The sequence below is a fragment of the Amblyomma americanum genome, chromosome 3 (assembly GCF_052857255.1).
Source record: "Amblyomma americanum isolate KBUSLIRL-KWMA chromosome 3, ASM5285725v1, whole genome shotgun sequence".
Taxonomy (NCBI): domain Eukaryota; kingdom Metazoa; phylum Arthropoda; class Arachnida; order Ixodida; family Ixodidae; genus Amblyomma; species Amblyomma americanum.
This window is the reverse complement of record NC_135499.1, coordinates 80,283,852-80,428,030: the sequence shown is the minus strand read 5'-3', so window position 1 is coordinate 80,428,030 and position 144,179 is coordinate 80,283,852. Positions and strand designations below refer to the sequence as shown.

The following is a 144,179-nucleotide window of genomic DNA, read 5'->3' as shown; positions in this document are numbered from 1 at the left end:
ATTCAGAGAGGTATAGACAAACGCGAGGTGTACCGCAAGGAGCTGTTCTTTCTCCTGTGCTCTTTAATATTCTGTTAAGCTCAATTCCTCTCCACCGCCATGTACGCACTTACGTCTATGCGGACGACATTGCGTTTTTTGCCGCTGCGCCGGATATACATTCTCTGTATGGTCTGTTGCAGTCATATTTGAATACACTTGAGCACTGGTTGAGCGCATTACACCTGAAGTTAAATGTTGGCAAGTGCGCTACTCTTGTTTTCCCTCTATTCACTCCTGTAGTGGTCTCTCTCAATTGCCAGTTAAAAATAATACCGCAGGTTCAATCCCTAAAATACCTAGGGGTCATTTATGACAACAAACTCACCTGGCGACCTCACATTGACCATGTCGCGGCGAAAGGGGCTCGTGCCGTGGGCATGTTACGGAGATTATGTCATCACCGGTACGGCATGCGCAGAGATGCGCTATTAATGATCTACATAATGTATGTCAGGCCAATTTTAGAATTTGGATCAGTGTTGTTTTCAGGCTCGGCTACATATAAACTTCGCCCTCTCGTCCTTTTAGAGAGGGAAGCACTTCGCATGTGCCTCGGCCTTCCAAAATTTGTGGCTATCAATGTGCTGTACCTTGAAGCCCGCATTCCGTCTCTCTTATCACGACATCAATTTTTAACTGTGCAAACTTACCTCAGGATCTATGAATCCCATTTCCACCGTTCCCAAAGCATTTTCTGTTCTCAGCCGACCTCCTTTTTTGGTGTCCCCTGGTCTCGTTTCAATTCCCCTCTGGTAGTGTTTGTGCAAAGATTACTTCAGCCTTTAGATGTAAACATTTATGATATCCTTCCTGCGCTTCGGAATGGGCCCACTATCCACATTGTTTTCGACGACATATTCCCAAAAAAATGCAAAACTTTTGCCACCGAGTATTCTAAATGGTCTTCTAGATTATCTGAGGACCCTACCAACAGATATAGCAATAGCCACTGATGCATCGCAATGCAATGAAAAAGCAGGTGTGGGAATAATTTGCTCGCATTTAGACTGGTCCTTTTCTCTGCGCCTTCCAGATTTCACCCCTATTTTTCAAGCAGAGTTTCTAGCAGTTGTACTTGCTCTACGCAAGCTAGACCCCTCTATTACAGCAGTTGCAGTAATTACTGATTCTTTATCTTTGTGTTCGTCCCTCGCTGCGCAGGTTGACGGTCCCATTTTATCAACTTTCTTATCCCTACTTCCTCCGCATTTGAGCCTTGTTCATTTAGTATGGGTTCCCGGCCACAGCAGTGTGACAGTAAATGAGATTGCTGATAATCTCGCAAAGGCTTCCCTCCGCGGCCCCGTGTTGCCAATCATCCCGGCTACAGCCTACATTACAGCATCTAGATTTCGGCGACGTGCGTTTTTAATCACGCAAGACACATCACTTTTAACATCGGCGGATTATGAGCACCTTAAATATTATTGGAACAGGAAAATTTGTTGCTCACGGCAGCTTGAAGTATCACTGACGAGGCTACGCTGCCGCATCCCCCCTCTAAATTTCTATTTACACAAGTCGGGTTTGGCGCTCTCTCCCCTTTGTGCATTTTGCCGTGAGCCAGAATCTATTGAACATTTTTGGCTGTATTGTCGCCGATTCAACTCACTGAGAAAAAGGTTGCTGGAGAAGCCCTTGCAGCATCTTGGCCTTAGTTTGAGCAGCCCGCTCTTGCTATCATTTGGCGCCACCACATTTGGGTTCAGCCACAGATCTGTTTGCACCGCTGTTCAAAATTTCCTGATAGAATCTCACCGACTGCCTTGCTAAGTGTTCCAACCTTTTCTGTTCTATCAATTATTACATTTTGACTAAATCATTAATATTTAATCACTCTCTTTATTATTATTCTTAAAATTTTAAAATCAAAACACTAATCCCTTTTCTGTTCATGACGAAAAATTCACCGGTGTTGCGCTCCCACGTGCTTTTCCTTTTTGTTAACTGCGCTCAGGTGAATAGCCACCCGATTCTTGGCCGATCCCCCAGTGTGGGTATGTGCCATCTTTTGATAGGCTAACAACAACAACAACTACTATCCTCTCATCTCCTCGTCGCCCCCACACTCGCTATGGCGTGGCGCGATGCACTGCTATGCAGCAGCTTCGAGTAGACGGGTTCGATCTGTAGCCGGCACGGCGCCGAATTCGCGAGAAAACTCAACTTCAGGGACGCTGCGAAGTCTGGCAACATAGGGTGCCTGGATGCCCGCTTGCCTCTTCTTTCAGCATAAGGACACACTTGTGCCACCCCGCGCCGCCGTTTCCGCCTCGCGATGACATGTTTTTTGTCCCACACGCACGTCGCGCACCGCGCGTTATTAGACCGTTTACAGCGCGCGGTTTTTCCGTTTGAGACCAGATGGCGCCACAGGGTTGCTCGGAACACGGCGCTATTACGGGCCCCGTAGGCCGCCATCCGGTTCTCCTCGACGCAGCAGTGGAAATATCGCGGCTGGCTGCCAAATGTGTTCTTTTTACGAAGATGCAGAAAGGTAGAGAAAATACGTGCTGTGTTGTGGATTGCAAGAATTGCGACAGAGAGTCAAAGGCGCTGGATGCGATCGTTTGTGATCTTCACTGAACGAACTGCACAAGGATGTACTGCCCCTGTCGCGCCCGTTCGGCATGTACCCTTTCCGAACGGGCGAATGCAACGAACCCGTCCACCAGCGCTAGATAGCCAGAAAGGTTTAGATCTTGGGGAATCTGCAAAGCTTAAGTGCACAAAATAGCCGCATGGGCAAGCTGTTCCGGCACCGAGACCGTCACTTCGTGCTTTCGATGATGTGCAGTTCCGTCGACGTGTGTAGTCAGACCCCATTGCTGATAAGTTAAGACGTGCGGCCATTAGTAACAGGAGCGCCCGAGGACGAATAAGGAACGGAAAAGAAAGATAACTTATGCGCCTACAAGCCGCTACTGCAGATTATGCCGTGCACAGCAGCACGAGCACACAACGCTTACCGTCAGTCCGTGTATTACATGTAGAGATAGGCATCCTCACGAGGGCGAGCCCTCATGAGGGCGTCCTCACTCTCATCTCATGAGGATTTCACTCGGTAAGGTGAGGGTGAGGGAGGATGAGTGCAAGAAAATTCGTGAGGGCGCTCGTGAGGAAGGAAAGACATGGTGAGGTGAGGGCGAGTGAGGGAAGACATCATAAGGTGAGCGCGAGGGAGGAAAGATACACTGTAAAAAAAGTGTGTAAAATTACAGGCGTTCTTGCGGAAATTTATTATTGCCACGCGGAAAAATATGTTACTTTAAATAACAGGAACGTGATCAATGAAAAAAACAGGCATTTTCTGTTTTAGACCGTCGTGGTCTAGTCACGTGCGTCTCGAGTAAGAAATAAGCAATGAAAAATTGACCTGAAAAACTGAAAAATTTTTGTTATTTTTTAAAGCCTAGGTTGTAGTAAACTAAAGCGTAGCGCTAAATATTCCGTACAATTAGTACTCTGTCGTGCTGCTTTTGACGCGGAGCTGCACTTTGCAAGATGGCTGCAGAATGGAGGGTGGCAGATTTCTTGCTGCGTCGATTGCTTCGCTTTATTTGGACAGGTAAGTGAAAAAAACAATATCTGCAGCCTGATCCAGACAGTATGTTTTGCTTTTTGTCACCTGAGGTGGTCTCTAAACTGTATTGTAGGTGATACGTGCGATGGAAGTGGATTACTGTAGCGAAGTGTTAAGGCATTCATGGCACAGAGCTCGCATCTCACAAAATGGCGGGAAAGTCGAGCCGTGTGTAACTTTCATCCTCCACCTAGTGGTTTCAAGCTGTCTATGCTCCGTAAACTTTTTATGGTGGAGGTGCTGCTCTGACACGCAGTTAAAACGGAGAGAACGTGCGCTAACGCGCGAATGCCTTGCCGCCGCGGACGCCGCCGTAGCGGCAAGCGTCGTATGTTTAGTTTCATCGTGCTAGCGTCCAAATCGTGCTGCGGCCTCGCAGCCTAAACCCGGAAGCCTTATTTTTTTCGCATTCACGATTGTCTCTAAGGGCTATTTGAAATCTTTGCACTGTGTTTTAACGTGGGGTGGGCGTTGAAGTTAAGGTCTGCCAGGGACCGGGTTCTCGCTTGGGCTGCGGCTCCCAAATGGCCTCCGCGCGGGCTGTCGTCATGCAGCCGGCGCACAGGCCAATCGCGCGAGCCGAAATCAGTATCGCAAAATTTCGACCCCTACGCCAGCTTGTCGTTACGAATGCAGCAGCATCGCATCTTGCTCGCGTGGGGCTACGGCTGAGCGGAGGCCGTACGGCTGGCGCTGTCCTCGAACTCACGAATGTTCAAAGTCTATATACGCGAAATTCCTCGAGAAAACAAAGCTGTGGTCTGGGCCCTTGCCTAGCTGTCGACAAGCAACGTCGAACCGGAAGCGGATCGTTCGTTTTCCGCTTTGCGGTTGCTACTCGGCTGTGCTCCCCATGTATTGCGGTGAAGCATGTTTTCGCCCCTGTTGGCTCTGCCGCCTGGTAGCCGCCGCGGTATCGGCTTAAGCGTCAAATAGATTCGACACGGCTTTGCTATAGCTGTGAAATATAATCTAAAAGTTTTAGGGCTCAATATCCTGTTTGCTGTGTTTGCCGGCTAATGAGAACTACCATATTGGATTATATCATGTATTACGGACCGTTATGACGGTGAGATGCATGTTATGCTGGGCACGGGCCGTCAATCACCCGTACGTGTCTGCCCGTTCTCTTCAAAGGCTAGCGCTGAATAGCAAACGGCGTAGATGCGTGACAGCATGCTGAAATTACGAGCAGATTGAGGGCGCAGGTTACTAGACTGCTTATTAAGGGCTAAGCTTAGGCTTCGAGCGAATGCGCATTTCTGCTGACGTAGTTCGTCGCGTCGCATGTCACCGACGTTTGCATGCAACATGGTGGGAGTTAGCGGTGCTTGACGCGCGCAACCAGGCGTGGAGACGTCGATCTGTGCTATATTGGTAGGTAAGCATCTATGTAGCATCTCGAAAGCAGTAAATAGAGCGTGTAACTTAACAGCGTAGCCTATTCATTGAAGAGCAGGTAGCAAGCAGCCTGGAGAGCACACTTTGAACTATGCTTTAGCCATGTGTTTACAGCGATGCCCGCCGTAACTTAATTATTAGAATCCACTGAAAACATTGCAGGCAGCAATAAACATATTTTTTTCACTTAAGGATGAACCAATTGGTTGAATTTAACACTAAAAATTTGTGTTCGTTAGTTCACTTATGAAGCGAAAAGCGGGCATGACAGACGTATGTCCTAGATAACCTCGTCTATTCGATTTGATATGTACAGTACTCACGGATTGAAATAGGACATTCGGAGCGCGTGGCCGTCGCTTCATGGAGCGCCGCCCGTAGACGCTCATGGAACCAAGGTGGTGCATTGTGGTATGGCGTGAGAGGGAGAACATCTACAAAGCAGAATTGTTCCTTCCAGTAGCCAATCAGCCGGCCTGTGGTTTACCACATGCCTGCGTGGCACTGCAAGGCTAGCGCTCCGAATGTCCTATTTCAATCCGTGAGTACTGTACGTCGCTGTGAGACATTCATGTTGCACCGGGCATCTACTAGAATTGACTGGGATCACAGCCTGCTGGAATACAAGTAGATTTTAGTGCATAGACCTGGTGCTTTTCTCCTGGCTCAAGTATATTAATAAAACAACTTGCGAGCCGCAGCGGTGGCTAAGTGGTTACGGCGCTCGGCTGCTGACCCGAAAGACGCGGGTTCGATCCCGGCCGCCGTGGTCGAATTTCGATGGAGGCGAAATTCTAGAGGCCCGTGTACTGTGCGATGTCGGTGCACGTTAAAGAACCCCAGGTGGTCGAAATTTCCCGAGCCCTCCACTCTGGCGTCTCTTATAGCCTTAGTTGCTTTGGGACGTAAAATGACCATAAAACTACTTGCATTTATACGGTATTTCTGAGGCTGAGATTAACTCTGGTGGCGACTAGCAAACCGATAAAGTGAATTACTCCTTCCATAAATAATATTTCAATTCCCTTATGTATTTTCTATATAGCACGCCTGCTGTAGTCAAAGAATTAAATCTGAAGCTGGGTGCTGTCGTTACTCTATAACGGGATCGGGCAATTCCTGCAAAAAAATGCTACTGGGTTGTATGGCGCGAGAAAATCTTATGCGTGCAACTGGGTTAAAAGCGAGGCTGAGCGAGCAATGCCTGCGTCTCGTCAACCTCACCGTCATCCGCTTTTTGCCGCATTGGTTATTTCACCTTTAGTACAACGTTCTTGGGAGATGGTTGGTTCATTTTCGAGGAAGGTCAGAAACTGCGCAAACGGACGAGGACAAACAAACGAACACTACACCACGGGCGCAGACTGGCAACTGCTTATCCGCCCATGGTGTCGTGTACGTTTCTTTACCTTCTGTCGGCGTCCTGTTGTGCAGTTCCTATCCTTCCTTACTTATTTTGTCTTCCGGGATGACGAGGTAGTAAACCATGAGGTCCCTGAGCAAAGTAAGCAAAACCAGGTGTGATAGCGCAGTCGCTTGCTTAGTGGGAACTTATTGGACAGATTTAGTTTTGCGTCCGCAAAGGCTTGGCGTATGCAAGGAGCTTGCGGGGACGGTAGTGCGCATGTGCAGAACGCAAGCAAAAAGTGTTTTCTTAAGATTTGCAAACTTGTATTTTAAGAACTGTGAGAAATACGCCGGTGTTTTCGGTTGTGCTGGATTGTACAGCAAAGTAGACATTATGTACAGCCCCCGTCAATAGCATGCAGCCCAATGGGTTTGATTCTATGCTACTTAGTGGGTCTCAGAAGCACATCTAGAAGTCCAAGGGTTGGGAGGATTGAGGACGCGAAGCCATTCCTCTTTAGAGAGGTTGCGGTCGCTTAGGATGCATAACGAGGCATACACCAAATCTTGCAAACAAACCCTTTGGGTCGTATATTTTAGACAGGGGCGTGCCTCATATGTGTTAATAATTAGACGATTAATAAGCCTAAATTAGCTAATAAACTTTAATATTTCTAATTTAGAGGCAAAGGTTCTATTGCAAATTTTATCCGTCAGCATGGAAGGTTATCCTTGTTTTTAATTTTTTTTTTACTCGGCAATATATTTCGAAGTATCGAAGGAAAGTTCAATTCGCTTGCCCACAATACCTAACTATACAATGCCGTCGCTGTGCATGGTATTGCCGCTGAAATCTAGTTAAGGTATACATTATCAAGTGCACTAACTGCGCCTGTATTTGATGTATGAATTACAAGTGCGAGAAGCGATTTTTTATAAATATGTAATGCTGAAAAGCCGACTCAGCGAGCTTTCATGTGCGTATTTTTGACAGTCGATATTTCGAGCGATACTGCCGATTAAGAATATTTAAAAAAACAGCTGATATTTGAAGTTAACGGCTATTATTTTGCAATATAACCTTGCATCCAAGATTAAAAATAGAAAAACTTATCAAAGGAAATAATTTAGCTACTCATACATTTGAAGTACATAAAGTCTTCCTTACTGTACAATCCTCCTCACAAGACCACATCGACGTAACTAAGTACTTAAAATAAAAATCCGAAAAAGTGACAAAAATCACCCTGTGTATTAAATATCAGTGGGTAGGAAAAAACGTATCTCTCCCGCTCTTTCTCCGCCGCATTTCACACAGACACACTTAAGGTAATGGAATCGGGGTACGGCATTTTGACTGTTTTTTTGTTGTAGATGGGTGCGTTCTGCTTTGGGAAACTGTGGTAGCAAGAGGAAAGGCAGATAAGACCATAACGTTTTGATAAAGCACGTTTCACCTTGTTTTATCATTCAATCCTCCTCATTCATATGGCCGCATGTACTGTCGGGGCTATGAATTCCTAGGACGCATGAGCTACGAACGAAGCCGACAGCTATATTATTACCCACTGGATGTAAACCTCACTTGTGGAGATGAAAGTCTCTCTGAAGTTCTTTAATATGTGGTAGTAAAAGGATGTGATCACTGAGAAACATAGAGCTTAATTGCCTTTACTTGCGTCCTAGAGACTACTGTTTCCGATGGTACCTGTATGACCGGAAACTCCGCCAACAAATGCGCCTCGTAAGCAATGAGAATGTAGAAGCACCATATGTTCTTCCCGCCAAGCAGTATCGGCGACTCCAGCTGATCTACGGTTTTCGATAAAACGAATCTTGCTGCTTTATCGTGTTGAGGAGCTTGCCGATAAGGCTTGAGCAGAAATCTGACACCTAACAAAGCTAGAGTTTTATTTCTGGGTAGGAACAGGCAATATTAGTGTTTTTTTCCTTAAATTTTACCACTAAGAGCGCAGCGGATTATACATGAGAGCTGTTTTTTTTTAACACATATTAGTTTGTTTTGCCCTTGTCGGAGTTGTTGTGCAAGTTTATATTTTTGTCTTTCAACTATAAAAATTAAGTTTTTAGTTATTGTGCCTGGTAGTTACTTATAGGTCGTGGCTGTTTGTTGCAGGTCTATTGCAGCTATTAACCCTGAAAGAGGAACGAAGGTTGAGAAGAAAGGCGGAAGGCAACACTGCCTGGCACCGAGAGTTGCTGCAGTCGTAACAGCACTCAAAGACTACGACTTTAAGATCTTTGGCTTGTTTTGTTCTTTCTAGGACAGCACATTAGGACAGCAAAGTAATAAGTGTTTCATTATTGCACTGATAACTGTTGTGCTCACAAATAGGTTTGGAGCTGGGAGACTCCTTAAAAATCATGGCGTTATGTTTTCACTTTCATTTTAATAAAGTGCTCCTTCACATCAAGCCGTTTTGTTTTTGGTTCTCAGCCAATGCTATAGCGATGAAAATCAGTGTGTTGTGCAAACGTTTCATATTAACACATTGTTAAATTTGCTACAGGCAACTTCCCTCGAGCCGCGAGTTATGGAACCCCACGCTTTCAATGGTGCAAAGGACGTAAAGATCGTATTTGTAATTTAATTGGCACTTTTTTTAATTGCTTGCATAGAAACCGTGTTTTGTGGGGAAAAACATCGAAATAAAAGAAAAACCATGCAACAGAACTTTGAATTAATTTGAAATATATTTTCCGAAAACCAAAAAGAAAAATGTGTGTAAAATAACAGGGCAGCCAAAAACAGACAACTGAACTCAACTTATATTCACAGATTTTCTGTACAGGATACAAAAGAAACACTGGAAAATATGAGAATCACGGTAAAAAGAACATTGAATATCACCGACATTTTACAAGCTTTCAGTAAGTAAGGAGAAAGAAAAATTTGAAAATCACGGGCTTACTTCGAAACCGAAAATGGAACTTCACATAAATTTCACAGGGATTTTAGGTAAATAATCAAAAAGTAACATTGTAAAATAACCGAAGAACTGAAAAACAGAAAACAGAACAGTACAGACATTTTCTGGCAGGGCAGTTTCCAGAAAATATGTTTTTTCCCGAAAATTTTTTTTACAGTGTATGATGAGGTGAGGGAGGGCAGCATGCACTCTGTGAGGACGAGGGTAGTCGCCCGAACTGTACTCCGGGCTAACGTATTTTGTCTGTGCAGCCCGTTATGAATGGTCATTTTAAAGCGATAGTTCTAAGGGTGAAGTTTCATAGGGAGGAAGTAGTTTCTGCAGTCTGGAGGTACACAAGACGAACACAAAACGCGGGTTGCCGCACACCTCTGTCGCCGCGATGTACTATACTGCTTGCAATACTATGCCGAAAAAAGTGCTCTCCTAACTCAAAAAGACAATTTTTAAAAACTGCTGTACAGTCTTAGGCGAAACACCCTGTATTGTGCGCTAAAACGGCGGCACTTTCCGGGCCGTGCGGGTTGCCGCCGGGCCAACGGGAACCTTGGCACCGTAATCAACATTTTCATTATCAGCCCCGAGTCTGTCAGATGATCAGGGTGTACACTAAAAGAAGTAGAAATCATTACTAGGATGGAGGTTGAATTCCCAAGTTCTAAGCCTTGTGTCCCGGAACAAAGTCCAAAATCGGCTCAGCGAGGTTTTGAAGAACTGGCTGCGGCGCAAAAAATTATTTTACGAAATTGCATTGTCAGATCAAAGCCTTTTGGTGGCATGGGTGTGGAAGTTGTTCATTCAGACTGTGAGTAAGTAGCTCGGTACAGTCGTGTCTTCTATCTATTTTCGCTGGATTTGGGGTATAGGAAAGCAGGGCCGGGCTAGCCTGGTGGGGAAAGCCAACCACTGTAATTTTACCATGGAAATAAAGCAGTAGATTAACCACCTGGGTCTGAATCATCTCTCGCTGCGCCTAGCATTTTACGAGGTGCTGAAAAGAAAAATTTACTGCTTTCCAAATAACAGGAACATCTTTTGGCTTATTCCTGACCCTGGTGAGACGTGTGACCACGTAGTCGCGCGCCGGGTATTGTGAACCAAATTTCTTGCAGGCACGGTTGGGAACTGACACTTAGCGTTTGGGTAATATGTATACATGCAAGTTAAAAAATCAGGGAGGTTTAGTTTCAAAAGTTAACCACGAGTTATCGTGTGCTAGCACCATTAGCGCTGGTTTTGCAAGGTTTATCTTGACTTTCCTTACTTTTGCCTGATTTGACCTGGCTGACTTTGGCTGATATATCATATGATGTAGTTTAGCGTCATAGTGCATCATTTAGACATCTACTGCGGTAGAATTGGTCATTCTCTACATTCACAGGTCCCTGGGAGTACTGATTCTACTCTTGACGCAAAAGCACAACAGTTAAGCGACGCGCCACTGCACTTCAATGGCAGATGTTGCCATCGGTGGGGCTTGTGAGACCGATGTTGTTCCTGAAAAATCCCTCAACTAATAATTAATTGAACTGTCACGGTGGGCAGTAAATTTGCTCACAATCCGGTGGGCACCTTGTGATGGCGTCACAACACCGCGTGACCAAGGAGGCCCACGGAGTAAAAGCAGGCTTCGGACAGACAGACAACCGCTTTTCGGCGGAGTGGAAGCTCTAGGGCACTAAAATAGATGGGAGATAGTGATCACCGCTATTCAGCCCGAATGCTGCATTTTACCGGCCCGTTTGATTTTGAAGTGGCCTGATTAATTGTTTATTCTAAGCGACAGCATAAGAGGCTTGCTGCAGCAGAAAGCCGGAATTGCACTGGGGGAAGACACTAAAGAAATAAAAAAGCATGCACCACCTGGAAGACGTTGAAATAACGAGCGTTAGCTGTTCGGTATGCTAGATGGAGAAAGTGAAGAAGAACGGGCCGCTTGTCTCGAGAAACAGAATGTAATACCCCTTGAAACGGGGTGGATTGCCACTGTGCTCGGCAACGCGTGCACGCACTCCTGTCCCGTCTTGAAGTCTTGGTTCTTTTAACTTCTAAACATGTCAGCTCCACTGGCCCTAAGTTTTCCCCTTGGTGAACCTTATTTCTGCCGCTTGTCGTGTCCACCGCGTGTTACGTCCTGTCTTGAAGTCGCGGTTTTTTGCCATTTAAACATGTCAGACCAACTGGCCCTAAGTTTTCCCTTCTTGAACCATATTTCTGGCGCTTGTCGTGTTCACCTCCTCTTACGTCCTGTTTTGAAGTCTCGGGTTCTTTTACCTTTTAAACACGTCAGACCAACTGGCCCTAAGTTTTCTCTTGTTGAACCCTATTTCTGCCGCTTGTCTTGTCCACCTCGTGTTACGCCCTGTCCTGAAGTCGTGGTTCTTTTACCTTTTAATTATGTCAGACCAACTGGCCCAAAGTTTTACTTTGTTGAACTGTTACACCCGTAGCAGGCACAAAAAGGCCCCCCAAACGCTGGAGGAAACAAAAAACACAAGCGACTCCGCAACAATATCGCTCAAATCGAGAGGCGAATCGAGGAACACACAGATACACTCCAAATACAACAATGGAACTTAATATGTGAAACATCAACGGACAGCTCAGAAATAAGTAGACATTGCATCTTCTAAGACACCTGCTTCACCCAGAACAAACACGTCCCGTGCAAGAAAGTCAACTGTACACTCATACATAAATATGAGGGTACAGCTTAAGACCTAATCAGAGCTAACAGAATGCTATCTAAACACGTATGAGGGTAACATGCAACCAGACTACCGGAGGACTCCTAATCCAAATTTAGACGCAGACATCTAAGATGTGGATGTCTGGTACGCAGTTGGAAAACTCAGGACAATATCTGCGGCAGGACCAGAAAAACTAACAATTAAGACTATCAGGAACATAGACACACCGTTGATCCCGGCGGTTACAGACCCTATGAGCAAATACTGGCATGGGGGCAACATACCACATGAGTGGAAACTCGCGAGAGTCACTCTTTTTCCTAAAGCGGGTAAGGGACTCAGCTCTGAGAATCTACGCCAAATTTTATTAACATCATGCCTAGGCAAACTAACGGAGCATGTCATTCTGAACAGGCTCCAAAACTACGCGGAGGACATAAACCTCCTACCTGAAACAATCATAGGACTCAGGGCCCAACTATATACACAGGACATACTACTGCTGCTTAACAAGGACGTAATTGAGGTTGACGAGGGAGCATGAACGAAAGGAATATTGGGTTTAGAACTTTTTTAAAGCTTTCGACAACGTGACCCACAAAGTCGCTTTAACAAACTTGTCAGAAATCAACCCTGGAGAAAGGACGTATGCTGTAAAAATTTTTTGTGAAAAAGAAAAACATTTTCTAGCAGCTTGCTTGTCAGAAATTTTCTCTTGTGCTATGTTGTCAGTTCTTTTTTGTCATTTCACAGGTTTTTCTGTTTGCAACTAAGATAGAATTTTTTAGAAGTTGACAGAAATTTTCTATTATGCTACGTTTTCTGTTCTTACTTTTTTCTGTCATTTCACAGGGTTTTCTGTTTGTAAATAGCAGAGAATTTCTGTGAAGCTGACACAATTTTTCAGTTGTGCCAAGATTTCTGTTTTTATTTTTCCTGTCATTTAAAGAGTTTTTACTGTTTGCGGCTAAAAGAAAATTTCAGCGAAGTTAAGTTTCTGTTTTAATTTTTTCTGTTATTTGTCAGGTTTTTTTCTGGCTGCCATTCTTTTACCAAATTTTTTGTCATTTAATAGTATTTTTCATGGCTGAAGTTTTCTGTGAATCTCCATTTCTTCTCATCTCACACTCCTTATTTCAGCCACACCGTCTTTTATATGAAGTTCAAAGAGCATATACAGCACATTCAATGCTGCCACATTTCAAGACGATACTAACTAGCATGACAAGTGAATACTCAAGGCTAGAAAATGTCAATATAAAACAATATTATCATTACTAGCATTTTGCTATGTATTATCATTCCGCTCCACATTAATTAAGGTACACCTAAGAAAATTTTCCTGCCTGCATTGCCTAAGGCATAACAAGCTAAATAAGGTATAAGCAAAAGCACGCACAACACACAGCAGAAATGTGTACCATTCTGTTCAACGAGATTGCATGTTATTCACCTGATTTAGTATGATGTCTTACTACTGCAGTTATAAAATGAAAATAATAGTACAATACTGAAAGTAGTAATACAATGAACCCAACAACTGCGATGGCAAGCATGCACAAATTGCTCATTGCTTGACACCAGTACTGCGAGTAAGCAAGATACAAGCAACAGTACATAAGGCATATCATAAGCGGTTATGATACACATTACCACAGTGTAAGCATAAATCATTTGTTTAAACTGTTTCGAAGTTTCAGATTGGTAAACATTATTCTTGGAGCAATGTGATGAGAAAAGTAACCATGATAGATACAACCAGTCAACTGAAACAGTAAGAAAACGCAAATTGTGCCTAGTTTAACACCGGTACAGCATGAAGCAGTGTTATACAAGCAACTCCACATAATGCATGCTACCGGCTATTGGCATTATCACTGTGTAACCATCAAGCATTCATGGAAACAGTTCTGAAGTTTCGCAACAGTTAAAAATTGAAGTCTTGCAACGACATGATGAGGGAAGCAGCCTTTGGAGAGAGGCTGTGCTGCTTCTTTGTGCGTTCTTCCTTTGTCCCCCTGCCATGATTCACACCTGCATTGCAAACCACATTTATCTTTCATTAAGTGTACAGCAATGAATATAATCGCTAGCTCTCTATTCAAAGAACAAACAAGTTCCTCTGGAACTCTACATTCTACTTTAGTTATGTACAGCAATCATTACATTCAGTAATCTTAGAGTTCAGCGCAAAATCAAAGACTTCAAGCCGAAATGAACCTTTCCTAAACGATCAGTTCAATAGGGTTGTAACAAGTTTAGTGTTTTGTTGCTTGCATTAAAGCTGCTCCCGGAACACCATCCCTGGAGGTTAAATATATAATTAAAACAACTCCATGCAATTTTTTTTTGTGATTAAAAATTCATTTTATGGCACTTTCCCAAATTGATGATGTTTATGTGGTAGCAAAATTTGCATCCAATACTGAGAAATATTAATTTAAAAATTTGCTCCCACACAATTCAATTTTGTGATGTGTGTTCCGAGAAGACCTTCATGAGCAACATTTAGAAATTACTTGCCTGGTAGCTCAAGGCCCCTATGGTTCACAGCGATAAATGCCTCAATGCACTGTAGTCATATCAAATCAAATCAAATAAAATTTTTCTTCCGCAACAAAATGTTACGAGGAGGGCAGGTAAAAGCTGTGCGAAACAGCTTGAGGAGCCCTGACCCCCTAGCACATGGGGCAGCTTAGAAGCGGGCGGCTAAGGAAGAACACTTGGACAAAACACATACATGAGTTAGGCAAAATATTCTAAGAAGAAAGCACCAGGAAAAGAGGGGAAGAAAAGTTCAGTGTATGACATCATTGTACAAACATTTCACGCACTTCATTTAGTGACATACCGGATATGTCAATGTTAGTTTCTTTTATTACGCGATTTAGAAGTGTGGGAAGAAGAAATTTCAGCATTTGGATGTCCATAACTGGTTCTGCATTTGGCGACGTACCACACGTCAGGATGGCGAGCATTATAAACAGGGAAGTTTTCCACTAGCCGCGCTAAGCTTGTTATGGAATCATTATTTTTTTGTAAGCAGATTTTATACAAACGACATAGCTTGTAGTCATACATTGATGTAACGTGAATCATGTGGTGGTTCTTGAATAAACCTGCAGTGTGAGCGCGATAAGGGAGTTTACAGGCCAGGCGTAAAGCTCTTTTTTGTAAGACGGTAAGTTTACTAATATTTCCCTGCTGTTGTTGTTGACCACACAAGAAACGCGTAACTTAATAAAGAAGAAAACAAAGAATTATATATGAGCATGTTAACAGACGCAGGGAAGAAGTAGTAGTGACGGCGCATAATGCCGTTTGTCCTGGATAGTGTACTAATATATAGTTCACGTGATGATCCCATGTCATGTTTTGTGAAAAGTATACGCCCAGTGATTTAAAGTCCTTGAGCACTTCAATTTCAGTGTTATTTAACAAAATAGGAGACAACTGCACTTGTGTATGGTGGCGGCGAAATTAAACAGCGTTCGTTTTATTACTGTTGACTTTACGGCAGTTCATTTGTGCCCATGCATTAATTTTGGACGGTCACTATTTGCTCGACTAGCTAAATCTGAACATAATTCACCGGAAAAGAACAAACTCGTGTCATCAGCATAGATAATATGATGGGCCGTTTCATCGATGCTGTCTATCTCATTGATATAAAGGATGAACAGAAACAGGCCCAGTAAGCTTCCCTGTGGGACACCTGCTTTAATAGGTTTCATCGAGGAATGTTATCCTTCAATGACGACAAATTGAGAACGGTATTGCAAGTAGGACATAATTAATTGGTTTGCGCTGCCTCTTATGCCATCATGATCAAGTTCTTGTAGCAGAAGTTAATGATTAATTAAGTCGAAGGCTTTTGAAAAATCTAGAAAAAGTCCAAGTACCATATTTCTGCATTCAAATTTTCCTAAAATTAATTCTTTTTGAGCGAGTAGTGCGAGCTCAGTACATTTATTTTTGCGAAAACCATACTGTGAGGAGCTTATCAAGTTAAAGCGGTGAGTGAAAGAAGTCAGGCGTTTCAAAATTATTTTCTCCAAACCCTTGGAAAACACAGGTAGAATCGATATAGGACTGTAATTGGACAAATCATTTCTGTTACCATTTTTAAATACAACTTTTACTTTCGCAATTTGCATGCTTCGGGAAAAAATTCCCGTCGTCAAACTAATATTGAAGATATAAGTAAGACAAGGTGCCAGTAAATCAATTACGTGTTTTACAGGCTTCATTTTAATATTGCCGGCGTCCGCGGCTCTGCTATTGCTCAAGGCTAGAAAAGTGGCTACAACCTCACTATTTGAGACTGGCTCTAGAAATGTGGTTGGATTACTTCGATCATTCATATATTTTAGGTCAGAAGTGCCGGTGCTAGGGTCGCCAACTGACAGAAAGAAGTCGTTGAATGCGTTGGCTAACTCAGCGCCTTGAATCTCTGTCCCATCCTTAACTATATTGGTCACCGTTTCTGATGCATTATTAATCACAGTCTTAAGTGCCTTCCATACATATTCTGTGAGTCCTTGTGTTGAGTTGAACAGGTTAGAGTAATATTGCTTTTTTGTATCACGAAGGTGTTATGTGACAAAATTTCTGTACTTCTTGAATTGCTTGAGCGCTTCGGGGGATTTACTGACTATAAACCTCTTGAACAGTTTATCCCGATGTTTCATAAGCTTAAGGCTTTCTTTATTTACCCATGGTTTCCGACTTTTTTTTCATGTTTTAAACGCCTTGATCGGAAAACGCGCAAAGTATGTTTCAGAGAAATTTTCAATAAATAAATCGTATGTTAAGCTGGGGTCGCTCTCTGTAAACACATCGGTCCAGCTTATTCTGCTTAAGCAGTCACTAAAAGCAGATAACGTTTCAGGAGTTATGAGTCTGTAGGAATATTACAAACGCAGTTTGTTAGGTATATTAGGAGCTTGACTGACGAATAAAAATATAGGCAAGTGGTCGCTAATATTGTTAATTAAAGTGCCAGCTCTAACAAGGGATGGATCTGAATTGCTTATAAGCAGATCAAGAAGTGTTGCTGATTGTGGTGTGATTCGCGTGGGCGACTTTATGTAGTTTTGACAGTAATGACAGTTTAGTAATGATTCTAGCTCGGTCTTAGCACTGGTATCAGCTAACATGTTGATGTTGAAGTCACCACCTATAATTACTGCGTATTTTCTTTCACTCACATATTCTAAAAGAGAATCTAAAAAAGAAAAGAAGAGAAGAAGATTATTTGAGAGAGGGCGGTAACAAACACAAAAAACAGAAGTACCACATCTAATAGCAAGCGTTTCGTAAAAAGAAGAGATGAAGCAAAATTCAGACATAAGTTCAGAATCTATTGAGTTTGAGATTAAATTTGCTACGCCGCCACCCCTCTTTCCTGTGCGATTCATGTAGTAAGATTTGTACATTGGAAATACAAACACATCCTCTTCAGAGGCAAACCATGTTTCTGAAAACATCACAACATCTAAGCGTATTTGCGGCTCACTAAAAAATACTCAAGTTCATCCTGCTTATTTCTACCCGATCTAAGATTAAAATGAACACAACTGCAGCATCTTTGGCTATTGGTGTTATATGAGCTTTCAAGATTTATGACATCTTGTAGCTCATTTGAGAAGGGAAGCATGATGAGAGGAAAATTAAAAGAAACATCAGGAGGCAGTGCCAAGTGAATTCATATCAGAGCTTACCGAGGTCAGCAGCACAACGAATGACAATGGCGCTATCGCCTTCTTTTTTCCTTACAAGGACCTTCCCGTTGCAATGCCAGGAAAAACGGTAAGCAATGTTCTCTGTTCATTCTTTTGCGCAGCGAAGCAACTCTCTGTTTTGGTGCGTCATGTTTTCAGTGATAGAAACACCAGATGAATCATTTCTAAGGGCTTTCCGCTTTTCCAGCCACTGATAACGGGTTGGCTGTTGGGCAAACCGCACAATTATCCCAGGCACTTTATTCGGTTTTGAGGGAAGTCTATGTATAGCGGGGATGTCGTTCCCTGTCAGCTGTGGGAAGTGTACAGTCCCAAGCAGCACAGGTCATCGGCCCAATATTGCAACAGGATGGTCCCATCCTGGTCCTTTGTAGGGCCAGCTTTACCAATACAGTTCCAATGTTGGGCCAATTACTTGTGCTGCTTGGGGTCTTGGCGACATTGGTTAACTTAGACAACAAGTCCTCGTTTCAAGATCATTTACGGTCGCTGTCAGCTGCTGAATATCGCCTGAAGTGCAGGCATTCTCTAATTTGCCTACACGTCTGTTCAAGCTACTGATGTCTTTCTCTTGTTTAATCTGCCGGTTCAGGATGTCATCATACTTCTGGGAAAATAGCTCAATAGAGTCCTTGATCTCTCCAACTTGGGTTGGCAGTCCTTCCAGAGCATCGAGCCTTCGAGTTAAATCTGCCAGGAGGATAGTTAGCTCAGAGTCCGTGCTCGCTTTGTCCCCACATTTGATTTTGATGGTTGGCAGGCTGCTTGCGGCTGCTCTCGACTTTGGACTGAAATGTTGACTCTGACCATCCAGAGCAACTACCAAGATGGTAAGAGGACTCACATTCGCTGCACTTCAGGGCGCGTCCGTCATCTGGCAGGGGCTCGTCGCAGGACTGGCATGTGTTTGCCATGACAAGTAGTCCAGAGGCGCAACGAAGCACTCAGACACAAGGCATGTAACAGTAAACAGCACTGCGCAAATGGCACAACACGGGGGCAACGGTGGTAGTAGCAGCGCAGCGTTTGACAGAAAAAAATAGGCGAATTTACCAACCTGGACAGGCAAAGAAGAGCAGATAAGGCAGGCGTCTTTCCACCACCGCCGCTGCCGCCCGTGTGTCCAGATGCAATTCCGGCAACCGGAAAACGCGACAGTCTGCTTCCAAATGAGCCAGTGATGACGTGTGTTTTGTTTCTTGCTATTTTCAAGCTCATAGGAGCACCATTTCAGTCTCTCTCCATTCAGAAGCCAGTAATATATCAATAGAAGCCATTTTTCTTCGTCCTTCTAAAGAGCTGTTTGAAGCTGCAGTGGAAAATCTGTGCATTTAATGAAAAGGAGACTGAATCATCAGTATGCCAATTTGTGTTCCATGGAAGTAAGCAAAATATTGTTCTACACAGTAATAAGTTTGCAGGAGATATTTACGTGCTTTGTCTTTAAAAACTGCCATTCATAGATTGGTGAAAGACAAATTTGCTGCTAAGTGATGCAGAAATTAATGAGCAAAGGCTTTCTTGTATTAATAATGCTCTACAAGTGAAACACAAATTAAAAATCACCTACTGTGCTGCAGACAAGGCTGTTCTAAGAATGCGACAACATTATCCGGTCGCACACAGCGGCTACTTACAATCTGGGTGTTTCACCAAAGATGTTATACAATTTTTAAAAATAGGTTTTTTGAGTTAGAAGAGCCGTTTTCGGCCAAGCATTGTCAGTGATGTAGTGCATCTGAACACAGTCAAGACGTCCTAACTAGAAAACTGGTTAACATATATTGAGGAGTTAACTTTTAAGAATGACTTTTTTAGCCGTGCCACACACGCACAATAAATGACAGTAAATGGTTAAGGCCTTAAGTTTGTTAATGCCATTATTTCGAGAGTTGGGGCTATACGCTCACATTTAACGTCATTATACGAAAGTCAAGATGATGGTAATGCTTGCAAGGTGGTGAAAAATTTCACCTAATTGTAAATGGTGCTAATGAGCCCAGTATCTCGAGAATGTTATTAAAATGCAATACAAAATCTATTCAGCAGAAAACACCGCTTCTCTTTCTTGACAATTCGAAAAGTATCGATAAACTCGAGTGTCGGCACAACACAGCACACAAGCCGAGTGTATCTGTCAGAAGTGCTGGCAAAAATGGCGTCCTCCACATCAAATATGCAGTAAAGAGGAATTAACTGACTGAATTTTTATGAATTAACCATTTGCTGCTGGTCAGGAAGTTGTTACTAACAAAGTTGCGCGCTTTTCTGCGTGCGGAATGGAAATGTGAGTGTGCATTGCCCGGGCGAATGAGCTGTGGCAAACTCAGTAGGCAGTGAATGGCAGTAAGGCTAATGCCATTAGATTTATGTCTATGGAACCGCACGAATGAAATTCAAACTAGAGGTAGTAAGTACTTGATGGCATTAAATTTGCCCGTGTTGCACAGGTATTAGTCTCCTTAATTACTGACAGGCACGTGGCCGACCGTAAGCAATACTCATTAGTTGAAAACGCAGTTACCCTTGGTGCTGGGGCCAAATTTTCGCTATATCAACCAAACTACAACTCGTCGAAATGGCCAAAATTTGCTGAGCCGCACAGTTGATGGCAACTGCACTTTCGAAACTTTAGTACTTGCTATGGATATTACTTACACTGAGAGCAAGCATAAGGAGCAATGCGAAGGGGAAAAGCTGCCAGTGAGGATCAGGTAACAGATCTGTTGAAGGACGGAGGGGAGATTGTGCTAGAAATCTAGCCATCCTGTATACGCAATGCCTTATGACCTAGGCCGTACCAGAAGCTTGAAAGAACGCTAACGTTATCTTAATTCATAAGAACGGAGACACAAACGGCTTGAAAAATTACAGGCCGATCAGCTTACTGTCTGTTGCCTACAAGGCATTTACTAAGGTAATCGCTAACGGAGTCAGGGAGACCTTAGACTTCAATCAACCAAATGATCAGGCAGGCTTTTGTATAGGATATTCCACATAAGATCATATTCACGCTATCAATCAGATGATAGAGAAATGTGTAGAATATAACGAACCCCTATATTTAGCCTTAATTGACTGCGAGAAAGCATTTGACTCAGTGGAAACCTCAGCAGTCATGCAGGCTTTGCGGAATCAGGGTGTAGTAGAGCCTTATGCGAAAATACGGGAAGATGTCTACAGCAACTGCACAGCTGCCATATTCCTCCATAACGTCAGCAATAAAGTCCTATAATGAAAGGCGTCAGACAGGGAGACACGATCTCGCCAATGCTATTCACCGCCTGTTTACAAGAAGTATTCCAAGGCCTGAATAGAGAATATTTGGGAATAAGAGTTAATGGAGAATATCTGAATAATAAGCGGGTGGCTGATGACATCATCTTGCTGATTAACCCAGGAGATAAATTTCAAAGCATGATAAGTGAGTTAGACAGGCAGAACAGAATGCTGGGTGTAAAAATTAACATGCAGAAAACCAAAGTAATATTCAACAGTCTAGTATGGCAATAGCAGTTCACAATTGGTAGCAAGGTGCTGGATGTGGTTAAAGGACTTAGGGCAGGTAGTGACCGCTGATCCGGATCATGAGACGGAAGTAACTAGAAAAATAGGAACGGGGTCGAGCACATATGGCAGGTTCTCTCCTCAGATCATGAATGGCAGCTTGCCAGTATCCCTCAAGGAAAAGTATACAAAACTTGTTTTATGCCGATGCTCACCTGCAGGACAGAAACGTGGAGGCTACCGAAAAGGGTTCAGCTCAAGCTAAGGACAATGCAGAAAGGAAAATGATAGGCGTATTGTTAAGAGACCGGGAACGGGCAGAGTGGGCCAGGGAATAAACGCGGGTTAATGACATCCTAGTCGAAATCAAGAGGATGAAATAGGCTTAGGCAGGGCATCTAATGCTAAGACAGGATAACTGCTTGTCCTTAAGGGGAACGGAGGGAATTCCAAGGGATAGCAAGCGTAGCGGGGAGCGGCAGAAAAACAGATAGGCGGATGAGATTAAGAAGTTTGTGGGCACACGGTGGGCACAGCTGTCAATGGACAAGGTTAATTGGAGAGACTGGAAGAGGGCTTTTCCCTGCAGAGGGCTGTAGTCAGGCTGATGATGATGATGATGAGGATGACCATCCATTCCATGAGTTTGCTGACGCAGCTAGCCAATGTAATTGGACGGTAGGAAGCGAAGTTAAGCGGCAATTTTCCGTTTTTAAATCTGGAACCAGACAACTTGATTTCCCCGCGCCCGGAACTGTACCAGCCCATCATAATCATTTGAAGTGGTCTTAAAGAGCACGTCGAGCCTCCTGACTAAGGTTTGCAAATCGAGGCTTGTAGCCAGAATAAGGAACTTTGTTACGGATAAGGAACTTGTTACGGATAAGGAACTTTGTTATAGTAACATGACTACGTCGGGTGCGAAGAATAATTATAAGGAGCTGGACAAAGACTTCACTAAAGTGGGCAGTACGGGGCTGAAAGGAAAAGAGGACATGCTGGCGCCGAGAGTGCTATTTTTAGAAAACAAGCAGGAAGGACGAAGGAAGTGGCTTTAAAAATCTAATGCGTTGACCTCTGTTCCGTCTAATATTATGCAGAGTGGCGTGTTAAGAAATGGAGAAAGAAACAAGTACATTTAGTCGCCTGCTGAACGACACCATGACTAAATGGCGCCGCGATGCGGGCCCTGCGGTCTTCTCAGCGCGTGGTCCCTATTCAACTCCAGCGCGTGTTACTCCCGCGGTCAGTCGCCCTGAGGGGCAACGTGGACTGCCCAGGTTTGGATTTCGTGGTCATGGCATTTCGCCGCTGCCGCGAGTCGCGGCGGTATCATTGTGCTTGTCGAAGCTTAGTCTGGGAACGTGCCTCAGGGTGGCCCACTCCCACTAGCACACGCGACACACATCACTCACATATGCTTTCGGGTACAGATGCTTCATTAACACTGGGGTGGGTAAGGAACTAGTTTGTAATTGTCCGAACAGCACCACCTCCGTTCGGCTCAGCCCCGGGTGCGGGGGTGGGAAAGTCCTTCGAGCCAGGCGGTGAAACTTTGTAAGTTTGTTGAACGTCGTCATGCGGTACTTGGCACTACACCACGTTGGACGGTCGGTTGCAGCGGCGCGGTTGGTTAGTGCTCGCGCCTCTGGCGTGTGCCGTCTCGTTGTGGTTATTGTGCTTCTCTGACGCATCGTTGCCCGCGTGCGCCGGGAACTACTTGATTTTAACATGCCTATTCTCTCGTTGCAGGTCAGCCGAGCACAGAACGCGCACAGCCTCACCACACACTTTTCCCTTGTCATTATTCTGCACAGCACTTCGCGAATCACACAGCACTGTTTGGCACCCGGGGTCGGCAATGGCCAGTGCAATGGCCACCTCCTCCGCCTGACATGCCTCTCGGACCCGTGAGCTCGCCGCTGCCCTCGTCGCGCCGGACGACGCCTCGATGACGGTAGCTGCGAACGCCGCGCTGTCTGCCTGGTAATCTGCCGCATCCACGAACCTTGCGTGCTCCTCCTTGGCGTGAAAGTGGATGAGGACCTTGGCTATCGCCGCTCTTCTCTTCTTGTTAAACTCCGGGTTCATGTTTCTCGGGATGAGATCTACCCGAATCCGGTGCCGAGTCCCTTTCGGGAAAGGAACGTCGCTACTCGCCTTTTTTTGCCCCGGGCGTGAAGCCCAAGTATTGAATTGTTGCGCCTGCCGGCTTCGGTCATAGAAAGCCGCTCCAGCTCGGCGGTCCGTTGCGCTTCCGCAATTTCCTCGTGGGTTTTGTGTACCCGCAGGCTCAGACGATTGTTGGTGTTTGCACACTCGAATAGTCCGAGTGCCGCCTTGTAAGCTTGGCGTATCAGGGCGTTGATGTTATTCTTTTCACACTGCATCCAGATGTGAAAGGCTGCAACGTAGGTGACGTGGCGGACTACGAAGGACTGCACAAGCGGACTCAAGCTTTCCTCCTCCATCCCGGCCTTGCGGTTCGCGGCCCGTCTGATGAGACGTATTCCGTTGGCATTCTTTGCTGTAAGGCGGGAAATGGTCTCGCCGTTGCCCCGTCGCTTACCTATAATCATGCTCAGCACCTGGATTTTGTCGACCTCCGGGATCACTTGGCCGTTCCTCGTCACGATCTTGATGACCTCGTAATCCCTCGGTTCGCTCTTGTTACATCTGACGTAGCCGCGGTCATAAATACGCGGCCCACGGCTCCGGCGCAAGGCGCGGCTGCGGGGCCACACCGCGGCTCGGCTACCTGCGTCGGGCGCTCAGTGCGAGGGTGCACAGTGTGACGACAAAGCTTTGCTCTCACTCTCCCCTGAGCACGCCACACGGCTGATGAATCTCAAGTGCAGAGCTCAGCTGTTTCGCGGCTGACGGTCAGTACGAAAGATGGCTCTGCAATGCGTGCTGCGTGTGAATTTCAGCGCCTACTCGAATATCTCGTTTTCGTTATGCACAGACCGGCTACGGCAGGCGTGCGTTCGGCAGTTTGACTGAGCGCGTCTGTCTGCGAAGGGTCCGAGTTCGGATCGATTTCCATACTTACGTGCGTTTCGCGTCCGTCTACGCCGCGCTCCAGTGCCCGGCGCTTGGTCGAGTTAACCCTAATTAGTAGCTGAAGCTTGCTCCTTTAAAATTGTTAATTTAAAGCTAAAAAAAATCTAAGCACGCTCTTGCTGAAACAAAATTGCGAGTAACAGAAACAAAACAGGGCTTCACCGAGTTCACAGGCCGGGGTCCTGACGCGAAAATAACTTGTTCGGCCCTATTTCTTGACCACCGTAATGCCCGTGCACCAAGGCCCACCACGAATGGGCGCGCGGTGCATACGAGAGCGAAGCAGTATCGAGGTGGAAACGGCGAACCGCGCGCCCTCTGAACGCCGCACTTGACATTTATCAGCCGTGTGACGTGCTCAGGGGACAATGACGGCGAAGCTTTGTCGTCACTCTGTGTGCACTCGCAGCGAGCGCCCTACGGAGGTAGCAGCGTCGCGGTGCGGCCCTGCAGCCGCTCCTTGCACCGGAGCCGGGGGCCGCGTATTTTTGATCGCGGCTGTACTTCGGTAACACAAGCAGTTCTGACTTGCTCGGACAAACCGGAACCGTTTAGCTGGTCTTCGATCACGTCGACGGCCTCTTGCAGCGTGTTCTCAATGTGACCATCCCTGCCTCCCGGAACCCACAGCGTGATGTCGGCGTAGATGGTGTGCCGAACCCCCTCGACTTGAGAGAGTCGCTTGGCCACCCCGATCATAGCGAGGTTGAAAAACAACGGTGAGATGGCCGAGCCCTGGGGGGTTCCAACACTGCTGAGCCTGTTCTCTTGGAGCCGTAGATCACTGGCACAGAGCTGAGTAGTCCGTCTCATCAGAAAGTTCTTGATGCAACTGTACGTTCTTGCGCGCATGTTGGGTCTGGACACCTGGGCTAGGATCGCAGAGTGCTCCACTTTCCTTGTCGAAGGCGCTCTGCAGGTCCAGCCTTTGGATGGCCTTGTCTTTCGTACTTCTTCTTTCGCTGGTTGAGGAACTGTACCCACAATCCCACTTCTTATCAATTTAGATTGGACGCTTTCATAAGGAAGCAGACTTTTTCTCGTAAGTGTGTTGTACTTGTAACACAGATTGCAATCAGGTTGACCGAAGTTGATCTGCAGTTCTAAAAACTGAATACAGTTGCCTTGACGGAATTCCCAGGTGAACTTCAAGCCTCTAGACCCAGGGGTGAACAGCTTAAAAATCTCTGGCACCAAGCCTTCAATACTGCCTTCTGACGGAGCGTTCAGTAGGACCTGGTTATCGTCCACATACATCATAATTTTGAGCATGGCCGTCCATGTCAGGATTTTCTTGATACGGTTGTCCACGGCAGATAGATATATGTCACAGAGCACCGATTCGACTGCAGAGCCTATGCAAATGCCATCTTTCTGCACATAAAATTTATCTTCGGTGGATATGGCTGTCGATTGCAGGTAGAATTCCAGCAAAGTGATAAAGTTCTCCGTACTGATTCCAGTGCAATTTTGAAAACTTATCTCATCTGTGCTGGAAATCTCCCGAATCGTTTATAGAAGGTTTTCATGTGGAACGGAGTAATATAGATCTTCGACGTCGATGAAAAACGATGAGGTGGCAGAGTGAAGGTCCTGAAAAGCAGTGATTTCCTCTGTGGAACTTTTTACTAGAAAAGGATCCTCGAGGGCCAGGCGCATCAGTTGTTGCTGTAGATACTTGCTGACTGTAGCCTGCCAGGTTTCTCTTTCAGAAACAGTGGTCCTTAGAGGGCAATGGGGTTATCGGTTTTACCCGAAAATAATACTTCCAAGAAGCTTTTCTTTGAGTTTTCTACTTCTCTTTTCATCCTGTCGAGGGAGAGTGCCTGTAGCATCTGCACAGCAGTGGATTTCCGTTTCTTCGGTTGAATGTTTACTTGCTAAACTTTTTACTTAATGCTGCTTGATTAATGATGCAACGTGATTGCAATCTGTGTTACAAGTACAACCCACGTACAAGAAAAATTCTGCTTCCTTATGAAAGCGCCCATTCAAAATTGATTAGATTGTAGGAACACTTCTTGAAGCAGCGCTCAACAAAAGCTGCCCACACTTCATAGAACACAGTTTTGGAAACCAGATTGCCCGTCTCGAGAAAGCAGGATACCCCACTGACGCTATCAGCAGTGTCACAGCCAGTCTGTTATAGAAGGTAAAAAAAGGCAACAAGAAGACTTCGAGCCCCCCTATCAATAGACAGAGCATGAAGGTCATACCTTATATTGTAACGTAGTGGTGACGGCAGTCGAAGCAGCGATGAAGACTGACAAAAGGGTCTTGTAAAAGAAAACTGTTTATTGGGCTGACGCACCCAAAATGGACTGAATCATTTAATTATTACAACAGAAGTGGACCGATCGCGAATGGGCGCGCGTCCTCAGAAGCATTCAAGTGCGCACTAGAGCACGAGACTGGATCGCCATAACCGGCCATTGTGTGACCCAAATAGTGCGGGAAAAGTGCATTAGCAGGATACAGAGGTCAAACAAAACTTCGTCTCTATAAATAGATTACCATGCTCTAATGACAACGGACCTAATTTTTCTGGAAGCACAGCTTTGATAAACTATAAAATATAAAGAAGATGAAATACATGCACCGCTTTCACGAGCAAAGACTGCGGTGACATCGGCGCAGATTTTCCGGATCCCGGAAGCCAGACCACCACGCAATTCAGTTTCGATCAGTTATCATGGAGTCATTTCCGATCTTCACAACACGAGTTTGATTCGAGTAGTAAGAGAACTTTGATACGCAGCTTCCGCAGTATTTAATGCATAAGGTGCTGCCGGTCAAACATAAACATGGCCAGATAGAACGATTGGAGCGGTAGCACTCGGCGGCAGCGTCAGCACGGAAGACCACCGCTTGAACGCTGCTCTGCTTTTTCGCAGTTTCGCCTCCACCGCGGCTTGGTTGTCCACGCTGAAGCTGACGAAGGAACCCGACTGCGCAATTACGGCCGAACTGCCCGTAGCTGCGAACTGCCTGCACCCACCCGCGGTGCGACAGGCGACCACCTTTCAAGATAAAAGACAGACTGCTCAGGATCTCCCAGAACTCGGCGGCAGCGGCAGCACAAGAGACCACCACTTGAACGCTGCTCTGCTTTTTCGCAGATTGGTGTCGTTCCTTGTGATCTTTTATGAATATGTGATGCTTGCCGCCACTGCCGCCGCCCTAGTATCCTCCTATCGTTTTTTTTTGCTTGAAACTGCTGTCTGTAACGCACTACCATCTCGTAACCTGTGCTGGGATGACCGTAAAGCAGTACAAAAGTAAATCGGGGTCAGCAAATCAGAAATGGGCATGTGCCACATGCAAAACTGGAGACAATCAAGGTGAAAATCTGGCTGTTGACGAGATAGCCGACATTAAAGCCCTACTTGTTACTATAATTGGAAAATTAGACGAGCTGATGCCGCTTAAAGAAACTGTAGCTAGCATTGAAACAGCTGTAGAGCTAATGTCAGAAAAGTATGACGAAGTGCTAGAAAGGCTAACTACCGAGGAAAAAGACATAAAGAATATTCAAAAGAGATTGGAAATTTTGGAGAATAAGATCCAGACAAAAAAAGAAGAAAATGAAACATTGTGAAATAAAGTCAGTGACCTTCAATGGAGGAGCAGAAAGCTGAACCTTGAATTCCATGAAATTCAGTGCACTGAACCTGAAAATCTGCTAGATAAAGCAAACGCTGTGGCCTATACGATAGGTGTTTCAAGGCTTTCAAGGGCAGACGTCGATGCAAATCACCGGCTATAGCCGGTGAATTGAATCGACGTCTGCGCTCGAAAGCCTTGAAACACCTATCGTATAGGCCACAGCGTTTGCGATGCAATTCACCGGCTATAGCCGGTGGAGGTATACTATACCTTTGCAGGCAGAGTATACTTGCAAAGCCTGATAAGATCCCAGGAATATTAGATACACCAGGCAAGCTGTCAGAGATGAATGGCTCAAAAAAAAAGAATTAAACTGAGGGACGAAATCAGCAACATTGCCATTATGGAAAATATGACTGGTCATAAGCGACATCTGCTGCAACTAACTAAGGACTGGGCAAAACAAAATGCATATTTGTATCTCTGACACAGGAATGGAAAGGTCTTCATGCGCAAAGCAGATGGCCAGACCGCAATCGTAGTGCGCAATATGCGTGACCTTCCGTCTTAGCATGTTCTAATGTGTCTAATAAATGGATTTCAAATGGGCTGTCGGAGTTTGAAATGGCTAATGATAATTACCTTCTTTTAGAGGATGTAAACGCAGTTGCAATTAACCAGCAACAAAATTCACTAAAATTTCTTCATTTAAACGTTCGCTCACTTTGCAACAAGGAGGCAGAAATGGGTTGTCTTATCTCTAGCTTTTTTTTTTGTTCGACGCTGTCATGTTAATTGAAACTTCGTGCAAATACGATCAGGACAACTTTGAGTTTTTATGTTATCTATTCTTCTGCTTAAATTGCAAATATCGTCGTGGAGGTGGAGTCATGTTATTGATGGCGCCGAATGTAAACGGTGAACTGCCTGCTTCTTTTTGTGTGCTCTGTGATGATTTTGAAATATTATAAATTGGTGTAAATAAGCATGTGTTTTCTGTTTGTTACCGGCCCGCAGGACCCCAAATTGAAAGGTATCAATCTTTTTCTTATTTTACCGGCAGTTTCTCGATTTCGTTTCTGCTAACAGTTACTCTGTCACGTTAGCCTCGACTTTAATATATATATATGTTCGCAAGCACTAACGAACAAAGAAACATGAAAATGCTTACTACATCAAACGGTTGCGATGATACAATCACATTACCGACCCGAATTACGAAAGGCAATAAAACACTGCTAGACCTTTTTGTGACAAATTTTGATAATACAGACATCACAGCGGGAGCTATATCATGTGGGCATAGCGATCATCTTCCGATATTTGTTGTGGTAAAAAAGCAGAATTTAGAAGGATGCAAAAGCCGACCATCCAATTTTGTTCAGTCTATTACTATGTCAAATTTAGACACCTTCAGGACTTAACTATTGAAGGCAGATTTTACATACGTAATGGAGATAAAAATGCCGATGAAGGGTACGAAAAGTTTATGAAACAGTTCCTGCAGGTTTACAGGCGACTATTCCAATAAAATTTTCAAGCTAGGTAAAAAAATCCGCAAGCCTTGGATAACTCTAGAACTGCGCCAAAAATGAACAATAATATGTTTAACCATCAGTTTATGAAAACAAAAGTTCCTGCTAACTTAAAACAATTCAAGGCGTTCCGAAATAAATAAACAAGGAGGTTAAAATAAGCAAATCTAGACACATTTATTCCGAAATCCAGGGTTGCCTAAAGAAAGAGACCTCGTATGGAAAAATTTGACCACTGTTTTTAAACGCACGAAACTTTCACCTAGAGTCGAGAAGCTGTGAATAAATGACTGTGAAGTGTCTGGCTGCGCCCTTGAAGATTGCTTTAATGAATATTTACTTCATCATTCTGATCATGGCATACTTGAAGATTCTTACAATTTTATGTCCGTTAAAAAACATAATTTACATTTCAAAGCCCTGTAACAGAGGATCAAGTTACAGCAGTTTTTTCTTCTTTAAATAATAGTTCAAGTTGCGACAATGAAGGAGTTCAGACACGTCCGGTGCTATATGTGTTAGATGTCTTATGTCCATGTCCATATTTAACCCATGTCTTTAACCTTTGCCTAACGAGTGCATGTTTTCCAAAACGAATGCAAATAGCTAATGTATCTATTCCCTTCAAAAAGGGTGATCCTAATGATATGAACAATTACCTGCCTATCCATCTCCGTCTTACCCATATTTTCAAAAGGCTTGGAGAAGCTTATCTATTATCAGCTTGGCACGTCCTTTGATTTACACGAACTTGTTTCAGAGGCTCGATATGAATTTAGGAAGAACAAATTGAAAGAATTAGCTTTGCTGGAACAGAAAGCATTCATTTTGTCTAAATTTGAGAAAAAGAACTTTATAATAGGTGTTTATGTCGAATTTTCTAAAAGCATTCGATTGTATTCATCAGTCTACTTTGCTGAAGAAACTGGAAATTTACGGAATCCGAGGACATTTTCTTGAACTTATCAAATCATAACTCAGTTTTCGACCGCAGTTCGTTCAAAACGAAACGTACCGTTCTGATTTAGAATCAGTAGTTAAAGGTGTTCATCAGGCCAGCATTCTTGGTCCGCTTCTATTTAACGTCTACATCAATTATCTTACTAACCTCCTTGATAAGCCTAAATACGTTTTGTATGCCGACGATGCTAGTATATTTTTAGCTGCTTCCATATTGCCATATCTTACACAGTGACGCGTATTCTCTCCTTACCAAACTGAAAACGCGGTCAATTGTGAACCATTTAAACATAAATGTTAATAAGACAAAAGCTGTAATATTTAGACATAAATCCACGCAGTTAAATCCTCATGTAAGCTTAATTTATGGTGGTGCACCAATAGAAATCACAAATATTAATAAAATTCTGGGTGTTACATTCTCTCAGAGCATGTTATGGGATAGTCATATTGATGCTGTTTTAACTATGTTAGCTCGAGCAGTTGGCATTAGTTCCCATTACAGATCATATCTCCCGCATCGAGTAAAGATACTGCTTTATATTTCACTGTTCTACTCTCATCTTAGTTAAGGTTTCCGTTTATGGGGCACAACCACGTATACAAATTTGGAAAAGATCTTTATACTTCAAAAAGCTTATCAGAATACTTTTTAGTCTACCATACAACAGTCCCTCGCAAGGTCTTTTCCCCAAAGCAAGCATTATGCCAGTATTCAATTTTTACAATTATAAGCTAGCGCTTGCATTCCAGGGCGAACTATGATGTCATCTTGAATCTCTGCATGAGTTGCCATTACTGGAAAAGAGCAATATGTTTTACCCTACACGTCATAAAAAAGAATGGATTGTACCAACTCCTAGAACCAAATACGCAACGGAAAAATTATCCTTCACACTTCAAAAACTACTACAGCTATAACAAATCCGGCACTGACCTGCTTAAAATATCTAAAAATGAATTGCGATAACTTCATTGCATTCATTCTTAATAACTGCACCTGTATTCCTATAATGTCTATACTTAATCCTGTGTTTGTTGTACTGCTTTTTACCTTCTGTATTATTGTATTGATTGTTTTTCTATTTTTTTTGCTTCTATTTCATTTTTTGATACCCTTATTTTTGTCTCTGCGAAAGAGCGCAGAGACTATATGTATATTTGTGTCTTTGCTTTCCTGTTGTTGCCTTGGAAAGGGACGCTGTGCGCCCTTGTCAAGCTGCCATTTAAGAGCAAGTTTTACCCACAACCTCCTCCATCATCCCCATAGAAATAAAGAATATTATTATTATTATTTGCTATGAACAAGACTTTTACGCAGTTGTTTTCATTACCAATTGAAAATTCATGTACTGAGGATGTCGGCGCACATTGAAAGGCCAGTGTAGTGGAATTGAGTCCGACGAGGAATAGTATGCAGTGTGCCTGATAGTAGTGCGGTTCTGGCCTATGAAAGACTATTGGACATTTTCACGAACTACAGACGGCGCCGCAGTCGAGCTAAGATGGCGACTAAAGATGCCTGTGTCTCTGATCGGCCTTGGAGCATTAACAAATTTCCTTGATTGCACAATTTAGTCACTTTTTTTCGTTGATCGTGAGCGCCAAGTTTTAGCTAGACACTACGTATTAATCTTAACAAAAAACACAGAACCGACGGAAAACTGTAACCTAACACTAGCGTTGCCCCTCTATAGGACGCTTTTAGTGATGTGGAGAGCACCACCACTGATTGTTTCTACAAGGCGAGAAACAAAAAAATTCACGCTCCTTTGGAGCTTGGCTGCAACGTTGTTAGTGCAAGCAGGATTCTGCAAAATAATAAAGCGCTCAGTGCTTGAATAGTTCCTGAGGGTTCTTCCTGTTTTGTCGTGCGCATGTATTCAATTCATTAAGCTGTACCCTAGTTGTATTTACGTGTTGCCATCACTTCATCCGAGAAACAAAGTCTTATATCTACATAAGACTTTAGTGAGGAGACTTGAATGCTCATAGTGTTCGATCGGTGCGCTGTGGAACAAATCAGCGCGCAGGTGCAGTGTTAAGGGGCATGTGCTAGCTCATTGCTTTTATTTCGATGCAGCTTCGGTTCAGAGCAAGCAGTGGTCGTGAAACGCAACACCTGCTGCAAAATTTCGCTGCGTTTGTTCTGTAGACGACTGCACGCGCGTTTCCATACACGCATGCTCGCATCCGCGCGTTGCGGCGTGAGCTCGACAACATCGAGTCGAGGTGCGCTGTCAGAGAAGCGACGGCGTGGGTAGCGCGGGTCTCTTGGCTTTGAGGTTTTACTTTGCAGACCTTGAAACATGCCTTTTGCAATCAACAGACGAAACTATAAAGCGCAGAGCGCAAAAAAACGACATGTCGACGCATTAATTGCACCTTGAGGCTACGACGAGGTATAAAATTTTGCGAATATGATTGCATCGCGGCTGCAATTTCCGCGATCAACCGTGATTATCTCCCTAGTTGTTCAGTTAAAAGCAAAAAAAGCTATATTGGCACTCAGTAAGAAGGCGTCTCTCTAAAATTCTGGAAAAACCCGACTTTCTATCTGCTCTGCCATTACGCACTTCCTACGTCTAAAGCTGCCTCCTCTTCAAGCGGCTAGCAGTTGTTAAGCAGTGGAATATTTCTTGCCGGCTTTTTCTCTTGTTGACTGGAAAAAGGGGGCACAACATTGCTGCCCCGCTTTCTTCTTGCCACAATGTTCCGCGGACGACATCCAAAAAGCTTTCTCTGCAGCAGCAGCAGCACGCAGCGCTTATCTAACGGGCGAGTTCTCTGCAGACGGGATCGTGGCGGGGCTGCAGCATGTGACGTCTGCCTCGTGAAAATGACCAGTGTGTTTATAGGAAACATGACAACAACGTCTGAATGGGCAGGCGAAGCACTCGCAGAGGAGCAACGAATTGCCTCCGCGCGCTGCGAATCGATCTTTGACTAGTCCGCGCCGCTGCAGCTGTCGTTGATTTTGTCAAAATCGCCAATACATCGGTGCCCCGGAAGCTTGTTGTCTATGGTTCTTTTAGAGCGCGTTGTCAAACGTCGTCCGGGCCTTATGTGGTCAAAGTGAAACGGCTGCTGAGGACCCACCACTTCGCGAGCATAGTGCGCAGAGTAGACCAAACCATATCTTTTTGGAATGGCTGTATTCGCGTGCTAAAATTTCTGTGATCTTCCAGATTATTCATGGCTATCTAGGCCGAGACCGATAGGCATTCTGATTCCAAGGACTGCTGAGCGGAAATGTAACCGCAACGCTCCATTTTTTTTGTTATAAGCACACGTTCTTGAACATGAGCACTTTTCTAATTCAACGTATTCGTCTCGTCTGCCGTCTTCGTGGCCGATCGTCTCAACTTCAAGGCAACATGTAGAATGCACATGGAAAATATCCATTACTGCAGGAGCCCGTCTTGTGGCCACTGGCCAACGTCTGCGCGTTTATCTTAATGGTTCGAATGAATATACGCACACATGTGTGCATATATGCACCACAAATGCGCATAATGCATTTAATAGGAACATGCGCTTGCCAAGAGTCCCCCTTTGTCAAACGTCGGGTGGAAGCTAATGAATGAGCTAAAAGTGAATTAACAGCGAACGTATCCGCGAAGTGCAGGAAGACCAGCGGGAACGTTTAACTCCTGAAAATATTTAGTGTACGTGGAGGTGCCCCGATTTCTACGCTTCGAGCAGCAGTTCTACTCCCGCTCCAGTAGGGGGTGGTCATTTTAGCACGCTGACCCGGCAAATCACTTGCCCTCGAGTACACTTCGTATTGTAGTGAATTTTGATATCAACTTTTTTTTACTGGGTTTAAACCTTCCTGGTTTGACCAGAAAAGAAAAAACTTTGAGGTAATGAATGAGCGAACGAATGAAGAACCACGCATGAAGTACGGGCTGCCCTTTGAATACACAAGGACACTAAATTCCTTTATGTGCTTGCAATGTGATCGCATTAGCAGCTGATAATGCCTTAATTGGACGTGAGGCCACTTCTGGTCTGGTGACGTCACTTTTTTCTCAGGCAAGCTGAGTGCTGCCATTCGGTGGCGCCACTTTCCTCCAGCCAACGGGAATTCTGAGAATTGGTGACGTCACTCCCTTACAGCCAATGATAAACCTCTGTTCTGGCGGCGTCATTTCTCTGGTAATGTATGTCAACATACGCTACCAACAATATTAAATCATTACTGGCATGTATCATAAATTCACATTGAACGATCCAATAAACGTATTTCTTAACAGTTCATATAAACTTCGTATATTGCCACCCGTACACACTGCACTGATGTAATATGACATGATCGTTTTTCTAGTGCGAGTATTTTTTGATGTATGTTTATTTTCTTCCGCTGTGTATTTTTTCAAGTAAAAACATTGTTTGTCGCTACCGATGGGTGATGGGTGACTGGAGCTTAGTCAAACCGTAACAAAGCGGTTTTTTTTCAGTCACCTTTTTTCGCTGTATTTTCTTATGCGAAAAATAAATTTATTATTTGATTGATTGATTGATTGATCGATTGATTGATTGATTGATTGATTGATTGAACCAGCGGGTGAATTTTGTGACCGAGGACGCTTTGGCCCCATGGGGCTTCTAACGCCATCGCACCAGAACTTAAGCCTAGAGCCATCTGTGCTCGCATAACCTGGTTCTCTTGTAACCGACGTGGGCGATGTCCTGCTGCAGAGTTCTAGTGCAAGTAGCTGGCGAGAATGGAAAGCTGCAAGCTCCATTTTGATTTTATTTTTCATGAAGGCCTTACACCAGGTTGCAGCACATTCTACGACCACAAGCAGGAGTACAAATAAAAATTATCTGACGAATGCGGTTCGCAGAAGTGCTATTTTTGAGTTCAGCTGCTGCAGTATTTGAACCACAGGCGGCCGCATATGAAACAACCTGTGCCGAACAAAGCTGGCTACGGGATTGGACTTGGGCAGCCCTCAGCGCTCCGCCGCTGCCTCCACCCCCCTCCTCTGCTTTTCTTTCGGCGCTCCGAGCGCAGCGCTCCTCTTTCCTTCTCCCTCATCCGGTTACACTGAGGTTCACGGCGACGCCGCTCAATCCATGAATGGGCGCTCAAGCGCTGCGCTCTGAAACAAAGCTCGAAAAGCTGTGTATAGTGAACGTCAAACACGAAATAGATTTGAAATACACAGATATTTTTTTGTAGCTGATCTCTTGGTGACTACGTTAATCCATTGGACGTTGCGAACCTAGCCTCACAAGAAATGAAATATTGGGTGAAACACAGCTACCTCCTGTGAAGTTCAATGAACTTTCCGTGGCGCCAGTTGGTCTCGTGTTCGCGAGAAATGCGGCACCTGTGGAGTAACTTATACTGCATTTACACGGGCACCATTAGCCTTGGCTAAGTAAACTACAGTCACACTTAACTGTAGCTGGCCGCGCTCACACGGAAAGCCAAGCAGTAGTTACGCCACTAAGCGCAGTCACCGTAAACCGGGCTGGCTAACCACCGTTTGCGCTAAACCGACAAAATGACGGTGTCCGCGGAAGGCGTGGCGGCAGCAGTGTCGTAGGAATCGTCCTCCCGGAGGTGTGTCAACTGGCCTGATGGGACAGCGGCTTTGATTCACATCTGGGAGGACCAGCTACCCGTTCTGCGTGGAAATACGCTGCCATAGCGGCAGAGCTGAACGCCGGGCTAGCGCCGTGCGAAGGCCGCTACACTACACAACAGGTGATGCAGAAAATGGACAATCTTAACAAAAAATACCACTAAGTGCTGCCTTTACTCTCATTGCATTGCTCATCTAGCGCCGTTTTCTTGGCGCAACGTCAGCCCCACATGTGCGGCAGCAGTCTATTGGTTCAGCATCGTGCAAACTCTTTCGCCGTCGTCGCGTATTGTTTACCTCGCGAGCGCCCGAGATGTTTCAGTTATGTACTCATATAAGAACTCAACAACAAATGCCTGTTGACAGGAGCAGCGTATGGTGCACTCCAAACACAGCTCCAGTCTGTTCTTTGTGCTTTTTTTCTTCGTAATCTGCGTAGTTGTTGCTAGCCTGTCAAAAGATGGCACATACTCACACTGGGGGTTCGGCCAAGAATCGGGTGGCTATTCACCTGTACTCAGTTAATAAAAAGAAAAGCACCTTTTCGTCTTCTTTTGTGCACGCGTGCATGCACCGCCCTGCATGCATGGAAACATTGCCTTTCTCGTTTTGTCGTTAAAAGTTTTTATTTGCAAACTGATTGAGCGCTGTACTAGTGACCTTGCCATACAACCTACAACACGCATGACTAAAGCACAGAAGCGCTGTGATCATTACTTTTCTCCTATTTATCTGACACTGATTAATTGGCCGGCAAAATTCTCAATCAACTTCCGCTCAAGTGTAAGCATTGTATGCAGAACCGAGTACACGTGCTTCAAAATTTCGCTTGTTTTTCCTGAGTTAGGGTGTCTTTATAGAGTGCTCGGGTACTTGTGTCTAGCAGCTAAGGTAATAGTTAAGCAAATTTCTCAATTTTTTAAAAATGTATAATTTCTACGCCTCACTGGCCTACAAGGCAGATATTGCTAGAATGCTTTCAGATCAACCAATCACTTTACAAGCTCCAACTGGTGAAGTTAAGTGACATTTTCACCAGCACCTTCCAGTTGGTACCTGCATATTTATGTAACATTCGTCTTAAACACCAGTGTTCACAGGGAAGCTTGATCTCCTAAAGAAATCGCCAAGAGCACATTTAATATTGAAATCATTTCTATATTTCCATGCACCTGAGATGAATTGGAACTGCCACTGGCTCTCCATGTGTCCGGTGGCAGTTTTACTGGCAGCTGCACAGTTTCCACGGCAGCATACCCAGCAATGATGATGGGTGGTTGAGGAATGTTTGGAAGTTTGCAATTTCAAACATTACCCGTTCTTAGACCGCTCATTCACTGTGGAATTACATCACTATAAGTTTTGTGAATGTACAGAATACTGTAACGTTTCGGGTTATACAGTTATTATTTTTCTGTAATCAAATACCGGTAATCAATTACTTCTTTGCAAAAAAAAGGCTACTGGGGCAAAGAGTCAGTGACAATGTTACAATGTTATTGCGATATATAGTTCGGCCGCGCATCAATGTGCGCATGGGTACCTGACGTGTCGCGCTTGGCAGGCTATTCGTTCCTGGTGTAGCTGGTGCCAATTGTAATCAATAGTTCTGTAATTATTCAGTTAGATTTCTGGACTGGTAATTGACTACTGTAACCAGTTACATTTCAGATGGAGTAATTGTAATCGGTTACTTATTTTATGCAACGTGTACAAGACTGGTCATATATTACTAGTGACACTCTCGATGCCTCACTCATTTTAAACATGCTATTCATTATTGCTTTTGAGTGATCAGATTTTACTAGATTGTATTGTTAAGTTCTTCAATAATATATCTATGCAGTTACTAGAGTGTATCAAGTTGTTCAATAATATATCTATGCAGTTATGTGCAGATAAATGTTTTTAAATGTCCCTTTGTTTTGGACGGCATAGGTCGGGGCAACTGGTATTTGCACATTATTAGGGCAACTTTGACCATTCACCTGGGAAGATGAAAAATGCAATATGCTATATCTGGTCGTGTGCTGCTGCCAGTCGTCACTGAGGCACCAGACCATGCCGAGGTGCTCGCGTCATGGGAAGACGGGCCCCTCGGAGACACAGTGGCCCCAACTCCTGGGCTCTGCAGACACGCAGAGTAGTGTCACCACTGCTGCAGTGCTGAGCACATCTCCCCTGGCTCTGCTACCCAATATCTGTGGTACCATGGGCTGCAGCAGCCGAACAAACGTTGGTGGCACAGGAACTGGAGGCAGACGCAAGCAGAACAACAGTTCAGTTGTACACCAACTACTTGCGCTTCATAAAGAGGAAGCAGCACAGACGATGAAAGCCGAGGAAAGGGCCCACAAATTTACGAAGCTGCTGCGCATGATGCAAGAGGGCAACGAAATCAACGCCAGCTTGGTTCGGCTAGTGAACCGGTACATAACATCAAAAGAAAATAAAGAAAACAATGACCAGTCATTCAATACAACTTTTTACTGGGCGAGTTGGTTTGTTTTACCTGATGGCATGCTTGTAGCGCGACAAAAAACAGACAAGGGACAGAAGATGAACGGGACAAGCACTATACTCTCTAGTTATATTGAAAGATCGATTGCACACATTTATACAATTTCTCGTTTCCTACAAGAACACAATCACCAGAACACTCATGCGAATGACACGCAAATTTCACACGCTTGCATCAGATCAGGCTATCTAAAAACTTATACTCCTTAGAGTACATCTTCACCGAAGGGCTGCTGCCGCAGTCCGACACTTTCTTTTTTATATGGAACGCCTGTATCAGTTCCCGCATTACCGCGAGCATGACAAATGCCTCGAGAATGGGAGTGGAACGAATTTGGTAGTTCACTGCAAGTCTTGCAAATGCTCACCATTCCTAAATCAGATAGAGGGCATTGGTCGAAGCAAAGACGTGCTAACGCGAGAATTGATAGAGGCGTACCATATCAAAAAGAAAGGGTCAAACTGCGTCAGCAGCCCTTCGGTGAAGATGTACTCTGACGAGTATAAGTTTTTAGATAGCCTGATCTGACGCAGGCGTGTGAAATTTGTGTGCCATTCGAAAGAGTGTTCTGGTGATTGTGTTCTTGAAGGAAAAGAGAAATTGTATAAATGTGTGCCATCCACCTTTCAATGAAACTAATTGAGAGTAGCGCTTGTCTCGTTCAGCTTCTATCTCTTGTTTGTTTTTTGTCGCACTACAAGCATCCCCTCAAGTAAAATGACCAGTAAATGTAAATATCATACATACTCGTAAATATCATACATACTCGTATCATCAACTACCTTGACGATCATAGCATTATCTTCGATCATCAGTGCTGTTTTCGCAAGGGCTACTCCTGCGACACCCAACTTGCCGGTTTTATTTACGACATACATGCACTGACTGACGCTGGTTTTCAAGTTGAAGCAATATTTTTTTATTTTTCTTACGCATTTGATTGCATTCCTCACCAAAGGTTGTTACTTAAACTTTAACAACTGCACATTCACCCTTACATTAATGCATGGATAGCTGATTTCCTTTCGTCTAGAATCCAGTTCACATCAGTTAACAGCTCAAACTCATGTTTTGCAAATTTTCCGTCTAGAAGGCATTTTACTTTTTTTCATCTATATTAATGATTTACCCATTACATGACTTCTATAATCATATTATTTGCTCAAGATTGTGTGCTTTTATCAACGTATAACCTGCAGCACTGACAACCAACTACTGCAGTCTGATCTAGAAGCGATAAGCACATGGTGTTCTAATTGGTTAATGCCAAAAATGTTTCGAAATCTAATGTCATGTCTGTCACCAACAAGCCGCGTATTCCTACCACACACTTTCTTGATGAGCAATACTGTAGAATTCACCACAAGTTACAAGTATCTTGGCATTAACCTTCAGTCCAACTTTTCATGGAATCATCATATCAATTGCACTCTTGCCTCCGCTAATTGCACTTTCCGACTTCTAAAACATAATTTAAAAGAGGCCGCAACACATGTAAAAAAAAAAACATGCGTATACCACATTATTCAGTCCGACACTCTAATACGCGTCTGCCATTTGGGATCATCTCATTTTTGTTATTTTTCATGTCTCCTTCAGCGCACTTTTTCCGGCGTAGTCTTTTCTTGCACTGCTGTTATTTGTTCCTAAAATTCTGCTGCTATGAGCATTGTTCCGACTCATCTTGTGGATGTCTTTTTTCTTTGATATTTATGATTTCTGTGTTTTGTTTGAGTGCGTTATTATAACCTTAAAACCATGCCTTTTACCCGCTTCCCCCTATGTAATACCCTCGAATGAGGGCCTTCGGGGATGTTTGAATAAATAAATAAATAAAATAAATAAACTAAACATTCATCATGATTGCTCAGCATTTGCTGGTTTGCAGTTCACGATACAGCAGCATGTGATAAGTAGTAGTAGTAGTAAGTGTCTAATGTAAAATAAATAAAAAACGAAAACGAAGGTAAAAGATTTTTGCTAACCCCGGCATCTGCCATCACTACGGCAGCGGCCTGAGCTGAGGTATCGGAAATAAAAGATAGCAGGCAGTTTGAAGAGGTGAAATGAAAGAGGTGAGGGGACAGTAAGAAATGATAAAGGGACAGGTGATAAATACACTATTTACATAACAATACATTTGTATAAGTTGCGCGCGTGAAGAGTTAATAAAAGAAAGGAAAAACACGCGAGCACAACACTGAGTACAGAACAGCTGGGTTGGGGCGCCTACCTGTTAATCGTCCGAGGTTGCACACGCGGAGCGTTCCGTCACTGCGTGACACTACCTGGCGCAAAACAGGCGGGATGTCAAGCCCGTCTGTTCGAGAAATGCACAGAGGCTCACCAAGCTTCGCTTACGGGTGCGCACACTGCACTGCGGCCACAATAACGATATTTTACAGGCACAATTTATAATCAGTAAGCATGCATATGCACTTCAAGAGTAGTATGTGAATAAGGAGTGGGTGCAGGTAACCAGTAACATCACTGTTGCTTTCAGAGTATTTAAGAATAGAAAGCACAGTATAAAACACAGGATATAAAATATTTGTGAAAGAAGGCATTTATTATTTTTTTTTGCAACAACCTTTGTAGCCAGGCTCAGATCATTTTAACAGGTTACTACTTTAGCTCAAAAATATTTTACAATCTGGTGTACATCAGAGTTCAGTTTTCTTTCCACTTTTGTTTAATTAATATGTAACCAATTTGTCTTCTGATATCACTCATTGTAGGTTTTTTAAATATGCATACATAACCATTCATCTCTGTAGTCACACCTCTTTTAACTTTGCTGTGGCCCCTTGAGAAGTGGACGCTCTTTTTTATAAACTGGTAATGAAACAATCTAATTTTTGCTGATCAGCAAAAAACTAAGCATCTGTTTTTGTAACTCTCACGAAAAGCTAAAGATTGTGCCACCTTATGCCAGATTTGCCAGATTTATGCAAAAGGTTTCAATTGCCTACAAGTTGGTTCGCCAGGAAATTTCTTACTGCTACTCCTGGCGGCTCTAATCGGCTACTCGTATATTCTGGTTGAGGACGCCTTTCGTTTGCGCTTTTCACCGCACCCAGCCATCCTGCATCACACTGATCACTGAATTGCTCGCAGACAATATGTAGCACACAAGCAGCTCGGATCACAATGTTCACTTTGTGGATATCGCACTCGAAGCCCTTCAACAGCATTCTGAAGCGTTCCTTCACAAGTCCATATGCATTTTCTACAACACGTCTGGCACTTGATAGATTGTGGTTAAAGGTCTGTGCGGGCGACCCAGCAGCGCCAGGAAAGTAGTAGCGTTTCATTACATGCCTCTGCGGGGCGAACGCTTGGTCAGCAAGAAGCACTGTACCGACGTGCGCCACTTGAATTGTCCTTGTTTCTAACTGAAACCGATCACTGGCTAAAATACGTGGAAGTCGTGAGATCTGAAACACTGCAGTCATTGTTTCTTCAAGGACTCGCACTGCTGGTGTGCAGGAACTTATTTGTATCTGTAGTCAACCACGGTGAAGAGGATGGTGTTGTACCACCCTTTATAGTTAAAATAATCCGCCACCTCCTCCTTTCGAGGGCACACCTCGATGTGGCAGCCATCCAGAGCACCAACACCTTGAGGAAAACCACAAACTGCAGCTAACTGGCACATGTGCTCCTGCAATTCATGCAACTTCGGGAAACCCGCAAATTGCGCTTCAAAGCTGTGCACAATTACGGCGCAGAACTCAGGGAATATGATATTCACGAAGGCAGGGCTCACGTCAAAAAGGATTGCGACAGTCCGCTCTTCAGCTGACGTTGCAAGGCGGTAAAGGCCAATCGTCATGCGACTTTCCAGAGCAATTGCCTTTAGCATGTTAGTATCTTGCCGACGCATGCTCTTGCAAACGCCCACATTATACTAAAATGTGGAGCGGTTTATCCTAAAATTATCGCGGAAGCCGCATTCCGCAAGATGGGGCAGCGACGTTTCTTACCACGAGTTTGGGCGTGGTTACATCCATAACACTCGCTGCCGCGTGCACTGAAGAATTGCCACCAGTAAAAGGCGTTCAGATTGCCTTCGATGACGCCTGCTTTTCGCTTCCAGCATGTCAATGTCGGCGCTCAGAGCAATCTGCTGCAAGCGGAGGCGTTGAAGTGCTGCATGATGCGCCGCGAAAGCAATCCAAAATTCTACGTCGGCGTCGTCCTCACCGTTCGCCACAGGCCCGCTTGAAGCCATCGCAGCCTGAATTCTGAACGTGGACACACTCACAAGACGCGACATTGCACACACAGAACGTAAGCAGGCAATGATGCGGCGAACTTGACTTCACTAATCACGTACACGAGGTGCGACTGCCGTCAGAATACACACAATGCTTCCTTGACGGCTCCCAGCAAAGTAGTGACTACAAGTGGCTATTATGTCGGATAAAAAGTAAACTAAAATCATTGTTTTAGACTTCTTTTTGCTTTTCGTTAATGTCCGCCACATGCGTAGCCTAAACAATGTCCCGCAGGGGTAAGCGCGATAAACCTTTTTTCTTTCGTTTTATCCTTTTTAAAGTAACCTTGTTTAATAATGCGCTGGTATAGGTGCATTCACAAATTCGCAATAGAAATGATCACATGGTCGTTTCCGTCACACTAACCAACATGTCCAAACACCGTGTAAGCGCGGATTACTACGGTTTGCGCTAACCATAGTTAAGCCCTATAACCGCAGTTAACGTTAACTATAATCAAATTCTCTGTGTAAAGAATGTATTAGCCTCAAAGTGACACCCAACGAGGACTCGGCGGCGTCTGTATTGTGATCAGCGCGTCGCCATCCAATGGACTCGCCCCGTCCCTGTCTCCCCTTCTTGCAGCGGATGTTTTTGTGTTCTTCGCGCTGCCTCGGGATAAAAACGGTATTAAAGAAACTTAGACATTTACGGCTGTCGACATGTGTGTGACGCCGACGGGTTACCGAGGCTCCCAGCATGCGGGAAAGGCGCCTGGAATTAAGTGACCATGAAGCCAATTCTTCGCTTGACAGCTGTCTTCGTTATTTTTATGTAAAGAAGTTGAGTGATCGTCGCTTCGGCATAGGTTTTTCTCGCATGCGCGTATGCGAAAGAGAAAATAGATAACAATGTTAGAACGTAGTCACTTTTGTGTGGTGGGTGCTGTGGGAAATGATAGTCGTGTTTGTGCTGTTTGTGTGCTTGATTGCAACCTCTCCTTTCTCAAATCTTTCCTTGGTCGAGAGAATTACAGAGTTTTGGCTTTCCTTTCCCCGACAAATTTTTGGTGGATATTCTTTCATCAACCTGTGATTAGTTGGCGGAATCCATATTTTCCTTTCCCTAACCGTTCTTTGTGAGGAGAGTCGTTTTTAGCTGATTGGTTGCAGTCCCCGCTAAGCGCGGAGACAGATGGGTTAAAAGTAAGCGGTCTGGGTTGAACTGGGGCTGAATACGTCTCTTTCTCTAGTTTCTATAGTTTCTATAGTTTTCTCTTTGCTCGTTTCTTCATGTTTTATTTATGTTGTAAATAAATAGTTAACCTTCTCTTTTCCACGAGTAACCTGAATGTTTGTGAGTTAGAACCACCGGGTCATCAAGAAACCCCGCATTCATCATCAACTAGGTGTTTTCTTTCATTGCCATGTAAGGGGGATTGCAACTGGCGCAGTCGAGTCAAGATTGCAACTGGCGCAGTCTGAAGATGAAACCCAACTGGTGCAGTCGGCAAAGGATCGCAACGTCTTTCTACTCGAGGCATTGGACGCAAGGTGAGAAGAACAAGTCGGTGGACAGGCTACAGAGCAGTTTGTCCTAAAGGAAAGATCGTGAAGCTGCGTTGAAAGACGGACTTCGAGAGCTTCAGGATCACTGGTCGAGTTTAAGAGAACGTCGGGGACTCAAGTCAGCGAGGAGCTGAAGGAGCTGGGCAACGACAAGTCATCGAGGGTTCGAGTCAGCGAGCTGCTGAAAAGGACCAGGCGTCCACGTTGACAAGGTTCAGAAAAAGGATCAGGCGACGAATTCAAACCAGGCAGAAATCAGCAAACTGTTGAGGTCGAAGTCAGCGAGCTACTGAGAGATCCAGGGCTCAAGTCCTCCGCATCGAGGAGCCTGTCGTCGTCACGGAGGTTGACTTGATCACAATGGGAGCAGAGAGCAACCAGTAAGGTAGAGGATCTTTCCGCTTTTTCTGAATTAACGATGTCAGTGTACCCGCCGCGGTGGCTCAGTGGTTAGGCGCTCGGCTACTGGTCCGGAGTTCCCGAGTTCGAACCCGACCACGGAGGCGCCGTTTTAATGGAGGCAAAACACTAAGGCGCCCGTGTGCTGTGCGATGTCAGAGCACGTAAAAGATCCCCGGGTGGTCGAAATTATTCCGGAGCCCTCCACTACGGCACCTATTTCTCCCTTTCTTCTTTAACTCCCTCTTTTATTCCTTCCCTTACGGCGCGGTTCAGGTGTCCGCCGATATATGAGACCGATACTGCGCCATTTCCTTTCCCCTAAATCCAATTATTATTATTATTATTATTATTATTATTATTATTATTATTATTATTATTATTATTATTATTATTATTATTATGTCAGTGTAGCGATTACGTGCTACAAACGAGATCACAAAAATGGACATGTCTGCTGTACCGTATGACTGGGAGGCCATGATGAGACGCTTTGGGCCGGAGGAGGCAGAAAAGCTGCGCGCAATTGAGAAGTTCAAGCTTCTACTTGAGCTTGAAAAGACAAAAATTGCACATATGCAGTGGAAATTAAGGCAGGGGACGAAAGTTGATAACGAGGTCTCGTTCGCAGCAGTTCAATGCTTTTAAGTGCATGAACTTTGGCATTCGATGCTTGACTCCCTGAGCTCAAAGCAAGAACAAGCTGTTCGCGTGGTGAGGCTAGAGGTGTGCAAGCTACCAGCTCAGGTGGAGATACTAGCGCCTGATAAGCCAAGTTCCCAGTCGGAGATGACTGTTGACAAGGTCATTCGACCATATAGGGTGGACGATCTGGCATGCGGCAACTTGGCAACCGAAGGTCAACATTCTGAATCCTCTGTGAATTCAGAGGCCGAAATAACAAAACAAGGCGTGGTTCTCCAAGTAGCAGAAGCTGATGTAACGTTGTTGTGTGCGGAGCCAAAAGAGAGTACTGAGGGCTTAGGGCGTTAGTCGCACCTGTGACGCACGTGCTGTCAGAGCAAGCTACGATAGAGCAGACCGAGGAGGTACATGACTATAGTGCTCGCGAACAAGCGTTGAGTATCGTGGTGCCCCAGCCCGTGTGCGCTAACTCTGATGCAGGAAGAACGCGCTAGGAAGAGGTAAATCAAACTCTGATAGCGGGAACACTCCTTGCAGGTGATGGTAAGCTAGCTGTCAAAGATGAGTTGGTTAGGCAGCCGGAGCTGACACTGTGCGCAGTGGCAGCAGATGTAGCTTTAGGTGTAGGGAAGTTGATAACATTTCAGACGCCCTCGCTGCTAGAGCAGCCAGAAAGGAAGCAGCTGCATAAAAAAATCAGAACGAATCTGTTCTAGGCAAATCCGAGGCTCTAGTAGACCTTCAGGTAGACCCCGAAGCTGCAAAAGTTTCTGCAGCAGGTTGTAAACCAAAGAGAAAAGATGAGGCTGCAGTTGTTGCCGAGGTAGGCAGAAATGCGCATTTTATCGCTGCAACAGTTTCCGCACCAGATAGGGAACGGGTGGATGTGGGCAATGTCCTCATTCCTGTAGGTTTCCACATGGAGCAACGTGCTTCAATATGAGAAGTGTGGAAGCAAGGCGGCGAAGGTTATCGTAAAACGATAATGAATGAGGGCATGCACTGCTTTGAAGAGAACGTCGGCTACCAGCTCTACAAAGAGATAGCGTTACCTGAAACTGAATGTCAGATGGTAGGCCAAGTTGCCGATGACAGGCCTAGCCCTACTGTACAATTCAGAGTAAGGGAGCATGCAGACACAATGGCAGCAGCAAGTTTCGTAGTGCGCGGGGAGCCGTTGAACTCTATTAACACGATAGCGAGAGCAGCCTTTGCAGCCGGCGCTGTGCCGGATAATTTTGAGTTTTGGCCCACTTTTCTGGTAGAGCCTCAAAAGGAACACGATGATCTCTTTCGAGACGTAGGCGGCTAGAGGTTATTTCTGCCAGTTTGGTGCGCCGTTATCGCATGGTGGATTATGGTATGTGCAGATTGGTTTTCCTACCTCTTTGTGCGGATTGGACTTACCGCGATGCACGCGTATTTGTGCTTGTTTGTGGACTGATTTATCAGTCAAGCATACACGTACGTGTGTGGGCAATCTTGTTTTCCTGGAAAACTATGGCTGAACTTTTATATTACACTGACAGCAAGTGTGCGTGTGACGTAATTCGGTGGGAAGTGTGAAGTTTGATGAACTTTCCGTGGCGCCAGTCGGTCTCGTGTTCGCGAGGAATGCGGCACCTGTGGAGTCACTTAGCCTCAGAGGGACACCAGACAGGGACTCGGCGGCGGCTGTATTGTGATCAGGGCGTCGCCAACAAAGGAACCCGCCCCTTCGCTGTCTGCCCTTCTTGCAGGAGTTGTCTTTGTGTTCTTCGCGCTGTCACGGGATTAAAACGACTTAGAAAATGAGACAGTTACGGTGGTCGACATGCGTGCGACGCCAAGGGGTTGCCAAGGCTCCCGGCGTGCGGGAGCGGCAAATGAGATCAAGTGACGGTGAAGCGAATTCATCCCTTGGCAACAGCCTTTGCTTTTTTCTCTAAAGAACTTGAGTGACCGTCTCTGCGGCATACGTTTTTCTCTCATGCGCGTGTGGAAAATAAAAAGCAGATGACAATGTTAGGAATGTTGTAACTGCTGTGCCGTGGGTGTCGTGGGAAATGGTGGTCGTGTTCGTGCTGTTTGCGTGTTTGATTGCTTCTCTGTTCAGGACAAGCAGAAACCAATCATCCCTTCAATACACGTGCTGACATCTCTCGGCAACCCCCAAAAAATGCTTTGGGCGGGCCCTACTGGTCTTAAACTGTAATCAGAGTGCCAGAGAACACACGATGAGCAGGACTAGACATGCGCGAAAAATGGCATATTGCTTATCACGAGCCTGGCTCGTCCAAGTCCGCTATGGGCGTTAAAACTGAAACGTTTGTGTTAATGTTCATATTGGTCATTACTCCTTTACATTCATAGGTCTCTGGGAGTCTTCATACTACACACTGCGCAGCGCAGCAGAGTTCAAGTGATGTGGCACTGCCCACCGATGGCAACCCGTGCCGTCGGTGGGACTTGGTTTGATTGGGTTGCTCTTCTCGAGCACCCTCTTGCGATTGATTGAGCTGCCACCTGACATAGCGGTCAGGTTGCTAGATAAGTACCAGCTCGGTGTGTTTGTGTTATCTAAGGTTTAGAAGGGGAAGACGGACCGATTTTTCAGTGAAACGTTTTAATTATTACAACAGAAGTGGACCGATCGCGAATGGGCGCACGTCCACAGAAGTATTCAAGTGCGCACGAGAGCACGAGACTGAAAAAACCATAGCCGGCTACTGCGTGACCGAAATGGTGTGGGAAAAGTGCATTAAAGGGATACTGACATCAAATAGGGGTTCGTTCTATCAACTGAATACCATGCACTAATAACCTGAAAAAGCTGCTTTGATAAAATATAAAATGCAAAGGAAAATGAAACATATGCATCGCTGCCACCAGCTCTTTTCACGAGCAAAGTCTGTGGTGACACCGACAGAGTTTTTTCACGGAACCCGAAGGCCAGGCCACAACGCAATTGATTTCTTATCAGTGATCATGGAGTCGTTTCTGATCTTCAGAACACGAGTTTAATTAGAATAGTGAGAGAACTTTAATACGCAGTTTCCGCAGGATTTAATGCATGTGGCGCTGCCGGTCACACATAAACGTGACCAGTTGAACGATAGGATTGGTATTTGCTACGAACAAGTCTTGTGCGCAATAGTCTTCATTACCACATGCAAATTCTTGTACTGAGGATATCGGTGCACATTGAAAGACAAAGGCATTGGAATTGAGTCCGACGAGGAATAGTATGCGGCGTGCCTCATGGTAGTGTGGCTCTGGCTTGTGAAAGACTATTGAAGATTTTCATGAACTACAGGCGGCACCGCAGTCGAGTTAAGACGGCAACTAAAGATGCCTGTGTCTCTCATCGGCCTTGGAGCATTAGCAAATTTCCTTGATTGCACAATTTAGCCACTTTTTTTTCGTTGAAGGTGAGCTCCAACTCTTATCTATACACTTTGCATTAATTTTAACAAAAAACACAGAACTGCCGGAAAACTGGAACCTCACACTAGCGCTTCCCTTCTCTAGGACGCTTTTAACGATGTGGAGAGCGCCCCCACTGATTGTTTATACAAGGCAAGAAACGAAAAAATTCAAGCTCCTTTTGGGTTTGGCTGCAACATTGTTAGTGCAAACAGGGTCTCGCGAAAAAATGAATAGTTCGTGTTGGTTTTTCCTTTTCCGTCGTTCGCATGTATTCAATTCGGTAAGCTGTACTTTAGTTGCATTTACGTGTGGCCATCACTTCAGCCGAGCAAACAACGTCTTGTATGTACATTAGTGAGGAGACTTGAAAGCTCATAGCGCTCGATCGCTGTGCTGTGGAAGAAATAAGCGCGCAGGTGCTGTGGTAAGGGAAATGTGCTCACTCATTGCTTTTATTTCTATGAAGCTTCGTTTCAGAGCAAGCAGTGGGCGTGAAACGCGGTACCTGCGGCATATTTTCGCTTTGTTTGATCTGTAGACGACTGCATGCATGCTTCCATAGACGCAAGCTGACATCTGGGCGTTGCGGCGTGAACTCGATAACATCGAGACGAGGTGCGCTGTCGGAGAAGCGACGGCGTGGGTAGCGGGGGTCTCATCGCTTTGAGGTTTTACTTTGCAGACCTGGAAACACGCGTTTACAATGAACAGACGGAACTATAAAACGCAGAGCGCAAAAAACGAAATTTCGGCGCATTAATTGCAGCTTGCGGCACGATGGAGTATACAATTTCGCGAATACCATGCTTGCATCACGGCCGCCATTCCAGCGATCAGCCACGATTATCTCCCTAGTCGTTCAACTTTAAGCAAATAAAGCTATATTGGCACTGAGTCCCTACCTGGAAGAAGGCATCTCTCTAAAATTCTTTGAAAACACGACTGTCTATCTGCTCTGCCAATCCGCACTTCCTTACATATAAAACTGTCTCCTCTTCGAGCTGTTAGCAGTTGTTAAGCAATGAAATATTTCTTGCCGGATTTTTCTCCCGGTGACTGAAAAAGTGGTGCGCAACATTGCTGCCCCGCTTTATTCCTGCCACAAAAATCCGCCGACGACACCCGAAAGTGGTTGCCCTGCAGCAGCAGCAGCAGCAGTACGCAGCGCTTACTTATCGGGTGAGTTCTCTGCAGACGGGATCGTGGCGGGGCTGCAGCATGTGACGTCTATCTCGTGAAAATAACCAGGGTCTTTATAGGAAACCTATGACAACAACATCTGACTGAGCAGGTGAAGCACTCGCAGAGGAGCAAAGAATTGCTGCCGCGCGCTGCGGATCGTTCTTAGACTAGTCCGCGCCGCCGCAGTTGTCGATTTTGTCAAAATCACCAATAGATCAGTACCCCGGAAACTTGTTGTGTATGGTTCTCTTAGAGCGCGTTGTAAATCGTTGTCTGGGCCTTATGCGGTCAAAGTGAAAGGGCTGCTGAGGACCCACCACTTCGCGAGCATTGTGCGGAAAGTAGACAAAACCATATCCTTTCTGAAATGGCTATATTGGCGTGCTAAAACTTCTGCGATCTTCCAGATTATTCATGGCGATCTAGGCTGAGACCGATAGGCATTCCGATCCTGATGACTGCTGAGCGCACATGTAGCCGCAACGTTCCATTTTTTTTTTGTTATGAGCACGCGTTCTTGAATATGAGCAGTCTTCTAACTCAAAGTAATCTCCTCCTCTGCTGTCTTGGTGGCCGATCGTCACAACTTCAATGCAAGATATTGTAACGAAGTTGTGAATGATATCCGAAGAAAACGACAGCAAAGATGTCGTCTAAACAAATCTTTATTTGGGGCTGACTTCCGCCCACAATGGACTGAATCACTCATCGGCGGCGACGCGACAAGCGTGCTGGGCGGTCGTCGAACAGACTGCCCGCCGCTGTCGGCCGTGCTGAGTTTAAAGCTGACAGCGAACTTTCGAAATAAAGCGTGCAAAGTTACTAGAACACTCCGGAAGAACGTAGAATGAGCTCTGATTGGCTGCGATCAATCGAGATAAATCTAGTCGCGTCTTGCGTCGCAAACAAAGCGATAAAGTGGCGAGGCGGAAGATTAGAAGAAGGAACAAACACTGCAAATATTCGCGGCATTACTCTCCTCTCAATGAAGCATCGACCCGATGCATTAAAACAAATAATGTGACTATCTACAGATAAAACGGATCGTTCGAGAATTGACCCAGATTGTGGAAATGAATCGTCCTTTAGCGCGGATAATACGGCTTCAGACAGACTATATGGACAACTTCTGGTCGTAAGCGGCGTCGCTGGGATGCAGTAATTGCGTAACGGATGACTTCATAATCCCGTTCACCTAGCCGACGAAGAACCTTGTACGGGCCGAAATAACGGCGCAAAAATTTTTCACACAATCCACGGCGGCGAATGGGTGTCCAAACCCAGACTTGTTCTCATGGCTTGTATTCCGCGTTGCGTCTTCGTAGGTTGTAGCGTCTGGCGTCGGACCACTGCTAGTCTTTGATCCGTAATCGGGCAAGCCTTCGAGCTGCTCCTGCATGTTGAAGGCAGGCGGCGACGTCGACGTTCTCTTCTTCGGTTACGTTGGGCAGCATGGCGTCTAGCGTGGTCGTTGCTCCCCTCCATGGACGAGCCTAAACGGCGCCATCTGGGTGGTCTCCTGCACTGCGGTATTGTAGGCGAAGGCGACGTAAGGCAGGATGGCATCTTAGGTCTTGTCTTCGGCATCGACATACATAGCGAGCATATCGGCGATGGTTTTGTTCAGGCGCTCGGTCAGCCCGTTGGTCTGCGGATGGTACGCATTCGTCCTCCGGTGGCTGGTTTAGCTGTAACGCAGGATGGCTTGCGTTAGTTTTGCCATGAATGCTCTTCCTCTGTCCGTGATGAGCACATCAGGGGCGCCGTGTTGCAGATGAATGCACTCCACGAAATATTTGGCAACTTCTGCTGCTGTTCCGTTCGGTAGGGCTTTTGCCTCGGCTTACCGTGTCAAGTAGTCGGTGGCTATGATGATCGATTTTTTTCCAGACGTTGGCTTTGGGAAAGGACCAAGCAAATTCATGCCGATCTGCTGAAAGAGCCTTGAGGGAGGTTCAATGGGGTTCAGAAATGCTGCTGGTAGTGTGGGAGGGTTCTTTCGTCGCTGACAATCTCGGCAGCTTTTCACAAAATGTGCGACATAGGGAGACAGTCCGGGCCAGTAATACTTGTCTCGAATGCGTCAGATGGTGTGAGTAAACCCGAGATGTCCAGCTGTCGGCTCGTCGTGTGAAGCCTGTAGGACTTCTTCGCGGAGACAAGCAGGTACAACAAGGAGGTAGGCTGTCTTGTTCGCTGCGATATTCTTCTTCAAAAGGACATCTTTTTGTACACAGAAGGGAGAAAGTCCTCGCTTGAATGAGGCGGAGGGGTGAAGACGCATTGCCTTCCCAGTACTCGATGAGGTGTTTTAGGTCGGGGTCCGAGGGTTGCTGCTGGGCAAAAAGCTGGAGCTGATGGGTCCCAGGAAGGCGTCCTCATCGTCGTCCGGCGGCGGCGCATCTATAGGGGCTCGTTAGAGGCAATCGGCGTCAGAGTGTTTGCGTCCGTAGTTGTTAACGACGGTGCCGTCAAACTCCTGGAGGCGCAGACTCCATCGAGTGAGGCGGCCAGAGGGGTCCTTCAAATTGTCAAGCCAACACAGCGCGTGGTGATCGCTGACTACCTTGAACGGTCGTCCGTACAGGTAGAGGCGGAATTTCGACTTAGCCCAGATGACTGCGAGGCACTCCTCTGTCGTCGAATAGTTAGCCTCGGCCTTGGGAAGGGAACGGCTAGCGTATGCGATGACTTTCTCCAGCCTGTCGCTTCTTTGAACGAGGACTGCGCATAGGCCTACGCTGCTTGCATCGGTATGCACTTCAGTATCGGCGGTTTTATCAAAATGCGCGAGTATCGCTGGCGACTGTAAACGACGCTAAAGTCCTTTGAAGGCTTCTTCTTGCGGGGCTTTCAATTTAAATGGCACCTCTGCCTTCGTCAGTTCAGTCAGGGGCTCGGCGATACGCGAAAAGTTTTTACAAATCGTCGGTAATATGCACACAGTCCGAGGAATCTGCGCACTGCTTTCTTGTGGGCCGGCGGTGGAAACTGTTCAATAGCAGCTATTTTCTGCTGGTACGGACGTACTCCTTCCTTGCTAACGACGTGGCATAGAAACAGGAGCTCTTCATAGGCAAAGTGGCACTGCTCTGATTTGAAGGGTAGGCCAGACGATTTGATGACGTCTAGTACTGTTCGAAGTCTTTTGAGGTGCTCTTGAAAGTTCGAGGCGAAGATAACGACGTCATCTCAATATACCAGACAAATTTTCCACTTCAGGCTTGCCAGTACTGTATTTATTAGTCACTGAAACGCGGCTGGTTCGGAACAGAGACCAAATGGCATCACCTTGAACACGAAAAGCCCATCCAGAGTGGTGAATGACGTCTTCTCGCGATCCCTTTCATCGACCTCAATTCTCCAATAACCGCTCTTAATGTCCATCGATGAGAAATACTTGGCGCTGCAGAGCCAGTCCAGTGTATCGACGAAGGGGGGGGGGGGGGGGGGGGGGGTTAACGTCCTTCTTTGTTATGTTGTTCAGGCGACGGTTGTTCACGGCACCGGGTGTTCACTAGAACAACCGGTGCCGCCCATAGGCTGTTTGATGGCTGGATGACGTCGTCGTGAGGCATTTCTTCCACTTGATCCCGGATGACTTGTCGTTCTCGCGGCGACACACGGTAGGGGCAGTGACGGAGACGTCGGGCGTGCTGGACGGTTATAATGAGATGCTTGGCAGTCCACGTTTGTCGTACCTTCGGCGATGACGAAAAACACTCGCTGTAGTTTCGAAGCAGACTGCGGATCTGGTCTTCTCTGTTCTGGGGCAGGGCTGGGTTGATGTCGAAAATGGGCGATTTCTCTTGGTCACGCGAAACTTCTGTGGAGGGGTCGGAGAGGACGAAGGAGTTTCTTACGTCAGATATTTCGTCGAAGAAATCATTGTTCCTCTGTTAATGTTTCGGTATTCTTCGCCGACGTTAGTCAGCAGTAGTTCGGCCTGGCCATTGCGGAAATGTGCGGCGTCTCTTGCGGTGCTGATTCCTCGGTCTAGAAGCAACTGAATGTTGCCCTCGATGATGGCTTCAGCGTTAATGGCTTTGTGGCGCCTACGGTCACGATAACGCTTGAACGGGTTGGGACGCTCTCTTCTTCCTCATGAACACTGAGGGAAACGTGATTTTCCAGAGTTTTCTTCGAAGGGATGGTCTCATCCGTCGAAAGCGTGATCAGCTTGGATCGCAGGTCGATGATCGCCTGATGCTCATTAAGGAAATCCATACCCAAGACCACTTCGCGGAAGCATTGCGGTAGCACAACAAAGGGCGCAGGAAAAGTATGTGCTTTGACAGTCACTGGCACAGTACATCGCCCTGATGGCGCAATGAGGTCGCCCCGTGCGGTACGAATTTTTACGCCGTACCAAGCGGTGATGAGTTTCCTCAGCTGCGCAACGAATGTTCCATTCATCGCCGAGTAATCGGCTCCTGTGTCGAGGTGGCAGAGAGGCGGGGTTCGGGAAGAAGTTTGTCATGTCGGACAGGATGCAGGGGTTGTTGTTGGGGCAGAGGAGTGTGTACTGCAGCGGCGCAGGTCATGGCCTGGGGTTGTGTGGCCGTCGGGGTGCCAAGTACCTGCTGCACTTCTTCCAGTACCACATCCATGAGAGTAGCTGCTCACGGCTGTTGGGAGGTTGACAGTAATCGGCGTAGCTCCTCACGGACAATTTAGCGGATCACTTCCCGCAAGTTGTAGCTGGTGGTGGTCGCCGTGTCCGGACAGATTGCACAGACTGAGGAAGGGCAGTTGTACTGCCGAGCTCGGACGTTGAGGGTCTTCTCAATCGTGCAGGCTTCTTGCATGAATTCCTTGACTGTTTTTGGCGGTTGGCGGACGAGGCTGCCAAAGAGTTGTTCTTTTACGCCGCGCATTAAAAACTGAACTTTCTTTTCCTCGGTCATCTCGGGGTCGGCGCGGCGAAATAGGCGCTTCATCTCCTCGACGTGACCACGGACGGGCTCATTCGAAAGCTGGATCCTGGACTCGAAGAGTCGTTTTGTCTCTCTTTCCTCACGACACTGGTGAATACCTTCATAATAGTTCTTTATTCAATAGCTCCCATGCCGTTAGGGACGACTCGTGGTTTTCGTACCACGTGCGTGAGGAGCCCTCCTATTAGAAAAATACGTGTCCAATTTTTGCCGCATCATCCCACTTGTTTAAAGATGCCACGCGCTCAGATTGTTCCAACGATTCTTCGGGGTCTTAGCCTAATATCCATTGAAAGTTGGCGGCACCCGCGGCTGCTGCAGTATGATCGGCGTCGACATGTTCGGCGAGGTTGCGGTGCTCGAAGCAGCGTCTTTTCGCTCTCTGGTGCGCTTCGGTAGGGTCCCGTACTCAGGCTCCTCTCCCAGAAGACGTCGGCTGGCTAGCTGACCTGCTTGCTCGGCCTCGGGTGCGAAGCGCTGAGGACTGGCCTCACGACTGGAAAGGGGTGTCGGGAATATGGAAGGCTACCCAGCACCTCCTCCAGATGTCACGAAGTGGTGACTGCTATCCCAGGTGGAGAACGACAGCGAAGATGGCGTCTAAACAAAACCTTTTTTGGGGGCTGACTTGCGCTCACAATGGACCTAATCACATAGCGGCGGCGTAGCAATAAGCGTGCTCGGCGGTCGTCGAACGGAATGCCCGCCGCTGTCGGCCGTGCTCAATTTAAAGCTGATAGAGAACTTTCGAGATACGGCATGCAAAGTTACTAGAACATTCCGGAACAAGGTGGAAGGAGCTCTGCTTGGCTGCGATCAATCGAGATAAATCTAGTCGCGTCTTGCGTCGCAAACAAAGCGATAAAGAGTCGTGGCGGCAGATTTGAAGAAGGAACAAACACTGCAAATATTTGCAGCAGTATAGAATGCACATGGAATATATCTATCTCTGCAGGAGCCCGTCTTGAAGCCATTGGCCAGCGACTACGCGGCGACCTTAATGGTTCAAATGAAAATACGCACACATGTGTGCTTACATGCACCACGAATGCGCATATGCAGTCCACACAAAAATGCACTTGCCACGAGTTCTCCGTTGTCAAACGTCGGATGGAAGCTACAGAATGAGCTAAAAGTTTGGTTTGGTTTCGTTTATGGGGGTTTAAGGTCCCAAAGCGACTCAGGCTATGAGAGACGCCGTAGTGAAGAGCTCCGGGAATTTCGACCACCTGGGGTTCTTTAACGTGCACTGACATCGCACAGTACACGGGGCTCTAGAATTTCGCCTCCATCGAAATTCGACCGCCGCGGCCGGAATTGAACCCGCATCTTTCGGGCCAGCAGCGGAGCGCCATAACCACTCAGCCACCGCGGCGGCTGAATGAGCTAAAAGTGAATTAAAAGCGAACGGATCTGCGAAGTGCAGGTAGACCACCGGGAAGGCTTAACTCCTGAAAATATTAGCCAACGCGGAGGTCACTGTCTTTTAGATTTAGATTTCTACGCTTCGAGCCGCAGTTCTACTCCCGCGCCAGTAGGAGGTGGTCGTTTTAGCACGTTGAGCAGACAAATCACTTGCTATCATGTGCAGCTCGTTATATTAGTGAATTTTGATGTCAGCTATTTTTACTGTGTTTATGCTATCCTGCTTTGGCTAGTAAAGAAAAACTACGTTGTAGTAATGAATGAACAAACGAATGAAGAACCACGCATGAAGTACATGAAAAACACAAGGACACCAAATTCCATTATGTGCTTGCAATGTGATCGCATTAGCAGCTGATGATGCTTTAACAAGAAGTTAGGCCAGTTCTGGTCTGGTGACGTCACTTCTCCCAGGCAAGCTGAATGCGGCCATTTGGTGGCGTCACATTCCTCCAGCCAACGGGAATTTTGTGATGTGGGGACGTCACTACCCTACAGCGAATGATAAAGCTCCGGTCTGACGGCGTCACTTCCCTGGTAATGTATATCAACATACGTTACCAACAGTATCAAATCATTACTGGGATGCATCATAAATTTGAACTATCCCATAAATGTATTTCTTAAACGTTCATATAAACTTCGTATATTGCTACCACTACACACTGCACTGATGTAATATGCCATGTTTGTTTTTCTAGGGCCAGTATATTCGCGTGTATGTTTGTCTTTTTTTACGCTGTGTATTTTTTTAAGTAAGGGCATCGTTTGACACTGCTGATGGGTGACTAGAGCTTAGTCAAGCCGTAACAAAGCGACTTTTTCTTCAATCACCTTTTTTCGCCGTGTTTTCTTATGCGAAGAAAAAACATTTATTGAACCAGCGGATGACTTTTGTGACCGACGCCCCATTTTGGCCCCATGGGGCTTCTAACGCCATCGCACCAGAACTTAAGCCTGGAACCATCTGTGCTCGCCTGATCTGGTTCTCTTCTACCCGACGTGTGCGATGTCCTGCTGCAGCGTTCCAGTGCAAGCAGCTAGCGAGAATGGAAAGCTGCAAGCTCCATTCATTTTGATTTTATTTTTCACGAAGAGCTTACACCGGGGTACAGCACATTCTATGACTACAAGCAGGATTACAAATAAAAATTATCTGACGAATGCGGCTCACAGCAATGCTATTTTTGAGTGCAGCTGCTGCAGCATATGAATCACAGGCGGCCGCAGATGGAACATCCTGTGCCGAACGAAGCTGGCATACAGGATTAGGCTTGGGCAGCCCTAAGCGCTCGGTCGCTGCCGCTCCCCTCTTCCTCTGCTTTCCTTTCGGCGCTCCGAGCGCAGCGCTCCTCTTTCCTTCTCGTACATCCGGTTACACCGAGGTTCACGGCGACGTCGCTCAATCCACGAACGGGCGCTCAAGCGCTGCGCTCTGAAACAAAGCCCAAGTTGTATAAACTAAACGTCAAACACAAAATACATTTGAAATGCACTGATATCTTTAGTGGCTGATCTCTTGGTGACTACATTTATCCGCAGGACGTTGCGAACCCAGCCTTACAAGTAATGAAATATTTGGGTGAAACACAGCTAACTCCTCTGAAGTTCAGTCAACTTTCCATGGCGTCAGTCGGTCTCGTCTGCGCAAGGAACACGGCGTCTGTGGCGTCACTTAGCCTCAAAGGGACACCCGACGGGTACTCGGCGGCTGTATTGTGATCAGCCCATTGCCAAGACAGGGACCCGTTCCATCCCTGTCTCCCCTTCTTGCAGGGGATGTATTTGTGTTCGTCGCGCTGTCACGGGAATGAACCGTATTAAGAAACTTAGACAAGTAGGGCGTTCGACATGTGTGCGACGCCGAGGGGTTGCCGATGCTCCCAGCATGCGGGAGAGGCGCCTAGGATCAAGTGCAATGAAGAAAAGTTTTTCTTTGACAGCCACCTTCATTTTTTTTTCTGTAAAGAACTTCAATGATCGTCGCTTCGGCATACCTTTTGTCTCACATGGACGTATGCGAAAAAGAAAACAGATGACAATGTTAGGAATGTAGCAACTGCTGTGCCGTGGGTGCCGTGGGAAATTGTAGTCGTGTTTGAATGCAACCTCTCCTTTCTGAAATGTTTGGCTGAGTCCCGAGTTTTGTTATTGCAGAGTTTTGGCTTTCCTTTCCTTAACCATTGATTTGTGAGGTTAGTCGTTTTTAGCTTATTGGTAACGGTCCCCGCCAAGGGCGTAGACAGAGGGGTTCAAAATAAGCGCTCTGGCTTGAACCGGGGCTGAATCCGTCTGATCAATGTCTAGTAACGTTGTAAATAGTTTTCTCCTTGCTCGTTTCTTCTTGTTTTATTCGTGTTGTAAATAAATAGTTAACCTTGTCCTTTCCTCGAGTAACCTAAATATTTGGGAGTTAGAACACCCGGTCATCAAGATACCCCGATTTCATCATAAACAAGGTGTATTCTCTCATCGCCACCTGAAGGGGATTGCAACTGGTGCAGCTGAGTCAAGATTCCAACTGGCGCCGTCGGCACAGGATTGCAACATCTTTCTACTCGAGGCATTGAACAGAAGGTGAGAAGAACAAGTTGGTGGACAGGCTAAAGAGCTGTTTGTACGACAGGAGAAAACGTGAAGCTGCTTCGCAAGACGGACGCCGAGAGCTTCAGGATCACTGGTCGAGTTCAAGAGAACGTCGGGGACTCAAGTCAGCCAGAAGCTGTAGGATATGGGCAACGACAAGCCATCGAAGGTTAGAGTCAGTGAGCTGCTGTGAAGAAGCAGGCGTCCACATAGACAAGGCTAAGAAAATGAAGCAGGTGAACAATTCAAACGAGGCAGAAATCGGCAAACTGTTGAGGCCGATGTCAGCGAGCTACTGAAAGATCCAGGGCTCAAGTCCTCCGCATCGAAGAGTCTGTCGTCGTCACGCAGGTTGACTTGATCACAATGGGAGCAGAGAGCAACCAGAAAGGTAGAGGATCTTTCCGTTTTCTCCGAATTAACCTTGTCAGTGTAGCGTTTACTCGCTAGAAACGAGAACAGAAAAATGAAGACGACTGCTGCGTGGTATGATCGGGAGGGCATGATGAGACGTTTTGGGCTGTAGGACGCAAAACAGCTGCGCGCAGTTGAGAAGCTGAAGTTGCTATTTGAGCTTGAAAAGACGAAACTTGCTATATTGAGTGGAAATTAAGACAGGGGACGAAAGTTGATAGCGAGGTCCTTGTTCGCAGCAGTTCAATGCTTTAAGTGCATGAACTTTGGACATTCCATGCTTGACTGCCGAGCTCAAAGCAAGTACAAGATGTTCGCGTGGTGAAGCTAGAGGTGTGCTAGCTAGTAGCTCGGGTGGAGATACTATCGCCTGTTAAGCCAAGTTTCCAGTCGGAGATGACTGTTGACAAGGTCATTCGACCATATAGGGTGGACGACCTGGCATGCGATAGCTTGGAGACCGAAGGTCCAAGTTCTGAAGCCTGTGCGGATTCAGGGTCCGAAATAACAAAAAAAAAGATGTGCTTCTCCATGTAGCAGAAGCTGATCTAACGTTGTAGTGTGCGGAGCCAGAAAAGAGAACTGAGGGCATAGGGGCGTTAGTCATGCCTGTGACGCACGTGCTGTCAGAGCAAGCTTCGAAAGATCAGACCGAGGAGGTACATGATTATAGTGCTCGCGAACAAGAGTTCAGCATCGTAGCGGCCCAGCCCGTGTGCGCTAGCCGCAGCTGACAGTGTGCGAAGTGGCAGCAAATGTAGCTGTAGATGTAGGGAAGTTGATAACAGTTCTGACGCCCTCGCTGCTAGAGCAGCCAGAACGGGCGCAGCTGCATGAAGAAAATCAGAAAGAATCTGTTCTATACACACCCGCTACTCTAGTAGAGCTTCAAGCAGCTCCTGAAGCTACAAATGTTGATGCAGTAGGTCGTAAACCAACAGGAAAAGATGAGGCTGCAGTTGTTGCCGAGGTAGGCAGAGAGGCACATTTGATCTATGCAACAGTTTCTGCATCAGATAGGGAACTTGTGGTTGTGGGCAATTCCCCCATTCCTATTGGTTTCCACATGGAGCAATGTGCTTCAATATGAGAAGTGCGGAAGCAAGGCTGCGAAGGTTATCGGAAAACGGCGATGAATGAGAGCATGTTCTTTTTTGAAAAGAACGTCGGCTACCAGATGGATGTCCGACGGCAGGCCAAGTTGCCGAAGATAGGCCTAGCCCTACTGTATAATTCAAAGTAAGGAAGCATGCAGATACGATGGGAGCAGTAAGTTCCGTAGTGCGCGGGGAGCCAGTGAGCTCTATTGACTCGATAGCGGCGGTAGCCTTTGCAGCCGGCGCTGGGCCGGATAATTTTGAGTTGCGGCCCACTTTTGTGGTCCAGGCTCAAAAGGAACACGATGATCTCTTTCGAGACGTAGTGGGCTAGAAATAATTACTTCCAGTTCGGGGCACCAATATCGCTTGGTGGATTCCGGAACGTGCAGATTGGTTTTCCTATCCTTGTGTGCGGATTGAACGAACTGCAATGTGCGCGTGTGTGTGCGTGTTTTTGGACCGATTTATCAGCCGAGCATACCTGTGCGTGTGTGGGCAATCTTGTCGTGGGAAACTGGCTGAACATTTAAGTCGCACCGACAGCAAGTGTCCGCGTAACATAATTGGTTGGGAGGATTGAATTTCAATGAACTTTCTGTGGCGCCAGTCGGTCTCGTGTTCGCGTGGAATGCGGCACCTGTGGAGTCACTTAGTCTCAGAGGGACAAAAGACAGGGACTCGGCGGTGGCTTTATTGTGATCAGCAGTGATTGTGATTGCGGTTATGGGACGCCAATGGGTTACCAAGGCTCCCGGCGTGCGGTAGAGGCGCCTGGGATCAAGTGACCGTGAAGCGAATTCTTCCCTCTACTGCTGTCTTCGTTTTTTTCTGTAAAGAACTTGAGTGCTCGCCTCTCCGGCATACGTTTTTCTCGCATGCACGTGTGGAAAAGAGAAAGCAGATGAGAATGTTAGGAATGTAGTAACTGCTGTGCCGTGTTCAATTTCTTCTATGTTCAGGCTATGCAGAAAGCAATTAACCCTTCAGTACCCGTGCTGCCATCTCTCGGCAACAAAAAACGCTTTGGACGGGCCCTACTCGTCTTAAACTGTAATCAGAGTGCCAGAAAGCACGCGACGAGCCGGACTCACCATGCGCTGAAGATTACAGCTGGCTTGTGACGAGCCTGTGATTAGTTGGCGAAAACCTTATTTTTCTTTCCCTAACCTTATGATCTCGACTGTACCAGAAGCTTGGAAGAATGCAAACATTATCTTAATTCATAAGAAGGGAGACGCCAAGGACTTGAAAAATTACAGGCCGATCAGCTTACTATCCGTTGCCTACAAAGTATTTACTAAGGTAATCGCTAATAGAGTCAGGGCAAGGTTAGACTTTAATCAACCAAATGATCAGGCAGGCTTTCGTAAAGGATATTCCACAATAGATCATATTCACACTATCAATCAGGTGATAGAGAAATTCGCAGAATATAACCAACCTCTATATATAGCTTTCATTGATTACGAGAAAGCATTCGACTCAGTGGAAACCTCAGCAGTCATACAGGCATTGCGTAATCAGGGGGTAGAAGAGCCTTATGTCAAAATACTGGAAGATATATATAGCAACTGCACAGCTACTATAGTCCTCCATAAAGTCAGCAATAAAATTCCAATAGGGAAGGGCGTCAGGCAAGGAGACACGATCTCGCCAATGCTGTTCACCGCATGTTTGCAGGAGGTATTTCGAGGCCTGAATTGGGAACAGTTGGGAATAAGAATAAATGGAGAATACTTAAATAATCTGAGATTTGCTGATGTCATTGCCTTGCTGAGTCACTCAGGAGGTGAACTGCAAATAATGATCAACGAGTTAGACAGGCAGAGCAGATCGATGGGTCTAAAAATTAACATGCAGAAAACCAAGGTAATGTTCAACAGCCTAGCAAGGGAACAACAGTTCAAAATTGGCAGCGAGAGCCTAGAAATTGTGCCGGAATACGTCTACTTAGGGCAGGTAGTGACAGCTGATCCGGATCATGAGAGGGAGATAACTAGAAGGATAAGAATGGGGTGGAGCGCATATGGCAAATTCTCGCAGATCATGAGTGGCAGTTTACCAATTTCCCTCAAGAGGAAAGTGTACAACAGCATAATCTTACCAGTACTCACCTACGGGGCAGAAACGTGGAGGCTAACGAAAAGAGTTCAGCTTAAGTTAAGGACAATGCAGCGAGCCATGGAAAGAAAAATGATAGGTGTAACGTTAAGAGATCGGAAGCGGGCAGAGTGGGTGAGGGAACAAACACGGGTTAATGACATCCTAGTCGAAATCAAGAGAAAGAAATGGGCTTGGGCAGGGCATGTAATGCGAAGGCAAGATAACCGCTGGTCTTTAAGGGTAACGGAGTGGGTTCCAAGAGAAAGTAAGCGTACCAGGGGGCAGCAGAAGGTTAGATGGGCTGTGGAGATTAAGAAGTTTGCAGGCAAAGGGTGGATGCAGCTGGCAAAGGATAGGGTTAATTGGAGAGACATGGGAGAGGCATTTGCCCTGCAGTGGGTGTAGTAAGGCTGATGATGATGATGATGATGATGATGATGATGAACCATTGATTTGCGAGGACGGTCGTTTTTAGCTTATTGGTGGCTTTCCCCGCTAAGAAGGCAGAGGGGAAATTAAGCGCTATCGGTTGAACCGGGGTTGAATTCGTCTGATCAACTGTTTGGTAATGTTTTAAATACGTCACATACAATAGGAGTTTGAAATAGAAGTCTGAGTGAAAGAGGTATGAAGAAGACGACGAGGATGGCGATAAGAAAGACGTGTATAAACCGAACAGTAGAGAAGATGAAGAAGATTTTGGCGAGGTGGGAGGAGATGATTGGTGGAGAAAAGAAGACGACGACGACAAGGATGACGTGTACCGGCGCCAAAATTATAACAGCGCGAAGGAGAGCGGGACATTGGGGGAAGAACAGATAAGCGGAGTTTCCAGCGGGTCAGGAACGCCTTGATTGGAAGAGAGCAACGCCAGCTACTGCACCGCTGATCTCGAGTTCTACAGCGCCGCACCGTGTACTTCCTGCCGTTCCTGAGCCCGCTCCCGGGGAGTCAATAGAAAACGCAACCATCTGCTACGGCCAGGGGTGTTTCCACCCATCCGGGTGGATCACTCAGCGGGCACTTGGACCGGGAGATTGTGTGATGCCGCAAACAACGCTGCTAGCGACCGCAGCCTGATCACGTCGAGCTCTACCTCGACACCGTCAACTGGACCCATGCAACGCTGCATCAGCACACCGAACCATGAGCACGAACGCAAAGCGCTAGCAGTAGACGCCGGTAGTAGTGTTCCCGGGCTGTGTGTATTCCTAGTCCTCGTGTTTTGTGCTAGTTTTGTGTGCTAGCGTTTGTGTCACGTAGGGTGTGATAAATGCTCGTCTGTGTGGGTACATCTGTCGCTTAGTCCATTCTTTCGGCCCGAGTGTTTTCCGGGGATCCTTGACAAAATTTTTTTCTCCTTGCTCATTTCTTATTTTTTATTTTGCTCGTTTCTTATCGTTTCTTTTTTTTCTCCTTTCCTCGATTAACGTGAATGTTTGCAAATTAGAACCACCGGGTCACCAAGAAACCCCTTTTTCATCATTAACATGGTATTTGCTCTCATCGCCACCTGAAGGTGATTGCAACTGGCTCAGCTAGTCGAGTCAATATTGCAACTGGCGCAGTCTGAAGCGGAAACCTAGCTCCCCCTTAAAAACTACAAAAATAGCGCAATAAAAAAACCCAGTGCGTCACCAATACGGGAACAGACATGCATGCGGTAGAAATATGTACATGCTGATGAAATCTGTAGGGAATAAAAAGAAACCAAGAGTGATTGGGAAAGCCGTTGAGATTATGCACACATAACCTAGTTTCTTTTAAATTTTATTTGCTCTACCTGTTGTCGAGACAGGCGTGATGGCTTATTCTCATCGAAAAAATAATAGCTTGCACGCTTACTTTCATAAACGTCGTTAAGATACCTTTGAGTCGGCACAATGTGGTGCCGACTCACTTGTCCTTCTTTATGGAAGGACTCAGAGGCGCTGAAGTCTTAGAGCGCAGGCAGCAAGCAAAATCTCGGTACACATATTGCTTCCATGCCCGATTGATGTTACAATATAGTCAACGAGAAACGAGACGATGATTTTGAGCCGTCCGTACAGAAAAAATTGCGAGAAATCAGCGGAGGCATAGAACTGCCTATTACCGGCGCGCCTTTCCAAAAGGTTCGGTTTCAACCCCATAGCGGACTTGAACGAGCCAGACTCGTCATAAGCCAGCTGTCATTTTTTGCGCATGACAAGTCGTGCTCGTCCTGTGCTTTCTGGCACTTTGATCACAGTTTAAGACAAGTTGGGATTGCCCAAGGCAATTTTTTGGTTGCCGAGAGATAGCAGCACGGGTACTGAAGGGCTGATTGCTTTTTGCTTGCCTGAACAGAGAAGCTTGGAATGCACAAATGATCATGGCGGAGCGCGAGAGCTACGATGTCACCAACTCGAGTGATACTGAAGATTACAATTTGTTTTATTCCTCAAGTGAGGACGATCATAGCGAGGCACTTTCTTGCAGTGAAACAGAAGATGAAGAGGACGCAGTTGCCAGAGGCCGTGAGCGCTGCCAAATTGTCTGAAAATCTCCCCTGCCCCAACTCATCGTTCGGGAAAGCTCGAGCTGGACACGGTTTATACAAAAGCGTACCGGCGCAAGAAAACGGAGACAACACACACAAGGCAGGACTGGCACCGACTTCCAACTAAGTTTAATTATGGAAAGAGCACTTAATAAGCACAGGAGCAGGCAGAAAGTTATCAGTGACAAGTATTAGTGAGAACCTTGTCAAGGAGCGCAAGCCGCGGTCAAAGAGTGAAGAGGAAAAAAAACAAGTATAAAGAAAAACCGACGATTGTGATTCCCTGTATTCATCGGCTTTCACAAACCTGAAGAAATTGGCCAGAAGGTATAAGATAAATGTAGTTCTTTCTGCTGCTTGTAAGCTGTCGCACGTTTTCACCTTGAACAAAGAAAGACTGGCTAGGCACTGCAAAAAGAATTACCAAATCCGTGCCACTGAATCCACGGCTCATGTTGTGTAAGTTGTGTATCTAAGCCTCGGCCAGGAATATATGAGGAAGACAGGTCAGTGTTTAAAGAAAAAGTGAGGCAGCACAAGGTTCCTATAAAAAATGGTTATGGCAGCCACATGGGCACTTACTTCAAAAGCTGGAAATGCTGTCCCTCTTTTGAAAACAAATTACATTGCAAAGTGTAAAGATAGATTACAGCGTGAAATAAACGATGCATATTACATCACGCAGAAAGGCCATCTCCGCATAAGCAAGTCATCTGTGTCGCTGTCAGAAGAAGAAATTAGTTTTCTTAGTGAGTCATTGTCAACATTATAATCATGTTGCTTTCGTCCTCTTGGCACCTGGGTCTTTGTTTTCACCTTTTGTATGTTTTTGCTGGTATTTTTTGCATGTTCGTGTAATTATTAAGTGGTTTTTCAATGAATAAACTTAGCTGGATGGCGCCAGTCCTGTCTTGCGTGTGCTGTGTCTGTTTTTCTGCGCCAGTACGCTTTTGTGCAAACCATGCCATGCTACAAGCAACGAGCTCAACTTAAAGTATTGCTGAGCAGCAGCTTGTGCAAGAAAGCACTGTCTGCGATCCCGTGCTTGGAGCGTTGCTGCACTTGTGAAAGCCCGGAAAGGCAAGAAATAAGTGAGTTTGACAGTACGACAAACATTTCGTGACGTTCCAAAATATTTATTTGGAAGCTTTTCCCTTTTATGCTTTGTTGCCCTTTCATAGCCGATTTCCACAACGCAATTATGCATATTAAAGATTGCTACATGGAAGAAAAACAGTTTTTACCGTCTTTTTATGCTTATGCCAAACGACATAAAATGTACTTGAATAAATAAAATGACCATTTTGGTACCGCTTCTTGAAAAAAATTGTTCGTAAGGCGGTTCAGCTCGTAAAAATGCGATATGAATAAAAGTTTAGTATTCTGCTTAACCGCAGTTTATGAGATATATAGATAAGGATCGCGGATATGAGTATGGTGATCTATCTGAGCGAAATAATTATGCCCCCTAAAGATAATTACTCTGCCCAACGTTTTCTGGCAATAGAGCTGCAGATACGGAGCCGAAATCAGCCCGCTCTTTCTACTCGGCGGCATATAGTCTGCACTTGCTGTTATTTGTTTTCTCCCAAAACATAACATATAGTCAATATACGTTATTCGGGGCCTATTTCTAAAACAAGCACGGACTTTTAACGTTACTAAGTAGAAGAAAATGTATTCCTGGTTACGACAAATTCGATAAGCAAGTCTAGTTGCAAGAAGCTGTCATAAATGGCGCCAGCTGCCGCCCCAGTTACGGTGTGAAAGTACCGCGGGGAGAGAAACGCACCACGCGGCCAGGCGCATCTGTCGTGCGTTTGAACTGTTTGGATGCAATTGCGCCGGCACGTACGCTCCGCTTCCGTAGCATTGCCTTCATGCTAAGATAAACTGCCGTTTAGTGTAAAAAGCTAATTATTCATTTTATTAGTCTCCTAATTACTTCGCAAGTTTTTCCTGCTTGTTAGCGGACGCCACGCCCACAAACATCACTGCGCTGTCAAAATTTCCATCACTCAACAAAAAAAAATCTTGGTTCCCTTATTGTTTAAATTTTGCCGTTAGTAGCAAAATAGCTAGTAGGCGCCGGTTATATATACAAAACAGAACTCCTACATTTGTCACTCCATGGCTAAACGCATTCGGGTGCTGAATATGAGGTTGTGGGCTCGAACACCTGCAGTGGCGCCCACATTTCTGTTGCAATGAACCACGTGTGACCTCCGCGCTCATTACTGGGTCCGAGTTGGTCGGAAATGAAGCACCTGCCTCCTCTTTGGAAGGATGGAAGGAAGGAAGGCCTCAGACGTTGCTGGCACATACCCACTACGGGGGAGTGGCCAAGACACAGGCGGTTAATTACTGGATACAGGAAATTTTTGACGGGAAAAGCAGTGGAAATAGTATGTAGTCTGATAGATTGGAAGAGGGAAGGAAAGCGGTCCAGTTAACTTGGAGATCGAAGACGGGACAATTGCTTAATGTTCATAATAGTACACAATGCTTGTAATGTTGCAATGTCTTACTGACTGAGATCGGGAAAAAGAATTTAGAATGGGAGTCGCTGCGTTTCTTGAAGAAAATTTTGCACAGCAGAGCGCACACTCCTGTCGCTTCGTCCAAGCAAAGAAGCGCCAATGGAAAGAACAACCGCGGAAGACACAGGCAAGCCCAGTTGATGAAATAGAATTTGCTAAAGACGCTTCCTCAAATGAGAAAAGCGGCGGCAGAACAGCAGGAAGTGATCTATTGTCTCAGGTTCGGCACAAAAAGGGCACAGTGGGGAAGCTGCCAGGCCAGATCTGTGAAGGTAGAAATTTAGAAGGGGAACCCGGCAACGCAAGCGCGTGAAAGAGACCTCTAGTCTGCGTGAGCGCCAGTCTTTGCCACTCCAAGGATGCAGAAGATGCTGATATTCGGGAGATCATGTAAGAGCCGAGGCAGCAAATTCCTGAAATATTGTGTAGCTGCGAAACCTCACCGCAGCTGTATATGCACACGATGGTAGGACAGCAACAACTGGGCCGCTGAGAGAGGCTCTTGCTAAGGAATCTGCAACCTCATTTAAGTGAAAGCCCATGTGACCTGGTACCCAAAGCAACCTTACCGAATTTAGATGCAGCGGAATCAGGAACTTAAAGAGGCGTAATGGCCGAGAGTCAGTTGGTGAGCATAAGGAAGAGCAAATGGACAGAGAGTCTGTCATAACCACGACCTGGGAAACGGTAGATTCTAATTTTCGTAAGGCTAAGAATACTGCTAATAATTCAGCCAAAAAAATTGGAGTGAAGTCAGGAAGACGGAGAGAAAAAGACCAATCCAGTGAAGGTGAAAAAATTCCCACACCTGCCTTTTCGCGATCCTGCGGGGCATCGGTAGCAATAAGAACATGAGAGGGAAAGGACCTTAGGTGGTCCTGCAATAGACCCTGAAGAAGCGGGAAGGGCTGCAGCTTTGCATTCGATGGGAAAATGTCATCGAATTCAATCTGGACAGATGAGGAGTTGTTATATATTTGGCGGACATCAGTGAAATGAATATTTATGCGATCAAGGAGGGACTGCACGTAACATATCTGCGGGGTATGAAATCGAGACCAGGCAGCACTAAAAAAGGCGGAAGGTTGACTAAGAAATATTATACTGGAAGCGTGAAGAGGTGAGTCGCACAATTTTAAAAATGTTTGAACTGTTAAAAGGCGAAACCTAGCTGATAACGAAGGCATTCGCGCCTCAAGGTGCAGAACAGCATTGGCAACATATTTTGGAAGCCCCAGACAAAGGCGCAACGCCTCACGCTCCAAAAGCACAAGAGGGCGAAGTTTATAGGCAGGAGCTCCTGAGAATAAAACACACCCGAACTCCAAAATTGGGCGGACGTACATTTTATAAATCATCAGAAGCGTATGCCTTCTCATGCCTGACCTAGCACTACAAAGCCTGCGCAGGATGCCAATGGCCCGAACTCCTTTTGCAGAAACTTGCTCAATGTGTGGCCGCCAGGAGAGAGTAGAGTCGTATATGACACCGAGATACTTCACCGTCTGAACTTGAGGTATTATGTTATTTCTATAGACCAGGCAGATGTTTACAGGAACAGAAACTGGAAATACTAACAATGCGCATTTCTTCACATTAAGGGACAGATGAATTCTTCCTAGCCAGTTGTCAAGAACATTGAGGTAATTTTGCAGGGTTCGATAAAGAGTGTGAATGTCACCTGCTGATGCAAAAAATGCAATATCGTCGGCGTACACATAAGTTTTCACATTTTGAATGCATGGAATTGAGCTTAGAAAAATGTTAAAAAGAACAGGTGAGAGGACTGATCCTTGCGGAACACCTCTTGTCTGTGGAAATCTCCTTGAGGAAACACCATTTTGGCAGCAGTAAAATTCTCTATTTTCTAAAAAAACAGAAATACAGGCTACAAAATAGCTTGGGAAGTTGAGTTCCTGTAATTTTAGTAATAGAGTCGAGTGCTCCACGCTGTCGTATGCTTTACTGACATCCAAGGTGACAAGCGCAGCAAACTGTTTTCTATTGCGAGCTAATTTAATACGACTCTCAAGGTCAGTATGAGCACACCAAATTGAACAACCCGGCCTGAAATCAATTTGACATGAATGCAATACAGCAATTTCTGAAATGAATGACATGACACGGCTGAGAAGGACCCTTTCCACTAATTTCACTAGGTTCGATGTTAACGAAATAGGGCGTATATTGTATAAAGTTAAGCCCTCCCCTTGGTTTTTAAGCAATGGAACTATTTCAGCAAGACGCCACTTATGCGGTATCCAAGGACCTTTAATAGAATGGTTAATTAGAGCCAACAGGTCTGCAGGAGATTCATTGAACAAAATTTTGATCATAGATGAAGTGACCTTATCGGGGCCAGGAGCCGCTGGGGATAAGCGCAGAACAATTTGCGACAGCTCAGGCATAGAGACCTCAGTGAAATCACTTGAGGTGCATGTGAATATAGTAGGAGAAGGTAAAGCAGATGTAAAGCGAAGCTCTAGGCCACACGCAATATCTTCTAAGGCCTTTGCGATGTCAGCAGGGGACTGAACGAGGGATTCAATATTGGCAGTCGGAGGAATCACCTTTTTGCGCCTCATGAAATTAAACAAAGCTCGTTTACTTCCTGATTGGGAAAGGAAATCATAATGATTTGTATTATACTCCTCCTTTGCACGGGCGACAGTGCGCTTAAATGTTGCTGCAACATACTTATAATCCAGCCAATTTTTTGGGCATTGATTGATGAGAAGTTTCTTCCAAGCTGCTTTCCGTCGTCTATATGCACGCGTGCACTCAGCATTCCACCAATTGTTCGCGATTGCACCCTTTGTTCTCTTAACCAAAAATTCAGACGTTTGCCTTGCATGGTCCAGTACTGAACATAGATGTGCAGCCTTGCTTTCGGCACTTATCTGAGCGCGAGTGTCTGAAGTGATTTGGAGGGCTGATTTTAGAGTGTCTTTAAAGCAATTGTAATTAATTAACGTGCGCTGATGTCGCTCAGGAAGAGTTCATTTACACGCAAACTTGAAACTACTCGGTAGATGATCACTGTTTGTTGCACAGTCAACAGGCGCCCAAGACATAACGGAGACTCCTGGGGAGGAAAAAGTTAAATCCAGGGCAGAGCGGCATTGACTGCGAACAAACGTAGGCAATCCGGAATTGTTGCAGATCAAGTTGTTGCCAGAAGCCCAATCAAATAGCCTAGAACCAAAGCTGTCTGTTTTAAACCCCCAAGTCACATGGTGCGAATTGAAGTCGCCAAGTAATAGAACCTGAGATCGGCTACTAGACATGAGTGAGTCAAGGGGCCGAGTGTCACGCACACCAGACGGGAAATATGCATTAGCTACCGTAAAGGGCTGTTGACCTGGGACACTGAGGTCAACCGCAAGGATTTCACATTCATTGTCCGCATATTGAAAAGAAATGCATGCCCTGTGGCAAAACGTTGTAGATATGAGCACTAACAACCCTCCCCCTCGTGATGACCGGTCAAGCCGGAACGGATGGTAATCCTTGAGATGATAATTGAAATTTGGAGTTAGCCATGTTTCCTGTAAAGCAACTAAATCTGGTAGAAGCTGATTGCATAGGCAATTTAAATCTATTGAAGCAGAGAATATTGATCGACAATTCCACTGGAGTACACTTAAGAACCCTATCTTGGCGGAAGTGCCGCAGCCGCGACTGCCTTTTCTAGAATACTGGTCTTAGCGTTTTGACTTGCGTTACTTTTCTTTGTCTTTGACTGGGGGCAAGATGGACCTGCAATATTCAGAGGAGACCCACTTCGTTTCTGGGCGCGGAGATCAGACTCCATATCCATACAATCCATAGAGGATGCGTCCATAACGCTATTCGAAGGAGAGGGCTGAGAGGTCTTTTGTTGCTCACATTGTTTTTGGCCCTGTGGAGCGGAATCCATTACTACAGAAGGAGGGGTAGCTTCCGAAGCCAAAGAAGACAAGAGCGGAGTGGTGGACGCCTGCAGAAGATTGGTCATCTGAGCAGCTATGACCTGCGAAATGCACGTGGACACGGTTTCCATAATGCGATCCGTTGCATTTGCCACAGCTTTCTCAACTGCCGCTGTAATAGCCTGGGACAAACTAGAATCCATTATGGGTGGGAATTTGGCGGCCACACTAGAGTAGGCTGAGGCTCTCTCCTTGACTGCGGAAAAAGCCTCTCTCCGCGTGCATCTGCGCTTGTCTATAAGCTCGAGCACCTGAACTTCTTGTGCTCATGCAGGACAGTCAGGCGAATCAGCAGGATGAGCACCGCTACACAAACAACACTTCTCTTGCTGTTCAGGACATTCCTCTCTGCGATGACGTTCCCCACAGGCACAGCAGCGTAAGGCCGATTTGCAGGCTTTGCCGCTGTGGCCAAATCGCCAGCAGTTTTGACACTGAAGGGGCCGAGAGTTAAAGGCATCTACTCGAAAAACCAATGGCCACACCTTAATCTCTGGCGGACAAAATATTACTGCAAATGTGGCAATGACGGACTCAGTAGGAACTTTTACTCCGTCAACCAGCCTGCTGCATCGATGGACAGCAATCACTCCCGCAGGCGAGAGGTTCTCAAGCGTTTCCGCAGGGCTCAATCGAGAGTCGACCCCTCGGACCAAGCCCTTGGAACATGCTAGATGAGGCGGAATGAATGCGCTCACCGGGTGGCTGGCGAAGGTCGTGCACTTTAGATCTTCAATACAGTCTTTATCCGACGACCGGCACAAAACACCACCCCTGCCGAACTGCCAGACATCGGTAATGTGCATAAAGTGCTTCGATGTGGACTGAAGGGCCGCCTGCACTGCCTCCGGGTTGTTCAGTCTGATAGCGCCTCCATCGGAAGGCACTAATGCGACTGGAATGCTTGAAACACCGCTGCGGAAAAAGAGATCAAGTGGGAGCTGGTCTTTAGGAAGAGATGTCGACCAGGCCAGGAGAAGAAGTCGACATTAAGCTCTCGTCCCGCACCCAATCACCCCAGAACAGGAAGTGGAAGACGTCAGGTCTACTCTGGGACCCGGTGGGTCGGCGGCAGCCGCCCAGAGGAAGCGCTTCTACCAATCGAGTGAGGCAAGCAGCCAGGCCACCGTGCTGTACTCAGCTACAAGCGAGGACTCTTCGGCGGACGACGGGTTCGTCCCACCGATGAGCAAGAAAGCCATTCGAAAACTGCGTAAGAGTAAGAACTCGCCTTCATCAAGTAGATCTACCGTCATTACGACGCGTGGTGCATCGGCGCACACAGTCCTGTTTGCGCTTTAAGCGCCCACCGACAGCCTCAACCTGCTGAACAGACAAGCTACGTCGGTGTTCCTCGAGGCTCGCGTCCCGGGGGTGACCAAGGACGTCACGATCAACAGCCGAAGGAACCTCCTTGCCATCAATCTAAGGGAGTGCAGCGCCTTGGAAAGTCTAGCCACCATCAAGAAGACCGAAGTCGTTCCCGTCCACTCTCTTGTTCTGGAAAAACAATGGCACAACCGATGGCGTCATTTACGACATCGATGCGAACATCTCTGACTCCGACCTGCCGATACTCATTAAACCAACGGCGAACAGCATCGAAGTAACCAAGGTTCAGCGCCCCGGCAAGTCAAGGTGCGTCGAGCTCACTTTTAAGGGCGACTGTATTCGATCGCAAGAGAAGGTTGGCCAATATCGACATGATGTTCGGCCATTCGTCCCAAAGCAGCATCAGTGTCGGAAGTGCGTGAAACTTGGCGAGAGATGTTCGCAAACCATGCACCACACTGGAGATGCGTGAGAGAGGCATTCGAGGATCCCCTGATTCACAGAATGCCTTCCAACGGTCAGCCTGCAAGATTTGAATTCTGCGCTGAATGTTCTTCTGTGTGCGCCTTGCATCCCATAAGTCATGCAGAGACTTTGTGCGCCTGTATCTTCTCCCTGCTCATCGTCGAAGTGATCGGAGGGGCTGCAGCTCCACACCGAAGTCTGCGAACTTTGGCATTAGAGTGAAGATGCATCTCGCGTGTTCTATAGCCTCCTTGATGCGCTCTTCAATGCCTATTGTAATGTCTTCTTTGCAGGCTTCTTCCTTAAAGTTTTTAAACATAGACCAGTCTATTCGTTTCAAACGTTTAGCAGATCTGCATCGAGCGAGACTGGAACAACCATATATGTGAGGATGTGGTCACTTCCATGCGTTCCTACGTCTGCAAACCACCGGACGCGTCTCGCAAGGCACCGAAACACATGCGCAAAGTCCAGACAACTACTGTAAGACAGTCCGGGAATGTACTCTGGAGAACCGTCGTTAAGGCATTGTAGGTCGTGGTCAGAGGCGAAACAGACAAAACTTCTTCCCTTTGAATCCATGCGGATGGCTCCCCACGTGGCGTGATGTGCATTAAAGTAAGCAGTGACGATCCAAGGCCCAGGTCTTACAGCCAACAAGTCCCTCAGTCTGTTGGTGTCAAACCTTGTTGTTGGAGATAAGTACGCGCCCACAAGCGTAAACGTCAGGGTGCCCGTTTTCCCTGGTAAACAGACGTACTGGTTAAGGCTGTGAGGGGGAACCGTATAGTGCACAGAAGTAAGCTCCCTTCCAATGTAGAGGATAACCTTACTATTTCCCCTGTGCGTGGGTGATGCAAACGCTTCATAGCCAGAAATTCGGATGGTATTTTGTAAATTGGGCTCTCAGATCACAAGGATTGAAAATCTGTGTTTATAGGCGTATTCGCGATTGTCCTAAATGCCGGAATTGAGTCCACGGGCATTGCACTGGAAAATGGATGCTTCTCTGACTTGTCATTCAAATGGCAAGCCACTGGAATGCTGTAAGGACTGGATTTAGGGCGTCCAGTGCCCGCAATACATTCCGTGCTGCTGGCGAGTGATACCTAGACAGCATTACACGCATGGCGTTCATAAGCGACCTCAATATGGCGAACACCTGCACTTCGTCACCTAGGGCTGGATTTCTGCCTTGGGCTCTCTCAGCTGTAGGCGTGGGACAGTGAGGGCGTGGTGCCTGCTCAGACACCAAGGTCGAGCGTGGCTGCAGCAATGGTGGCCATGTCACCTCAGAAGAACTCGTTCCGGCTTCATCAGTCGCCGGGCTTTCATTACTTGTTGGTGGGGAGAACAAGTAGCAGGAGCGATGGGGGCTTCCCTGCCGCTCTCAGCGTTTTGTCCAGCAGATCGTCGGCGACGAGAACGACGCCGACGCGCCGTAGCTGCTGCCACTCTGTCTGCCAGCATTACAATTTGAAAGCCATGTCAGAGAAGTATCCATTTTTCTAGTGTCATGCCTGTGGACACAATTCCCGCATTTAGGACAATCGCGAATATGAATATAAACAAAGATTTCCAATCCTTGTGATTTGTGAGCCCAATTTACAAAATTCCAAAAGAATTACTGGCTATGAAGCGTTTGCATTGTCCATGCACAGGGGAAATCGCAAGGTTATCCTCTACATTGGAAGGGAGCTTACTTCTGTGCACTATACGGTTCCCCCTCACAACCTTAACCAGTACGTCTGTTCAACGGTGAAAAGGCGCACCCTGATGTTTACGCTTGTGGGCGCGTACTTATCTCCAACCACAAGGTTTGACGCCAACAGACTGAGGGACTTGTTTGCTGTAACACCTGGGCCTTGGATCGTCACTGCTGACTTTAATGCACATCAAGCCATGTGGGGAGCCTGCCGCATGGATTCGAAGGGAAGAAGTCTTGTCTGTTTCGCCTCTGACCAAGACCTACAATGCTTTAACGACGGTTCTGCAGCGTACATCCCCGGCCTGTCTAACAGTAGTTGTCTGGACTTAGCGTTTGTGTTTCGTTGCCTTGCGAGACGCGTCCTGTGGTTTGCCGACGCATAAACGCATGGAAGTGACCATATCCTCACATATATTGTTGTTCCTGGTCTCGCTGGATGCAGATCTGCCAAAAGTTTGAACGGAACAGACTGGTCTATGTTTAAAATCTTTAAGGAAGAAGCCTGCAGAGAAGACATTACAACAAACATTGAAGAGCGCATCAAGGAGGCTATGGAAAACTCGAGATGCATCTGCACTCCAATGCCAAAGTTCGCAGACTTCGGTGTGGAGCTGCAGCGCCTCCGATCACTTCGACGATGAGCAGGGAGAAGACACAGGCGCCCAAAGTTGCTGCATGACTTATGGGAGGCAAGGCGCACACAGAAGAAAATCCAGCGCAGAATTCAAATCTTGCAGGCTGACCGTTGGAAGGCATTCTGTGAATCAGTGGATCCTCGAATGCCTCTCTCATGCATCTGCAGTGTGGTGCATGGTTTGCGAACATCTCCTCAGTACCTCCAAACATTCAAGTCTCTCGCACTTCACCAAGGACGTAGCGAAGCGGAGATTGGTAAAGATTTTTGTCCGAGAATAGCAGGTCCCAGGAACCAATCCACAACTCTAAATTGCTGCGAAATGCCTGGATCTAGGGTCTCGCGAATGGACCTACTTTTCTCCATAGAAGACCTAGACACCGCCATGGCCGGTTGCAGACGGTCTTCATCGCCGGGGCCCGATGGAGTAACATACTCTGCACTTGCAAACGTTGGTCAGGAGGCTCGAGGTGTTCTTTTACAGCACTTAAACTCATCATGGTTTGCGGGTACAGTTCCGGACGCGTGGAAATCAAGTCATCTGGTTCCACTCTTTAAACCTGTAGAATCGCCGATTCACCTGGAATCGTACCATCCAATCGCAATGGCTGATTGCGTGGGAAAACTCATGGAAAGGGTGATACTACGCAAATTTAGTGGTATCTGTAGTGCTATCAAATATACCGAGATGCAATGTACGGGTTTCGCCGGGGAAGTTCGTCCATTGGTAGCGTAATTGACCTGGTGTCATGAGTTCAACATCAGAAGCATCTTAAGCGCTTGACCATGGCGTTGTTTCTGGATGTTAAAGGGGCTTATGATAACGTCACTCATCCAGCTACTTTGTACTCTCTTGAAGCTGCAGAACTTCATGGCCGCATGTTCTGCTGGACACCCAGTTATCTATCCAACACATCACTATTTATGCATACTAAAGACGAACCAACATCTTCACATTACACTTCCCGTGGGGTGCCGCAGGGTGGAGCACTTAGCCCAACGCTTTTCAATCTTACGCTTGTCGGTATCGTCGATGTACAACCATAGTCGGCGAGAGTCGCAGTCTATGCAGACGATATATGTATCTGCGCATCAAGAGTTACGCGACCACAAGTTCATGCAAGGCTTCAAAAGGTGGCAAGCATTCATGCGGACTACCTCCGCCTGCAAAGCATGGCGATTTCTAATGAAAAATGTTCCGTTATTGCCTTTACATGAAAGGGCATGTGCCATTACCGCTTAGGCATAAATGGGTAAACAATACTCTACGAAAGAAGCCATCGCTTCCTTAGTGTAATAATCGATCGTAATCTGACACGGAGCCCACATGTCTCGTACATAAAAAGGCGACTGACATCGATCGTTCACGTTCTATTCTTTCTCGGAGGGAAGTCGTGGGAACATCAGTGCAGGCGATGCTCCAGCTGTACACCGCATTATTCATGGGATTCCTTCGGTACAGTATCCCTGCACTAGGAAACTTGAGGAAAACGAACATAGGGTGTCCGAAAAGTGTTCAGGCTCAAGCTCTGCGGACGTGCCTAGGACTGCCAAAATACGCGTCTACAGCCGCAACAGTACTCATCGCTTACGAGAATTCAGTAACTGCTTATGTCACAATCGAAGCCTTGAGAGCCCATATTCATCACCTCTCGGATTCCCGCACACCATCTTGCCAGTCGTCTCGCTAACCGGCCGAGTATATCGTTTGCAAAAATTATTGATGCCCATCGCGACTTCCTACCAACCCAATCTTCACCAGCCTCTAGACCATCTTCTTCATTATGGAGTCTGCGCCAACCTCGTGTGCTTCTTTCTATACCGGGCATCAAAAAGAGGGCTTATTTATCAACGACAGCACTAAAACAGACCATTCTAGAATATTTGCATGACAAACATGGACACCGAACGCACGTATAAACCGATGGCTTTTTGAGCCCTTCCATTTCCTCGGGCTCCGCAGTCATCCCCGTAAGGACCATAGTTAAGAAAGTGAAAACATCACACCGGACTTCATCGACTGGCGCAGAACATACTGCTATTCGTGTCGCCATTGAGCATATCAGTGAAGATACACACTAGCAATAATCTGTTTTCAGGATTCAAAGGAAGCCTTCCAAGCCTTACAATCTGCTCTTCGTCATGGGTCCCGTGAACAACTGGTCGCAGAAATCTGAGAGCTCCACCGCACCGTTGTCAATAAAGGGCAGTGTATTGTTTACCTATGGCTGCCAGGACACAGCCGCATGGCAGCATTTACCGCTCGGACGAGGCCGCTCAAACTGCTCACCATTAGGGCAATTGTGTGTCCTTTGCCATCTTTAGAGCCGATGCAGCGGGTAGGCATAGACCACTGGCGCGGGACATCACGCTTGCCGCGAGGAATACAAGCCGATTTTCGAATTCGCGTTTAAAAACCTTGCACTCAGATCTCAAGCTCCGGCTTCCATCCGGCCTAGCTACTACAACGTGAAGAAAATTTGCTGTTTCACCTGTGGCATGATGTGGCGTTCATCAAGCATTACTCTTAATCGGTCTGACTGATAGCCCAGCATGTGCCATCCGAGGGTGTGATGAGACTATAGCCGACATTATTTGTAAATGCCCTGCCTACCACGCACGCCGAAAGACAGTCTCTCTGGCGGGCACTGGAGCATCTAGACTTGAGTGCACTGAAGGAAACGAAGGTTCTCGGCCACTGGCCGCGGCGGTCGTCGGTGGTGAAGGCCTCCAAGGCACTGATCCTGTTTTTGAGGACTTCTGACCTGCACGATAGGCTGTGAGTTTACTGAACGCTGCGACTTTGCATAGGGACTAATCTCCTGCGACTGTCTTTTCTTTATATTTTTCGCCCCTCACCCATTTCCCACCGTGCCGGGTAGCAAACCAGATATTCTGCTGGTTAATATCCCTCCCTTTCCTCCTCGTCCTCCTCCTCTCATAACGTGCATACAACATTGGTACGTTGACCTACGCATGATTTTTATTGAGTTACATAATTGCAGCCAGTAAACGGTATAAAACTGTCGGCGCCAGCGCTCGCACAGCTGCGTGGCGGAGCCCGTGACCGGAGGAAGCCGAGCTGTGTACGCACTGCTTACTTTAGCTCGCGACAGGCTCGGGAACTGGGCATTGAAGCTGCTCTACCACTGTACGAAAAGAGTAAGTGGATTTTGAAACGAGCTGTTAGCTGGTTTCAGCCGGAATATCGAATTATAACTGTTCGACTGGTTGCCCGTTATGCTATCACCGGTTGCTGGCAAAGCCATATTATTGTTAGCTTTTCCACAGTTATTCTAAAATATACGGGACGAGGAGATCATTGGCAAGATCCGAAGGGGCAACCGGTGTGGAGAGATTTTTATTTTCCTTATAGGTAAACATGCTATGTCGTGTTACAGTCTCACTTACTGGACTTTTCCCGATAGGGTTGCATGAAGAAAAAAAAATGTGCAGTAAGATTCCACAATTATTTCCTTAAATTAAGGTAAATAAAACCTATATCAAGTAGAGTAACTTGAGCGTGGGAATGAACACAGCTCTGAATATGTCATTCGGTACGCCTGTTGGGCAAAACAAAACGAGCTAATTGTTGTATTTTTTCAATGATATTCTATGCAACTGAGTTGGTGTATGATCATCTGCCCAGAAAGCGCTGAACCAGTCTCTTTTTGAGCTGGTGTATAGGTGTAACCATGAAAATATCCAAGCTCAGATTTAAGAAGAACAGGATCGAGCATGTAGAACCGACGATAACCTCTCTGTCGCTCTGTGGAGCTGTAAACATGCTTCCCGAGCTAGCTCAAGCTGCAGTGCTAGAGCTGGAATTGCTGGCAGTGTAAGCAGAATTTTTTAATAAAATTGTCGAGTAAATCTGAGGAATCAGCTTTTGTTCTTCCTACCAAACTCAGTTATAACTTTGTGCTGAATTTTTGTTGAATAATCAAGGAAAGTGTCAGCTCGAAGCAGCAAGGACAAAAAAGAGACAAGAGTACACAGGACAAGCGCATGAATCCGCTCTTGTCCTGTGTTCCCGTGTCTCTCTTTCATCCTTTTTGCTTCGCGCTGCCGCTTACCATGATTCTACCATTCTCATTTTTTTATGTCTTCAGTAACCTAAATATATATTTCTTAGTATCTGCAGAATCGTAGCCGTAACTCTGTATTTTGCCTTTTTCCGTCGAGAGCATGCACTGGTAGGCTACATCACACTCCTGGCTCTACTCTGGTGGAGCATGTTGAAAAGCGGTGCGCTAGGGCAGCCACAGTCTTTAAATTTAGGCTTTTTCTGGTCATGAAACTACCATCGGGGTTTGATACAGGGCCGGCACCGGCTGCTAGAGGCGCCGTTCTTTGCAAAACTGCATCTAACTGAATGGTCCAACTTTCCAATGCGTGGCATAATCTTGCTTTTAAACTTAGCCCTGCATGCGTGCCGAGTAATTATGACAGCTCTAGAAGAACAACGGGGTGCGTTTTTACAAAGAATAGCAGGAACTCTAAGCGTAACGACGAGGGATCTGCGATATATTGAATTTTGTAGCGAATCTTACGATATGCGAACAAATTGCGTTCATAAACAAGTTCCCATAACGCCCCATATTGTTCGTTAGTTTACAAGCACTCTTTAAAACTCTTCCTTCTGATCGAACGTCCGGAGGCCAGCAAGTTGCAGACGCGATCCGTAAATAAAAATAGAAACTGTCGTAGGGGCTACAGTGCTTACCGGCATCTGCGGATGCAGTGCAAATATGCACTTCGGCACGACTGGGCATCATTTTGAGGTTGTCGGCTGGAACACGACAACCTACGACATTTCAGTAGTTGTGTCACTAACGCCGAACACCTCCGCGGGTTGGGCTTTGCCAAACACCCTGCAGGCCTTTGAAAATTTTTTTATAGGCATCAGCACCGGCTATCTCCGATTCAGTGATAATGCATCGCCGCTTAGAGTAAATTTATGGGTATGAATATTTTCCATAGCGTGAAAATGTTTTTATCCAGCACGCGCATATATTTAGGCGGAGGTGAAGTCACCTGTTTCTTGCAACGGTCCTGCCCGCTTAACATTTAACGCGACAGCGTTAAAGGCTCTGTTCTCTAGAAAATCTGGTGTCGGCGTTACCCGCGTTGGCGTTGGCGTTTTGAGCGAAATATTTAAGGCGTGGCTCTGGCAGGTGGCCCCCAGAGAGCAATATTCGAGGAAGGTGGGCCACCTATATCACCTGAATTTGCGGCGTCTTCACAACCTGCCCACCGCATTGCAAGCAAACTGGCCACCGTCGTAGGCGGCAGTAAAATTAATGATTGTTCGCTCGAGAAGCGTAGCATTGGACGCGCAAGGGCTACCGCTGGGAGCACCTGCCATCAAAGGGCAGTGGCGCAGCGCTTAACCGGTGCACCACTGTGCTAAGTAGGGTATGAGGACTCTCAAATATCTCTGAATGTAAAGTAGAGAATGAGCTTTTGCATATATGGGAATTGACTTATTACGCTTTCCAGTCTTACCGTTAATGCGGGGCTTAGGTCTCCTCTTCAATTTTTTTTTTCGTAGCGCCGTGAACTGGGGCAAGGGAACAACGAGACAGCCTCGGTCGGTCGCACCGCTGTTGCCGGAACGGCATTCTGGCTCACAGCAATTGCTCGTAATGTTCTCACGTGCACAAGTTCATTACTTTTATGCACGAAGCGACTGTAAATGCCGGACTGTAATGTTAAATTTCCAGCAGGGAGAGGGGTCTTCACTTTCGAGACAGGATCGAGGTTTTCAGATTGTGCGCTTTTGCTTAGGGTGGCAGCAGCGTATGCAGCGCCCGCATAGCGTACAGGGGAAGTTTCATGACCACAAAGAGCACTGAATGACTCTGACTACTTGTAATTGATTCAAAAGTGAAGCCATTGCTCTCAGACGGTCTTCCACAGTTTCGCTGTATGGTAGGATATGCCTCACCTTGTATTTGCTGAAAACTTTCTCGGTGTTTTCTAGACACCTCGTGGAATATGTGAACCCAACGTAGTCCCGTGACGCAGGGGAATCTGTCGCATATGGGTGCTGGTGTGGGCGTTCAGATATGATGAGAGAAGGAGAGGACTGCAGTGTTTAGACGATCGATGAACGCGGGGATCGTTTTTGCGGCCACTGCAAAACGGCCCCGCTGCTTTCATCACAAGACTGACAGAGAAAAAAGATGCCTAATTTCTTTTTTTTTTGCTTAATGCTTTATATAAAACTTTCAGAACATCTAACAACCATCCAGGGTAAGCGGCGGTGGCACGGAATCTCTCTCATTAAAATGATCACTGAATACGGAACCGATAATCAAGCATTGAAGGCATTTCAAGGACCCGACTACGACCCAGCTGCCTACACAGCAGGTGCCAGTGGTTGCTTTCAGGCAGTTTCTAACGCTCTCAACTTCTACAATGCAACGTTTGAACGTGCCGTAGAAGAGCCAGCGGAAGGCCAGGAGCAGCAGTTTCTTGACATTGGCTGTGGATGCGGCCGTGTGACCAGAGACCTTTTGTTGCCGAGTTGCCAAGAGCACACACGGACGATCGTGGCCACCGACATATGCGGCAACATGGTGTCGTACGCAAGAAATCACAGCGCGCACCCCAAGATAATATACGAGCAGCTCGACATTACGGGCGACGTGGCCCAGTTTGTGAAAAAGCACGCGCTGTTCGACCGGGTGTATTCCTTCAACGTGTTCAACCGAGTGACTGACCAGGCTGCAGCGTGGGAGAACGTGGCGCGGCTACTTCGACCTGGAGGAGAATGCCTCCTGTACTACGGGGCGTGGTATGTGACACCTGAAATTTGGAGGAAGCTGGCGCAACGGATACGTTGGAGCAAGTTTAAAGAGGTAAAAGTGGCACTGGGCTGACGTATGTAGTTCTGCAAAGCTATGCTTAAGATAGCTATTTTATTATGAGAGCAAATAATGCTCATGCTTTGTAGAGGCCAGGCTCGTTGAGAGTCTTGGTTGTGTTTGAAGATACGTGCAAGATAACGCTACCAGCCGATGTAAAAAAAAAGCGCAACAGTAGATATAGTTGTCAACTGAAAATATCATAGTCAAGAACTCGTAAAAATGTGTTTATTTGATTACTTTCCACAACAAGATGTTCATCAGCAAAAAATTGCGTGATGCTGAGAGCAGTTGATGCATTAATTCGCGCTCTCCAAACATTTAGACCGATTCAGGGGCCGGTTGCACGTACAGTTTACTTTCGGGTTAAATTTACCGCTGGATTAAATTGACATAGGAGTAATTGCTTCTTCGATAAGATAGTAACATTTCGCTCTACAGTGCTGCCCATCTTGTCCATTCCGTTCTGTGCAACATGGCAGCGCTCGGCAAAGTGATATTTGTCCTCTTCACAGCGGATTCGCCTTCGTTCGCTCTCAGCTCTTAGTGCGAACCAAAAACGAATGGAGGGTTAGACTATCGCTGTATGTGTTTCGCCTGCACGAAGAAGGTTTTACGACAAAATGGCTTTGGTTTAAAGATAAAATTCGTATAAAAACCGATAGAATCCGGACTACCCCTTGATTATACGCCAAACTGGATGCGAAGTGTGGTCCCCATAAAAATAGCAACCGCAGAAGAAGCGGTCAATCAAATAGATTTTCAAATGCCGCCAAGCTCTGTGATGTTTATTTCTTCATACTCGAACTCCTCGGCACGCTGTTTATCACTTTTTTTGTGTGAAGAGAAATACTACGAGATTTTTCTGAAATATTTGTATCTGCACAAAATTGTTGCTCTAAATTGTCGTAAACGTTTGCCGCATTGTGTGTCGAAAGTTCGTCAGCTTTAAATTGAGCGCGGCCTAGATCGGCAGTGATTGTCCTTCCACAACCACAGAACACGCTAATTGCAGTCCCCGCTGTCGAGTTGGTCAGTTCATTGTCGGCACAAGTGAGCGTAATAAGATTCCGTTTCAGTGACACCTGTTTCTGCTCGTCTGAGTTTCAGGGTATTGTGATAACCACGTGACATCTGGTGGAGTTTCTGTACACAGACTGCGGCATAGACACTGCCTCTGATTTTTTTGCAGCTGCGCGGGCAGCCAGTCTTCCATGGACTACGTCGTGAAGGCACGGAATAATGGCTAGACCTCGTAGACCGTAAAGAATTAATCAGCGAAATGGTAGACATGCCTCCTTCGTACTTCACGGACCCGCCCGTACCTGGTGTGAAAATCATGAGGCTGTGCAGACTTGGGATCCATTCGAAAGGGAGGTTTTGAAGACTTTTACGCACATCTTTCGATAAAAAAGATTTCAGTGAGTCCTGCGGTCAAGGATCCAAATCCCAAACGAGTTCGTCCTCGCTTATGTTGAGACGCGTGCCTTTTGCCGCGCCGATCCCGCCTTGATCGAGAACAAATTGAACTTGCTAATTCGCGGCATGAAAGCACATCTTTTTGCGGGTATTTTACGTCAGCCGCCAACACCTCGCAGAATTTACTCAAGGGGCGTCTTTCATCGATAAGGGTTTGGACTCCCGAACCCACCAGTACAATGTTCCATGAGCTTTCGGCAAGCTAGTCAGACGGTACGCCTGAAAGCGGAGACGACCTGCGGGATCTCTGCGAGATTGGTCGGGAAGGGCTTGATCGGCTGCTAGCGTCTTTATGCCAAGATCAAGTGGCGAACTTCATGGACATGTGCCGCGAGGAAGTCCAGCATGTCCTTGGCTCCTCTTAAAGACTACAAATAAAGCCTCAAGATATTACCTATGCCGCTGCAGTACGCAATCCTTGGCACCAAAGAGACGCCCGAAGCCGTCTTCAACGTGAACAAGCCATGTTAGAACGCCGCTTTCTAACCCCGGACCGTCCAGTCTACGACTGACGCTCTAGTTCCAGGAAGTCCGACACCTGGAAAACCAACGACAATTGTCCGTTGTGTTTTCTCTGCGGGAAAGCCGGCCATATCGCCGACACTGCCTTACAAGCTTATGGGCCTTCGCGGTCTCTCCTCCTACGCATTTCGACCGCAACCTGGACAGAGACTAAGTGGAGGCGAAGACTATATTGGCTGTGCCGAGTACTCGGCCAACCCTTGATTGAAGTCAACGTCATCGTCATCCAAACGCTCGAGGTTACCAGGCCATAGTTGCGCAGCGCCCGAGCGATGAAGATTCCAAAGTCCCCTGGATAAAAGCTAACTGAGGAACTCTACCTTGAGAGCTGACTTTGCAGGCCGACGAAATGACGAATATCCTCCACCGCACTCCAGACTATGTAATGTCATGCTGCATCCACTACGACGACGCCGCGAACGAAGATTACCCAACAGCGACGGCACGGACCTTCGAGATGACGACACTGCCTAATAAAACGACGAAGACATACCCCAGCCGCAGTACCACCACATGGCGCAGCCGTGGTTCCACTCCGAGACCGACATGCAACTCTACAGCAAGTACCTCCGAGGTGGAACTGACTATTGGCGGCTATAAAACTTGTGCTGCCGTTGGCCTAGAAATTTAAACTGCCCTGAAATCATGACTTTGTCGGCTCGATGGACGGAACGAATGACAGCCAACGAAAGTACCTACTTCAAGACCTTCTTAAGACTTGTAGCTGTGTACGCGCGATGAAAGACTGCCTTCGTCACGCCAGGCATCCCCTTCGAGTTCAAGGTAATGCCATGGGAGCTTTTGTCCGCACATGGTCTGAACATTTCAGCGGGTCGTGGACATGGTCTTAGCAGTTCTTAAGTTGTAAAGCTCCCTCATTTACTTAGATAACATTGCAGTCTTCAAGGTGAGTTTCGACAAAGAACTAAGGAAGCTAAAGCAAGTGCTGGATGCAACAAAAGTCTTCTGGTCTTAAACTGAAGTTTAAAATGTGTCACTTCGCCTACCAAGTTCTCTTGTTTCTCATTGAAGTTGTCAACAAGGACGGAGTGTGCCCCGAACCAGGAAAGACAGCCGCCACCGCAAAATTCCTGCAACCTTCCGTCAAGAAAGCCGATTGATGTTTTTAAGCCACTGTGTAAACGACTTCTCGCGCATTGCCTAGACTCTGACGCCTCTGACAAAAGCAAACGGTCTGTTCCAATCAGAAGAACCCCCAGATGAATGTTTAAAGGGCCTTCAATGCCGTTTGCAAGCACCACAAGTCCTGCATTACATTCATGAGAGAACCGAAAGAGAATTCACACTGAGGCTAGCAACATATGCGCCCGCATCATTCTCGTTCAAATGAAAAGGCGACCACGCGATCATATTGGCAGCGTCGAAGTTCCGCTTCAAAGTGTATAGAGGGTCATTAAATGTCAGCGACCGTCAGGCGTTATACTGGCTTGCTGATATAAAGACCCTTCGGCCACCTCACTCGCTTGAGCTTGCTTAGGTCTCTAAGGGTTTGATGGCGCCGTACTTTACACGTCAAGGCTCAAGCATTCTCCACTTGAAAAATCTTCGAAAGACGGTGATAACGACGGATGCCTAGAGCACCTCGTCAAGTACCTAGAAGGCAAGACTCCTGCACACCGGCAGCGTTCAAGCATACGTTGTTCTATTTTTCTCCACAGAATAATGTCGCCGCGAAGGTTTTTGTCCCTAACCAGATCACGTACCTCCTGGCCGCTTCCAACAGTCTTCGAGAAGAAATTCAGCAGGCGTCCGACGACTAACCGACAGCTAGGCACCTTAAGTTTACCGTACTCTTTGCCACAATAAAGACAAGTACTACTGGCCAAGACTGTCCGCAGCCGTCGCACGGTATATTTTGACCTGAGGAGACTGCCAGGCATGAAACGCAACATCGACTAATCCAGCACGACCTCAAGTCAAGTACACCAACAACAAGGCTATTCCAGTACGTTGGTATGGACCTCCTCGGCTGGTGCCCAACGTCCACGTCCGGAACGAAATCGATAGTAGTGGCGAGTGACTACCTGACGTGTTACGCTAGAGGAAAAGCCCTACCACGCGGCTTAGCAGCTGAAAAAAACGCCACTGGGAAATACAAATCTCAGACAGGGGACCACCGTTCAAGGCAGAGCTGACCAAGCCATCCTGACGACTGTAGACGTGCTTGCCATATGAGTCGATACTAAACACAGGACCTGGGATGTTGTACTCCTCAGCATAGCCTTCGCCAACAACATCGCAGTGCAGAAGACCACACAGATGACGCCTTTTCGGCTCGTCCACGGCAGGGAAGCAGCAAAATTTCTCGATGCCTTGCTCCCAAACGTCAGCGAAAAAGAGAACCTCGACGTCGTCCACATATCTTCCGCGTGAACAAGCCCGGCGGCTTACCCAGTTAAGGAAGCAAGACCGACTGGCTGAGACGTTCATTACCAGAAGGTACGACTACACGACGCAGTGTTCAAACCAGGTGACAGAGCCTGGGTGCGGACGCCAATCCGCCGCTGAGGATTTTGTGAATATCTGATACGGTGCTCTATTTTGGGCTCTCTGGAAGCTGCAGTACTTCTGCTCGACACGCAGTTATCTATCCAACAGATCACTATTTATGCAGAAAGAGGACGGACCAACATCTTCAGATATCACTTCTCATGGCGCCCCACAGGGTGGAGTATTTAGCCCAGCGCTTTTCAATCTTCCGCTTGTCGGCCTTATCGATGTACTACCACAGTCGGTGCGAGTCTCCGTCTATGCGGCCGATATTTGTATGTGGGCATCAGGTGCTCCGCGACCACAAATCGAGCAAGGCTTCAAAAGGCGGCAAGCATTCTCACGGCCTACCTCTGCCAGCAAGGCCTACAGATTTGTACCGAACAATGCTCCCTTGTTGCGTTTACACGCAAGAACATGTCTCATTACCCCATGGGCATAAATGACTCAACAATATCCTACGAAAGAGGCCATCGCTTCCTTGGAGTAATCATCGATCGTAATCTAACGTGCAGCGCACATGTCTCGTACATGAAAAGGCGACTTACATCGATCGTTCACGTTCTCGCCATTTCTCGGAGGGAAGTCGTGGGGAGCATCAGTGCAGTCAATGCTCCAGCTGTACACCGCATTATTCATGGGATTCTTTTGGTACAGTATCCCTGCACTAGGAAACTTGAGGAGAACGAACATACGGTGTCTACAAACTCTTCAAGCTAAAGCTCTCCGGACGTGCCTAAACCTGCCAAAATGTGCGTCTACAGCCTTAACAGTACTCATCGCTCAGGAGGATCCAGTGACTGCCTATGTACAGTCTAATACCAGAAGGAGTGCTGCGAACGCACTTCGAAGGAGCATACGCTTGTCTCGTATTCCACTCGTTTTTCCAGAGCCGCCGCATTCCTTCCAAGAGTGCGCCCTCCGCAGAAGTAGATATACTGCTTTATTACCATACTACTGGGAAACAAATCTGCGCCGTAGCGAGGAATCGAACCGAGGAACTTTGGGTTGCCAACCGGGTGCACTACCTCTTTACTGTCATTAGGACGTTTGCTGTAGGTTTCGAAGACATATAAATGTTTTCATTATGAGTTCCATGGCGCTTCCTGTGTATGTTTCGTGAATTTCTGTCGTTTAACTTCACAGATCGCTGCCTCCTTTGTTGTCACAGCTCGGTAAATGATTAAACAGACCTGACAGCAGCTGCGCGCCACGGATAATCTTTGCTTAAAAGCAATTTCATGGTGCACGGTATGTTCAAGCCTCGCCCATCATGAACAAGATAATTGCTGTGCTATTGCATAATTCTTTCACTTAAAAACAATCTGAACCTTAACTTGAGCGCTGGATGGAGATTCGCACCGTATCAGCACTGCAATAGCAAGTGTTTAGAGTGATGTTTCGCCGCGAATCGACGACGTTTACGGGATCGCACAGAACTGTTTTCGTTTAACTAAAGCATCGCTCTTTTCTGCGAAGCGCTTTTCCTCGGAAAGTCGCTGTTTTGAAACAGATGTATCTAAATAAAAATGGCGGCTCCGGAGCGGGTAAAATAGTTAGCGTTTGCGCTATGTTTCGGATAAATTGACAGTTGCAAGACAGTCACTTGTCATATGCCTGTACGTAAAAGCATGCTTTCGATGATTGATACTTATTCAGAACCTCTGCTTGAGCATATCGCTCCGTTTCCGCAGCTCGAAAGGAGAGCTCTTCATTTACTTTAAGGGAATCAAGGGTGGACTTAGTTTACATGAGATACGGGTTGTAGGTGAGTGTATAGCTCCGCTGCATAAGAAAAGCAAACAAAAACATCGCCCAACTCCTTCTGGTCGTAGAGAGAGTGCAGTGGCAATTGTACTCTTTGCCGAAGGATCCGTTTCACACCTTAGTCAATTTGGAGCCGTAGAATGCTGCTATAGAGAGTACAGTGTCCGGTATACTCTATCAAAGAGTGTACCAGTTCTTAGAATGTAACAATCGAAGCCTTGAGAGCGCATATTTGTCACGTCTCTCAGATTCCCGCACACCATCTTGCCAGTCTTCCTGCTAACCCTCCGAGTAAATCGTTTGCGATATTTACTCATGCCCATCGCGACTTTCTACCAGCCCAATTTACACCAGCCTCTAGACCGTCTCCTCCATTAAGGAGTCTGTACCAATCTCGTTGGTTCTTTGCATACAGGGCATCAAAAAGAAGGCTGATTTATCGACGGCAGCACTAAAACAGACCACTCTAGAATATTTGCATGAGAAACACGGACCCCGAATGCATGTATACACCGATAGCTGAGTGACCCCTTCCAGTTCCTCACGCTCCGTAGTCATCCCCGTAAGCACCATAGTTAAGAAAGTGAAAACATCACGCCGGACTTCATCGACTAGGGCAGAACTTACTGCTATTCGTGTCGCCATTGAGCATATCAGTGAAGAAACGCCCCAGCAATGATCTGTTTTCAGAGATTCAAAGACAGCCCTCTAAGCCTTGCAATCTGCTTTTCGTCATGGGTCCCGTGAACAACTGGTCTCAGAAATCTGAGAGCTCCACCGCATCGTCGTCAATAAAGGGCCGTGTATTGTTTACCTATGGCTGCCAGGGCACCGCGGACGAGGCCGAGCCAAGTGCTCACCATTAGAGCGATTGTGTGTCCATCTCAATCTCGAGAGCCGACGCAGTGGGTAGGCTTAGACCAGAGGCGCGGGACACCACACTTGCGGTGTGGAATTCAGGCCAATTTGCGAATTCGCGTTTAAAAACCTTGGACCCAGATCTGAAGCTCTGGCTTCCATCCGGCCTAGCTACTACGACGCCAAGCAACTCTGCTGTGTTGCCTGTGGCCTGGTGTAGCGTTCACCAAGCATTACTCTTCCTTAATCGGTCTGACTGATAGCCCTGCATGTGCCATCTGCGGGTGTGATGAGGCTATAGCACACATTCTTTGTGAATGCACTGCCTACAGCGCCGAAAGACAGTCTCTCTGAGCAGATTTATCTGGACTGTTTATATCCGCCCCAAAACCGGTTCTACTTTGTTCAAGATTGCCGTAGACGATTACCGCGCCTTATCTTGAAGGTTCTTCATCAGACATAAATTGGACATGGCGCAAAACGGTGGTGACCACCGCGAACACATTCGTTTGCTCCTATCGCCCCCCAGTTCAGCTTAGTATGGTCTGCTAATCCGGGAGTTGTCACCACCACGTGAGAATATGCGCAGTGAATACATGGCATCACTCCGAGGTTTTTTTCTTTCATGGCAATTTCGCACCACAAATTAGGTCTTTAAAAAGCGTTACTCCTTCGTCCATCTTCTTTCGGACATATGCACGTGAAATGAAAATACGCGCGTTTTGAGTACATCATTATGTGGTATCAAAGTCATCATATAACGTAGTCAATTGCTATGATATATGCGGTTGAATGTTCCGTGGCTTCGCGAATGCAATTAGGAGCAGCGTAGACACGGCATCCGGAATTCTTTAATCTGTACAAGTTTATTTATTATTTACAGAATTTCGCAGGCCCTTCTGGGCCCTAGCAAAAGGGGCAATACAATGCAATATGAAAATACACAAAAACACTAAAGAAAATTCGAAACACAAAACCAAATAAGTTTGATAGCGTCAATCTTCTACTTCTACAATGGATCATATGTCACGTAGTGCTGTTAAAGGTAAAGCATTCCATTCAGTAACGGTGCGAGGGAAGGAGTATTCAAATAGGTTATTTCTGGCGGTGAATGGAGTTAGTGAGTCAGAGTGGCGATGTCTTGTTGGTCGTGGAGCGGAAAATGGCTCGAGGGAGGGACCCGGGCACTTTGACAACTTGTTATGTTTTAGAAAGAAAAAAAATTAATCTGAGAATTTTACGTCTTACTTGCAATGTTTGAATTTGGTGTGATCGCATTATGGCAGTAGGTGAGTTGGTTGAACGGTATTTTGAAAAGATGAATTGAATGGCCTTGCGCTGGATCATTTCAAGTGCTTGAATGTTAGTATTAGGAAATGGGTCCCACACAATTGAAGCGTATTCTAACCTGGGTCTGATTTATGAAGAATAGGCTAAAAATTTTAAGTCTGCAGGAGCATTCTTCAGTTTGTGCTTGAGGACACAAAGTTTACGAAAACCCGATGCACATACGTTACTTATATGTTTGATCCAACTTAGATTATTAATTATCGTCACACCAAGATATTTATATTCAGTTACCTCCGAAAGTGGAAATAAAAGAAGAGCGTAGGGGTATAATCGGCTGTTTTTTGTTAATCTCATAAAAACGGTTTTCTGAGCGTTTAGTTTCATGTCCCACTGATAACACCAATCCAAAATATTCTTTAGGTTTAAATTGAGTATTAGTTGGTCTTCACGACAAGTAATTACATTAAACAAAACGCAGTCATCTGAAAACAGCCGGATTTAAATGGGATGAGTAACTGCTTTAAGTATGTCATTCCCAGATATTAAAAATAACAGGGCACCGAGGACGATTCCTTGGGGGACACCAGAACAGACAGGCAGGCTGTGTGAATAATGGTCGTCAATACTAACAAACTGCTCTCGGTTAGATAAGTAAGCTGAAACCCAGTCAACTACAAAGTTAGGAAGACCAACTTCTTTAAGATTGTCAATTAATTTAGAATGAGAGACGAGGTCAAATGTTTTACTAAAATCCACAAAAATATTATCAATCTGGCCGGATTTATCAAATACAGATGCGAAGCTATGAAGAACTGGTGTTAGTTGTGTTACAGTAGAATAGCCCTTCCTAAACCCGTGTTGAACGTTAGAAAGGATCTTGTTGTCAAGAAAATTGATGATGTACTTGGCGATGATGTGTTCCAGTAATTTGCAACAGGCTGAAGTCAGAGATATGGGACAATAATTTGATATCAGTAATGCGTCCCCTTTCTTAAGAACAGGAACAACACGTGCAGTTTTCCACTCTGAAGGAATGACAGCTGATGAAACTGACGCGCGAAAAATAACAACCAGAAACTCGGAAAGCTTTTCGGCATATCGGCGCAAGAAAGCGTTCGGAATTTTATCAGGGCCTGGCGACGCTTTAGTTTTCAGGTTTAGGAGCAATTCAACAATGCCAAGTCTTGATATCGTAATAGAGGCATAGTGCAGGGCGTTTCAAAATGACAATGTTCACCACTTGCATTAGCAAAGACACTGTGGAAGTAGTGGTTAAATTTCGTAGCAATATAATTTTTTATCTGTGAGAGGCTTGCCGTCGTGCATTATTCGGTCGATAGGTTTTTCTTCTGACATAAGTGGTTCCAAAATTTTTCAGGAGAAGTTCGAATACAATTAGGCAGTTTGTATTCAAAGCAATGGCGTTTAGTGGACCTCACAGCTGCATTAAGGGATAGATGAAAAGAATGAATAATGAAACGACTGGCGCCTCCACGTTTCAAACGTTTTACTTTTCTTTTCAATTGCAGGATTTCACGTGTGATCCAGGGAGAGGCTTTGCGATATTTTTTTATTTTATTGGGGACAAAGTTTTCAAGGCAGTGAGTGCACAGTGTTTTAAACTTATTCCATAGCTCATCAGAATTACTGCCTCGAAAACTGCTGAGACAGAAAGCTAAATAATCCAACACGCTCTCACCTTTCGCACGCGAAAATTGCTTACTTAGCAGACTTTGACCACATGCTTTTTGCAAACAATATGGATAGGGAAGGAACAATAGACCATATCATGATCGGAAGTTCCCTGCTCAGTTGAAACATGGTAGTCACTAATAGATCGGCTTACAAGGACAAGGTCAAGTATAGAAGAAGTACAACCATGTACACGTGTTGGCTGCCTCACTACTTGCTGCGAATCATGCCTCAATATCATATTAAATATGTGCTTTTCGTGGGCAGTATGATCGGGTTTAGAAAGGGCTTGTCCCAGTTAATTGATGGAAGGTTTAAATCACCTATTAATAATATTGCCGCACTTAGTTTAGCCATCACGCTACCGGCTCCCCCGTGCGGTCTGTCTTCGACCTTTGTCGCGCGCCGGACTTTGTCCTCTTCTGCTCGGTGCTAGGCCCTGCCGGCTACGCTCTGCGCAGTGTGCTCGCCAGGTACTGTTCTGCCAGGGATTGAACGTCCTACCGGCGTCCGTGACATTTTTGGTGGAGGTGCTGGGTACGATCTATGTACGAAGAGGTCCCAGGAACCTCCAGCGCTCAGCCACACCTCCTGGACACGACACCTGTCCACAAGTCAAGCCGCCGCTTGAAAGGCTTAGCTCCCGAGTACAATCCCCTCGCCGCGCCATCCGGCAAGATGACCTCTACGGTGGCCAGCCAGGCCTTCCAGCAAACTGTGAGTTCGCCACCGCTGCTTCTTCATTCGCCTCGGACGCCCGCGCCGTTTCATGGTGACAAGTTTGAAGATGTGGAGGACTGGTTGGGCGGGTATGACAGGGTCTCTGAATTTAGTCTGTGGGACGAGGACCGCAAGCTTCGGAACGTCTACTTTGCCCTCCAGGACGCCGCAAAGACGTGGTTCGAAAACCACGAGTCCGCCATCCACACCTGGCAAGACTTCCGGCGCCAGTTGCTGGATACGTTCAGCAGCAACGAGCGGAGGGAGCGTGCTGAATTGGCCCTGCAATCGAGAGCGCAGCAGCCAAACGAGAGCGTGGCGATGTTCGTGGAGGACATGACCCGGCTTTTCAACCGCGCTGATCCTTCGATGTCGGAAGCCAAGAAGGTGCGCCATTTGATGCGGGGCGTCAAGGAGCAATTGTTCGCTGGGCTCGTGCGCGATCCTCCGGCTACAGTCGCCGGTTTTGCAAAGGAGGCGGCAGGCATGGAGCGCGCCCTGCAGCAGCGATTTGCGCACTACGGCCGTTCCTCAAACATCACTGCTGTGGAGTGCCACATGCCGAGGCCCGGGGATGAGAACACCTCCCTCCGAGAGCTCATCAGGAGCATCGTTCGCGAAGAGCTGCAGAAGCTTCGCTCTGTGGAGCAGCCTCCTAGTGTCACCGCCATCTCGGAGGCTGTCCGTGACGAGATACGCCGCACGGTGCAGCCCCTTCCACCGCCGCCACCGCCAGCGCCCTATGTGATAACATACAGCGAGACATTGCGAAGTCCTGCGCCACCACCGCCGGCGTTCAACTCTCCTGCCCCTACCGCGCCGTCCCACCGATTCCCGCATACGACAGCTCTGCCAGACGACCGCCCACCCGTCACGAAGGCAAACAGGTGGTGAACGCCGAACAACAGGCCCCTGTGCTTCCACTGCGGCGAAGCAGGCCACATCCGTCGTCACTGCCCGTACTGCCGGATTGGCCTGCGCGGCTTTTCGCCCGACGCACCCCTGCCGCGCTATGGTGAACGACCCCGCGAGATCGATCAGTACCTAGCGGCCAACGTCCCACCTGTACCCACTGCCCAACGTCAGTCCAGGTCACCGTCGCCTCGACGGTTTTCTTCACCAGTTCGCCAGTCCTACGTCCGGCAGTCCTCCAGCCCGCGCCGGGAAAACTGAGGACGGCGACCCCCGGAGGTAGGGCCGCCGTCACCGGACATAATGACGAGCATCCTCCGCTCACCGATGTTAGCATGCGATCCGACCTCCGACCCCACGCCGCGACATCCTTTCGACGCCCAGAGACGCCTTCTTCGCTTGACGCCTCAATTGGACAATCTGAACGACCCTTAAGTCCGACGACTTTTCGACGAACGAAGACGCCTCCGCTTGACGCCCCAACCCGACCGCGAGAACGATCCCCTAGGCCGACCTCCCTCACACAGCGTTTTTCTGACGGTGACCAAGCTTCGGCTGAAGTCTCGGTCATCGTTGATGGCCGCCGCGTGACTGCTCTCGTAGATACCGGCGCCGATTTCTCCGTCATGAGTCGTGGTCTGACGCTTGCCCTGAGGAAAGTACTGACACCTTGGCCTGGAACACACATCCGGACAGCTGGAGGCCATCTGGTGACACCGCTTGGCGTCTGCACCGCTAGAATGGAGATTCGTGGTGTCACCTTCACTGCCTGCTTCGCTGTGTTGGCTCATTGCTCGAAGGACCTCATCCTCGGGTTAGATTTTCTTCGGGAACACGGTGCGATAATCAACCTCCGCGAACTTGTCGTGACGTTCTCACCTCATTGTGCCATAGCCGACAGCAGCGAGCCCGACAGGCCTGTTTTTCGCGTGTTTGATGACAATGTCACGCTACCACCACGCTCCAGCTTGTTTATTACGGTGGAATGCTCCAACCCACGCACTCCTCACGGGGGAGCCGGTAGCGTGATGGCTAAACTAAGTGCGGCGTTATGTACGTACTTGCCGCGAGTGTCAACGTCGGAAGAAACCACCTTTCAAGCCGGCTGGCTTGCTCCAACCCATTGCTCCGCCGAGAATTCCTTTCCACCAAGTCGGCATGGACTTACTGGGCCCATTTCCCACTCCACCGACTACCTCACCCGGTATTGTGAGACGAAAGCCCTTCCCCGCGCCACTGCTGCTGAAATTGCTGACTTTTTCATCATCAGCATAGTCCTCCGCCATGGCGCCCCTTATGTTGTTTTAACTGACCGAGGCACAGCGTTCACGTCCACGCTTACTCAGGAAGTTATGCGGCTCAGTGGCACAAGTCATCGTAAGACCTCAGCTTACCATCCTCAAACCAACGGCCTAACCGAGCGCCTCAATACGACTATCGCTGATATGATTTCTATGTACGTCGACGACGACCATAAGAACTGGGACGAAATCCTTCCGTACGTCACGTTTGCCTACAATACTGCCCTTCAAGAGACGACGGGGTTCACGCCATTTCGTTTGGTACACGGTCGTGAAGTCGTGACTATGTTGGACACGATGTTGTTGCCCGATATTGCCCGCCCATCCGTTGCCGACGCTGATGCATTCGTTCGCCATGTAGAGGCTGCCCGCCGGCTGGCTCGGCAACGAACCTGCGTGCGGCAAGAAGTCGATGCTCACCGCTATAACCTCCGTCACCGCGAAGTCATTTTCCAGCCTGGCGATCAAGTGTGGGTTTGGAGCCCCATCCGTCTGCGCGGTCGCTCCGAGAAGCTTTTGCGCCGTTACTTCGGCCCCTCCGAGGTACTCCGCCAACTCAGCGACGTTACGTATGAAGTGCGCCCGCAAGGGAGTGTTCGTTTTTCCAGACGCCCGTCGACATCCGAAATTGTGCACGTCGCAAGGCTCAAGCCATACCATGCCGGCTAGGACAACTCTCACCACGTTCGGTGCCTGGGATTCTGTTAACACCAACACGTGGCTCCCCCTCACTGTCAGGCATCGAGTCGATGCCTTTCCAGAGGGGAGGGGCAATGCCGCACTTAGTTTAGCCATCACGCTACCGGCTCCCCCGTGCGGTCTGTCTTCGACCTTTGTCGCGCTCCGGACTTCGTCCTCTTCTGCTCGGTGCTAGGCCCTGCCGGCTACGCTCTGCGCAGTGTGCTCGCCAGGTACTGTTCTGCCAGGGATTGAACGTCCTACCGGCGTCCGTGACAATATTCTGTCGTGACGAAAATCATTCATGAAATCAGAGAGTTCACGTAGAAACTGCGGAGGGGAATTGGGGCCTCTGTAAATTGCAATGACTAGAAAGGACCGTCCCCAACAAGAAATTTTTAACGTGAGGCTTTCATGGTTTTCAATTTGAGTTAAAAAAGAGGTGTCGATGCGATGTTTTTCGAGTATTGCAACACCGCCTCCTCTGGTAGATCTGTCTCGACGGAACACCCGGTAAAGGGGAGGAAAACATCTTCACCATCAATTCCTTCGTGCAACCAAGTCTCTGTGATTACAACAATTTGTGGCTGATACCCTAAAATTACGGATTCAAGATGTAGTTAACACACTGCGCGCATTTATGCTTAGAAACCTGAGTTACTTGCTAAGCGGTGATGCGAGTCACTCTTTACTATGCTAATTTCTTTTCTTGATTTTGCAATTTTTGGCCTCACCCCACGGGAAAATTTGCCCGTCCATTTTTAGTTTATCGTTCACCAGAATGGGCTTCTTGCCTTGTTCTCTTTCGATTTTCGTACTATCCCATAAGAGATTTCTTATTCTGAGGGTGTCACGTGAATAGTAATTTTGTACAGAAAGTTTGGTTCCTTTAAACTAGCGGCAATTCCGCATTACGTCTTGTTTTTCATTAAAGTCCTGGAAGAGGAATATGACTGGTCAGTTGTTCCCAGCTATGCCAATACGGTGGATTCTGGCGACTGAGTAGCATGTCACACCAAGCTTCTCTTGAAGAAAAATCAGAAATAACTTTCTCTTTAAGGACAGATTCTGATTCGTCACTGACTTCTTGTACCCAAAACACAACTAAGCTGGAACGCCTACTTCTGTCCTCCAAGTCGATAATTTTTTCGCGTAGGAAGTTTACTGTTCTTTCCAGGTTTTCAACACGGGCTGATTGGTCTTTTAATATATCTAGCTGTTGGGTGAATTCGTCCAATATTTTTTCCATCTTCGCGTTATGCGTTATGCGTCGTTAATGCTGCCATTTCGTCTGTCAATTTTTGCTTCCCCAAACTCAGTTGCTTCAACATCTCTTGCGTGCTCATACTGTCAGAGTTTGTCTCGGGGCCAGGATTCAGTTCGACGTCGTCACACAACATCAACTCGCACATTAGGTATATATCTCACTCGATACGGATGCAATGTTGGGGGCAAGGCAGAAGCAGCATACCACGACAATCACCTTTAAATGAAGCATTATAGGCACCAACATGGGTTAGACAAAATAAGGGTGCGTAAGACCACCTGCTGCTGCCTGGTCTGCCGAGCCCACTGAAGTGAAATTCTTGCGGTCGGCTATTTAAACGGATGTCCGGGGAGGTCACATGCTGATGCGGCGGTGCTGTAGGCGTGACAGACGTAGCCAGATTCATGACGTCATCAGGCTCTTGATGAAGGTTGTGCTGATAGTCCGCTCCGGCATGACCAAGCAGAAAAACCCGGGTTAGACAACAGAAGGGTGCGTAAGGCCACATTCTCATGCCTGGTCTGCCGAGCCGACTCACATATATGCACCGATATCGCACATATAAATTGCTTTGGTACTTCACATCCGTTAAAGTGAAGCTGGCGCGGCCAGGATTATTAGGCACAATTGCTTTTATAGGGATTAACGTCCCAAAGCGACTCAGGCTATAAGGTACGCCGTAGAGAAGGGCTGAGGAAATTTCGACTACCTTGGATTCTTTAACGTGCACTGATATCGGACAGTGCACGCGCCTCTAGAGTTTCGCCTCCACTGAAATTTGATAGACGCTGCCGGGATCGAGCCCGCGTCTTTCGGGTCAGCAGCCGAGCACCATAACCACTCAGCCACCGTGGCGGCTCGGCTGCGTTTGGGCACAATTAACAGTTAAAAGGGCTGTGAAACAGCTTCCGAGGAGAGCACATCAACTCCCTCTATCACTGCATTGCTTGTCATGAACACCTGAGCAATATATTACACTTGTACACGCAGCAGAGAACCCACAATCGCGAAATTTGGCGAGCCCTTCTCGGCGACTTTTTCATGCCCTGTCCTCATCCGTCTTTCGCACCTTCGTGTGCATGTTGAGAGATCGTTATTGGTTAGATTCTTGAAAACTTCACGCAGCTATCATTGCCGCGGCCAATAAGCCGCGTAGCTACGGCTGGACAGAAGCTCCGCCGCCAGAAGTGTGGCCGACAGAGGAGCGCCGACCTACCAGCGTGCGAAGAGTGACGAGACGAGAGGGAAAGATGCGTTGGCAAAGATATTGAAATTATCCTACAGATAACTTTGCTTCTATAAAACGCAATAACAAGGTTCTGGCAGGACATTGTTTGCGACGCGGTGTAATTTATTGGGACCCCTTTCAGAGCTTTTTTATAATTTGTTTAGATATCTCGACATTTAATTTTTGCCGCTCGCATGCCAAGTTCACAGCTGCGCCCCGCTCCGTACTTGGTACCAAGTTGTTGTCAAAGTTGCAAGTGAGTGTATCATAAAAGTTAGAGGCCGTGTTAACGAGATAACGAGGAAAGGTTTGGCTTCATTTATGGGTTTAGCCTTCCGAAGCGACTCAAGCTGCAAGGAACGCCGTAGAGGAGGACTCTGGATAATTTCGACCATATAGGGATCTTTAGCGTGCACTTACATTGCAGAGTACGCGGACCACTAACATTTTGACGCCTTTGAAATGCGAGCGCCGCGGCCGGGATCGAGTCCGCGTCTTTCGCGGGATCGAATGCGCACCCGGCCTTTAAGAACGCCGATAGCGGCTTAATGGCGAACATGTTCAATGTCTCAATGGGCATTTTTAGGATAATTTGGAGGCTATTTCTTGAGAAAATAAATCGAAAACCTTGTTTTCTTTCATGGAGAATTTCCAAACGTATTTCGAAGTAGTGCTTGCACACCCCGGTTTCTACCAAGTTCTAACGATGCTGACCACGGCGGCCTGGGAAACCTAGAAAAAAAACTTCTGTGCAGTCACATCGAAATAAACAATGCAGACGACTTGTGTTGCTCCTTCTAGGCACCGACGCTCAGTCCAGTCGAAAAAAGAAAGTGACTTGAAGGACTCACATCCAGAGCCGAAGGCGTACCGAAGAAGCTCTAAGTACAAGAACTCTTCTTCACTGGCGCACGAAGAGTAGGAATCTAAAGAATCTTAGTTCACATTAATTAGCAACAAATTGTGTTGAGCTATGAAATTTAGGACCGATGTCAGTGCGGCCGTGAACGCGAGCTCAAACATCCCACCCTCGTCGCAGTTGTGGTGCGAAGGCCTTCAAAGGAATGAAGACGAGGCTTCGGTTCGAGTGGTAGACAAAAGACCATTTATGTTGTTGTGACCGAAGGTAGAATGGAAAAGAAATTGCACGGGCCCGCCCAGTGCTTCGAGCTCAGTCACAGTCGCTGCCCCGTGCAGACAAAGGAGAGTTGAAAGACACGCGAGAAGAGAGCTTGAACCAAGAGAAGCACGTAGCAAAACCGCGTCTGCCGAAGAAGCGACGCTGGTTTAAGAACAGATACCCCAGTCCCCTCTCCCTTTATTAGACGAGGACACCGGTATTTATACTCTCAACTCACATGACATTTCTAAGAGCCAATTAGAAATTACACATGTACAAGTACAAGTCGTAGGCAATCCACTAAATCGAAACACGAACGAAAACCTCTTATACAACACCTGTTTGCTCTCAAAGCCACACGATGCCTTCTATTTTCGAAATTAAGTTTAGAACTTTCATTTCGCTCTTCTTCAGCAGTTTAGTGAGTCTTCTGCGTTTAATTAAGTGCGTTGTATTATTCCTTCGTTATTCGTGGGTGCATCCGGTACGCGCTGCGAAATGCATTTCCTTCATTCAACACCAGGCAAAGTGATTGGCGTAATTAACTTTGGCTCCCAAGTGTGTAACAAAGTATTCCAGTGGTAAGACCTCTTTTTTTCAAGAAGCTTGCTGTCTTATAGGTTTTATACGCTATGTACACAACTGTGTGCATTGGTAACTTGCAGCTTCTGGTAATTGTGTTATGTTAGCAGTAATTTCTAAATTGCAAATGTATTCCGCACAATTTATTTGGCTACAACTGTATTTCCTTGTCTTAGGAAACGAAATAAACTAAATGACGTGTTGACAGAGGTGATTTTGACTGCGCGCCCATAGCAGAGTCAGAAATCAATTTTTAAAAGTATTTTGGTTAGCTGCGCACAATGAGACAATAATGACTGCATGTTCTTTCTAGGGCTTGTTTTGATCACTGGGGAGAAGCGTGTTGCGATTTCACAAACATTAAGACGCTTTTTCAAAACATTCCAGATACCAGTACAAAAATAATAGTCTCTATTTCACCCTTCAGGTGAGATTAATTAGCTTCATTTTAGCCTCCAGAGACTGTTAGAGATGGAGAAAACTTTTTTTAATAGAAGTGGAGATCTGAATGGAACTGGCCTCGTAAGGGGTTAAGTGCTTTGTCGAGGACTACTCCTCACAAATTCTCTATTATTTTAATTCTTTTCTATGGCGAAAATAAGTCTTTCTTATTCGAGATGTTTGCCATTAGGCATAATGAGGAAGGGAAATGGGATATGCAAATAAGTCTATTGCGAGTTGTGTGAATATGCGCTAGCAGAAGGTTACACATTCCGCAAATAGAGCCTCTTTATGTACTTTTTGCTCAAGGAGAAATTGCCAAATACTTTTCAATAGCTGGAATACATGCCACCCTTCTTCTCATTGCCACCATACCACTTCGAAATCCAGGGTCATCGGTTTGAATAGTGAGTAGACAAATGAGCAACATTTAACAAATTGCTTTTTCTGTCTTGAGACTATTTCTAGAGTTTCTAAGGTAACAAACGACCATAAAGGGTAACGGATATGACTTGAAAAGAAGGCCAGTGCAGCAGGGGGCGGCAGAAAGCTAGGCGATTGTATGTGATTAAGCAGTTTGCGGAGATAAGCTTTTCGTGTGCCGACGCGGGCTTACACAGAACAAGATTATTTGGAGGGATCTGGGAAAGGCCTTTGCACTTCAATGGGCGCAGCCAGGCCAATGACTGTGATGACCACAATTGTTAGTTACGAGCTGTGGACGTGTGTCATGGGTGTTCCTCAGATACGGGTACTTTCTACACCTTCACCAACTGTGAGAGAAATTCACCAGCAGTATACATACTTCAGTAGTTATGTGTCATTTCTATGGACACTAACAGAGCACGGTCGCAAATTGATTGATTGGTGTTAAACAACAGACATCTTTTTCAAGTGCGTACCAACCAAAAATTTATTATTAAAACTCTGAACAAAATATGACGGCTTACTGGTCATACCTAAATAGAGGCATCAAACATGATTTGAAGGCCCATGCAGTTGAGTTCAGCTCGTGTTCGTCAACCAATGAACAACTGATCACACGATAAGCCAAATTTGATGTATGCATAGAACTGCTGCGTTTGCCTTCCACCTACGAGATGTGTGGTTAACCGCGTATTGGGCAGAGTATGCAGACATGGGTGGTATTTAACACATGAGTACCATAATACTGGTGTTCCGTTTGCTTACTCTGGAAAATCCATACATAGGACGCGTAAAAGAGCTCAAATGTTGGCGAGCTGGTTTGGTTCGATCACAATCTATAAAAAAGAGGACGAACACTAGTAAGTACTAGAAGGTAAAACTGCGCAAATAAGACATATGGAGGCAAAACGCTAAGGCGCCCGTGTGGTGTGCAACGTCAGTGCACGTTAAAGTTCTCCAGGTGGTCGAAATTATTCCAAGCCCTCCACTACGGCACCGCTTTCTTCCTTTCTTCTTTCAATAACTCCTCTATCCCTTCCCTTACGGTGCGGTTCAGGTGTCCGCCGATATATGAGACAGATACTGCGCCATTTCCTTTCTTCGAAAAGCAAATATTAATATTATTATTAATAAAATTATTTTGTTATAATATTTTTATTATTTTTATTAAACAAGGCAAGGAGAAGAGAGAAAAGTACGAAAACGACACCACGGGCACATACTTTCAACAGTTTATTGATGGATGCAAGCACATGATATATAAGCGCGGCACATAGGCGCGCAACCACCTTTGTCAATTTGCACAAATATTGATACAAGATAGTACACATTAATCGCATTTTGTTTCCGGACAAACAAAACTCAAGAAACCGAATACCATCATTGGGGACGGCCCGATCAATAAAGGGGGAAATCAGACATGTCGCTAATAGCTTCAAGCCAAGCAATTTAAAAAAAAGAAACTTGATTACAAAGTAAAGATCAGCCTGTATAAAGGTAAGGGAAAAAACAAAACGCGAGAAGACATTGTTGGCGGTTGAAGGGAAAACAACAGCAAATGAAAATAAAGGCGATGATGAAAAGTGGTATGAAGCATCTAAAAGCAAGCATGACCTGGTGGAAACAACAAGGCACAAGGGTATAGATGAACATTAAAACCAAGGAAAAGAATACAATTTCCTAGTCTGAAAAACAGTGAACAGCCACGCATGACATGAAAAACATTAGAAATTTTAAGTGGTTTTCTAAGAAAACAATTTATTTCTCATAAAGTGAAACAGATTGAGTGTTGTCAGAATTTACACCAGAATTTGTCATTTGAAAAGCTTCGATGACCTCCATTTCGGTCTTATCTTTGGAATTGAACAATACCTTCGTGCTATGAAAGAGCGGAGTGCAAGGCACTTTTTTTACTATTTCCTTCCGTTAAAATTCTTGCAATGGCGTACCAGGTGGCCTACAGAGTTGTTCTTTAATGCACAAGGAAAGAAAATTATGATCAGTGTGTGCTATCTTTCATCAGCACATGAGCGAATCGACAGAGGTGGTTGCGTGCCTCAGTTCCGAGCATACATAGCGTGCGCTTGCAGTCATGAGTAAACAGTTGGAAGTTTGTGCCTTTAATGACGTATTCGTTCGTACGTTCTTTGTCTTATTCGCGCAATTTAACCTTTTAATTAGCTGAATAAACTTGTCCGCAATAACGTTCTGCCAAGATTAAGTATAGACTTCGCCACGGGGATGGTATCTTTTTTTCGTTCACGCCTACGTTTTTTCGCCTTAGTTTTATTCACCCTTTTATTTTGTACTTTACTCAGCGCTTAAGGTATTGGTTTGTGATTTCAGCTCTGGGAGAGCATGATTCCCGTGACTCAAGATATGTCCAACACAGAAGAACGACTGGCATACACCAGATCACTTGCTGAGGCAGCTGGTCTGACGGTGAGAAGCTGCGAAATGGTCAAATGCTCCTGCTCCCTGCAAGAATACATGGGTAAGTTTGACGAGACTCCATGACAAAGAAACAATAACGATTGACTTTGCGTCCTTGAACATACTATTAATGTGGTCGTGGGAGGTTCCGATCACCAGGCCATGCCATGACTAAACCGCTTGAGAGGCTTCTTGCTGACACCAGATTATTTTCTTGCCCACATCCTATATAGCTATGAACACCTCGAGCAATATGTTCGCCGTACAAGAAGTAACAAGGCCAACATTCAGGGGCGGACTTTACTTTTAGTTCTGACACAACTGTGCATAATAACTGTGCATAATCTGTATATAGATAGGAATGATCTAAGCTTCCGATGCCCGGCAAATTTTGCTTAAAGTTGGTCCTGCGCTGGTACATAGTAGTTAAAACTGCCATAAAAAGCAATGGTGTGAGGCTTCGACAGCAAATAGCAGAAAACTACGAACGTGTCGAGGAGGGATCTGCGGATATATTGATAGTTCGGTGCAATCTTACGATATGCGATAAAATCGAGTTCATAAGCAACTTGCTAAATAAATGCACATGCTGACAATTTCTTAGTATGTGCTGAAATTTGTCCACATTCGTCACGTTAAAGTGAGCGCGCGTAGAATGAACTACTATGCCACGAATATGAACACGACGAAGAACACGTGAAAACCTCTTACACTGTTAGCTAATTGTGAGTAAATGCTTTCTGACGTTGGATATGGAAGCCAGGGCACAGGTTGTGCCCAGGAGCGAGATATACGCCCTGTGGCTTTTGACACGTGGTCGAAATATGAATGCAGATACAAGTTTGGTTAGTTGATCTCTTTTTTTAAGCGAGATTTATTCCCTCAGGGCATCAATGGGCTAACGTGGGATGAAAGATGTAGTAATGATTAAATTAACGGAAAAAGGCGAGTTCATTTTATGAAGTCTAGTAGAGAGCGATGGTATGGTCTCTGCTTCCAGGCAATATATGAAGCAGGGCTCCTCGGTGAAAGACCCGCTACCTTCAGTTGCCCGATCCTTATAAGCTTGAGAGCAGGGCAGTCCCGCAGTAAGTGCTGAATGTCGGCATCTATGTCCTCGCGTTTACATATGGGACATCCAGGCCGAGGAAAGAAATCTCGGTACTGAGGCCGCTTTCGAATGACGGCAGGTGTCAGGGCAACCCCGACCCGGATCGTCCGAAGCGAAACCTCCTCAGCACGGGTAAGATCGCGGGGGAGTGTTACGAAACAGGGAGGTATGATAGCACTAGTGTGGCACCGGGGGAGTTCCTTTCTTGATGAAAGGAGGGTAACGTTCTCCAAATGAAGGATCCGATGCAATGATGGGCCTGGAGTCACAAGGCGAGTCGCTAAATCTGCCTGGCTTTGAGAGGTCAGCAGATCTCGTGGGGCCCACTCAATACGTACTGGCTGCGGGATGCGTGCAGCGAGCCGGTGGATGTCCTGATATGTTGTTGGGCAGCGGCTAACACGTCGTAGCAACCAAACTACTAGAAGGGCGACATTGACAACGCGGACCGCATGGAGCATAGTTATGGCGGCCACGGAGCAGAGCGCTTCTTGAACTGCAACGAGCTCAGCACGAAATGACGTAGGCGGTTCCGTAAGCTGAAACCTAGAGGTTTGATTTAGGGCTTGTCTGCACGGGCAGTAGATTGCTGTTGTTGCTTCTCAGGCTTGGATGCTTGCGTCTCCGTAGACAACAATGAATCCTTCAGGCAGGCAAGCATCTTGATCTTAAAATTTCTGGCGAAGCAACGATGCCGAATTACCAGAGGTTGGTCAGCGATTATCTGTTGGCTTGTTGTCGCCGAGCTGTAGAAACTTCCATGGCGGAACAACTGGCTTTGGTGGCTGAATAATGGAGTGTGACGTTGCGTAAGTCCTCAGTGCACGTTTGGAGCGTGATAGACTGGCATTAAAGCTTCGAGCATTACGGCGCTGCTGCACAAGCTCATCAATGATATTGAGCTGCACATTCTCTTGTAAAGCTATGACCGGTGTGATGCGTGGAAGGCATGTAATGGTCCTCATAACCTCACTGTTCATGGCTTCAAGGCGATCCCATTGAGCTCTTGAAGGATGTTGAAACTGGGCTTGATAAACAATACGTGGCTGCAGAACTGCCCTCACCAATTGCCGTGCAACGAACGAGCCTGCGCCACCCATTTTAGGAGCAATTCTAGTTAAACCAAAATTTTGAACACCTTGCCTTCTTGCCTCATAAAGCCACGCAGCAGCTGAACCTGATTGGTGAATTGTTCAGCCTAGGATTTTTACACTCAGGCTTTCTTGTAGTGGGGCGCCTGATAGACAAAGCCGGATTGGACCTGCAGCAAGCTTACGGCGTCTCCATCGGTTGGCGACCGACGTGTATGCTGTTTTATGCATCGAAAGTTGATGTCCGATGAATGATGCATAATTAGAGGTAACATCCAAAGCAAATTGAAGGGCAGCCGGCTTAGTATGCAGGTCTTGGTGAGTACTCCACACCGTGATGTCATCAGCGTACTGCAGAAATTTTATCACATGGATGTCAGGTAAGCTCCAAGCGTGCGGAGTGAAAGCATTATTAAATAACGTCGGCGACAATACTCATCCCTTGGGCACGGTGCAGTAAGGGACAAATGATCCGACCGCTTGGCCGCACTCTCAGAGGGAGATAAGCATGTCAGTGGAGTCTAGAATGGCTGCATGACTGCTGTCATATGCCTATTCAACATCGATTGCAAAAACGATACGCATATTGTGGCTGAAGTAGATCACAAAACTGCAGATGCCAACATAGCCAGCACGTCTTCTGCGCCAAAATATGGACGAAAGTCAATTTGTATGAGGTGATAAAAACCGTGCGGCTCTAGCCTCCGAGACAATCGTGTGGCTAGCATTTTCTCCGCCAGCTTGCACAGCGTAGCAGTTAAGGAGATAGTTCGTAAGTTTCCAAAACCCGTGGAAGGCTTTCCTGGTTTCGGAATAGGAATAACGACAACGTATTTACAGCTCTCGGGCACGACGCCATCCAGCCATACTTTTTTTATGGTGTCTAATAGTTGCGGGAGTGCAGCGCTACTCAGGTTCTTGTACACCTCGTACTGAATATTGTCCGGACGGGGCGCTGTTTTCTATTTCTCATCCTTTATTGAAGTCACCAACTCAGGCAAAGGAGAACAAATACGCAATTTTATTTGCGTCGACAGCAGATGGCATTTGATATGCATGCGCTGGGATTCCTGCCATATTTAAACTAGCGGCTGAAGAAGGCACGGCATCGTATTTTGGAAAAATGTTTCGCGCTTCTTTTTTAGTGAAATCGTCTGGCGACTAGTTAGTTGCGAAGCATTCGGTTGCTGCTGCGTCACTAGAACGGCGACTGTGTTCTATTGCACGGAACGTAAGCTTGAGAGAAGCAGTCGTGGATTTTGCAGAAAGTTTTTCGCACCACGCATGCCACTGCCGTCGTGAGAGGTCGCTTTCATATTTGCGTGCCTTAGCTGTAAGATAGTGCACTCGCGTGCGTGCCTGCGCAGAAGTAGAGTCTCGCGTAGCAGCCAGCTCGGCTTGACGGCGTGCCGCCCACAAGTTAAGAAGGAAGAAGTCGAGTGCCGGTTGACCAACATCAGTCCAGGTGGTAGTTGTAGCACTGTTGAGCGCTCTTTGAATGTGCTCAACAAGGATTGGCGAAGAATCTGTAGAGAGATTGTCGAGACAGCCGTGAGAAAACTTTCTCAGTTGATGACTGAACATTTGTAGCGTAAATGTCGGAAATGTGAGGTGTGGAGACCGATAATAATAAGGTAAGGATCGGTTCCCTCAAACTCTGGCTCCATGTACCAGGAGGGAGTACCCGGACCCGATCAAAACGTCAAATCTGAAGCATAGGGAGCAGTGGAAGTTCAACGCTCTGGCCGTGTTGCTGTCATAGGATTGTTGAGAAGAATAAACTGGGCATCTGTGAAGGCGTTTCGCACACGCCTGCCACGAGGTGAGAGGTGAGAGGCGTTAAAGTCGCCTCCAAATAAAATCGAACATCTGGGGTACTGCCAACTGACACTTAGTAACCAACCAATATTAATACGGGAGGAAGCGCCACCGACTGGTCTAACATAAAATGAAACGACCACAACGGTTCGCTTCTTAAATTTTGAAGCCACTGCCACTACCTCTGGATATGACGTGCACCAGTTTCCGAGAGCATGGTGTACACGGAGAAAACCTGAGCCCATATCTACCGCCGCCTTGCACGGGGGAGCAGCAGTGTGTACACGACGGTCTATCATTGAAGGAGACTTGTAGGCACTGAAGCCTGGAATCGATGGCAAGGCCTTTTTTTCCTGTAGAAATAAAGCCCACATTTGCAGCTCATGAATTCGTAGTCAGGTTTCGAGCTCTGCCACCTTCGTGGAAATGCCTCTGCAGTTCCACTGCAGCACACCAGCACCACCAGAAGTTGCCATTTCCTGCTACTAGCCCGAGCGCTGTATCATCACGAACGTCAAGTTCGACAACTGCTTGACCATAAACCGGAGCAAAGAAGTCACAGATTTGTCGAGTGGCATTGCGGTAAACTAAGAAGCGGCAAGAAATGACACAGGTGGGCGGGAGGAAGGCGATGATGCTGCGCCATTGATTGATGTGGCGGATGATTGCGCTGCCCGTCTACGTCGAGCGAGCAGTTCACGGTGTGGCCGGAGCTTGGTGACCTCCTCTCAAAGACGCGCGATTTTTTCGTTTACTGCGGCCATATCGTCCTGCGGTTGTTAAGGCATACTGCGCTGTTTTGTTGGCTGTTTTCGGAGGCGTTCTTTTCGCACATTACGTATCGTTAGAAGGCTGCTGAGCTGTAGTATCATGCGAGGTGTGCTCAGGAAGCTCCGGCCACTCGTAGTCATCCCACTGCAGAGCCGCGAACTGATTGGATGTCTGAAATGAAGTTATAGTGTCAGCATTGGCCAATGCTTAGTCATTCGACGACGAGCCTTTTGTGTTGCTTTTTGTTTTGTCGGACAGTTTGGAGATGTTATCTCGTGGTCGTAGGATTTACAGAGGCCTCATCGATAAGCCACTTTCCCTTCAGATGTGCCTTAACCGGCAACAGTGAAGGGGCAGGATTTGAGCATATGCCCAGTACGGGTGCAGTTATAGCAATATACTGCATTCGGTTTATAGGGCCGAGGCCGTAAAACACAATCATAATAGCACAGGAAGGCTGGTAGTGTCAGAGGTCCTTGCAAGGGGACTATGCAAGAGCGCCCCTTTCATATGCGTCGGGCCTGGATGACACGGTGCATGGAACAGTACAGCTCACGCTAGAGTGCAGCTTGATCCTCAGTGATGTCCACGTTGTAGACGACGCAGCGCTGAAAATCGGAGCATTCAACTACATATACTTCTCCTGACACTGATATTTCGCTTGTGAGGGAAATACTCCTGAGCGTTTGCAGGCGTTCTGCGGCAGTGAGAGTCGGAAGCCACACAACAATGGTGTTTCATTTTGTCCTGGTTGTGAAACCCCGAATACCTTTGGTTCCAAGGCAGCGTCCAAGTTAGCCTGTAGAATCTTTTCTGGTATATCCGCGAGGATTTTTTTGGTCAGAGATTTATTGGTCGCTCTGTAAGATGACGATCCGCGTGTAGGCTCAACCGTGTTCTCGATTGTAAGGTAAGAGGGCTTGCCTTGAGAGCCATCACTTGCCGAAAATCGAATCTGTTGATTGTCATTTGAAGGACGCTTGTGAGATGCACGAGGACAGTTTTGCACGGGTAGAGGTGCCTATAAGTTCATTGGAATGCTCGATTCATTATGCGGTTTTAGACCCATCCGGAAGTGTCGAATGAATGGCCATTCGCCCTGGGGGCAGATCAGTTACGAGCAGTTAGGCATTTCGGGATGGTAAGAGCGGCGCATCTTCCGATGAACCGGGAGCACAAAGCTGGGCCTGACGCCGCGGATCAGGTGTTGACTGCGGGGCAGGTGCTGCCACGAGAGATGCCTCCACCGCCAGCGTGGCAGCGGAGGCACTAAGCCTAGTCGCAGTGCCCAGCTCAGCTGCAATCATGCATGGCTCCCAGGAGGCCTCGGACGGTGAGAGGACGTCTGCAGCTTCTTCAGAAAGCGAGGATCCACTTCTCTTCAAATAGGGCGCGTATTTATGTGGTTGGCGAGGTTTTCCGAAGAGCGATGTGCAGCCACCTCTTGGGCTCTTGTTTTTACATGCACTTGGGTTTCCAGGTCGGAACTGTGTAGCAAGGTCTACCACGGGCTCGCATGCCTGTGCCTCTGAAGCGATCTGGAGGGTAGGGGGATCTGTTGGACAGACCCAGAAGATCTGCTCTACAGGGGATATGGCGCCGCATTTACTGCACTGCAATTTAAATCTATCCGGGTACACATGGCTTAAAACAGTGGGGTTAGGGAGAGTGTTTGTTTGTAGTTGTCTCCACAGAACCTCCTTTTCTTTCGTTAGGATTTAATGGAGAGGTGGGGGAAAGAAATTGCATATATTCTAGAAGCTACATAGTCGAAATGCAGCTTTTAGCACTTGGCGTGTGATAGCCTAACTCCGCACGCTGGGTATATGGAGAAACAGGTTTTCCCGTGGAGATACGTCCTGCCGTCTTGCTGCTCCCCGGCCTAATCGGTGCAGAAACCACCTTAGCATTCTGGATCCTAAAGACGGATACGGTGGCAGCTTTATGATCCTATGCCACTGGCACAGTAAAAAAAGGAAAAGCTGCTTTCCTTCATATGTAATGCATAAGTGTGTAGGGCATTCGGTATAACATAGCGATTTAACTGAGGGAGGATTCTATACTGAGTTTCTTTGAAAAACAGAACAAAAATTGAACCTAAGAAACAAAGTTTTTGACAGAAAGCATGCAGTACCTATAGAATTCGCAAAGTTTTTGCCAGTTTTTCAATATCATTAGAGGTTGCAACAATTTTTTTCCCAAATATACACCATCGTAAAGATACAGTTCCTTACGAGAAATAAGCGACTGACTGCCTAATGCATTGATAAGCTGTTCCGGGGTCGTGTTTGGAGGATTAATATCCCAGATGTTGTGATGATGGTGGTACACTGAGCAATCTATCTGCCTGAGGAAATTAAAAGAAGAAAACAATTTTACTTTATCTCCTCTGGTATTCACACCTAACGTAAAGAAAGTTTACAGGAATACACTCAAAATAAACTGGAACGTGAGTCTCTCAAAGGACGGCGCGAGTTATTGTTTGTTAGGAGAGTCAATATAAAATGCGCAGCAGTTGTCCGCCTCCGATAGACGAAAATATTCACGACACACTTGACACTTCGAACTTTGCAGAAGCGGCATGAACGTGGAGTAGATGTTGATTACGAGAAAACATTCGACTCAGTGGACACCTCAGCAGTCATACAGGTATTGCGGAATCAAGGTGTAGAAGAGCCTTTCGCGAAAATACTGGAATATATCTACAGCAACTGCGCAGCTGCCATAGTCCTCCATAAAGTCAGCAATAAAATGTCGATAAGAAAGGGCGCCAGGCAAGGAGAGACGATCTCGCCAATGCTATTCACCGCCTGTGTACAGGAGGTATTCCGAGGCCTGAATTTTGAACAGTTGGTATTAAGAGTAAATAGAGAAGACCTAAATAATCTGCGATTCGCTGATGACATTGCCTTGCTGAGTCACTAAGGAGGTGAACAGGAAATCATGATCGATGAGTTAGACAGGAAGAACAGAGTGCTGGGTCTAAAAATTAACATGCAGAAAACCACAGTAATGTTCAACAGTCTAGCAACAGAATACCAGTTCACAATTGGCACCGATGTGCTGGAAGTAGTAAAGGAATACGTCTACTTAGGGCTGGAAGTGGCAGCTGAACCTGATCATGAAAGAGAAATAACTAGATGGCTAAGGATGGCGTTGAGCGCATATGGCAGGTTCTATCAGATCATAAACTGCAGTTTACCAATTTCTCTCATAAGAAAACCATACAACAGCTGTATCTTACCGCTACCCACCTACGGGGCAGAAACGTGGAATCTAACGAAAAGAGTTAAGCTTAAGTTAAGGACAACGCAGCCAGCCATGGAAAGAAAAAGCATAGGTGTAACGTTAAGAGACCGGAAGCGGGGAGAGTGGGTGAGGGGACAAACGTGGGTTAATTGCATACTAGTAGAAATCAAGAGAAATAATTGGGCTTGGGCAGGGCATGTAATGAGAAGGTAGATAACCGCTGATGATTGAGGGTAACGAAGTGGATTCTAAGAGAAAGTAAGCGTAGCAGGGGGCGGCAGATGGTTAGATGGGCGGGTGATATTAGGACGTTTGCAGGCGAAGGGTGGATGCAGCTGACAAAGGACAGGGTTAATTGGAGAGACATGGGAGAGGCCTTTGCCCTGCAGTGGGCGTAGTAAAGCGGATGATGATGATGATGATTGCAGGAATACTCCAACATAGACTTTGTTGCATGGCATGAGCATGTTGCATGACAGAATTTCATAGAAGCTGGCACACTTTGAGAAAATAAAATTGCAGCAGTACTGTTTTCGGTCATCTTTCTCAAGTGTGTTTTCCGTGCAAAATAACGCTAATTCACCAACTGAACGTAATGACGTAACTTTATGGTGGCTGTAAAATGCATAAAAGCTTGAATTAAAATTTAGCACCCATGAAGGTCAGAAAAGGGGCCCATATTTTTTTTTTATTCATGAAAATTTTGGAAAGGTGGCACAAAATAGTGGTTGGAACTTGTGCGTGCTATTATGAGCGGTTGAAACACAATAGCATCCAAGCACAAGGTTTGGAAAGATTTACTGTCGCGGCGTATATTTCGAATGTCGTAGTGTTCACGTTAAATCAGGAAGACATCAACAATAATGGGACCTTTGCAAAATTAGTAACATGGAGAGTTTCATTTCACGCTTTATAACTCTCCTATCGAAACCTTTCACAAAGCCAACGGGGCCGAAAGTATACGTAATTACTGAATAACTGAACTGTTTTGAGCATTTTAGCGAATAATGCACTCAGTAACGTATTCTTTAAAACTATATCATAGAAAAAATGACAATATTGGGGCCGTCGGGGAGTAGGGCTTCTAGATTTTAGCTACTTTATTATGCGTAGGCTGTTCAAGTCGTTGTTGACGTCTACATAGTAGTATGTCGTTTATTTGCATCCGCTTCATGCGCAGTAAAACTTTTCCGCTAAATATAAGTTTTTCTAAATGTCCACTTGTTATGTGAACTCCATAAGGCGAGAGAAGAATATATGCCGAAACCAGCGCCCATTGTACTGCGTTCATGAAGGTACACGAAGGAAAGATGAAACACTCGCGGGGTATGCCTGTAATAAATCAATGGTGGCCAGATATAGCGCTCTGACTCTGTTCAAATATTTCGACACGCAGTAAATGATGCATACACGTCATCAGCAGTGGAGGCTATGTTAATGACATCCTGGCTCGAAAGAGCCTCACGTTTCGGGAGGCTTCATTTTGCTGCTTAGCAGACACCGGATGAAACGTCGCGTTTGCGCTTGGAGAAAAGGTCACGTTTTCAACAAGCTCCAAGTGCGTTCTGAGAGCGTTGGTAAGTTATAGGTAGGCAACCGAAGAAAAATGCCTGATTGGACGTCCTAAAAAATTCCTAGCGCATTCGCAGCAGCATTGCCTAACTAAGCGTGCTATCTCTCATTGCAAGGAGCGCTGCGGTAGCGTGTATATTCTAATCAGACATGATATACTCTATACTCTGCGAGGCGGGCTGTTTTAGAAAGCTGGCCAATAAGTCCGTACGACAGACAACACCTGGGCGAGCTCTTTCTATAAAAAACCTTGGAGGTACAAAAAATAACTAGAGGGCGCTCCTTATACGACATTCACTCTGCCCTTCCTTCGTCCTGCTAACCGGTACATTAGAGAGAAGTATCAAACTAGGTAGGAAGCTTAGATTTTTCCTCAGGAACGCTTCCGACGCTTTCTATACGCAAAAAGGTAGCTGCCTTGCTGAGAAAGCCGAAAATTAAAGTCCCGGAATGCATCTAGATTCAAAGCGCCTGCGAAAATGAACGTCCGCAAAACTGTTTCTACGATATCATTGCAATCCGACCAATTAGAGGCGCTACTTCAAAAAACCGGAAACGCGACCAGACACCGGAAACCGCAGATTCGCAGATAAGTCTTCAGGGCAGCAAGTGCAAGGGGTGCAGTTGAATCCCGCATCCGTCCCTCACTCTTTAGATGGGGCTCTCCGGATGATCGCGTGTCAAACGTGTCTCGTGTCAAACGCCGTGGCTGAGAGAAACTACGTGCCGTTATCGAGGACAGCCGCATAATGCAGAAAAAACTTCCGATCGTCATGGAAGCCGCATCGAGAAGCAGCAAGGACGAAAAGACGCACGAGATCGCAGGACAAGCGCTCATCGTGATCACACATGTATACAAAGGCGAGGATAACGCGGGCGTGTAGCCTTCGGTCCGTTGTGTACTGTCCTGAAGTGTACTATTGGTTACAAAATTTTTGCGGGACGCGAGTTCTTTGAAAAAATTTTATTGTAGCTCGACCTCGCTACCCAGTTGCCTGGCGTTTTAAAGGTGTAAATGCTCCTTCCTCTGCCTACAATCTCAGGAGACCGGGTAACGAGGTGAAGCTACAATAAACGCTTTTCCACGAGCTCGCGTCCCGCAAACCTTTGTGCCCAATATTGCACGTTAACTTTCGAGGAATCCGCAAAAGGATGCAGGCAGCCCTCGCTCTCTAACGTATTCCTTCAAGATCACATCTGAGTGAAAATCCTGCACACGTATTTCTCATCAAACGGTGCACTGTGCTCTCGATTATCGCGTGTTTCTTGACTAATTAAGCAGTAAGTACGATCGCAGACAACCCTTTCATTGGCTCTGCTGTGGGCATTCATGAATTGATTCCTACGGGCTGTAAGCGAAAACGAGTCAGGGTGCATTGCGCCCAACTTTAGTCTTGCGCCGCCTGCCGGCTATATATCTGTCTGCAGGGGATGCACCCATAACGTTCACGAACACGCACCAGCTGGTGGAACGTTTTTCTCGCGGAAAAGCGTGCCTCGCATGCCGTGGGCCCGCGTACTGCGTTCATAATGGGTAGCGTTGGAAGACTATTTTCTTTAGAGAGCGAAATGCGAGGTTATGGTGCATAAACGGGGATCTTTAACGTGCACTGACATCGCACAGCACACGGGCGCCTTAGCGTTTTTCCTCCATAAAAACGCAGCCGCCGCGGTCCCGGGTTCGAACCCGACCGCGGCGGCTGCGTTTTTATGGAGGAAAAACGCTAAGGCGCCCGTGTGCTGTGCGATGTCAGTGCACGTTAATGATCCCCAGGTGGTCCAAATTATTCCGGAGCCCTCCACTACTGCACCTATTCTTCCTTTCCTCTTTCACTCCCTCCTTTACCCCTTCCCTTACGGCGCGGCTCAGGTGTCCAACGATATATGAGACAGATACTGCGCCATTTCCTTTCCCCCCAAAAAATCAATTATTATTATTGCATAAACTTCGTACGCCTCAGACGCTTTTCAGGACATCTAAAATCAAATTAGCCTTTCCACTGCGCAGAAAACAAGGGGGCAACACGGTCGCATAGAGCTTCACACGTTGCCCACGAGCATGCATGTTCGCGTCGGCATGAGCGCGTCGCAAAACTAAAGAAAAAACACTCTGCAATTTCATTACACCCGTAGCCGGCACAAAGTAGCCGTTTCGTGTGCTCAAGCCAGAACGAAGCATCTTGGTCGGCCTCGTCGAAAGCATACACAGTGTGAAGGCTGTTGAGGGCTTGCGATGCTGAACATGCGGCGTACAACGGCATGAGTGCACAGAATGCGAGGCGAAAGCATGAGCGCTCGTGTTTGCAACTAATCTTCCTCTCCCTCCTCTATTTCGTGCTCTTTTAATTACTTAATCCTTCGCACTGCTTTCAGTGCTCACCGCGATGCTTCGTTTTTCGACGACAATTGCCAATCGAGGCAGCAAAATAGCTTTTGCTCTTGAATACGTCACTCGTCACCGATGCACGAATGTTGAAAATGGAATGAAATGGAAATTGAATTTAGAGAAAAGGAAGTGGTGTAGTATTTGCCTCACATATGTCGGTGGACACCGGAAGCGCGCCGTAAGAGAAGGAAGGAAGGGGGAACTGAATAAGAAAGGGACAAAGGGGTGCCGTAGTGGAGGTCTCCGGAATAATTTCGACCACCTGGGGATCTTTAACGTGTACTGACATCGCACAGTACGCGGGCGCTTCTTGCGTTTCGCTTCCATCGAAGGATGGCCGGCGCGGTCTGGTTCGAACTCGGGTACTCGGGATCAGATGACGAAATTTGGCGGCAAAACTTTCTTGGTGAAAATGCGTTGCTTTCGGCAAAAGTGACATATTTGCTATCAGGTGAGCCTACCCTATCAGCCTAGTCTGACTTAGTATTCTCCTTTAGTGTACTTCTGAACGGCAGACAGGAACCCGAAACATTAGCATAGCGGCACAAGGCAAGTGAAACGGTAGACACGTTTTCCACGGGGCTAGTTGGTACATGTAGAAATTATGGATGGTTGCATATTTTCAACGGAAAGATCTTTATTAACGCAATTTTTCCCATATTGTAAGACTGAACCATAACATTAGTATAAACTTTTGCAGATCTTCTCTGAAGATGCTGTGATGAACCAGTTTCTTAAAATGGCCCTGGGTCCACACTGGGCATGAGGAGATTGATGCACAGACTCCAGAATGATTTTGAAGTGATTTAATTAAAGCATCTGGCTCGATGCCGCTTACGGGACAGAAGCTGGGCTCGTCGTCGCCGGGGCTGAGTCAGCATGGTGTGGCACGGGCTCGACGAATGGCTGGTTGTCTGCAGCGGCCGGGCTGGGAGTTCCTCGTGGCTGTGCTGCCCTCGTTCTCGGCTGGTCGTTGGATGAGCTGCCAGGCGTGGAGGCGCGTTGGCGAAGGTCGAACGTTAGCGACGGCTAGACCCCGGGCTCAGGTCAATGCGCAGCCCCAGTCTTCTGCCTCGCTCCGTCTCCGGCCCTCTCGTCCACTCGTCCCGATCGCTCTCCCCCTTCCTCCCGTCGGCTTCCGCTTTTAAAGCCTTTGCCTCTTTCTTCAGCCGTGGCCGCGCCTTTGCCCACTCCCCCGTGGCTCTCGAGGGGTGCATAATGACGGGGCCACTCAAGCGTCGTTCGACAGGGCCGTCGACGGTTACCATATATGGTCATGTTTCTCCGCCACAACCAAATATGATCATGTCTCTCCGCTGCGACCCGACGTCAGGACGGCGCGGCCAACCGTCTCCAGGAAAAGTCACTGACCGGCTCGCCGTGGCACCGGTGCATGTGCACGAATCGTCACATCCGCTCCTTCTTAAAAGGAATGTTCATTGAACATTAGGAATTCGTCATACACACACACGCGCACACACACACGCCGCGCTGTTCGGGCCAGTATCCCGCACAAGTCGCTCCTTTCTTCCCCACGAGCACCGAGCCAGAGCGGAGTTTCAGAACAATTTTTCACCGTAGATACCACTCGAGTGCACAATATAAGACCATAATTAACAGTATGTACAACATCTCAAACAAGAGAACGAACAAAAAATGAAACTAAACGAAGCGCACTTGTAATGTACAAAACAAGGAAATGTAGTCTTAGCGAGGTACCTCCCTGTCCACTACTCGGTTACGGAGGTAGTACCTAGCGGCTGGAATACGTCTGCCAGATTGGAATGCCTCCTCCTCGAGAAGGGCGCCTCCGAGCTGCGACTGCATGAAGTGTTCCAGTTCATCACATGGACTGAAATTTTTGTGCCGGCCGCTCTGACCGCTTTTCTGCAATGCAGGGTTATTTACAATGGCGGGCTCCGTGCGAAGGTTATCCTCCCCCTCCTGTTCCCTTGAGGCAGCCGTTTCAGAAAGAGGCGAGCATGTTGGTGCTTGCTTTAACCGGTTAGCATGGACCACAGCGGTTGAGGCCCCTGCGATCTCCCGAATCCGAAAATTAACCGGCGATAGCTCTTGGACCTGCCTATCCATTTCCTCTCTTTGTGAGTAGGGAATTCTATAGGCCCGTTGGTACACTGGTGGCGAGTCGCCAGTCGTAATGCGGTGTTTAATCACTCCGCACTTTCCCAGGTCTAGCTTCGATGCAGCGAACACATCCGAGTAGCGCTGTAGGAGACCCTCAACTCTTCCTCGCTCTTTGCAGTCGATGTGAGAGAGGTCAAACTGCAGGTTCCCTTCTTTTCCTTTCCTTTCATTGACGAGGCCCGTAGTGCAAATCGGGGTACCCTGGTCATCTACCTCAGCCGTGGAGAATGTAGCTATGTTTTTGTTTTTCGGCAGGTGAAGCTCTTGTTGCGAGTAGTTACATAAGCGGACGGGAACCCTTTTCTTTGAGTCAACCGTGACCAAACAGCCCGCCACACTCAGTCCTATTGCGAGCCCCTCTGTAGGTTCAACGACTCCTATGTGTCCCTCATCAATCTGAGCCGACATCGCTCCCACACAGATTATCTCTGACCGAGGCGGCACCACTGTTTCTCTCGTTGTCCTAACACTAACGCCCTCGTGTGTTAGCGAGCCCTGTTTCGCGCTCTGTTCCCCATAGTCCACTCGTGCAACGTACTCGGCCTCTCGATTTGCTAATGGGACCAAAGCCCCGCGACAGGAAAGGCAGTTCTGGCTTAATATGAGATCGATGCCATGCTGCCGTAACAGGTCCTGACCTACGAGGCCCGATATACCATCCGGCAACGACGACAGCTTTTAAAGCCTTTGCCTCTTTCTTCAGCCGTGGCCGCGCCTTTGTCCACTCCCCCGTGGCTCTCGAGGGGTGCATAATGACGGGGCCACTCAAGCGTCGTTCGACAGGGCCGTCGACGGTTACCATATATGGTCATGTTTCTCCGCCACAACCAAATATGGTCATGTCTCTCCGCTGCGACCCGACGTCAGGACGGCGCGGCCAACCGTCTCCAGGAAAAGTCACTGACCGGCTCGCCTGGCACCGGTGCATGTGCACGAATCGTCACAATGCTTACAGTTTACTGCTGGTAATTGTTGTAAGCGAACCTCACTGGTTTTACATGACAGTACGAACTGCTCGGGCCGATCCCAGGACAAACTTTAAAAACAAGATATTGCTACGCATCGGAAAGTGCGACCTATAGCCATAAAGATGCTTATAACAGTGCGGTGCAATATTTCGCAGTTGCCTCACACGTAAAAGTGGCGTCTAAGAAAGCTGGACTTTGTATCGTATTATTGGTTCCATTAGGGCACAGAGGCGACGAATACGCAATGCGCGTAATTGTGTAGGCGAATGTTTGTAGCAGCAATTCAGACGAATTATTTATGATTTATTGTTTCTTGAAGATCATGTTGGTGATTTTATATGCTTCATTCTGCGTGCAAAGAAATAGATTAGAAAAGTAAGCTGATGGGTTCGTCAAAATCTGACTCTTTACGTCATCTCCTAGACAGAGTACCAATGTTTTATGTTTGGGCCTTTCTGTGTGCCTGAACAAAGCATTCATTCCTGCTCTGTTTTCCGAATAAAATAAAGGCTCTTCACTGCACCTTCAGACGGCAACTGAGTATTGATGATTGTGACGATTCCCCAAGTCAGCAGACGCCAAGGACACCGCAGGCGCCTTCCCAGCGGCACCCAGCTGCACGGGGGAAAGAGAAAAGATAATAAACGCTCCCCCGCTTTTCAAGGAGAGGGGCCAGTCTGACTCCCGCCAGCAATGTTGACTGTCGTTTTACGGGGCGCTTTTCACCGCGCCCGCGTTAGGGCACGTCAGTGACCCGTTCCGGCATTCGCTTCTATGCTCACCCCCTTACAATACTATAACAATTTTGGCGATGAGGTAAAAGTTTTCCGGCATCGCATCATCTGCAACCATGCCGACCTACGGAGCATTGGAGCCATTCCACGGGGAAGGAGGAGCCTGGACGGAGTACCTTGAGCGAGTCAAGCTGTTCTTCGATGCCAACAGCGTTCCACAGGAGAAGAAAAAGTCCGTGTTCCTGACTTGCTGCAGGTCCAGTATCTACTCCTTACTACGGAGCCTGCTGACGCCTAAAACTCCAGATCAAGTCTCTATCGCCGAGATATTTTCCGTGCTTTCGGGTCACTACATTCCGAAGCCTTCCGTGGTGGTCTGCCGCTTACGATTCAATAGTCGCTCTCGCCAACCGGAGGAGTATGCCAGCGACTACACCGCATCACTGAAAAAGCTTTCAACAAACTGTGAGTACGGCACCTTCCTTCCTGACATGCTGCGGGACTGACTCGTTTGCGGCATTAATGACGCGTCAATGCAACGACGCCTGCTTGAAGAGCCAAACCTGACGTTCGAATCAGCAGTCAAGCTTCTAATTGCAATGGAGACGGCTAAAAGAGACTCAAGCATGTTGATGCAAGCTCAGGGCATGATCGAAGCGCAGACAGTTCACAGTGCGATGAGCAATCAAATGAAACAGACGATAAGTTGTTATCGCTGTGGAGAGCCGCACTACGCAACAGTATGCCAGCACGCCAAATCCCGGTGCAACGCATGCAGCAAGATTGGGCATCTGGCCAGAGTATGCCGCTCAAAGGCTGCCGACACGAAGCAAAAGAAAGTGTCAAGGAAGCACAGTACGCAAAGGCAAACAAAGCAGCCAGTTCACACAGCCTTGAGGACAGTAGAAATCTTCCTTAAATCCAGTCACAGGTCTACGAGACGTGTCAGATGAACAGCGAGAAAACAATTCCTCCGTTTGTAGCAGTTTTGCAAGTCGCAGGCAGGCCTCTTAGAATGGAGCTAGACACGGGGGCCAGTGTCTCCGTAATAGGGGAGACCGCATTCCAACGGCGGTTTCCCGAGCTCTCAGTAGACCCATCAGACGTTATTCTGAAGAGTTATTGCGGAAGACTGACACCCGTTAGGGGCACGGTTACCGTTTCAGTCCAGTTCGGACAAAGAGAGGCAACACTGCCTTTGTTTGTAGCTCCGGACCAGTGTCCAACCCTTCTCGGACGAAACTGGATCAGTGCGCTTCAGCTCGACCTAAATGACGTCAGATCCGTTAACTCACTTACGAGCGTTGGCGAGCTGCTTACTTGCTACAAAGAAGTATTTTCGGACAAACTAGGAACATTCAAAGGTGTGAAAGCCAAAATTGTTGTCAAGGAAGATTCACCTCCAAAATTCTTCAAACCACGAACGATTCCTTTTGCATTGCAAGACAAAGTTGGAGAATTGCAAAGAATGCAACGAGAAGGGGTACTTACACCCGTCAGAACGTCTGAGTGGGCAGCCCCAATTGTTCCTGTGCTCGAGCAAGACGGCCGCGTGCGCATATGTGGCGACTTCAAGGTCACAATTAACGGCGCCATAGTGCTGGAAAAATATCCTGTGCCGCGAGTCGAGGACGTATGGGCGAAACTTTCAGGTGGCAAAAGGTTTACGAGGCTGGACCTGAAAGACGCTTACCAGCAGGTAGAAGTTGACACAAGCTCACAGAAGCTAGTGACCATCAATACGCCTCAGGGCCTCTTCCAGTACACCAGACTACCTTTCGGAGTAGCTTCAGGGCCGGCCATATTCCAGAGAGAAATGGAAAATTTGCTTCAAGACATGCGCCATGTCACCGTGTACTTTGATGACATCTTGGTAACGGGATTGGACGACGCAGATCACTTGAGCAACGTAGCCAGTGTACTACAGCGTCTACAGGAAGCAGGCCTCAAGCTCAAGCTAGAAAAGTGTTCATTTCTAGCGACAGAAGTTGAGTACCTGGGCCATGTCATAAACGCGGACGGACTGAGGCCAACACCAAAGAAAATAGAATCTGTCGTGAATGCTCCATGTCCCAAGGACGTCAAGCAACTTCAAAGCTACCTTGGACTCATTAATTTTTACAGGCGTTTTCTGCCTAACCTTTAGACAGTTCTCCGGCCCTTTAATCTGCTATTTACAAAAGAAACTCCTTGGAAGTGGACAAGCGTAGAGGAACAAGCTTTCAGAGAAAGTAAAGTTCTCCTGACTTCTGCGCCTGTACTGCATCATTTCGATTCTTCCAAGCAAATCGTTCTCAGTTGCGAGGCTTCACCTTACGGAATCGGAGCTGTTCTCGTACACCGAGATGAAACAGGGGAACGTCCCATTGCCTTCGCATCGAGAAACCTTCTTCCAGCAGAAAATAATTACAGTCAGCTGGACAAAGAAGCTCTTGCCTTAATTTTCGGCGTATCGAAGTTTCATAAGTATCTCTGGGGCCAAGATTTTGAAGTGGTGACTGATCACAAACCACTTCTGGGACTCCTCGGACAGGACAAGCCTATTCCCAACAAATCATCACCGAGAATGATACGCTGGGCAAGTAGCCTCTCAGCGTACAAGTACACGCTTGTGTACCGCCCTGGCACCAGCATCAGCAACGGCGACGCGCTGAGCCGACTACCGCTTCCAACAGAGCCAGGCACAGTACCAAAGCCTGCTGATATCTTCATGCTTGAAAGTACATATCCTCGACTTCTTTCACCATCCGCCATTGCTAATGCTACAGATCAGGATCCTGTTTTGTCACCCTTACGACTGGCGCTCCTTACTGGTGAAGAGCTGCCAAGAGGAACTAATTGGACACTATTTCAGAAGAACCGTACAGAGTTTAGTGTTCATGAGAACTGCGTCCTGCGAGGAACACGAGTCGTCTTTCCTAAAGAACTACAAGCAGAAGTTCTTGATCTCCTTCATGAAACTCACCCAGGTGTGGAAAAGGTGAAAGCAGTTGCACGGAGCCACATTTGGTGCGAAAGACTTGAGAGCAGCATTGCACAGAAAGTGCCACTTTGCAAAATCTATCAAGAACACCAGAGAATGGGACGGAAAGCACAGTCTAATCCGTGGCCGTTTCCGAAGCAACCATGGTCTAGACTACATTTCGACATTGGTGGTCCATTTCAAGGACACTACTTTTTCGTCCTAGTTGATGCCCACTCTAAATGGGTAGAGGTGGTTCCCGTTCATGCACCCTCAGCGGACGCCACAATTCGATGCCTGCGAACCATATTTTCCACACATGGCATTCCAGACATCATTGTCTCCGACAACGGCACCGCATTCACCAGCGAGAAGTACGCTGATTTCCTCAGCAAGAACTGCATTCGGCGAATCCTGATCCCACCATACCACCCAGCATCGAACTGAGCAGCGGAACGCGTCGTGCAAACAATTAAGGGAAAACTCAAGAAGGCGGTGCCTGGAGATTTCCAAACAAACATCGACAGGATCCTGCTTTCCTACAGAACAACGCCGCACGCGTTTACTGGGTCCCGTCCCGCTGAGCTCCTCATGGGCAGGCAGCTGCAAACGTCCATTCAGCGAATGCACCCCAGCCTAAGGGCGCATGCGGACTTCAAGCAATTGAAGCAAAAGATGCGCTGCGACAGTAACGCAAACAAAAGCTGTTTGCCTTCGCCCGGCGAGCCCGTCTTTGTTAGAAACTTCCGACCAGGCCCCGCTTGGATTGCCGGAACGGTTCTCCATCCCACAAGTTCTTCGTCGCTTCAAAATAGAACTCGAAGACGGAACGCTGTGGAACAGGCACGCGGACCACGTGTGACCGCGAAGGACGCCCGGCGTTCTCTCAGACGACGAGGAGCCTCTTCTACACTAGCAGCGACAACGGACACGGAACAGCTGTCCCCACCTCGCTGCTCATTAAGCACCGAGCCGTCTACAACAGCTTCGGCGCGGCAACAGCAGTCAAGTGCGGCACCTTTGCACCCCCAGCTCCGCCGGTCTGCCCGGGTCCGGAAGCCTGTTATATACTACGGACTGTAGAGGCGTAAACAAGACACGGCTCGTCCCCTGTACCGTGCAGCAGGCTTCACAACATAGGGAGGGGTGTGACGATTCCCCAAGGCAGCAGACGCCAAGGACACCGCAGGCGCCTTCCCAGCGGCACCCAGCTGCACGGGGGAAAGAGAAAAGATAATAAACGCTCCCCCGCTTTTCAAAAAGAGGGGCCAGTCTGACTCCCGCCAGCAACGTGGACTGTCGTTTTATGGGGCGCTCTTCCCGCGCCCTCGTTAGGGCACGTCGGTGACCCGTTCCGGCATTCGCTTCTATGTTCACCCCCTTACAATACTATAACAATGGTACTTAAGTTATGGTAAAAGGTAACCGAAATGTTTGAATAATGAAGTTTATAAGCCCCCGGCTAGCTCATAACCTCAAATTTCACCAAGAATGAAAACATTGTTCGCATAGCACTTTTCACAGGACCGCAACAGTAACAACTGATAGGTTACACTTGAGGAAATTTTCATACCCGCTACGAATAATTTACAAGGGCTTCTTTCACACTATAGATGCGAAGCAGTCGTCAGCAAACTGCATTTCTTATGTTTTTATATACATTGGACCACCGCGGGCTTTACCTTCCTGAGGCGCCATGCTTCATGGCGGGAATGCAGTTGTTCTAAATTTGCTCATATTTATAGGTGTTTAGCTAGAATTTTAACTCAAATAATATCGCCGCTTTCTAAACGAGATTCACCCCGCGCTCTTTATAAGTTCGGAGGAGTGGAGTGGCTAGCTAATTTGTAGGGCTTATAAACTGCGCAAAGGACGAGACAAGATACGCAGAGGACGAGCGTAGACTAATAACTGTTTCATTGCCTGTCACATATAATCGTGAGTTTGAAATAGAAGTATGAACGAAAGAGGTTTGAAGAAGACGAGGATGGTGATAAGAAAGACTTGTATTAACCGAAGAATAGAAAAGATGAAGAACTAGTATTTGGTGAGGTGGGAGCAAATGATTGGTGGAGAAGAGAAGAAGAGCACTACAAGAATGAACTGTACCAACGCCAAGGTTATAGACGCGCGAGGGAGAACGTGGCACGGTGGGAAGAACAGAGCAGCGGAGGTTTCGGCGGGTCAGGAACACCTCGGGTGGAACAGAGCAACGCCGGCTATTTCTCCGGTGATCTCTGTTTCTACGGCGTCGCATCGGCGTCTCATCTAGTAATTCACTCTTTAGATGCAGAAATCTCCGTGCTTTCACTACGTATAACCTGGCCTAACATAGCTAGGACATCAGCAATTTTTCTTAACTGCCTCGTACCTTGTCTCCTGTCCCTAATAAACGATTTCCGTTAAGTAGTTTGAAGTTGACTGGAACAGCCGCGAATGTTTCGTCGGGCGAGCGTGCGAAGACACAATTAAGTGCTCTTTATACTGCGAACTGCCTTGTACGATCACCGACCATCGTGCCATCATAGTTTTTCATCGACCGTGGCGATCATCTGACCAGCATCAACAGGCTCCTACAAAGGTTAATAATCACTTCAAGCGGCACTTGGAGTTCCTTTGCTGTTCGTCGCTTGTATATCGATGCGCCTCAAAAACAAAACCATGGGGCACGAAAAGTTCATAAACGCGAAGCGCCATAAAAAATCGAAACTCTCCTGGAAGTCTGTGGCGCCGCCAAGCATCGGTTTTCGTTGCTTCCAACATTCAGGTTGTCTTTTGTCTGCCTTATTTGTCTGATAAAAGTGCACTATCGGTTTTAAAACAAACCTTACTTCAATATTGAACCGCGCAACGTTCCTTTGTAAGCCTCAGAGATTCGTGGCCCCATGTAGGAAAGAAAATTCCTCCAAGGCGGCGTCTCTTGTCCTAAGACGTCACCACGCTTGCACTTGCGAGATTGGCCTGAGGCGGCGATACCTATATTTGGTTCTTGCTATTTTCTACCTTAGCAGAGCTTTGTTTTCAGTAAGGGTGGTGTTATCGTTGTCAGGAGCTGGTATTCTATCGATACAACCCAACTTAATTTCTCCTCAGTGCCCCTTTAAACGAAAAAATTGTAGGTGGTGCGACCGATCGTCTTAAGTGCGATTGCTTTGCTGCTCAGCTGTTGCTTTTCAGCGGTGACTCCATGGATACCTTCTACGCGTACGCACTGGGCGCCTAGCGCCCAGCGTTACCCTGCGTCAGGCTTCGGATAGAGAAATGTGTCCATGTGTCCCGCGCTTGCTGCCCTCCTGGCTCGCGCCGTAGCAATTGATTCGCGAATTTCACTCGAAGGAGAGCATCTGTGGCAGCTGCGGTCAGCGCAAACTCTTCCCGCCGAAGTAAACAAGTCCTTTAATAGACGCACGCCGTCGTGCCAGCTCCAACGTGTGCGCTCCGCAAGATAACGCGGGCGCAGACACCTGACTGATGCAGATTTGGGGGCCGCACATGCGCTTGCTGGCGTCTGCTGCCGCGCGCATGCGCAGACCTGCTTCGGCGTACACGCGGACGTGCAAACACACGTTGCGTACGCCTATGAAGTGTCTGTAAAGTCGGGGCTGCCGCTGCGGGCGCCGCGTTGCGATCACGGAGGAGGTACGCTGAATTGAAACCACACGGAGCAAACGTTACCGAAACTTTATTGACTCGAGTCGAGTGCTTTCAGATTCGAATTCTAAACAATTGTATTGAGTCGACTATTGAATAATTTTATATGCTGCTGAATTTCCAATATTGTCCAATATTTGCACACCCTTAGTTGTTTCGAATGGTTTCAGGGCATCTATAGCGATAAAATGGCCTCTATATTCTATTCTGTAGCGCACATGGGCGTTGAAACCACTGCAACTGGATTAACGGCGTTATCAGCGGCGGAAACGATATTCATCCCATCAAATATTTCAAACTGCTAGTCAAAGCTTACGCATATATTAAAGAATTTGACGCGGATAAAGTGTTTTTTAGACTTTTTTTCGCAAAACCTGGAGACAAAGACGCTTTTTTTTCAGATAAACTGGATACAATCACCGCAGTAGTTAGTGTGTAACCACATGTATTAAAGAGGGTTGAGCTTTCACGCACTTGAAGCGTGTTCTATTTATATTCTGTTCGCAGAAATGATGACCGCTTTGATGCCGGGAAGCAAGGCACTGACTGCTGAAGAGAGGTTGCTGCTGTCGCAGGATGCTGAAGAAGAAATGTACAAGTGGCTTCGAGGACGCAAACATCCGGTTTTAGCCAAGAATTTTCTTGTACATGCCGCAAAGCCAAAAACGGGCTAGTTCTATGATATACAGAAACGTGGTCAGTAGCACTGACATTATGTTAAAAGGGAACTCTCCGTATGCGAAATTTGATTACACTTGAATGTTTTTACATTGCATTTAAAGTACAGGTACAATGGTATAGGAACAGCTAATCTGAAAAGTTCCGCGATGTTTTCAAAAACAAGGCACAAGATCTATGGCATAGGGAGTGAAACAAAGATTTCAACCTACTTTGGTGTCCTATTGAGCGGGTGCACATGCACTAAGAAAGTCCTGAACGTGCACACAAAATTTCTTTTTTCTGGTCGAATAAAAATCATTTTACGGTGGTAATCCTTCCATGAGCTTAACATCAGCAATTTGATTTCTAACATCTGGCAAGATGCGAGTTGGCTGCTTCCTCAAACATGCTGGCGCCTCTGGTCATGACGTGTTCCTTCCCTGTTCACAGCTTTTGTAGAAGTTTCTTCATCATTAAAAGCTAGGATTAGCAGTTGCTTATGCACACTATATTCTCTATTACTCGCGACAGAAGCAACGTCAGATTATTTCAGTAGAGAGATTTGGGCATTTGGTGGTTCCCGAAAGACTTCTCTGGAGAAAGTAAAAAAATGGGACACTGATGCACTTCTCGGGCCCTCTTTCTACTGCTTTTTGTACCAGTTTATTCAATTCCAGCGATGTTGAGTCCCGAAAACAAAACATCTTTCAGATGAACCTGACGGGATGCGCGGCCCGATGTACAGTACATAGATGGCAGCATGCGGCCAACATACATTCAGACACCAATAGTACGCATGTGGTGTCGCTTTCTGGTTAGTGTCCTTGTTGCTCCGCCACCCATTTCATCATGCACCAACACGCCCCTCAGGCCGTTCTTCTGAACCCTGGAGGGGCTTCTGCTACATGCAGATGTTGGTGAGTTGCGACACCACGGGTTCCTGAGCATCCGCAGGTTCATCCACGTAGGTAAATGATGGTGAGGAGTGCCTCAACAAGGACCCGAGCACCCGCGTTAAGCCTCAGCCGGATCCGGGGAAAAGTGGATCCTTGTAGTTGAGCAGATTCCAAGCATTTGGACCTTAGAGGTTCCTCGGCGGAAGCAACACACCACTTTGGCCCCAGCTTCCTGTAGACGGCACCTCCGGTCTGACCCGACCGGGGGAAATCGGCAGTCGCCTTCTGCTATCCTTCTCTCCATCTTTTACATTCCTATCTTCTTTATCGCAACTCTCGTGTCTCCTATTCACATCTTGGATTTTCCTTCTTCTGGCGGCGAGGGTTATCCTTGTAAGACCACCTGCCCTGGGTTGCGTCCTCTTGGTTTTATTTGAGGTGCACAGCTGGCGCGGGCACGACTTGCTAGCAAGTTCCGGTCCCGTCCTCTCTTTGGGCTCTATGGGGGGTGTCTGGCACCACAGCCGAACGATAAAACGTTTTCGTGACTCTTCCTCTTTCTACACAAACTTATGTGACAGCAGAATTCCTGCAAAAAAACAAAAGAAAATTTCCCAAGAGGTACACAGTTAAATAGCAGACAAGCAAGCGAGAATCATATCTTCTTTCATTGTTTCCAAACCTCTGACCTGTGCACTGACCCTTGGCTGCAAGATTACGAAGCTGGCCAACGGCGACTTTCTCCGCGGATACGAGACGAAGCGCAGTTTTCTTTGCTCTCAGATATAGTGCCCATAGGTCCGTCAATGTTGTCAAAGGCGTTATTCCCGAACACGATTTCCTCATCCTGACAGTATAAGAAATGATGAGGGCCTGGAAGATAACGTCAGCGATGCCATCGTACAAAAATCTGAAAAGGCGACAAAGAAATACCGACAAAACACTTAGTCCTGCCACTTGCCCTCAGACAACTGCCCGAATTCATAGATCCAGGGTTTATGAAAATAACTGTAAGACCATACGTATCAAACCACCAACTGTGCTTCAAGTGTGAAGGATTCGGCCATGGCTCCCAGTCCTGTCACGGCCGCTTAAGTTCTGCCAAATGTGCATCGAATAAGCATCAATATGATGTCTGCAACGCGGCGCCAAAGTGTGCAAACTGTGAAGGAGATTGCACTGTGTACTCCAGGTTCTGCCCATCCTGCAATAAAGAGAAAGAGAAAACTTCTAAAACTAAAGAAAACGTAACATTTCAAGAAGGCCGAAATCGATTTGCATGGAGACAAGGAAAGTTCCTGTTCACAGCCAAAACAAACTTCGCTGATCTGGTACGACGGCGCGGGGCACCACTTCAAGCTTCGGCACCTGCCCAGGCGACACACAATGAGCATAAGGCAGGGCCATCCGCGCCCCGCGGCAGATGCTGCAAAGGCTACCCTGGCACACCTAACAAAGGGCTCGCCGGCTTTTGTGTCCGCAACCCGCAAGGCTACCGCCCTTCGGGAGAGGCCTATAACTCGTGCACCCCCAGTTACTTTGCGGTCCTCGAGCACCTCTATGGAGGCGATGGACACAGCGCCAAGTTCGCCCCCGCTTCAGCAGAGGCGCGGCTCTCTTGAGCGAAGAAGAAAAACCCCAATAACAGGCCCGAACAGGCCGGAAATTTTAGTATTTAATTGCACCCTCAAGTATGCTACCTAACAACACATTTTTAATCCACTGGTATTGTCGTGGATTTAAAAAAAAACTACAGCGATGTAAACGGTGTTTTGAACTTACATTCTCCGGTCGCCCTCTGTCTGCAAGTGACTGACCTAGGACCCCTACAAAAAGGTTTTTGAGCCTTTCGGTGTGACCGAGAGCAAGCGAACAGTCTATCTGGAGCGGCTGCTATTGTTGTCCAGAGCGGTGTTGGAACGCATGAAATAAATCTTAACACCAAATATGAAGCTGTCGCAGTCGCCATACTTCATTTTAAACAATAACAATATGCTAGGTATATCTTCAGCCAAATCCATCGATATTACTACATGGCTTAGAAGCACTTTTTAATCTGCTGCCAGAGCCATATCTGGTAGCGGGGAATTTTAATGCACACACTTGTTTTTGGGGTAGTGAACAAACGGACACTAGTGGCCGATTTAAGAAGATTTTATTTTGTGCAACAGCGTGTGCCTAGTGAATACGGCAGCAGACGTGCTGCTCTCTAAGCACTGGAAAAATGAGCTGCTTGCATTTATCTTTTAGTTCGGCAGCTTCTACCTTTTTTAAGTGGGATGTTCTAGATAACCGGTACGAAAGTGATAATTTGCCTGTAAGTGTAAGCCTATTATGCTCATCATCAATTACCCCGAACAAACATTGCCGTTGGAAACTACATTTAGCCGACTGGAACCTTTCGAGAAAAAGCCAATCTGGAGAAAATACACGCACAAAACATATGCATATATATGCATATATGCACAGACGAACTGAATGACCTGTATAATCAGTGCCTCTATAAATCCTGTATAATCAGTGTCTGCACAATCCCCTGTATAATCAGTGCCGCACGGCTGTCTATTCCTCAATCCTCGGGAGTGGTGCTACAAAATCATAAAGTTGGGTAAAAACACGAATATCGACAAGCAAAAAAGAAACTAAACCATGGGGCATTGTTCGCAGGAACCCAACACATGGAAACCTTATCACTTTCAACAATCAAGGAAGCAGGCGCGGTATTTTCGGCGTAATGCCGAGAAAACCTAATGAAAAGCTTATGTCTGATATACAAACAGTAAAATAACATCTAAAAAATGTGCCAGCAGGTTCGAAAATTAAATGGCAACTTCTCACGTTTACAATTCCTCTTTTGACAACGCCTGGCACACAAACAAGAATAAGGAAACAGGCAGACATGTTGGTAGAGCACTTCGCGGCAGTTTCCTGTTCATCACACTACACGCAGTCATTTCTGAAACACAAATATATAGCCAAAAATAAGGATTTGCAACAAGTAGCCGTGGAAACGAATAATACAAGGATTAAATTACTTTCCAAGAAATAAATACAGTACTGTCTGCCGGAAAAAAAATTGCTCACGGACCCGATCAAATAAACTATGAAATGCTTGCCCATCTTTCTCAGCCTGCCGTAGAAGCACTCTCAAACTTCTTTATTAAAATATTCACAGAATAAATAGGTAAAGCGTGGAAAACAGCCGTGATAGTGCCTTTTTTCAACTTGGAAAACCACCAACTTCCCCTAGTAGCTACAGGCCAATGGCCCTTACAAGCTGTCTCGCCAAACCATTTGAAAGTGTCCTGAATATCAGACCAATGTTTGTCATTGAATTCGGCGAACTTCAAGACATTTATCAATGTGGTTTTAAAAACGCCTGCTCAACTACTGATAACCCACATCGCCTTTAAAACACAGAGGAGCTTTTATACGCAAAGAGCACTGTTTTGCGGTCTTTTTCGACCTCGAGACAGCCTGGAGGTTCGTGATTCTTCGCGACCTAGCAGAGCTTGACATCCGTAGCAAGATATTAGACTGCCCAAATAATTTTCTGTCTAACCGTTCTTTTCACGGACGCCTAGGCTCAGTCCTATCAAGGAACTGCGTTCAAGAAAATGGAGAACCTCAAGGGTGTATTTTAATCACAACGCTGTTTGTTATAAAAATGAATTTCATACCAAAAGTAATCCCGAAGTCTTTTATGTATTCAGTCTATGTTATCGATCTTCGAATAACCTGCACGTCCTAAAACCTAGTAACACGCAAGAGACAAGTTGACAATGCGTGAACTAGTGACATGGCAGATGGGAAATGTTTCCAGTTTTTCACACTGAACACAGTGGCCATTCTTTTCTCGCTCTAACGACGCCTACAAGCCGACCCATTCATGCACCAGCACGAAACCCAGTTACCCGTAAAATATGGGCATAAATTTCTAGGCATAACCTTTGACCAAAAACTCACTTTCCTTCCTCAATTAAATGCGCCGAAAAAGAAAGCTCCGCGATTCCTTAATATACTCAGAGTACTGGCATGAAAACATTGGGGTGCAGAAAGGACATCTCTTTTAGAAATTTTGCGCTGTCTACAACGCTTTGCCAGAACATCATACCTTAAACTACTGAATCCAATACATAAGTTAGGTTTGCGTCTTTCTACCAGTGCTTACAGGACGCCGCACACAAGCGGTCTGTATGTAGAAACCAATGAACCGTCACTTACAGACAGAAGAACCATGCCATATGCTCATACATTTTAAAACATCGTTCGCTGCCCAAACACCAACCTTACCCTTTAGTCACAAAGTGCTCATCCAGAACACTGTTTAACAACAAACCACTAGCTTTCCTGCCACTCCTACTGCAAATTCAAAGAATGTGCCAAAACCTCGGCGTACTGGATACGTTACTTGGCATTGCTCAAAGACGAGGTCTACTGGCTCCTTGGTACTTCCCCCCCCCCTAAAAAAAATTGATTTCTCTCTTACACAGTTCCTTAAAAAAGAAACTCCACAACAATATAGAATGAAAGAATTTCTTTTACTTGAGGAAACATACAACCGTTTCAGTTACTTTTATATTGATGGTTCAAAAACGGATGCTTACGTAGAAAGCGCAGTAATCCGAGGAAATAAGAAGGAAGTAGAACTTTCACAGTCGGCATCTATCTTCACAGCCGAATGTTTATAATAAACTGCACATCTCCGACCAATAATTTAATTTTAACTCCATGTTTCGAAGCCAACTCGGCTCTTTCATCGGCAATCCTGTAGCCGAACATTCCGAGGACTCAGACCATAAAATCAACTTCGAAGAAACCCGCATCCTCGGAACCGAACAAATTACCACAGAAGGCTCCTTCTGGAATCCTGGCGCATCCAAACCAGCCCGATCAACATCAACCCTAAAAAAGGAAAACTGCCCCCAGTTTATGCCCAGGGACTTCGCTCTTCAACTCAACGAAAAAAAGTCGCCATTGATCGCCTCTCCACAGTGCCACAGCGTGACTAACAGCGTTAACCCACCCTCTCTCCCCCTACCCCACGCCTTTCGAATCACATCCTTCATTCCTTTGACCCCCTCCTCCCCTCCATACTTAAAGACACTGGCTACTGTCCTCAGTAACCGCTGATGAAGGAGCCGAATCGGGTTCGCAACGTGGGGTCAATATTAATTTTTGGTTGCTTCTTTTACTACCTCCCTTATCCCTTCCCTTACGGCGTGGTTCAGGTGTCCAACGATGTATGAGACAGATACTGCGCCATTTCATTTCGCCCAAAAAACCAATTATTTTTATTGCAGATGTGCAGTTTCGTATAAGTCTTTTAACCCAACCAGACGGGCAAATCTGTCAAAATGTTTACTTTTCAATTTATACGTGCAGACTTCAGGCTAGAAGCTGCGCAGGTTGCCAAGAAGTACATCAAGACCACGCAAGGCATCTCGGTCTTCAAGACACACCTGAAATTCACCAAGAAATGCAAGGAAACCAAGGTTGTACCCCACAGGATACGACTACGACGCCCGGTCACCACACCGGAAGGACGAAGCATCATCAACAAGGCAGAACAGCACCTAGTGATGGCACAGATACATCCGTGCCGTAGCGTGATTAGGAAGAAAGAAATCGACGCCTTCTTCGCCCGCCGACGACCCGAGCACAAGATGCCCAAGCTAGTGACGTCTATCGAGGCCTTTGCCAAAGAAACCGCATCATCAGAAGGCGACAAACGCCGCACCAGGCAGACAGAGAAGTTGTCGAAACTTCGACACCGGCCCGAAAAATCCTCACCGGACTATTCTTACCTGGTCGCCAACTTCTCCTCCAGAAAGCTCACAACCGCCGAAACGTCAATCCCAGCCAAGGGACATAAATTTAATCTCGAGCTGAATAGACCCCCCCCCCTTCCAGCAATCGTATCTGCGCTTGAAGTCGGCCTCCGGAAACTGGAACCTGGTATACGAAAAGAGGTCAGGCTCAAAACAATAGGTGCACTTAATTAAATGCAAGCACACCGAAAAGAATCAAACCTACCGCCGGATGAAATGCAAGCCCTGCAATAACTCAAGACGGACACCAAAATAGTAATCCTCCCAGCGGTCAAGGCAACACAACAGTCGTTTTGGACAGACGGGACTACGAAGAGAAAATATCTACTTTACTCAACTGTCAAGTGTATGAGAAATTAATAAGGACCCCACAACAACTACCCAAACAAGGCTAACCAAAACATTGAAGTAAGCATTTCAAAAGCACCCGATTTTCCGAAGCCTCCACCTCCAGCTATTGAGCAACAACGGATCGGCTCTACCATTCTACGGCCTGCCCAAATTTCACAAACCGGGGATCCCTTTGCGCCCGATTGTGGACTTCCGGTGTTCTCCCTTCGCTCGTTGTCGGAATGCCTTCACAAACTCATATCCCATATCGCAGGAAAAACAGCGACGCATATCCGTCATTACAGCCACTTCACCGAACTGGTGTGTCAATACACCCTTGTGGCCGACGAATGTTTTGTCTCCTACGTGGCGTCCCCTTTCACAAGAATCCCCGTGAAGCTTGCGATGACCGCTACCCGAGACGCCCAATAACGCGACGACACACTCAGTGCACGAACCCCGCTGAGTGTAAATGATGTGTGCCGCCTACTGGAGCAGTGCCAATCGAACACATACTTCCCGTCAAACGAGGAATTGTGCCAACAAGAGAAATGAACACCAATGGGAGCCTCCATCTCTATCGTCATGGCTAATTTAGCGATGGAACATATCGAAAAACGAGCCCTCAACTCATTCCACCCGAAACCAAAGATTTTTCTCAGGTATGTCGACGACCGCTTCGCCGTGATCAAAAGATCTCAGATTCAAAATTTCCTTTCCCATTTAAACTCTATAGAACTTATATTCAGTTCACGCTAGAGGTGGAACAAGAAAACTCCCTGCCGTTTTTGGAAGTTCTCGTGTCCCGAAAACACTGTACCCTTCAATTCTTCGTATACCAAAAACCAACTCATTCAGGCCGATATCTCCTCTTCTCTTAGAACCACCCGACAGTCCATAAAGCAGCAGTGGTGAAGACGTTTTTCAGAAGACTTGAAACACATCGCAGCACAGAACTCGACAGAAAAAAAAAGAACAACGCACGATATTCAAAGAAGTCATCATGGACGGCTACCCAAAAGACTTTATTCAAAAAACCATTCCACGTCAAAAACACGACAACAAGCGCCAAGAAATCAACGCACAAAGACCAACGTCACCACCAACATACGTCACTTTACCTTATGTCGGAGGTGTCAGCGATATCATCGCCCGAGTCCTAAAGAAAGATGGTCTCCAGGTTGCGCACAAGCCCACAAACACAGTTGCGCTTTGCCTACCAGTTCCCAAAGACCGGCCGCGGAAAGAAAGAGCCCAGGGCATTGTCTACAAAATTCCTTCCGCTGACTGCGACGCATACAACATCGGCGAAACCAAAAATCTCAAAAAAAGAATTCGGCAACATAAAAATGACGTCCGCAACATCGCAAGAGAGCGCAATCCTGTAGCCGAACATTCCGAGGACTCAGACCATAGAATAAACTTCGAAGAAACCCGCATCCTCGGAACCGAAACAAATTACCACAAAAGGCTTTTTCTGGAATCCTGGCACATCCAAACCATCCCGAACAACATCAACCGCACAAAAGGAAACCTGCCCCCTGAATATGCCCATGGACTTCGCTTTTCAACTAAACGAAAAAAAGACGCCATTGACCGCCTCCCTACAGTGCGATGGCGTGCATAACAGCCCTAACCCACCCTTCCTCCCCCTCTCCCATGCCTTTCCAATCACAGCTTTCGTTCCTTTGACCCCCTCTTCCTCTCCATACTTAAAGACGCTAGCTACTGCCCTCAGTCACCTCTGATGAAGGAGGCGAGTCGGCTGTGGCACGTTGGGTTAAAATAAATTTTTCGTTGGAGATGTGCAGTTTATAAGTTTTTAACCCAACCAGACCGGCAAATCTGTCAGAATATCCAGTTTCCAACAGTCGAATGTAAAGCTGTGTGGTAAGGCGTAAGAAAAGTAGTACACGAGAACCTCAGAAACAGTATTATTTACACACACTCAATGCACTTACAGCTCTGGACTCTGGAAATACAATCACTCCGATTATTGGTGACATCATATACAGCATTAAAATGGCCACAGCTCACGGCCAAAACATCAAACTCTGCTCAGTACCGAGTCATTTCGTAATTAAAGGCAACGAAACAGAATCGGTGTGCTGCTCAAGTTCGTCGTACGCTGCTACTATATATATATATATATATATATATATATATATATATATATATATATATATATATATATATATATATATATATATATATATATATATATATATATATATATATATATATATATATATATATATATATATGAAGGAAGCCAACAGTCACCGAAACCAAGCTGCATAGGGGAATGTTTCTATTTTTTTTAACATCTAGTGCCAATCAATTAGGTTTTAATAAAATTAATTATCAAGCAGCAGAACAAACAACCATGCCGTCGGTGGGATCCGAACCCACGACCTCCGAATATCGCGTCCGGTGCTCTTACCAACTGAACTACGGCGACGGCTGTCCAATCTGCTGCTTTCGTGGGTATTTATGTTTAGCGTGTAAGCGAACCTTGAGAGAGTTCACCAGCGCCACCCTCGTCCATAGCGGTGGACGTAGCACGTCCTGTAATACCGCAAGTGTGACGTAGAACGGCATCTAATGGCGAAGGCGGAAACTGTGTGAGAACCTTCTTGTGCTACCTATGGCATCAAGACTGCCAGAACCGAGACCCCCGTTAAGCTATTAGAAGACAAGGCAAATGAAGTGAGGTGCTCGTTTGACAAACATATTAAGGAAGCCAACAGTCACTGAAACCAAGGTGCATAGGGGAATGTTTCTATTTTTTTAATATCTGGTGCCAATCAATTAGATTTAAAGAAAATTACTTATCAAGCAGCAGAAAAAACAACCATGCCGCCGGTGGGATCCGAACCCACGACCTCCAAATATCGCGTCCGGTGTTCACCAGCGCCTGGTGAACACTCTCAAGTGTTCGCTTACGCGCTAAACATAAATACCCACGAAAGCAGCAGATTGGACAGCCGTCGCCGTAGCTCAGTTGGTAAGAGCATCAGACGCGATATTCGGAGGTCGTGGGTTCGGATCCCACCGGCGTCATGGTTGTTTTTATGCGTTGCATATTGCAATCACTCAGTTCAGCCCTTGGGCGCGGCCTTGTAGCCACCAAACCACGTGACGTGACGTCACGACAGCCGGAGGAAAAGCTGGGCCCCAACTCGCGCGGTTGCGCGCGGCCGCAGCCACCACCTGACTCCCGCTCCTCCCGCTAGGGGCGCTGCGCTGGCGCGTGACGTCACGGAGGAAAAGCTGGGCCCCAACTGGCGCGGTCGCGCGCGGCCTCAGCCACCACCTGACTCCCGCTTCTCCCGCTAGGGGCGCTGCGCTATGATTGACGTCACGGCATATGTATAAAAGAGCTGCGCTCCTTCGCCGGGACAGTCTTATACCCCTGTCACACGGGCATTTCGAGGGCCCTCGAACCGATAGTCTATCGACTCAAAGGCGACCGAGCGCTGCTACACGGGCAGTTTCAATGACGATCGAGTCAATAGCCCATCGAGTCAACGGAGCAGCACGGAACTCCATCGAGATATGCAACGCATTCTTGGCTTAACCATGCTAAGCCTGGCCATTTTTTCTGCTGCTTGATAAGTAATTTTCTTTAAAACTAATTGATTGGCACTAGATATTAAAAAAAAATAGAAACATTCCCCTATGCACCTTGGTTTCGGTGACTGTTGGCTTCCTTATTATGTTTGTCAAACGAGCCCCTCACTTCATTTGCCTTGTCTGCTATATATATATATATATTCTCTTGAATACTTTGAATATCTCCCTTTCCAGATTCCTCAAAAGGAACTGCTGTAGCCTCTCTTCCTTCCCTTCGCATCTGGCTCGGGTGCACTAGGTGCGGGATTTAATCCACAGTGCGGCGGGTATGCACCGGTGATAAAATGAGTATAGGTTTACACTTCCTTGGTGGTGCGGGGTGAAATGCTTTGAAAATGGGTTTGTGACCCACCTTGCATTTAAAAAAGCACTCTTTGATTAAAGCTGCCGTTGCGCTCCTAAAAATCAAGATCATATTCTTTCCTCCCCCAACCTCCTTTGAACACTGTCGCTTGTTCTCACACCCCTGCTTCCCCACATCCTATTGTTTACCCCTCGCGGCTTCCGAGGCCAGAAGTGTCTCGAACCAAGCCAGTGTCAAAAGGTAACCAACCCCTTCTCTCTATGTCAACATTGCTGCTTACTTTCATGCCTCTCCCACTGGCTTGCTCACCTCACTTCATCCCACCCCTCAATCCTCGCTGCCACACACCAGTGCCAAAGCCATCTGGCTCTCAAGAGCAGTGCTGGTTGGAGCTGTCATCACCTGTTACCACATGCGAAATAGCCAATGCGTGTGCACTGCTGCACTTTGATATCCGCACATGCATTATCACAGGCTTTTGCAACGGGTGTTCGTGTGCAATCATATTATTTTTGGAACAAATGCGTTACATGCCCCCTTATGCATCTTATATGGCCAAGCAGTGAAACACAGCTCAATGAGCTTAATATGGTCCCACCACTTGTGGGTCCCACTAATGAAATTTGCTGGTGCATGGGCACAGCTCACGTGTACGCATTGCCAATTGATAGCACTGCTTGAAATAAACGCGTTATGCGCACATTCTGTTTCTGATCCTTGGCTATGCAGTGCTCGATTCGTATTATTTTTGAGCCACGAGCGATAATAAACGAATGGGGGAGGGGGGGGCAGCATGTGCTACTACCGCGAGTAGCATCGCTTGTGGCTTGCGAATAAACTGAGTCGAGCACTGCCTAGGCAAGAAAAAGGAGCACGAATGTACAAATAATGCATTTATTTTAAGAAATGCATGCAAACATCACCACGTACATGCATGCTGGGGCCATGCACCATCATATTTTGCCTGTGGTACCCTCATGCGTGGGGCACCATTTTAAGATCACTGTGCTGCCTGTCCTGGCCAAAGAAAGCGCACCTAAGTGGGTAGGTAACGTGTTAATTTCAATAAACAAATATTGCCCAGGAACTTCACACACATGCTGCTGCCATGGTTGCATAATATCGCTTGTGGCAGCAGGCGGCAGCCACTCTGACGAACGTTGCTTGAGCATGCCTACTTCGTGTTGCTCCAGCGCCAGAGCATGGGAGCGATGAGATGCCGCAGGTGACATTGGGCGGTGATGGTAGAGTGGAGGGAAGGAAAGAAAGGAAAGGGGCTTCTAATGTACAGTCTTGCCACATTAGGAGCCAGAGCTTGGCCATCCTTCATGAGACCCTACCGGCCCATCACAGCCGGACGTGTTCGTTGTGCTGATACGCGCTGAGGAAGGTGAGAAAGCTGTGGCTGACAGCAGCCTTTGATGAGCTGGCCTGGTCGGTGGGCTGCAGGAGAGTACCAGCTGGCAGAGTGGCGTGGAGAAGGTGCCAGGCCAAGGACCTTGTCCCGCCAAGCTTGGCAATTTTGCCAAGTGGCAAGCTCGAAGTCAGCCCGCCCAGTTCCATGGCTTCTATCATGATACGAAACAGCGTGTTCTACTGCGTAAATATTCTGGATCACCTGCACAAAGTCATACAACATCTTTGAAGGCACAGTCTCACACATCATGACTAAAGTAAATGCAATACAGGAAGAGGTCCCAAAGCACGGGACTGTTGGGAGAAGAGGGGGTCTTCTAGAACATAAAAGATTGCAAAAATTGGGAAGCACCAGTATCAATATATGAACGATACTTAATAAAACTGCATGCATAATCCATAAGCACAAGCAGTCATAATATTAATGTATAGTGTTAGTACATACTGACACGAGGCAATCCGCTAACACGCGCCGTCTCAAAAGCAGAAGAAGAAGCGATCTGGCGCTGTTGTCAAGACGTTCGTAGAAGCCCGCCGCTGTCTCTTGTGATCAGTGATCTCCCGCATTCACGCGTGACATCTTGGTGGAGGTGCTAGGTAGCGCACCCCATGCCCAGGACCCCTCCAGGAAGCCGGGACTCCAGCCCGCCTGAATCCTTGAAAGTCGAAGTTACGCCCACCCACCAAGGTAGCCGGTGGCTGCAAGGACTGCAACCAGAGTTCGGGTCTCTGCACTCTCAACCAACAGTGACTTAATTGACCTCTGATTGAGCGCGACCATCAGTGTCCACACAAACCCCCGCCAGCATGCCGGATGCCATCCGTTCGCCGTCCGTCGTGCTGCAACAGCCACGCGAGGAAACCACCTTTTAAGGATCTCCAGGCGAGGACCCGGAGGACTGGCTTGAGAAGTTCGAGTGCGTAGCCCAATACAACAGGTGGGCTGACGGCTCGAACGTGCAGCTCGTATTTTTTTCGCTGGAGGGTGCAGCTCGTACTTGGTTGGAGAACCGAGAGGCCACAATATCAACGTGGGGCTCCTTCAAGACGCAGTGTTTGCAGGCTTTTGCCACAATACTCCCGAAAGAACGTTCCGAGCTGCTCCTCCAGACACGCGTCCAAATACCAAACGAGAGCGTCCTTGTTTATTCCGAGGACATGGCGAAGCTCCGCTGGGCTGATCTCAAGATGTCCGAAGAGAAGCTGCGTTTTCTGATGAGGGGCATCAAGGAGCAGATCTTCGCTGGGCTAGTTCGAAGCCCGCCCAGAACAGTCGCGAAATTTGTTTCCGAAGCCACTACGATGGAGAACATGCTCGACATGAGATCCAGACAGTACGAGCGTCCGCCGTCGCTGATGTCTACCAGCGGTGTCGATGCTTCTAGCGACGACGTCCTTCGGGAGACCATCCGGACCGTCGTACGCGAAGAGCTTCAAAAGCTCTTTCCAGCCCCGCAGTCGCCGCAGGTTTCTTCCATTTCGGACATTATTTGTGAAGAGGTCCAACGGGAGCTCACGCCGCCAAACCCTCTTCAACTGAACACAACACCCTAGATGATGACATACGTCGCAGCCGTTCGCCGTCCACCGCCGCCTCCAAGTCGCCGCAATACACCTGTCCACATTCGCCGCCAACCACTCCTTCCTCACCCTTCTCAGGTCCCCAATCGGAAAAGGGCCGTCTGGCGTACTGCCGATCGGCGCCATCTGTGCTATCACTGCGGCGCGCCCGGTCACGTCTACCGCAACGGTCCTTACCGACGTATTGGTCTGCAGGGATATAATGCCGATGCACCCCGACCGCAGCGTGGTGAATAGCCTCGAGAAATAAGCGATTACCTGGCCGCGGCACCCGAAGCACCACATTACTATGCTCGGTCGCCGTGTCCACGTCGTTTCTCGTCTCCGCGACGTTCTTCCGCCGACATTTCGCGCGGGAGGTCTCCTAGTCCCCGTCGGGAAAACCAGAAGCGGCAACCTTTGGGGGAAAGGTTGCTTACCGGCGACATGTGAGATCCTCCACCACTGCACGGACATGACCGACCGCTTCTACGACGCACCGACGATCACCAGCCCGATAACACGCTTCTCCACATCAATTCTCCGCCGCAACGAAACCGCCTGGCGCCACACCGCAGCCGTGAGCGGACTCTGCGACGTTCCCGTACACCTACGGCTACAACTGCTGATCCGAACATTTCAATCGACGGTACCGACGTCACCGCACTTTTGGACACCGGCGCCGACTACTTGGTAATCAGTGGACCTTTTGCCGTGACTCTGAAAAAGGTGACCACACCTTGGACCGGCCCACAGCTTCGTACTGCCGGGGGCCATTTGATCACCCCACAGCTGGCAAGTGCACATCACGAGTGACCATCGAAGAGGACACGTACCTGGCCGCCTTCGTCATACTCGACCAGTGTTCCCGGGACGTAATACTCGGAATGAATTTTTTGACAGAAAATAGACCCGCCGCGGTGGCTCAGTGTTTAGGGCGCTCGGCTACTGAACCGGAGTACCTGGGTTCGAACCCGACCGCGGTAGCTGCGTTTTTATGGTGGCAAAACGCTAAGGCGCCCGTGTGCTGTGCGATGTCAGTGCACGTTAAAGATCCCCAGGTGGTCGAAATTATTCCGGAGCCCTCCACTACGGCACCTATTTCTTCCTTTCTTCTTTCACTCCTTCCTTTATCCCTTCCCTTACGGCGCGGCTCAGGTGTCCAACAATAATGAGACAGATACTGTACCATTTCCTTTCCCCGAAAACCAATTATTTATTATTATATTGACAGAAAATGGCACGTGCATTGACCTTAAATCAAAGTTAGTGACGTTCTCCACCGAGAACGCAATCCAGAGTTCTTCCGAACGTCCCGCGGCTCTTTACATCGTTGATGACGTCACAATTCCACCCCGTTCGAGTGTTGTGGTATCTGTTGACGCGATGACGCTGCGGAAGTTTGAAGGTGTCGTCGAAAGCAAACAAATTTTGCTTTTCGACCGCTGTCTTGCTGTCGCCAGAGGGATCGTTTGCCTCGAAAACGGAGAAACCGAAGTACTGCTTACGAATTTTGGAGGCGAGCACCAACATCTCAGCCTTGGGACCACTGTGGCCCACATTCATGGTATCGCCGACATTCGACGAGCGCCCAGTCTAGCCATGATGTCGTCAACAGAAGTTCACACCGATGTTCCCTACTTCCAGTACGACATCAACCCCGCGCTTTCGCTGCAGCAGCCAGGCCAAGTAGAAAATCTCCTGCAGCGCTACGGCGATACCTTCTCGACTTCTTCCCGCGTCGGAAGAACACACTGGGCCAAGCATCAGATAATTACGGGTGACACCATGCACCCTCGCCGATAGTCACCTTACCGTGTGTCTTCCACTGAACGCGCCGCAATCAGCCATCAAATTAAGGGGATGCTTCGAGACGACATCATTCAGCCCTCCTGTAGTCCCTGAGCGGCGCCTGTCGTCCTCGTGAAGAAAAAAGATGGTACACTGCGGTTTTGTGTCGACTACCGTCGCGAAAGCAAAGTAATTAAAAAGATGTTTATCCGTCTCCTCGACTCGACGATGCTCTCGATCGCCTCTTCTATGCAAAATACTTCTCATCCATGGACCTCAAATCATGATATTTAAAAATCGAGGTAGATAAACGGGACCGAGAAAAAACCGCACTTATTACCCCGGACGGGCTATATGATTTTAAGGCAATGCCATTTGGTTTGTGCTCTGCCCCCGCAACGTTCTAACGGCTGATGGACACAGTTCTGGCAGACCAGAAGTGGCATATATGCCTCGTCTACATTGATGACGTTGTTGTGTTCGCACCAACGTTCGAGGAGCACCTTCGGCGCCTCGAAGTTGTGCTGCAAGCCATAAAGTCTTCTGCTCTATCGTTAAAAAATGAGTAATGCCACTTTGCTTACACTGGGCTAAAGTTCTTGGGTCACATTGTCAGCTTCGAGCGAGTTCGGCCGGACCCAGAAAAAAACCAAAGCTATTGCCAATTTCCCTCCACCGCAGGACCAAAAGGCAGTCCGCCGCTTTGTAGGATTGTGTGCCTACTACCGTCGCTTTGTGAAAGGCATCGCTCGAGTCGCTGACCCCCCTGACGCGTTTGACGAGTACAGACACGCCTTGCCCGTGGGACGCCCCTCAAGCACAAGCATTTGTAACTCTTCAACGCCACCTGCAAGCACCTCCAGTTCTGGCTCACTTCGACGAAAACGCAGATACGGAGCTTCATACTGAAGCAAGCAACGTCGGCCTGGATGCTCTTCTGGTTCAAATCCACAACAGTCGAGAACGAGTCATCGCTTACGCCAGCCGCTCTTTGTCTCACGCTGAACGTAAAAGCGCAAGAAACAAGGACACAGAATAAGACAGACAACATGAGCGCTCACTTCCAACTGATTTTATTACATGCATGACACACAATTGTATACTCTTGATAATGCCTGCAAGGCTTTACCACAGAGTGGTGAAAGATAGATAACAGTCATCGGGTGTCACTCTCGAACGATAAAAGATAAGACATCTCTTTTTTGAGAGCAGAATTGACGGAGCAATTACGCAGTCATCGCCAGCTCGCGCTATCTCGAAAGCCTCAACAATTTCGCGCGTAATTTGACATTTGTTCCCGTAAAGGACTTTGCATTTGTGAAAAAGAGGATGACAACCCTTTTTTTCCTTTGCTTTAGCATTTTATACAATGAATGCTCAAGTGCCAGCATGTGCAACGAATAACCTAATTCTTGCAACTTTTTGGACTGCAGGAAAAGGCTTTCTTCAATTGAATGTTCGCATGACTTTTTAATACAGCTGACAAACCC

General features: G+C 47.0%; 1 protein-coding gene across 1 annotated transcript; it reads left to right on the top strand.

Moving 5' to 3' along the window:
* Nucleotides 1–82,001: 82,001 nt before the first annotated feature.
* Nucleotides 82,002–123,061, top strand: LOC144123852 (uncharacterized). The gene is made up of 3 exons (XM_077656582.1): nt 82,002–82,574; nt 103,721–103,868; nt 122,946–123,061. The coding sequence occupies exons 1-3, from the start codon at nt 82,002–82,004 to the stop codon at nt 123,059–123,061; spliced, it is 837 nt and encodes a 278-aa protein (XP_077512708.1).
* The last annotated feature ends 21,118 nt before the right edge of the window (nt 123,062–144,179 follow it).

Excerpts from the sequence above, each read along its gene's own strand:
- LOC144123852 (XM_077656582.1), top strand. The coding sequence starts at position 82,002 with ATGATCACTGAATACGGAACCGATAATCAAGCATTGAAGGCATTTCAA. Across the intron at positions 82,575-103,720 it reads GTTGGAGCAAGTTTAAAGAG|CTCTGGGAGAGCATGATTCC; the intron begins GTAAAAGTGGCA and ends TTGTGATTTCAG. Across the intron at positions 103,869-122,945 it reads CTCCCTGCAAGAATACATGG|ACATCATTGTCTCCGACAAC; the intron begins GTAAGTTTGACG and ends ATGGCATTCCAG.